At 43.4% G+C, this 121,896-nt stretch overlaps 1 protein-coding gene across 1 annotated transcript; it reads right to left on the bottom strand.

The window, feature by feature from the left end:
* Positions 1-357: 357 nt before the first annotated feature.
* On the bottom strand, positions 358-83,182 carry SLC25A26 (solute carrier family 25 member 26). Its single transcript, XM_082288963.1, has 10 exons — positions 83,052-83,182; positions 79,682-79,838; positions 78,051-78,160; positions 65,359-65,463; positions 64,088-64,135; positions 26,499-26,543; positions 15,364-15,433; positions 7,400-7,464; positions 5,912-5,985; positions 358-952 (listed from the first exon to the last, which is right to left on the bottom strand). The coding sequence occupies exons 1-10, from the start codon at positions 83,082-83,084 to the stop codon at positions 856-858; spliced, it is 804 nt and encodes a 267-aa protein (XP_082145089.1). The 5' UTR covers positions 83,085-83,182; the 3' UTR covers positions 358-855.
* Between the last annotated feature and the right edge of the window lie 38,714 nt (positions 83,183-121,896).

The raw sequence follows: 121,896 nt of genomic DNA, 5'->3' as shown, positions 1-121,896 counted from the left end.
CTACGCAAGAACAGCACCAGAATTTTGCTCTGCCTGCCAGCAGCCCCCTGAGAGCCCTCAGGATCCACCCTTACCTCGGCAGAACTCCGATGTTCTCCCTGCCTTACCCTCCCAGCCTCCCTCCCGTGCTTCAGCACTTCCATCCTCCTGCTGCTTCAGCAGCTGAGGGATGAAGACCAAAAGAAGGCAGAGCTCCATGTCTTTGCACAAGCACTGCTGTAAAATAATACAAGCCCATGCTTTTACTGGAGAAATGTGAGTGTGATTAATAAAGCTGCGTTGGCTTCCTCACAGGAATGCTTGCTGAGCACCTGTACGTATAAACAGGAATATAAACTTCCACAAATACAGCTCAAATCAGAAACAAATGGATTATTGTCTTTTACAAAGAGCTCTCCCAAGCCAGAATCCTTTCGGTGCTGTTGGAGGGCAGCAGGCTGTAACTCTATCAGCCCTTCCCCTCCCCTGTTACGAGGCAGGTGCCACTGAACGATGAAAACTTGCTTTATTTCAGCCTCCCCACAGCCCCCGAGCCAGAGCTTTCCAAAACACTTTCCCTGCAGGAGTTCTAATAACGCCTTTCGCAGCCACCGTAATTAGCTGTTTACCCCCCAAACATTACTTTTTTGGCACAACTCTTCACAATGACCTCACCCACTTTCCATGCAGGAAAATTTCATGTTTGGGAAGCTGGATTATTGGAGGATTTAGTTTTCTCTAGCAGGGAGAGTGGCTCTCAGCCTGCGGGACAGCTGCTGTGAGGGGTGCAGGAGGAAGGCTCTGCTCCCAGCCCGACTCCTCCTCTGCCTCGGCGGCTTCTCCGGCTTCTCCCCCCGCAGGAGCGGCCGGGCTGGCTCAGAGCAGCAGCTGCCGAGTCTTCTCATATGTCCCCAGGAAGATGAAGCCTCCCAGGCTGATGGCTGCCATCCGTGGGACAACACCTGCGAACAAGCTGAAGGCAAAGGAAAAGCAGTTTAAGAGGACGAACCGGGAGCAGATGCAGGGGCTTCGGAAGACAAAGCCAAGAAAAACTCTCTCTTGCTGGTTTCTTAAATCCCACCCCACTGCTCACTGAAGGAATCTGTCTGGGCTTCCCTAACACAGCACTCCCAAAGCTTGTGATTTTTAAGCCCTCTCCACACTCCTCAGGTGCAGAAGGAAAAGGCAGGAGGCTATTATGGGCCACTGGAAAGGGGAGCTCGGACACATGCCACAAAGAGCTGCAGACTGGGAACATCCTGTCTGCAGGTGGGAACATCCTGTCCTCCACTGCCCCCACCAGCCCCTCTGTGTCAGGGGCTCCCCCTTGCAGAGACAGCCCTGCTCACTGCAGTGGCTCATTCCCAGCAACATGCAATAGCCGTGAAGGAGAAGAAATATTCAATTTATGGCACCTTCACCTTTTTTAGGTGCCTGATCTTCATAGTTCTTTGAAATTAATAGGAAACTTGTGCAAAGCCAATTGCTTGACACATCTAAAGTCACAGTTGGTTTAACATCTTCAGGACAGGCCAGTGTATCCTCCCAGAGGATTACAGGCTTCCTTTGTGGCAAGCAAGGATTAAACATTAGGCTTGAATCCGTCTGGCATCCCACCTCCTTCCAGATCTATCACCCTCGGCCTGGCTGAGGTCCACAGGGATCCTGTTCCTGGCTTTTCCAAACACTGCATGGTCCTTGCTAAGAGCATTGCCCACAGTGGGACATGGTGTAATTCCTGGTGAGACCTGGCTGCTCAGGAGCTCCCTGCTCCTGCTGCACAGGAAAACCTCTGACAATAATGAGCTCTGCTAAGGAGCCTGGAGCACACAGGCAGATGGAAACATTTTATGGCTTTACTAGACAGCAATTGGGTCTATTACCATAATGACAGCTTTAAAACAGAGTAATTTGTACAAGGCATGTATGGACAGAGCACTGGTAGGGCAAATCCTAGGGAGCAGCACACACCATCCCTCTCCTGCCGAATTAGGGAGCCTCATTACGGGAGCAGGGGCAGATATTCGTTTCCAGAACAGCCCACTCGAGACACAGCTATTACACAAACAGGGGCCCATAACTGAGTTAACCCAGAAGCTGCATCCCTGGCAACCCCTATTACCAACCATCACTTCCAAGAATCCTGGCCCTGGTTCTCCCAGTTCCTGTTCCCACCTGCCACCCGTGGCCTCTCCACACTTTCCCCATGGGCTCCCTTTCTGCATGAGGGCAGAGCTGAACAGCTGCAGGCAGGTCCCAAATCCAGAGAGCGGAGCTCTGTGGCAGGTCTGATCTGAACTGCTCTCTGCTGGGCCATGCCTGCCCCCATCAGCAGATGAGATAAATTGGGTTTATTTCTGCTGGCCCCATCAGAAACCACTCTGGTGGGTAGAGGTCTGCTGTCTAGCTGGATTTGCTCTCTGGAGATTTCACCTGGCACTCTGCCACTCCTCAGTTCCTAACAGGAGACTAACAGGACCCCTGCAGTTAGACTTTGGATCATTGAATCATTTAGGTTGAAAAAAGACAAGCCCAAAATAACCCAGCACTGCCAAGCCCACCCCTAACCCATGTTCCCAAGCACCACAGTTACACACTTCTACAACACTTCCAGGCTTGCTGATTCCACCACTTCCCAGGGAAAGACGGTAAGGCAATGCAGGGCCTGGACACAGCACAGAGGGGCCAGTGCTGAAAAAAGCACCGTGTAACCTAAGAAATACCCTGTGGACCAATGAGGTGGCCATACTGACACAAACTGCTGCTCTCCTCTGGCCACAGCTCTGCGCCCAGCTCTGCGCCCAGCTCTCTCTGTGGGCAGCTTGTGTTCTGCACAGCAGCCGGCAGGGCTGGCTGTGAGGAGCAGCATGGCTCGGGTTCAGCGGGCAGCAGGGACCGAGGGCGAGCAGGCTGAGCGGGGCCGCCGAGCGGGGCGAGCAGAGGCCGGGCAGGAGAGGGAGGACGGGCCGGGCCCGCAGCAGCGCCAGGCACGGGGCTCCTCGGGGAGGCCTCGGGCAGCCGATAAATGGCACACAATGAGCCGAAGTGACGCTGTTCATAATGGTTTTTATATCCCACAGCTCCTCCCATGGTTTTCCCATTCACAGGAGATTAGTGGACAGTCTGGAGAGTCTCACCCCACAACAGGGTTACCTCGCCTCTCGGGGTGTAATTTGCAGGCTGGTGGTGGAGGCTTTCTCCCCCCTGGTTGGCTGCCTGGCAAAATTCCCTCAGAGATAAGACCCTTCTGTATTCCCTGAAGACAATTTTGTCTGCTCAGAGGCAGAGCTGCTCTCCTCCCCTTGAGGGGGTAGCCCAGTAACAGAGCCTTTCTCTGTGCATGTGCTGTTACTGCCGAGGCATGTGCCCTTCTGGTACTTTTCCACTGAAATCGAGATTCATAACTCACACTTCAACAAATAAAACTAAAACGATGTTGAGGGATTATTAAATCAGTACCTCACACGTGCCAACTTCACTCCAACCACGAAGCTCATGGGAGGAACAGGACACCTGGTGCAAAACCACCAGCTCCATCCCCAGCTCCACAGAGGCCACCTCACCAACATTACCACTCCAATAATCCTTGTGTTTCTCACCGATGAATTGGGAAGCTTCATCCATGGCTTTAAAACACCATCTCCTTGTGTGAAAAGCTGTCAGACAAGATGCAAACTTCCTTTCCTGTGAATGATTCCTCTACCCCTCTGGCAAGAGCAAAGAGGTGCACAGATCCACTCACCCCATTGCTATCCTAACCCCTACCACAGTCCTGGCTCTCCCTGGACAGAAATGGATGTGGAATTTCTTGGCACGAAGCAGAGGGATTTACTAGGTGCAGACCAGGAAGCTGAGCCCTGTGCTCTGGTTTTAATAAGGTGGCAATAAGCAATGTGTCTTTCTGCCCTCAGAATTCCTCCTCTTCAAGTACGAGATTTATTAGAGGAGCCATAAATCATGTCATGTTGCAACTGGCCAAAAAAGCCCGACATTTTTATTGGTTTTGATTAATAGATTTATAATTGGCAGCAGGCATGACAGCCTCTGCGTTTATTTTTCCCAAGACTTTCTTCCTTTTCCTTGCAGCTGACGCAGCTTGGCCTCCTTTACATGTTACTTTTTCTCCAGATCTCTTATTGTTTTGATTTCAACTGAATTGTGTTCCCTTTGGTCCTAGTCCACTGGTACTATCTTTGGGCAGAGTTTAATTCTGGGTTGTTTAGAAAAGGGCACTGCTGAACCACCCTGAAAAGAACACAAACATATATTTTTACTTTCTGCTGTTGGCTGGGGTACGGGGCAGGTTTTCTCAGTCAAATCCAGGCCTCTTCACACCCTTCAGAGCTCAACTTCCACCAGCAGCCGACATGGCCTCACTTCTTCCAGTCCCTTTCAAAACATGCCTTAGAGTCCAAGCCATGTAGGACCCCAAACTCATCCACTGCCACATCACCTCATCCCCTCCAAGAGGCAAACCTGAGACAGCCCATCCCTGAGTGTTGCCGGGGGGGACAGCTGGATACCTTCCTGGAATCGGTGTTCAGGAACTTCCTGCAATTTGTTTTGAATTATTTCCCACATGTGTAGAAAGAGGGTTGGACTTTTATTAGCCAGGCAAGCAGAGATCAGATGTTCTGAGAAAGCTGTCCCCCGCAAAGATGCGATGTGCACAATGCTTCAGGCAACAAAGGTTAAAACAGTGCCCTGAAAGAGTGAGAGGGTTAAAAACCTAGGGAAAATTACAGGGAAAAGCCCCAAGCTTCAAAAAACCCCCTTCATTTCTCTTCCAGGCCAAAGGCAGGTGAGACATGAGCCCTGCTGAAGGAAGCACAGGCTGAACTTCATGGACTGGAGAAGTTAAGACATATATTCACTTTCAGAGGCCAACTACTGGTGTAAGACACACACTCAAAGAGGACAAGGTAGTGTAAGTGAAGCAGTGTCAGTAAAACTCAATAATAATTCTGACACCTCAAAATGTTGTAGAAACATTAGCAGAAGACTCTGTATTCCTACACTGCTCCAAGGTCAGGAGAGCAATTCTCTGTCTCAGGACTGGACAAAGTGAGGCACTTAAGAGACTGGATGGACATCACCCCAGACTTCCACAGCCGGTCAGAGGAAAGCCCAGAACATTCCTACACTCTGGCTACAGCAGGAAAGCCCCGGAGAGCTGATCTGTGGCTGCTCAGACCTACTCTTTGTACTCAAGCCTGGCTCAGAAAACTTGTGCTTTTGCAATGCGTTCCACACTGCAAAAATCTGGGGCCACGTGCTCAAGGCCAGACCTAACAGGAGGTTCAAAGCACAAGTCAGGGAGCACACGGCTCCCTCCATCTGCTTCAGCTTTTCCCTACACTGGCATTGCCTGCTCACTTTGCACTTCGCAGCAAGAATGGACAATTGAAAGGAACAGAGGAGACCTTGCTGGTGCTTTCAAATCTACAAGAAATTGCCAGGAGGAGGAAAAACTGTCCATAAGGGGCATGTGGATCCTATGCTGGCCTTTCCCAACACCTCAGGAGAGGTGATTCACACCCCTCAAATAAAACTGTCGTCTTGTGTCTGAATTTAAATGGATACAAATCACAAACGCACACATTCACAGGGAAAAGTCCATCATGGGTTATTAACACAAAGCCACCCTCGCCTCTGACACCTGGAGCTAGGCTTAGAGGTTGGATACATTCCCAACAATGCCCCTTTTCTGTGCTCTTCCCTGGACACTGCCCCCAGCCAGTGCTAAGGTGAGGACACTCAACCTCCCTGAGGAACTTGTTCTTGGCTACCTGACTGTTGCTCCCTGTCCAGGTGTACAGCAATCAAAAGGCTTTTCTGTATGCCAGTATTTAAATATAAACAGATCCCATCCCATCCTCTCACACCCCCTAACACACAGACACACAACCCCTGAGGTGCAGCATGTCCTTACCCTGACAGGCCTTGTGTCCTCCAGATGCCACCAAGGGCAGCCAGAACATTCCCACTGGCATTGCTGGAACCAGCCTGCACCACAGGGAGAGAGAGATTGGGAACTGTTGGCAGAGGTTTAGTTATTTACTGAGCACCTGTCCCTGGTTAGTGGGAATGACAGGAATTACAGACATCCTAACGACCTCATTACCCCAGGCACAGGCAAAAGCTCCTCGTCTCCAGGAATGAAATAAAGGACACAAAGTGAAACAGAGGCACAGAAGAACAAAGCAATCAAGGTCACAGAGCTGGTTAGTTCAGAACTGGACACCCAGTCCCTTCTGCACTACACTCAGCTCTACATCCAGCAGCTTATTCTGCAGAAAGATATGAATAAAAACACAGTCTCAAAGCACCAACAAGTGACTTTGCTGCTCCTTTAGATTTAAAAGAACCAAAAAAAACCCTGAGTAGTGAAATGCATGTGAAAATTGTCTTGAGTGCAAAACAGAGGACAAACAGCAGGACTAGAGACAATTAAATTCCATGTGTGACCTAGTTAATGTGAGATGACTAATATAAATGGAATGGTCCCAGAACACCTCAGAGCATCCTCATTTCTTTACCTGGTTGCTCAGGAGAGAGGCAGAGATAAATGAAACCCAGTTCTTACAGGTTTATCGCTGACACTATCCAAAGACAAAGAAGCTGCAGCAGGCACAAGCCAGCAATGACAGATACACAACACAGCAACATGGCGAGCATAGATGTGACTCAGCTGGGGAGGTGCACATTATCAACAAGAAACACCCCAAATTGAGAGACCAGAGCAACAGGGTGAAAAACACCCACAGAAACTTCACAATGCCCATTCTTCACCAACACAACAGCTCTCTTCAGGGCTGGGAGAAAGGCTTTAGGAACATCCACCTGCCAAGGGCTCTTAGCTCTGTGGCTGTCAGCTCTGCTCTGGGTCAGTGAGATGATGATGGGAACATCAGACTCACTAACAATTTCTAAACTTACTAAACTCACTGATCTTATAAGCAATCTTCCTTCTGCCAACCCCCCATCACAGTCTCTATAGCTTAACTTTTTAGGACAGAAAACCCAGTACCAAGCCCTCCTCAGAAAAGACATACACACACTCTGAATTTTCAAAACAACAGCGGAATAAATCCCTGATGGGCAATTTAACTTCAGGTGTCCGACTCTGCAAGGCTTTTCTCCTAAAGACACTGCATGAGATTCTGGAAGCTGAGCACAAGCCCAAGTCTGTTTCAGACAGCTCCTTTGGGAAAGGACCAGAGAGGAGCATTCAAGGAAAGGAACACAACAATTTCATTAGTTCTGCATGCAGTGCCTGTTCACATCTACTCCTGCCTTCGAGGACAAGAGCAGAAATGATTATTAATAGGTGCTGGATTTCAGTCTGTAACGACCCTACAGAAACCCTGGAATACCCAGGCCATTCACCAGCCTGTCTGGTGGCCTCGTTCACTCTTACCTTTGCCAACATAATTCTCGTCTTTGCTACGTCGAGAGGTGTGGTGACTGCAGCTGCAAATCCACCTGAGAAAATTAAAATACCAAGCACAAGTGAGACATTGTTGTGTGAATATAAATGCCACACTGCCTATAATTCCCAGGGCTGTGGTCAACACTGCTCTGTTATTAATGCCCACAGCACGTTCCCTCACGTCAGAGCCCAGGTACGTCTGTCCAAGGTCCATACACAGAGTGTTTTGTTACTGTGTATTGACTTTAGAAAACAGCTCTCTGCTGGTTAACTGTAAATCCAAACATCCCCAGGGGCATTACTGTCTTTTTGTTCTGGACTCTGTACATATACGAACATATGAAGGTTGCAAGGATAACAGAACATCTACAGCAAGTTTGGAAGGAAGAAACTGCTTACTCATTTGCAGAGATGGGAAAATAAACCAGTCACACTGTGTTCTACCTAGAGAATTAAAGTCTGACCATGTAAATGCTAGAAAGATAGAAACATGTTCTGTATCTGAAACACATATGCTTGGGCTCCTCAGTAGATAGACACAAACTGGATCTGGGACTGTTTCAAGGAAAAAAGACAAGTCAGTGTTTGGGATGGAGCTCATCTCCAACAGATTAAATCAGCTCCACTTTGGATAACAACAATGTGAAGCTGCCCAAGGGTCTTAGAAAACTGTCAGAAGTCTGCTGCCACAAGTGCCATCTTACCCTCAGGGGCATTTTTATTCTCTACTCACTCCCAAACTTCACCCTTGGAGCTCATTACTGTCACTTGCCACAGCCAGCTCAGCTGTGACTTTCCTCCTGAAAGCCAGAAATCTTCAGCTTATCCATCTGCATGTCTCATCCCCAAACATGTGTGTGTCTGGCTCTGTATTTTAACCCTGTGACTACAGCCTGGCCTCTTGTGCTATCTAGGGACCAGCTTTGCTGCTTTTCCTCCCAGGATTTTATCCCCTTTGCCTTATTTCCCCATCCTAAAATCAACTCTAATCTTTCCCTCCTCTGTTCAAAATATTTCAAAAGAGTAATTCATGCTGAGGAAGAGCCAAAGTGAAGGAAACTTCTGAAATGCAGGAGCAGCAGTAAGTGAAGAATGAAAGGGGAAGAAAGGGGGGAGAAAAGAGAGCAAGAGACTAGTTCTGAAATCTTTCTTCTTCCTCCTAATTTTTTTTTTTCCTCTGGAGCTTGTATAAATCCTGTATCTGCTACAGCTGGGAACAAAGTGACTCCAAAGACTGAAGCCTACACAGTACCCAGGGAATAAGCCAAAAATAATCTGTTTTCTGTTCCAAGTTTTATGGAATGTAGAAAAATTGATCTCTCTTTTCTTGGGATGGGAGAGGGGGGGAAAAAACATTTCTTCTAAAATCTGTAAAGTAATAAAAAATCCATTTTCCCTGCTGGCTTGTGTTTTTACCTGCATCTCTCTCTCTCAACCACCTTAACTTGAACATATTAAACCTCTGTTTTCCGACAGAGGAGGCTGGGCCAGCTGGCACCCTACTTGACTTCTTACAGTTCATTAAGGAATGTCCCATGACAGTTCAGGAGATGCAGTAAGGCACATGTGCAGTGCCCTGGATCTCAAACAAGAATAGCAGGAAAGCTGAGTTAGTGAACAGCCCAAATGCCTGGTTTAGGAGCAGCTTCCACTCCCATTAGGTTGGCCCATGTGGTTCACTATGCCGGAAGCTTTCTAGCAGTGATACCTCACTAAAAAGCAGAAAAAATGGGCTGTATTCAAGAAGTCAAAGCAGAAACTATGAGCAAGTTAAACTAAATTCCAGTCAATTCTTGGACCTTCTTTAAGGTCAGAAAATCCTTTTATTGTGAGCCAGTTTTTGCATAAGTGACCAAAAGGCTTTGAGAGAATGGTCTGGATAGAAACTTTGGTACTCATGTCAGCAATGTATTTTTAGAATGGTAAAAAATAATCTCCATGGAAAATAGTGGCTTTACAAGTCTGGATGTAGAAGCCCTTCCTTTGCCCACAGACCAAGCTAAAATTAAACAGTGAACCACATGGCTGTCAGGCCTGTGTCAAGCAAAAAAATCACAAAGCATCACCCAGCTCTGATGGCAACACTTTAGTCAGACTAACTTATGTCCCTTATCAGATCTCTGTAACTTTTTTTATGCATTTATTCCTGAGAGTTTCTTATTGGCAGCAGCTTCAGTCTTGGCTGATAAGAGTGATTAGAACAAACACAATTTATCCTGGCATGATGTTCCCAAATTCTTATCTGAAAAGTTTAATCAAGGTTGATTGGTTTTCATTTTTTCCCCAGCTGACATCTGGATCTTCCCTACTCTTTTGTTACTAAATTTCAATGTTTCTTTTTTCATCACTGGGAAGTATTTGGTACAGATTTACCAATCAATTCAGAATGGCAACAGCAACAATAAAATGCTTCATAAGCACAACAAGCAGCAGAATAGCGGCTAAATTAAAAGCAAGTTTGTATATGCTTGACAAAAACATGAGATTAAAGCTAGCATTTGTTGGGGACTGCTTTTTATTGAAGACAGAGTTTGACAAAATGAATATTCTCCAGCCTTAACTCTAAATCTTCAAGATAATTTTACAGTGACCTCTTAAAGCTTAGTACAGAGGTACCCAGGAACAGGGTAAAGGAACTTAAAACTTGACTGCTTCCAATCACCAGATTGATAGAACAGATGCAAACTGTCTGTTCATTGAAAATAGGAGGGCTGTGCAGTGCACTAATACACCATAGGGCCCAATGGATCTTTAAATCACTTATTTATTAAATAAATCATTCAATTCCTGCTCTCACTGAACTCACCAAGAACTGCCACATGAGGCTGGAGTCTGCTCCACTAATCAGCAACCAGGAAAAGCATCAGAGTATCAGGTGGACAAGAAAGGCCCAAACACATCCAGACTCCCACTCCTAAATCATCCTGGTTTCTCTGCAGAGCTGATGGAGAAAAAGGCACCTTTGCAGGCAGTCTGTGTCCAGGCTCATTCACCAACTCAGTCTTGGAGAAGGCTCCTTTTTCCCTTGCCCTAGACAGATCTGGGGATGACTTGGGCTCAGCAAACATGCATAAAGATGGATTTTCACATGGGAGAAGGCTCTTGGCTCTTTAGTACTTCTAGCAGAGTGACAAATTCCTCTATTGGGAAAATAAACCTTCGTGCAGTAGTGGAAAATTCATCATCCATCTCCCAAGAAGTTACAATGGTCACTGTACATTCACACATCAGCTGAGCAGCCAAACTTTACCAAGTCAGGATGTTAAACAGAAAATCCCCCTGCTACTCACACTTTCCCAGTGACCAGTCCTTGATGCAAGTGCTGGTGACAGACATCTGCAGAAAATGATTTACCTTTATTTGGCAATAAGAATAAAAAGACTTGAAGACTTAAGATATTCCCCATGGTTGCTGCTGGCACTTTCTACCATTTTAGCTGTCATACACAACTAAAAGCATCAGAGCAGAGTGAAATACTTCACCTGGGAACAATTCATAACCCTAGGTTCTCGCAGCCTGTAGAATTTGCTGCTACAGGAAAAGGTACACAATCCTCAAATAAGATCCTATGAAGGGAGGAAGACAAGTTCTCCTTCAGTTTTGGCGTCTTGCTTTTCTGTACCATTTTAACTTCTCCTCCCCTTTTCACAAGGGTCCAGGGAATCCTTCTGGCCATTACAGGGGTTCTCCCTGATTCTGAGTTCCTGTCATATGGCCAGACCCCCGCTTTCTCTTCTGCAATACCAGTCCTGTTCTGTAGGTCATGCTCACTTCAAGAGACAGCAATTTGTTCCTTGTTGGAATTAGTTCATCTTAGGAAAAGAAAAAAAATTCCAGTCGAACTGTACTATTGGCTTTCTTCATTATTACTTTCTGTACTGACATCTGGAGATTACCCAGGACCGATTCAGGATCACATCCCAATTTCCAGGTTGAAAAACTGAGTGGCTCAGGTCCAATGCTAAACCTCACAGCATCCTCTTACACTGACTGATTTCCAAGTTCACAAATGGTCTTTTTCAGAACTCTTCAATCAATAAGTTCTTATTTGAACTTTTATTTTACTGATACCATGTTAAATTTTTTTAAAAGGAAGTTATTCTGGTCCTTTATCAGCGTGGGAACACCACCTGCCTAAAGTAGAGCGAAGTGATCTGAGAACGTCTTTGGATTTCAGCAGAAATACCAAGACAAAGCACTGCACCCTCCAGAGATTTAACCAATTCAGGGTTAGGAGCATGTTCCAAGCAGACTCTGCAGGGAAATCTTGAGAACTAGTCAAAAATTTATTCAGAGCTATAGAGTTAAAGAGGCTTTTAGACACAGTGTGTAATCTTGTCAGAGCTGATTAGATCAAAACAAAAGTGATGGGAAATCCTCCCTGTTAATGTGCAAAAAGCTCTCCTTAGTGCATTATGACTCACTGGACTTGCACCTCCATTCCTGGTGACTTTGTCACCACACAGCATTAATTATTAATGTTAAGCCACACTTTTTCTTATGGCAGTGACAAAGAAGGCAGCTTAACAGGGGCAATTTTCAGTCACATTAAATGGACATTAGGTTCTTTGACAAGCTCGGGATCACCTTGCTGCTCCAGGGCACTATTTTTCTTTCCCAACAGCTAATACCCAATGGCAGGATTTCCTTGCCACTGACCTACTTCCATGGAGAACACAGGAAACCCACACAGAAGCTCTCCTGGGATAGCCTGCCTTGGTACACTGCAGGGCTGGGGTAGTCCAGCCAGGCAGTCTAAATCCAGAGAACACTTGAGCATGGGGTGAAACCAGAACCATGCCTGTATGGGGACATGCTTCCCTCCTCTGCCTCCATACCCTGCCCAGATCTGGGGTGGTGTCCAAACAGTTCAGACACGAGGCAAGGTTTGGTTAAAACACAACCTCAGGCTTAAAATCTCGTTTAGATCTACCCTTGGGTTCTTCCCCACTGACTGCTCAGGTATCACCTTTTCCCACTCCCTGGCTGCTCCAAACATCTCTGTTAAGACACCAAAGATGATGATAAAGCTGGACAAGGCACTGAGGGATTAAATTATTAACAGATGAGTCAGAGAGGATTCCAAATCTCTCATATTTATGTTCATGCCTATTATATTTCCATTAAAAGCCCATGGATCACATACATCTATCTTACATATGAGGGCAGCGTTGGGCCTCTTGCAGCACTTTGGCTGAAACTGCTGCCATTTCACAGGCACTGGGGATGCAATTCAACAGATTGTTGCTCTTGGTTCTGTCTTCACCAAATAGTTATAACCAACTCATACAGACACACACGTGTGTGTGCCATAAAGGGAAGCTAAACAGGACTTTTCTTTCAGTTTCTTTCAGCTTATTACCCTGCCCCTCAGGACCTCTAACATATTTTTAGAAAGTATTGAATTCAAGCGAAGAACACAGGAGAAAAGCCTGTCTGTGTGATTTCACCATCCCACCACCACCATGGTGGCTTTTGGCAGCATTTCTGTGTGCAAAGGTTGTTTTTTGGATAACATTTGCCTTTTAAGATTTATAACACAGTGATTTTAAATCACTTCTATGCACACATCCACCTTGTTTAATTCCCAGGGAACTGGTGGGGTTTTAATTTTTTTGTTTTGGGATGGAAAGAAAGCGATAAAGAGTTTGGTTGGCTTTTTCTTCCCTCATCTGAAGCTACATGTAGGTAGTCAATAATTTTTAACTCTGGAATCCATTGTTCAGAATGCAGGAAATTATTGTTCCACTGCCTCCCCTCAGCAAAAAGGCTAAATATTTTCAGTGAAATAGAATGGATGTGGTACCAGAATAGATCAATATCAGAGCCAGCTTGTTCCATACCTCAGGGGGAGGCAATGGAGACAGAGGGGAAGGTTCTGATCCAAAAAAGAGTTCAACCTCCTAAGCTTTGAAGCAGGTCGTCAAAGGACACATGAGAAAGGAAGATTACAATACTGCTGGTGAAAAGGAAAGAATAGGGAGACAAAGCACACAGAAGAAAAACCAGGCTGAAGGAGGGATAACCCAGAGAATATTCATCCTCACCAATTACAACATGATCTACAAATTACAACTCCAGCTCTTCAAAGATTCGTGCTTGGGGAATAGAGCCTAGGAAGGCAACCAGGCCAAGTGTCTCATCTACCACCACATGGACCTGGAAGTCTCTGTGCTGCTCCAGGACCTAGTGTCTCCTCCAACACCAAGTGTTGGTGTCCCCAGTGTGTGCCAAAGGACAGTGAGCACATGTCCATGCACAGCTGTGCCTCTGGACGCTCCTTCTGCAAGATTTCTGCTAGAAAAGGAGCAGACAGTGCTGAACATCCACTAAATAGTAGCAAGTCCAAGCACAACTGGTCAGAATTAGGACATACAGAGAAGGAATTGGAGGCACTGGGCTAAATTTCCAGCTGAGACACCAAATTGGACCTCAGGAAATTACTCTGCAAGGCCTTGGGTAAATCAGATAACCTTTCCAGCTCTCTGAACATGCCTGAACGCAGTTTTTGTATCAATCTAACTGTAAAGAAATCCACAGAGGTAATGATCCCCATCACACCTGCAGACATACAGATTGAATTTTAAAGCATTTTTAGTCTGTTAGCTTGATTTGTTTCAAAACAAAAATGAAAGATCTGCTTCATTCGCTCTTATTTTGTTTGCACTGATTGATGAAGTCAGTGTAAAATCCAACAACAGGATCTTAAGCAGAATAAAACTCCCTTCCCATCAACATAAACAGAAAAAATACAGCTGGACAAGACCACAAGAGGTCACCTAAAATATTCTCTCAGCCCTAAAATGGAATCAGTTCTACCTAAACCATTCCCTCACTGCTCACACACCCAATCTACTTAACTCTGTGCAGCAACAGCCACACTGCCTCCCCTCAGCTGTGCAGTTTCTGTGACCTTCAAAATGAAGCCTCAGTCTCTGCTGGAATTCTGCTGCTATTAATACTTCATTTCCCCTAACAGAACTTATTTTTAAAAAACTACATACAGTGTAATGACTCTGATTTTTTAAGCTATCAAAGAACAAGCTTTGCTTTTGATAATCTCTTTTTCAAGAAATGCTATAATTTCTCTTTAAACAGGATTTATTTTTTCCACATATTCTCTTACTGGTTTGGAATCTCAACATGTATTTTAGCTCCGTGGGGAAAAAGCTCTGGCTATCCATCCCTTTACTATTAATCTGTTTTTTCTATTAAGACAGTTGAATCTCTCCTCCCTCAAACTTGTCAGCTATACTGATGAGTCATTAATTGATTTTTTTCCCCTCTTTTTGTTTTTTTGGAAACAAGTACAGTAGGCTAAAATCAAGCAAGAAGACTACTGAAAAATTCAATTAACTTCTGGCTTGTTTGGTAATGAATAGTGCAGTATTGTATTCTGCCACTCTTTATTCTTGTTGTAGTGTCTGGAGATTGCCCAGATGTTTCATCCTCTGGGTTTTTTTGCTGAAGAAGGTATTGCCTCCAGGCTGAGCAGTGCTGGCCCTCTGCTCTCCTGCCTCTAGTTAATCTATGTGGCTGTCAGAGCTGTCACAGGAATGGTGAATCACGGCCTCTGCAATCACTTCAGCCCCTGGGGAAGTGCTCAGAGCGAACAGCTGCACAAACCCCCACCCAAGCAAGGTTTCTCCTGGATGAGGATTTTACAAATCAACTTTGAAATAATCACAAAGCCTGACTGACAGGGCCACAGTTTTTAAATAACAGAAATTTGTCAAAAACAAATTGGTTGTCTTTCAAACAGACACCCTAGTTGAGTTTTTTTTTCTTCTTCTCTTTCCTTTGCTGACTTTCGTATTTCCAAACAACTGGATCCGTTTTCTTCTAAACAAACTTGAATTACAAAGGAATGTTGTTCTGCTATACTTAATAGATTTGCACATTTTTCCCTTTCTTCTTTAGTCTTTCCCAGTATAACATGTAATCCTTTGCACCTGCAAAAGCTCCACAGACTGCTGACTGCCAAGAATCCACCACGTGACCCTGCTTCCATGACCAGAGATCCTGTGTTTAAAGAGAAAGGAAAATAAAAAGTTATTAAATGCTTGAATCTATCTGATCCCCATGTGAGTTAACTCTGAGGATGGGAACTTAAGAGAAAAGCTATTTTTGCGGCATTTTTGAGTGATGTAATAAGTGATTTTTCCCAAGGAACTTGTGTATTTGAACAAGCAGACGGAGTGAGAAAGACGTCTGGAACTGAGGAGGGCTTGAAGCAAATTGCTTTCAGGGAATTCATATGTATGTATTTAAGCCTGTGGCCATGCAACTTTGCAAATATTTTGTGAATTTATTTTCTTTTTGGCAGATAAAACAGCACCAAGTAAAACACTGAGCGGGAGAGCGGCATGCAAGAACCAGTATCAGCTCAGCCTCGATGTACCCAAGGCTCCCATTTAAAATGAACAGCTTCCACTACCACCAGATACAAGTCCTGTTTGCTCCCCTACATTTCTTAAACCAACCCTTCCCCTCACACTGCCCAAAAACCCCCATCGTTAAGAAATTACTCTTCTCACTCCCATTATATCCCAAAGCAGGTGTGTCTCTGTTTTTCACTTGGTGTCATTAGGGACCACACACCCTCCTCTCCATGGCTCCCACACACCCTGCTCCCATCCATTAACTCACAGCAGCGTTTAAACACACACATTTAAAGCCCCAACTAAACAGTGCCTTCCAAAAACACCTCTCAAGTCACGTCACACTATTTGATGAGCCTGGTCAGTACCAGCAGCAAAGGCCAGTCTGCTGCGAGGGGTTTACCGTGGCAGCTACAGTCACTGTGTTCTCTCCTCCTTCACCCTGCTCCATCACCCCTTTCCCATCTCCTGAAACACTTCACACTGGAAGCTGTCTGGAGGAGAGGTTTCTGGTTTATGATGTGAGGATCAGTACTGAGCAAAAAGGGATGGGATCCACGGCCCTTCTGAGGCCCACCACAGAGAAATCAGCAATTTTATTTTATAGCTGCGGCATTCTCCTTTTTAAAGTCATGTTACTTCTGTACTATAAAATTTTCTTAAAAGCAACTGGATAGCCGTGCTAGGCTGAGATACTGCTCTTGGACTCCTGGTCTGCAGTACAGCCACTTCCTGCTGGAGCAGGAGAACCCTTCTCTTGTTTGCTGACTCTTCATTTAACATGCTGTCCTCGTGACTCGCTTCTTCCAACTTGGCTGGTGGTTATATTTCAGTTGAATGTTTTAAAAATCAAACTGTTCAAGCAACAATGGCCAGCCACAATGTTGTTTGGTACCCTGCCACAGCTAAATAGCTGCAGCTCTGCTGTACGAAAGCACTGAAGGGGTTCCAGCCTCTTTAATGCTAGCCATTCTTTTCCTGGTGTTTTCGGTATGGGCTGCTATTCTGCCGTCACCCACAGCAGAAACTGATTTTCATCTCATAAATAAATAAATAGAGATTCATAATTCTTCAAAACCATAATATGCTTTTCTGGAATAACTTACAGTCTTTGGACACACAGTTCTCTTGCAACTCAGTCCTGATGGAAGAAGGACACACACTCTCTTAGACAAACTACCTTCCAGAGTATCTGGGTGTTGTCAAAGCATAAATCCCACTTTCAGCACCCATTTGCAAAACACTTCAGGTGCTTAAGAAACCTTGAACTGACAGTCAGGGTTCAGAAACTGAGCTGCTGGAGCCACAGCTTTCTCTTCATAAAAACAGAATTACTGTATTTTTTAATTAAACATTCTCCAAACATCTGTACATCTACAGCTAAACCCGCGAACCCAGAAGAGTTACTGCTGCCATGTAAAAATGCACTGTGGAAGAGCTGCTGAAGGACTAAGAGGAAAACCAGCCCATTAATTCAGACGTTCATGGCTTTGCCAGAAGCCCAGCATATTCTCAGTCATGATGGGGTTTTATGTTAATGTCATTGTCCGAAGAAGAGGGAAAAGGTCATTCTGATTTCTTGGCATGTAGCTCTAAAATCTAGTTTCTGATAAAGCCTGGCTTCCTAGTGCAGCTCTGCACAAAGAGCCTCTGCCAAGCAAGGCAAACGGTGATGAATTCCATCCATTATGCCTGCAAATTGACAACAGGTATTTGCAACAGTCATGCAACATGGAAAATGGTTTAAAAGGGTGGAGCCAGCAACAGTTCAATTGAATTAGGGAAAAGGAGAATTGAGGCTGGAGAACAGGAAGCAAATTCCCCAACAGTGAGGTCTACTGAAGCGCGGAGCCAGCCTCCCCAGGGAGGAGAGGAAAGCCCTCTCCTTTGAGTCATTTAAAAATAGATTGGAGAAGGCACTCAAGACTGTACTGTGGGGAATAATCCTGCGCTGGCAAGGGCAAGATGAGATGACTTCATGTGTTTCTTTCCATCTCCAATTTCGGTGATTCACCCAGAGCTCCAAACCTGAACATGCAGAAGAGCAAGAGGGAAGCACGGCACGAGGACATGATCCTGGAGGAAGCCAAGAGGAACAAGTGTCACAGGGCCAAGAGGACCAGCAGGACTCCGGTCCAAATTCTTTCTAACCGCACGATGCTGTGGGCCAGGATGATGTGCTGGAGGTAACACAAGTTTTCTCTCATAGCCCGTGGACCAACTAATTGACAGGGCTTTGTGGTAAGTCAGGCCTGTAAGTTCTTCAAAAACACTCACCCTTTGAGTGGGTTTAAATACCATTAAAACAGGGCAATGCACAGAAGCTGTTAGAGGTTTTTAGATTACTATAAAACCAGGGCCTTGTTCCTGGAAAGAAACATAGGATCCATATACAGATCTCCCCAAAACACTGACTTTAAACAAAATTGCTGGTTACTGCAGTGATACAGTGCTCAGAGCACACTCTGCCATCCTAGATGCTGCACAGAAGCAGAAGAGCCTTCCACTTGGGAGGATAATAGCAAGAGCTCAGGTCAGGCAGAGCTCAGAGCCCAAGGGGGGCAGCTCAGAGGCTCCAAAAAAGGGCAGAAGTGCCCATGTAATGCCTGCAGAAGCCCCAACGACACTGCTCTCTCTCCACATGCTCCTGCAACGTGAAACACAATCCAGGAATTATGAGCAACACGACTGCAGCAGTTGGCTCAGCTTGGGTTCCCCACCACCATCACCAAAAAGCCTTCTACCTGCTCACACTGTGCTCCTGCTGCAGAAGGCTGCAGAGGATAACCTGACTTTTCCAGGGCAATACCCATTCTCACTAGCATTCGCAGCCTAGGAAAGCAAAATGACAAGGAGCACATTACATGAAAGCAGCCGCCATGCCAAGCCTGTGTCATGTGTATTCTATTAAGCGGAAGGCTGAATAGAAGACTTTGTTTTCTACTTCAAAGGACCCCATCCCAATCTCTCTCTCTCTCTTCCCTTATGAATAACAAATTGGAAATAAATCTTCTGGCTGAAGCGCATGGAAACTCATACAGTTGGGGCCCTCTGCAGCTTCCCAGCTCAATCACATGTTAATTTTTTTTGTAAACACTTTTCTGTGATATATATGTAAATCTCGCTGTGCATTGCTGCACCATGTAAAGCAATACAGCGGGTGTGGCCTCAGGGGATGGGACACAGCGGGAAGCCTGACTGCATATTTCCAATTATTCACAGGGATAATGTTCACAGAGAAGGGTCAAGTTTTATTCGTGGGCAGAACCCTACTTTTCTTCCTAGCGATCCCATTTCTTACTGCTCCATAGGCCAGTGTCCCCTAATTCTCACCACAAACATTATTTAGCTCTTTTGATACTGAGAAAACAAGGACACCCTATTTTTTTGGGCAGAGGGAGCATTGGAAAAGTCACTCTCAGGATATACCAAAGGCCATTCAATCTAAAAACAAAAAAAGAAAATACTACTTTTTTCCTTTTGTCCATGTTTGTGGGCAGCAAATACATCCCCCTGCTTTTAAATACTGCGGGTAAGTATTTGGTGCCCACAAACATGGACTCCTCAGAGTGCTGAGGACACCTGGCCTCCAGATGGCCAATAACCTTTGACCAACGCACACAACTCTTACCTGTGCATGCCTGTCACCTTTGCCACGCATTTGTAGTAAAAGTTTGTGGCAAAAATCAGCTGTCAGCTTTGTGTTCTCAACGCAGCCAGGTCATGGTCTATATTCAGGACATCTAAGCTTTGGTAATCCAGGAAAATGCAATACTCACACTTCTCTCAAACCTGATGACCAGCCCAACACCGCCAATGCTGCAGGAAGCATCACAGAGAATGAGACATCTCTGCCATGGCCTTGCTATTCTTCAAGCCAGAACTCGTGGCATACACTACACTTGAGGCCTGCAGCTGAATAAATATTACAATTCACTCCAATGATAAGTATCTATAGTATCTCTATGTACCCCTCTGTTCACAACAGTGTTCAACTTCATGATAACGGGGGAGAAAAAAATCAGTACAAATTAATCACATGGATCTGTGTGCATGTGCGGTCCTGCAGACTGAGGAAAGAAAAGCAATTTTCATGTTTGCCTTTCCTACTAGGGATTTTACTCACAACGTGGCATTCTGCATGGCTGACCCTTACAGATGCATGGCACATTAGCTACAGGAGAAGCAAAAAATTCACAAGTTGATTGCAGTTGCTATACATAAAGTCAACACGGAACAAAGAACCAAAAGTCCTCCTCAGTGGATTTTTATGTGCATATGTGCAGCATATGGGCAAGTACATGTGTATATTATCTTGCAGGAAACATGCAAGCCCAAACATGGGAAAAATTCAATGATCTAAGTTCACTGTTGACATAAATGCTGAGACTCCATTTGCACTAATGGAGTTGTGCTCACTTACGCCAGTACTGAATTCAGTCCTAGAATTAAACCCACCCAAATCCTAGATAAATTGAAAGAGAACAAAAGTTGGCCTATATGCAAGAGCATATTTTTCATGTTAAAAGCATTTCATTCCCTTTTTCTGCCCATATAATACTGCATTGATGTCTGTGACCCATTTGGATGTAAATCAAAATGGATGTGCTAAAAGCCTGGTTAAAAGGAAATGTTCTTCGAAACAGTGTTCCCATGGCAAGGCAGAACAGCTACACCCAGTTTCCATGGCACAAAGGGACATACAGGGAGGGAAAAAGAACTTCTAAAAAATCACTTCAAAGCCAGCAGGGTTTTCCTTGAGCACCTGCACTGCTACTGCCTAATAGATCTGTGCTTCATAGGTGTGTGTGAATAAATTACATGGAAGGATTACATAAATCTGCTAAGATTCTTCAGCAAATAACAAGTGTCCAAATAAACTCTTTGATATTCAAACATCCCCAGATGTCATTGGCAAGCTCAGCAACTTCTAGAGAACCTCTTGTGGCCTGGGCATGACCAAGAGCATCACAATCTGGCTCTGTATCTATGGACTGTGTAAGCCTGTTTTCCTCTGGTCTGTTTAAATGCTGCATTGATGATCCAAGGCCATCTGACTTTTCCCAAACGTGCCTGCAGTGCTGTGAGCAAGGGTTGCATTTGTTTCTCTCCCTTTGGTGCAGATGGTGTGCAGCATTCCTTGGGCTGTGCCCCAGGACAGCGTGAATGACACTTATTGTGGCAGCAATAAAGCCAGGGCTGTTTGCTCAACAGCTGTTGGGTGCATTGTTCCTTTGTGAGAAAAATGCAGCCGCTCTGCTCATGGCATGGACACGTTACATCCCGCCCCCAAACGCCCCGTGCAAAGCTGTTTTCCTGATTCAGCACCTAAGCAAATGGCAGACAGTGTTATTTAACCATTAGGACTTAATCCCAAAATCAGCCCAACTGTTACTCAAAGAGGGAGCGAGGCATGGTAGAACACTTACTACACTGCCTGCAAGGAAATGGCTTTAAAGCCGGGCCTGGGTTTCATTTACTCTTGACTTATATGCAGCTGAGCACAGAGGAAAGAAATACTAGACTTCTCCAGGAAAAAAGGAAAACAGTCACCTACCTGTAGAGCAGGGAAAGAGCCATTCAAGGCCTAGTTTGGCTACATGCCTCTATTTTCTACTTGCCCTGTTAAGCAGCAACAGATCTGACTGTAAATTTTAGGAGGGAAATAGCATGTGGTTTATTGATTCAATGGTGGAGTTATAAACACATATTATTGCTGAGAACCCCACCTGCCTGGGCAGAAGTATTCTGTAAACTTTTCCTTCTTATTAACTTTAAAAATCAGGTGCAATGAGCTTCAACCAAGGTTAGAGTCTTCACTCTCCACAGAAAGCCATCAAGCAGTCTTTGCACAGCAAGTTTCAAGATATATCTCAAAATCTATCTTCACTGATGACCAAGAGCAAGGCTGAGCTGACCCCTAAAATCAGTTCACACCCTATACTGCCTATACCAGCCCCCAGAAGTTGAGCTCTCTGGAGGGGGGAACCAAGAGAACCAAGCAAATGAGCACATGTGCTATTGTCCTCTAGATCTATAGTTCAGTGCACCAGCACATGCCCCTCAACACAAGTGCCTTGTGCCTATGGTTACAGCTGCACCTGAACAGAAAACAAAGGACTGAAGTCCAACCCCAAACCTGCTCTCTATTGTGTGGGCAGAAACTAGCTTAGAACCAACCCATGGAACTCCTGTTCTGACCCAGCCAATTCTCTGATCCTGCTCAGCCTCACAGGGGAATGGCTGGACTCTCCCCATTCTCTTTTTGTATAACACCTGTTATACTGTGAGACCTACAGGTTTGAGAAAATTATTTTATTGCTAAAACCAGTGACAAAAAATTGTGGGCTCACTAGATCTGCAGGAAGTCTAAGAGTTCTAAATTTTGCTCAGCACTGAGACAGAGGGAAATCCTGGTCCCACTGAGTGCCAGAAGAGTCAGACATCACCTTGAGCATGGTCAGTTGAAGATTTTTATCTTTCTTTGAAGCTCCTGGGCCAGTGGAGCAGCACAGTCTGTGCCAGCCCTCCCAGGGAGGTTGGGTTTGTAGGGGCAGGGCTGGCTGACCCTGATGTTCCATAGTCTTAGCAATGTCCAAGTGTCTGATCTTACGAGTCAGACCTGTCTAATGAAAAAGACAAAAGGTTCCCAGGACAGTAGGTTTGTTTTCCTTAAAAAAATCCACCAACTAAACAAACAAAAACCCCCTTGTTTTTAAGTCAACTCATTTGAGACCTATGTCCTCCTGTCCCGCCTGCTCCTTCCCTCCTCACTGCCTACCAAGGCCTTTTCTCCAGACATACAATACATTTGGTCTATAAAGAGACCATTCTCCCTGTACAGCTGCATTTGAGTAATTCTCAGAGGCTCTGAAGTGCAGCCAACATGCAGAAATATAAAACCCAAGAGGACTGAGTCTTGTTTCACCTGAGAAGGGTTTATCTTACACACAGCACTGTTCTCCACGGGATCTGACCATTTCCACTGAGTCTTAAGAAGCAGGCATTCTTAACAAAATGTTTCTGGACTCAAACCTAACCAGAGGATCTTGATTTTCTGTAGGGTTTTAAAATGCTATTTTACTGAAAAAAAACCCCCACCTGATGCCCTGTATTTCTGTAATGCCCCCCACAGCGGAAATGAAAGTTGTCTTTTTTCTCAGTTCTAAAAGAAAAGAATTATGGATTAAAACATGAAACTTATGATAAATCACTTATGTGCTGCTGGTAGGAACTCGGATATGATGATTACAAGCGCTGAATAAAATGTCTGAACAGAAGAGAATAAAAGTTAAGACAGAAGGCATGGGCTCCACGAGGCCACAGTCATCTGAGCAGAGACTGCACAGCCCTGGCAGCAGGGTGAAAGCAGGAGCTGCACCAGGCTCCGTGTAACCCACAACAATTCCATGCCAAATACACAGCCCACAATGTGAAATTCCCACAGTGGAGAACACACATATAGTATTTCCAAAGCAAGTTACTGAGGCACCCTGGAAATTCCATGGCAGCAAACAAGGGGACTGTATCTTACAACATTAATTCCAAAACCTGAACTAATATGGAAGGCTCTGTGCTTGACTGGTATTTGGGAAGCACACCATATCTATGCTCTGTTGCCTTTCTTCAGGGCCACCTGGTTTTGAGATGGGATCAGAAGCATTAACCCCACACAAAAGAATGTAAACTTGATCAAACTGTCACAGTAATATTCAACCACGGTGCTCTTCTGAGGGTTGGTGTAGCAGAAAGTGAATAAAATTTGTAACACGTTCCCTTCTTTCCCTGAACTCTGAGAAGAATTCAAAATTGTTTTACCTGTGAGACTTGGACTAAAGAGACAGAAAAGAGCTATACTACCCCACCCTGGTTGGGAATTACAAGGTCCTGAAATCTGATACACCATAGCACAGTTTCCTTCTCTCTTTTGGTTTATAGCAATAATCTGTGCCTCAAGCAAAATTTTAAAAAATTGAGAAAAATGGAGAACCGAGAAGAGAAAGGACATTAAGCACACCTTACAGCAGTGGATGCTACCTAAATATTTTTTTAAAAAGACTTTATTTTTAATTAAAAGCACCATAATTACTTTACTGTTGTTTCTTGAGCCATTGTGGACTAAGAAAGGAGTCTATTACCTGTTCCTAAATTGTGTATTCACCTGGGTCACTATCAGTAAGACTTGTACTTGAAGCAGTATCTGTTTCTTGCTAATTACTGCAATCCTCCCTTTGCCAGCACCCACAGCCAATGTAACCTTATAGTTCAGTAATCTATACAATGCTCCCTCTTCTTTCAACATGGTTTAGTGCATGGCATGCAAGTTTGCTCTCACAGGAAACAGCTGGTGCACATTCACAGACAGGAGAAAACTGTGCATGTAAACTCTGTGACTAACGCGTAAGGAACAACCAGAGCAGCTCAGAGTAAAGCAGATAGAGAAAATGGGATATAGAAACACACAATTTGCTACCTATGACAAGCCTTTATTAGGCTTCTTTAAGCTTAACACCCTGCTGCTGGCTGCAGTCAGCCATATCTGAAGGAAAAGGAAACTCTCTCCTTCTTCCATGTGCCTCTCTAACTGTCCTTTCACAGTGGAAAGATTTTCCTCATTTTTATGATTAGCTTGTTCAGGGAATCATAAGACTGAGTCTATCTTCCATCAGCTTATGTAACTTCGTACTAATGGTTTTAAAAATGACACAGCCACAGCACTTGTTCTGTTCTCCTCAGTGAGATGGCCCACACACATCATACACAACTGCTCCCACAGTTACTTTCTCAAGTAATCCTATTAATACAGTGCAGAATAGTCCCTCAGGCATCATCTCAATAACTCTCTTCTGTTCAGGCTTCGTGCCATTTTTCTCTTGTCCTTTGCATTTCTATTTCTGTGTAATTACTGTCTGTTCATGCTCCCTTCATGCACCCGTCAGGAGCCCTACACCCTCAACCATACTCCCAGTGATGCTATTGGCCACATCCATCCTCTTGATGGGACCATAATGATTTTTGTCCTTTGTTGTACTGTCAGGGCAATTTTTTAAGAGCTTCACTCAGATAAACAAAATGTATTCTGCTTTCACTGCCTGGCTTTGATATGACAAACCCTAAGCTCTCTCTCCCTGTGCTGAGCCAAAGTGACTGAGTATGCCAGACTGATTTTTGCAGTTCTCTACTCTTGACTCCACATCAGAAGAATATAATGCAACAGGTTTGTGGAACAAACTGACACAAGTTTTGTTTCTCTTCGGATCTGCACTGACCTCTTTAGATTAAACATGATGCCTCATTCTGAGTGACTCACTCCTGCAGTTAGCTAAATTCAAACTGTCTTCTTTAAAGCCTGTAATGCAAACAGTACATTTTACTGTCACAGCTACGTGGACATTAGTTAAAACAACTTTACATTCTGAAAACAGCTACACAATGTTTCTGGTTTATGTGGTTTTGGCACGAACACTGCACTTTTTCCCTTTAAGCACTGCCACCTCTTGCTCCCAAACACGGCTGCTGCACTAACCATTAGCAGGTTGGGCCAGTACCACTGCTGAAGAGTTTACAGAAAGCCATTCCTGGACACTGGCAGGGAAACAGATTCCTAATAAGGCAGCCCAAGCTCCCCTGTGCAGTGGGATGATACCCAGACCCCACAGCAGGCTGAGCTCATGAAGTACCTACAGAATCCTCCACGAACACAGCTCAGTTCTGCAAAAGCTCTTGATGATTTTCCTTCTCCTCCTGCCTGTGGACTCACCTTTATTTCGAACTCCCTGAAGCCTCTACATGCAAACATTCACACTGTGGACTTGTCCCCCCCAAACAGCCCCAGCTACAGACACACAGCAAGAGGACAAACTGTTGTCCCAATTCAACATACAAGGACCCAGTTTGGGTCTCCATGACGAGCTTGCTCAGAAGTCCAGCACTCCTACCAAGAAGAAAGTTTCTCTCTCCAGCTCCTCTTTTATAAATATATTTTGCTACAGTGCTTTTAATGATCTGCAATAATTCTTTGTGCTTCCACCCTATGACCTCCAAGTACTTGAAAAACCCTTCCTTTCATCTTTTGCAGTGAGTTCAAAGAAACAGAGAGGGATGGAGAAATTACATGTCTTCAAATCCAACTGTCCACTCAAAATCTGGATCGTGACTCTGACCATGGTAAACAGAGCAACCAGCTGCTGGTGGGAGAACAGCATATCATTCCAAACAACTGCACTGTTAAAACATCATGTATTGACACCTTCTTTAAATGATTTTAAAATAAAGTACATGCAGCCAATCAAAATAGCTTTTCAGTGATGTTCACAAAACCCAGGCTGAAACAGTTTTCTCATTCGCAATTTCCTTTTACCATGAAGACCAAAACACTAAAAAAAGTTAAAATAAATAAAAAAAAAGAAATCCCACGACACAAGGTGGTTCCCACTCTTTTTAAGCAGTAAAAAAAGTTCGAGCTGAAGATAAGATTTCTGGCAAGCTGTGAGTAAAATCTAGCCTGCATGCCACAGATCAGTGGTTAGATATTCCTGCTATTTTTCAGATATTCAGGCAAATGATCTTCACATGCACAGGTAGGTTGGCACATAATTACTGATTCTTGGACACACCCATAATCACAATAATTGAGTTAGATAAGTTACCATGGAAAACCTTTGCAAAATGTGTAACTTACATTTCCATCACTAAAGAGAACTTACCTTTAAGGACTCCCAGAGGGGAAACTGTACCAGAGAGAAAGGAATCTGGAGAGGTGGGAAAAGAAAAAAAAAACCAACATAATGTTACAAAAGCAAATTGGGTTGGCATGTTCCTCAGCTGGCTAAATTAGGAACAGTTATTGTTCCCTCAGTGAACTGCAGCTTATTACACTTACAAATCTTTACGGACACTTTATGTATGCTGCCATTAAATGACTGGTTTCACTAAAGCAGTTTTACTTTGTTTATCACGTTCCCTGCTGAGAGGTTAATGTATTGTTACCAGGGTGGCCTAGAAGAGCAATAAGCAGTGTGATCTAGTGCAGGGACATTCTTGGTTTGACAGTCAGCCAAGAAAGCCGTAAGGATGGTTCAAGAAACACGTTCCCAAGGCCAGGAACACAGCTTGGCAAAAAAACATCTTCAGCAGTGCAGACCCTCACAGATGCTGAGCTGTTGTGCTGCAACCAGGGCTCTGCAGTTGGGCATCAGCTGCAAAAACGTTCCTGGACATCTCCCATGATCTCCCATGAACAGGCTCCCTTGAGAATTAAAAGCAGGTTGTGAGGAGCTACCACAACCCAACTAAAACCCCAGGGAGAAGCTTGGCGGTTCTCTTCTTATTGCCTGTAACACGGGGTTATTCTGTCCAGCAACAGCCTGCATCTCTGTCTAGGCTCGTTCCTGCTGCCACCTGTCCCAGCAGTGCCTTTGCATTTCCATGTCCTTCCCAGATTTTGCCCTCATAAAAACCTCAACTCATCAGTCAGTTTTCATTATGAACACACTGAAGCACTTTGCAACAAGAGACATCATTTTCCAAGTTTATGCCTTCTATTATATTTCTTCCTCCACAAAGCTCTCCACTACATTCTTCCTTGTCCTTCACCACTCTGAGAAGCCCTGTCTAATGCCTACCTCTGGTACCAACCCTGCCTTTGCTATCTCCAGGCTGAATATCTGTCTCAAGATATCTCAGAGAAAAGGGTCTCCAGGAAAACACTGGCCTGTCCTAGGATCACCCTACAGCTGTATCTGCGGGTCTGCTTTGCCCCTTCCTAAAGCTTCTGCATTATCTCCTCCTCTCTGTTAGGCAGTCAACCCCAGACTCAAATCTTCCTCCAACTACCTGTTTTCTTCTCCTTTTATCATTCTTAATCTTCCTCCTAGTTTAGGCTGATTTGGCAGTTCATATATCAAATTATTTCGTCTCAGAAAGCACTTATGCATCTTTTACCATGAAAAGGAGTAGATACTCAAAATGGATCACGCTTACGTAATGCAGATATCTTTTCTCTGAGTGATGTCAGGTTAAAAATGTTCACTAGAGATATGAATGGCTTATTAAACCTAAATTCAAGCTACACAAAGGAATCTGAAATGGAACATCCACTCAACATCACAGGAGTCAGAGTATTGTCTGCTCCCCTGTGCTGCATGTAATGATTAATAAATGAGTCTATTAAGTTAATCTGCCAGGCAAAACTAAACTTGACAGACACCTGCAACAGAAAATTTGTTATCTATTCAGGCAGGAAATGGCAGTGAGAAGAAATCAATGTCACTGCTGTACATTGAGCTGACAAACTGAAATCTCAGAGGAAGTTTGTCATCTTGGACAACGAGCAATATCCCTGGTGGCATCTCAGAGCCCCACAATAAAGGTCAGACATGGCTCTTATTTATCAGGGTCTTGAAACTCTAGTGTAGCAATTAAATTTCATTTTTAATACTGGGTGAAGAAGTCCAGATCTTTAACAATAATGTGTGGTGATATATTTATGAAAAGATATATATACACCCACATGTTACTGCAGCATTGTTGAACTGAAGTTATATGGAAAAATTTCTTCGCAATGTAAAACGAAAAGCAACATAATCTTCTATATCTAGACCAAAAAAATAAGTAAAAATAAGTAACAATAACCAATACATTTGCTTCAAATTTGTTTAAAAAAAAAAAAAAAAGGAAATGCTCTGTATCCAGCTGTACACCAAACAAAACAAGCTTTCAAGTACAGCCTCCAAGTTTTGCTTTTTTATGCTTGCGAATGAGTGGTAAAATGATGCAGCTGTTAATAAGACAACAAGGGAAGCTTTTGACATAATCCCCTTTATATCTCCTAGCTAGAAGCATTTCAGTCAAAGGGGAAACTCGTTCACAAGTGCTATTTGATTTTCATTGCTAGTGGTGTTTGCTTTCTGTGTCCTGCTCAGGGGAGCCAGGGCTGGATGGGGATTATGGGTTTCCCTTCTCCCCACATGTCCCATGGGATGCAGCAATGCACAGCATCCGAAACACCCAGGAAGATTTTGGATGTGTGTCAGTGGGACCTGCACAGCCACTCGGCTTCCTCCTCTCTAGGAGGGCTGCAGGATAAGGGTCTAAACATTTGTAAGTCACACTTTACTAGAGTTTAAAAACTTGAAAATCCCAAACAAAATAGAAAGCACCACCATCACCAAGCAGGCCAGCAGCACCTTTGCTGCACTAAGAAGATCCTAAAGAGATGTCCTACATCTCTTACAGTCACCCATTGGATCCTGTCTGACATCCTGACTTAAAAACAAAACCCACACAAGCAATTTCAGGGGTATTGGAATGAAAGGGAGTCTGTCTTCCTGCAGATTCATGTTTTGTCATCAGATTCTCTGAAGCCAAATAATTTCCAAGCCACATTCGGCAATCTTCCCATGACAGGGACCTCCATCACATTTCTTCTCAAGATCTGTTCCACACCCCTTGTTGAAAGTTCAACTCCTATTGCAAACCTTCCCTCAAACCCCTTAATCATCTTTATTCTCCCCTCACACACATATTTTCAAGAATGTTATAGGAACTCCTATTTATCTTTGCAGCCTCTGTCCTTCCACCACATTTCCGTGGTCAAGATGTGGAAGGGCTGTGCAGGCTGCTGTGTGTTCATGTGTGCAAACACCCTGCTTGCATAAGCCTTGTCTCCCTAAGAGACCAGACTAAACAGCCCACACCCAAAAGTAGCATTAATATACGCAAAAAGAAATAGTTCTGCAAGAGTAGCTCATCTGACCATGAAAAAGCCTTTAGATGGCTTATTGCCCTTTATTCTTCCACCACAGCAGATGTGACAAAATCTTGCAGTCTGGGGACACTTCTTAATTTGAATACTTACAGCATTTCATTCCTTTTCGTATTTTGCCTCTTAAAAGAAAAGCTCTTCAGCAATGAACAGAATCATACCCTGTTAAGCAGAGATATTTCTGCCCGAAATAGGCTAAGGCAACAATAAAAATGTGGTCCACACATGTGGGTAACTTGCTGCCAGCAAATATGAAACCCTGGCAAGCTCCACCAACCTCTCATTCGACATTAATATAAAATAGACAGAGAGTACCAGTTCTCATGTCTGGCCTAATGTTATATAACTGTGCTGTTTGTTCATCAGAGTCAACCCTTAAACACACACACAAGGCAAATTTAAAGCCCCCAGACAGCTGCAAATAATTATTCTAAAATGTTTTACAGGTTAGTGAAATTATCATTTACTCTAATCCCTGTAGTCCTTAGCACCTGATGCCTAACTTAAGGTAATGAACTTTGCAGATGCTTATTTCTACACATCTACTTAATTCTCCTGATACAAAGTATTTTAAATTATTATGTTTAATAAGTTACTTTTAGAAATAGTTGCACTTCCTGGCCAGAGCAACAGATACACACATCTCGCTTCTAAAGAAAAATACCAACCTGTAAGTACTGAAGATTGATGACAGAGCAAAAGTCCTCCGACCAAATACTGTTTAATTAAATAAAAGAAATTTAAGGAGGAACTTAATAATGCTCTTTGTAACTACAACACAACATTTTAAAGTACCTCAAAATTCACCCATTTGATATCTGATGCTAAACTTCAAGCTGACATTGTCCTGAGGAAAACAGCAGCCAGAGCAAGGGCAGCATGCTGAAGGAGTGGTAAAGAATGGGGGAAAGAACCAAAAGAAAAAAAACAAAACCTCATCAGCCCCTTCAGAACTGGGATTCCCTTCCAAATATGAGAATTCTTTCACACAAAGAGGAAACAGATGTCCATGGCTGGTATTTGCATGTGGCTTTATTCTCTTCTAGGATACAATAAAACTACTCTTCTTCTCATCCTCCAAGCTAGAAATTAAACAGTGGCATGTCATGCAGAGTCCAGCTGTGCTTCCTACCTCCAACCTTTATTAGCAATATATTTAAAAAGAAGAAGAAAAGAGAGAGACAGAAAGGGAGAAACCAAAAAAGCATAAGAAATGAAAAACTGTGGTATGTGTTCTCAAAACAATATAAAACCTACAGATGTTCTCACTAATCTGTGGCACGTTTGTTTATTCAGGTTTTCCCTGTCCCCAGTTCAGCAGGCTTTGCTCTCCAGAAGACTTATCTGTTTTTACAAATGTTAGAGTAAATACTGGAGGAGAGATTGGCATAAACAGCCAGACGAGGAACAGGCTCACCTTGTAAGAGCTTTCTCAGTGTTCCTGAAAATGCACCTCCATCCCAGAAATTGCTCTCACCCACACCTCCACTGTTCCCTACATTAACAGCAATGGGAGAAAAGCAAACACTCATGAAGAGGATTTTGAGAGTATGAATGTCACAAGGGCCAGCAGCAAGAACATCTGCTCACTTCAGGGAGAACCTATTTCATCCTCACAGGGCAGCTCTCAAACTTGCACCCAACCTGTCACCTGCACTCACCGTGACAAGGACAGAGGGGCCATCACTGTCCAAGTCTGTATTTATGAGGAGTACTGAGCTGCTGTGCCAAACTGTGCCTTCTCCATTGTAACTGCAAAGAAAAGTCTAATAACCCACTTCTGAATAGCAAAAATGTATTGTTTTCTAGGGATGCATAAACAGTAAATTTAAGGAGAACAATCGTTCCTTTACCTAAGTCCCTTTTACAATACCGTTTTTTCCTAGCTTCTTTATAAAGGATAGAAAGTCTTTTTAATAGGTTCAAGTTAAAGCAGAATAAAACAACCCTGTCAGCCCACTGGAGTTAAACATTTCTGTTAATAATCACAGCAAATTTGGTTCAGTGTCTTGCCCTCCTAAAATTCTTCACGCACTTGCCCAATACATCTGGATTATGATAAACTGATGTTCCAGCTATAAATATACTTTCCCCAGGATGAGCTTTGAAAAGACAGCATGAAATGAGGCAAGCCTGGCCCCTGGTCACGTCAGAGGTCATAGCAATAGCCACCATCAAGGAGATTTGGAAGTTTCACAGCTTTTCTACTGACTGAAGGTAAAGGTGTTTAAGACCCATCATCGATGGGATACCCCAGAGCTGACAAAGCAGACTTATTCTCTTGCAAAGCTTCAATTAATATTGTCTCCCAGACCCTCCTCGAAAAACTGCAGACTCCACAAGGAACCAAATTACAAGAAGGTAATTTGTAATCTTAAAATGAATAAAAGACTGTCAAAGCCATCAGCTGTGTTCCTGCAGCTCTGTGAGATGGAAGGTTGGGAGAGGGTGGAAGAAGGGACAAGTTTGTATGTTAAACAAATGATGGAGGGCTTTGTTAATAAATACTGATGCAAAAACAAACAAAGCTTTTGGGGCAAGTCTAACAACGCTGGCATAGCAATGACCGTGGAAGATCTCTTGGCTTCACTCCTTAAGGAAAACAGTGAAAGACCAAGTTCACACACAGCACCTTCCTGTACAACTGCAGGAAGCCAGAGAGGTGGAGCCCCATGGGAAGCTCAGCCATCACAGGGGAAACTATCAAGTTGCATTTGCAACAAACAACTTTTCACAGGCCTTCAGTGTTGAACATGCGGCTGTGCAGCACTGCCAGAGACAAAGGAATGGCATTTAGGGTGGTAGAAACATCCATCTCAACAATGCCAAGAGTATAATTAAAACAAAGGTTCCAGATCGTGCACCAGCAGCCACCTGAAGTAATCAGCAATTCCCTCATTTTCAAGCAAATAACATTAACCCTGTGTGAGCTGGGAGAAAACTGCAAGCTACAAATGGGAAGAAATACAAAATTCCTGAATTATAGTCATTATTCTTGTTCAGGCATCCGCTAACTCTCAAATAAATATTTGCACCTTGCTTCCTCTGTTTCCCCAGCTCTAACCCCAAAGTATTTCCACTTGTCACCTGGCATATGTGAATGGTTGGAGCTAAGTTCCTTTCCAAGACAAAACATTATGTGCCCCACAGGGTCCCTTAATTTGGTTACAAGCCATTCTCACAGATGTCCTTTGGACCTATGTGGCAGAACCTCACATCCACATTTCCTCTTTATAATAGCCCCACACTCATTATAAAAGCCACTTGTATGGCATATTATGTAGTAAAGATAAGTAAAAGGAAAATTCAGTTTACCCTCTATGAGAAAAAGGTTCTGTGATTTAAAAAGTAAAGAGAAATAAAGGAAAAAATATTTTTCTGCAGGGGCAATATTGACCAGGGAAGGGGAAAGATAGTCAGAGATCCAGCACAACAATCTGCGTGTTCCCAAAACATGGGAAAAAGAGAGGCACTGGGGCAGATGCACAAACTCAATGCAGGCTGGATTGATTTAAGAATCTTGATGATCACAGAGCCCTAACTTTGCACACACGTGACACAGACCATCATTGAGCTATTGAAGGCTCTTTCCTCAAAGAAACAACATTAAAAACATCAAATTCCACCCCCAACCCCTTCTTACTCTGCTGGGAGAACACAATAACTATTAGAGATTGTATAATGTCAGCCACAAAAGTCGATTTTATTGGATTTCTAACATGAGCTGGAGTGACCAGCCCCTAATTACACAAATAATATCCATGTTCTCCCATTTTCCAACAAATAAGCATTAAAGGAGATGCCCGTTTTGCTATTCATTTTCAACAACATATTAAAAAAAAAATCCCTTAGCAAGTAAATTAATATGCTGACACCGATTTGTACATGCTGTTTTCAGGGCACAGATAAAAATCTTGTAGGATAAAAGATGAGTTTAGCAGCTCCAGAAGAATGAAGGTATTGTTTAACAGGAAGCAGATGTATGTCAGATGGCAAACTCATTAAAGTGTCCCATCGTTAAAGGAAACGGGATAACAACGAGCCATCTGAAAAAACCTGAACTGATCAGGAAATACACAAGCCGCAGCTAATCTCCCATTTATTGGCAGGTAATGCCTTTAAGTCATGCACATGCATTGAGTTTAGGACCATGAAGGACTAATCTTTGTTCTCATGAAAAAAACAGGAGCAGAACCCAAGAGCATGGAGAGCAGCATTTCTGGAAAAAGTCTTCTGAGGAAAAACTCCTAACATTTGGAGGAGCTATTACATCAGCCCATGGGTGCACACACACACACTGTCTGGGCAGCATGTCAGTTCACTGACTCTGAGAGCATCTTAATGGACATTTTACATACATGGGACATTTTAAAGGTAAGTAGAATTACAAAAATGCCTTATGAAAGGTACCTATCAAGGAATAGCCTCTAAACACAAACTTGGAAATGCTAATCAAAGAAAAAAACATTCTCAAGTGGACACTGGACTGGTGGATTTGCAGTATCAGAGTTGAACAATTCCTCAAGTGAGTATTTTGCAGGTGGTATAAGAACCTAAGCATGAGGAATTAAACAAGCAGCATAGATTCACAAAATCAAAGAATCATTCAGATTGGAAAAGACCTCTGTGATCATTGAGCCCAACTGTTAACCCAGCACTGCCAAGCACATCACTAAACCACATCCTCAAGTGCCACATCGACATGGCTTTTAAATCCCTCCAGGGATGGTGACTCAACCACTTCCCTGGCTAGCCTCTTCCAATGCTTGACAACTCTTTCAGTGAAGAATTTTTTCCTAAAGTCCAATCTGAACCTCCCCTGCTGCAGCTTGAGGCCTGTTATTCTTACCCCAGGACTTGTTACCTGGGAGAAGAGACTGATCCCAACCTGGCTACTCCTTTCAGGGAGCTGTAGAGAGTGGTAATGTCCCACCTGAGCCTCCTTTTCTCCAGGCTGAGCACCCCCAGCTACCTCAGCTATTCCTTGTGCTCCAGACCCTTCTGAACTCCATTCCCTTCTCTGGACATGCTTCAGCCCCTCAATGTCTTTCTGGTAGTGAGAGGCCCAAAACTGAACCCAGGATTCGAATCAAAGACAGCATGTTTGACTCACAAGGCAGGTGGATCTGTGGAGAGGCGTGAGAGTATTGCTTCATCCAGCAAATATTCAGTCTAAAAAATTGGAAAACAGTGCAGCTGTAATTGCACTGGCATCAGCAAAGGCAGTCTTGTCCTCATAGTAACAGCCACAAAAAAAAAACCCAAAAAACCAGATGGGGAAGAAACATGTGTTTCTCCCATCCTGGATATATCTCAACCTATACTAGCTTTGTTACAAATGTCTTGTTACTACATTATGATTACAAATATAACACAGCAGCTCTTGCCATAAAAATTAAATACATCTCTTGCCAGGAGTTTTCTGAGCATCACTAAAAAAATTTCCAAGAGGAAATCCATCTCTGCCTTTGCATCTTGGTCAGATCCAAAGGCCATTGAAATTACTGGGAATTTTGCACACAGCTTCTGGATTAGGACTGGCGCTCTAGATGGAGAAAGAAGAGGGTGGATGCAAAGGTTCTACAGTACAACACAAAGATCAACTAATCTGGATTCTACCATGTCCTTCCCAGGATGCACAGACCCATCTCATGGTGAGAGCAGGCTCTAGGATGTGCTTTTTTAAAACTTGTTAAACCGGAACTGCTGCAAATTCCTTGCTTTTACAGAACATACACAGCAGCCTTACTTATATCTGAGCCCAAACCATTAACGTTTAAGTACAATTTAAAGTCCCAATACAGTTAATGTAAGCTAACCAAGTTCTTTTGAATGTTTTACCAAATACAGACTTTGGTATTTTGCTGCATCACTACCCCTGGTTATTTGGTAAGGGTATTCCTGCTTATTTGGCCTTGTGGAGGAAAAAAAAGAAAAATCCAAACCATACCAAAAAGAACAAGTAAGCAAACACTGCTTTAAACAAAACACTTCATGGATACTATTGAGAAAACTACTCCATCAATGCTAGTGCAAAACCAACATTAATGGAACAACTGCTATAAACCAAGCTGAAACTTCTTTCTCTGAAGTTTAAGGTCTGTGCAGCACTCTTTATATATCTTACATCATTATCTCCATCATGTGGCAGAGAGAAAGAATGCAGACTAATGTCAAATTTAGGAAATACTGTCCATGTAAAGGTATTTTACTTCACATTCAGAATTTTGTATCTCACAAAATGGGGCTTTGCTAAGTTTCCTTCTGTGGGTGCCATTTTCAGCTGTTTTAATAAACAGTTGCATTGCTTTTGCCCAATCACAGGACATGGTTTTGCAGAAGTGAAATGACCTACTGCCTTATGACAAAGATTTCCCTTAGATTTTACGTATTAAAACTTTCCTGAACAGCAGCTACAATTCCACAAACTTTAATCTGATTCTACATTACAAAAGACCTAATCTAAAACTCATTAGAGTGAACTGAAAAATCCCAGCAAGCATTTGGTTGAGCCCAAAGGAGCAGTTAGACAATGCACACACAGATACAGGAAGGATGGTTCCTTTATTATTTTTTTTTACCCTCTATAATTCTTTTCTGACAGTTTAACCAATTCTGCAGACTCTGTAACTATTTAAACAGGAAGCCTCCTGGACCCAGCAGACCTCCCTGCCACTGCAGCTGGAGAGTTACTCTGCTCCTAATGGAGCATTTCTTCCACCCCCACCCCAAGGTAGCAGCTGTAGGATGTCGGGTTGGACACTGCTGGGCCACCTGGGACTCGCTGCCCTCCCAGGTGTGGATGTGCAGACTCGTCCACGGCAGCCAAGCCCCTGGGAAAGCCGTCTCACGGCTGCATCCCCCAACTTCCTGCCTGTCAGCAAGCTGGGAAAAAACTTTAGCGAGGCTGGCTGCATGCACAGAGCAGGGAGGGCTTGCTCTCAGGAACCTCTTGCAGGCTTCCTCAAAGGAGCCTAAATCCTGCTTGTACAATGGCACCACCGGTGTAAGAACTGTGGAAATAAAAGCCATAACTCTCAGTGATTTTTTTTAATCCAGTTTTGGAGAAGATGCTTTCATCATAAGCCTTTGAGCTCCTTTGCACATCTTTATACAGGCACCTCATTTCTGTCTGCCTTGAGAATCTCTCATAATCACAATGTTTAACCGTAAAGCTAAACCTGCACAATTTCTCACACTTGGGTTACCCAGCTCAGACGGGAGGAAAGTGTGCCAGGCTACGAGAGCCTGGGAATAAGATCAAGGGGAACAAGGGTGCTTTGGTGGGTGAGAGAACTAAACAACTGGAACATCCCAGCACATATAAACCCTTATTTTCTTCATTTTCTCATCCTGCAGTTCTGTTCACACAGCCCAGGAGTAGCTTTGGGCTATCGGCAGGGCCTGAGGGAACTGAACTGCAGAGCACAACAGCAGCTCACACTTGTTCTGTGAAATCCTGCTTAGAGCTGTGATCAGCAAAGTAGACACTACCTAGTTTCCACCTTACCAGTATAAATCATCCCCTCCATGCTCAGCAAAGCACTTAAGCACATATTTAGCTGTGCTAGAGCTAATTTCCTTCACAGCAGCCAGTATGGAACGGTGTTTTGGATTTGTGCTGGAAACGGTGTTGATAACTCAGGGATGTTTTAGTTATTGCTGGGCAGGGCTCGCACAGAGACAAGGCCTTTCCTGCTCCCAACCCCACCCCACCAGTGAGTGGGCTGGGAGTGCACAAGGAGTAAGGGGACACCTAGCAGAGGCAGCTGACCCCAACTGACCCAAGGGATATCCCAGACCATGTGGTGTCATGCTGGGGAAGAAGGAAGGGAGACGTTCAGAGCAATGGCATTTGTCTTCCAAGTCCCCATTACATGTGATGGAGCCCTGCTGTCCTGGGGAGGGCTGAACACTTGCCTGTCCATGAACTGAATGAATTCCTTGTGTTGCTTTGCTTGGCTTCTGCTTTGCCTGTGCAACTGTCTGTACCTCAACTCACAAGTTTTCTCAATTTCTCTCTTCCAATCCTTGCCCCAATCCCACTGGTGGCCATGTGGGGATGAGCTGCCAGCTGGGCATGACAACAGCTTTCACTACTGCTGAATGGGAACAAAATTATTCCTCCAAGATGTTAAAGACCAAACTCAAGTTCTCAAAACTCCATGGTCTTCTTCACACTCCCAGCTTCCCAATAATCTTCCAGCTCTTCCAGAGCTGGATCTGTGCCAAAGTGTTTTGTAGAACTGATGTCTGAACAAAGTGCTTTTGCTCATGTGGGGCTGCAAGCAACATGATGACTGAAGAGAAAAGCCAGCTAACATAGTGTAATCTTTTCTGTGTGTTACTTTAGATATACAGTGAGGAGCTCAAAGTGATCTCAAACACCCAAGAGAGGACAAGGCACGGGAACAACATGACTGGAGCTCCACCAAGAAGCTTCAGCATCACAGCCAAGCAGTGACTGCCAGGGCCCCACGATGGGATCAGATCCCACCATTCCCAGCACGCTCCTCTCTCACACAGCAGGTCTGAGCACAGCATCTGCTGCACTGATGGTCCCTTTAAGAAACCTCTTTCTGTGGAAAACATTGACACCAATAGGAGAAAGCCAAGCTGCACGCCCACCGCAGCATGGCCTCCAGAGGGAATGGGATGGGAAATGCCAAGGGATGGGAAATGCTGCTCTCACAGCTTAAATTCATTTAAAGGCCATTCTGCATCCAGAAGGTTCGACTGAAATGATTTCTTTTCCTCGCTGGTTTTGCAGCCATGTCAAATGCCCGTAACAGCAGATTTGCCAGTTCCCTGCTGTCACAGGTACATTCACAAAACTCACAGGGCAACGGCTCAAGTTGTGTGGGTATGTACAGGATTTTATCTGCAATTCACAGACAAAATCAATGGAATTTACATATATATGATTTGAACCATAGTCTTCCCAACTGTTTTCCAGCTGGGAAGCAGCCAGCAATGAAATAATTTTCATGCTAACAGGCATTACCTGAGAGGAAAGAAAATTGAACACGAAAATGTTGCTGAGAAATAGCCAGACATTCCCTAGCCACGAGGAATCTCCTGAAATTTTACCTTTTCACTGGACTGTAGGGTAGAAACTGCTTGGGAAAGCTGCCCTTAGGTAGGTCTCTAGAACTGTTTCTATTCCTGGAGCCTTATGGACGGATTGGATGCCTTATTCTGGGTGCTACTCACAGTCCCCATAATGCATGGATAATGCTCCTTTCACCCTGAGCCTGGCTGGGATGTATCTGCCTAAATTAGTTCAACAAAACTATGAAGCAGCATCTGAAATAAAAAATATTGATCTTGATCAAAGACATGGTGTCCCTGAGGTTGCAGTGCAAATTGGACTCAAGGAACTGGGCACCAGACAGTGCAGTAAAGAAAAATTACCAAGAAAATTAATAACCAAAGAGAAAAGGAAGGAAAGCAATGCTACTGCCTAATACACTTGCTTTCAAAGCAAGTCAAAGCAAGTCCGTTTTACAGTACAATTTTGTAACTTTTTGGGCTGAAAAGGAGCAGGCTGGTGTTAGCAGCATATAATATAACCAGGTGACTTACACCAGGATTTTTTTCTAATGAGATTAGCAAGCTTTACATTACAATTCCCATAATGTTTCAACTCAAGGAATTTTAATTACATTTTTCATTTATCTTCTTTGGGATTTTCTGACTCATGCCAGAATCCTTTCTTCAGTTAAAAAGCAATTTTTATCTCAGGGCAAGTGCTAATAGACCACTTCAGACAAAACAACCGAAATCTGCATACAAGAGCAAAAATCAACTGTGGTTTTCAATCAAAGGATATAATTCCATTCACACCTTTCTTTAAATAGTATCACCATGTGCTGTTAGTGGGCTTCGGGGTCATGAAAAGAATAAAGAAATCTGTGAACTGTGCTGATTCTGTGTTCTCACATGCAATTTGAAAAACTCAGCTGACCTGATGCCAGTGAATGACCTGAGTTTGTCTGGAAGTCATAGAATCATAGAATGGTTTGGGTTGGAAGTGATCTTAAAGATCATCTCATTCCAATCCCCCTTCCATGGGCATGGAATTTTCATCATCATTGTCACAGGCCTAGGACTAATCTGGGGTGGAAAGGAGGTTCCCAAATTCTTTCTGAAATGCTGATGGATATGGTGAATATAGCCTGTTACGCTGGGAATTCCCAGTAGACAGAAAAGACCCTGACATGATGGCTTGTGCCCCCAGACCAGCTGGAGGGTGCCCAGCTGGGGAGCACAGCTGAACACTGGGGAGATCCTACCCTGAGCAAGAGCCTTTAAAAGATGTGCTGATTAAAAAAACAACAAAGTAAAGAACTTGTGCTTTTGCTTTGCAACACAGAGCAACTCAGTAAGATAAATTCCAAAAGCCTTTTCTGTGGTAGAATAGTTAAATAAGATCACAATAAAATTCCACCTGTCAGCTCCAAAAGCACCCCACATGTAGAATTTACACAAGCTGAACCAGAGCTGGTTCAGGGCATGTCATAACAGCCATTTCTGCACTGAGCACTGTTAAAATTGGCCTCAAGATGAATTGAGTACCTGGAAAGGGCAACCATATTTCAAGCAAACCAGGACATGCTCAGGGTGGTTGGACTGCCCCTTCAGCTGCATTCCTGAGCATTTAATTTTTGCCACTTGGTTTGCATGAAAAATATTTCCAGTACACTTTGAAAAACCTCTGTAATACAGCAAAAATACCTTGTGGTAAAACTTAAAAGAAGAAACATGTTAGTTTATATTGAAAGGATTTTGCAGAGCATTATTCCAACTCATGCCCCTAAGTGAAGAGTCAGCATCACAAGTATTTTTTGCTCACACGAGTTGTTTTCAATCTGTCAGTTCTCACAGCTACAATATGGCATTGCCAATCTAATCACATCACAGGGGCTTTTTCTGAATGGCACCCTGTTTTGTTTGTGCTTGTGATGCTTCGCAGCAGAAGTCACTTCTGGTGTAGGAATGACACGACTAAAATGCAAATCAAAAGGACACTGGAACTGATTTCACCCTTGCTTCATTTTTTTTCTCAAGGGTTTTTAACTCAAGAAATCTCACTGTGTGTAGAACTTTTGAATCAAGCCAGTGATGCTGAGCACCCTCACCCCTTTTTCAAGTCAACTCAACTTCAGGCAAACAAGTATGGGGGAAATAATGAAGCACGGCCCTTCCCTGGAGCTGTGCATTAGAAGCCAGTCTGACACAAGTGAATAGAAATCCTCTTGGGCTTTTTCAGAAATAAATGCACCAATAATGTAAGATTAATATGTAATAATGAGACAATTTTCTTCCATGTCCCACAGGCTACATGCACTGTATGCCCTTTGAAGCCAGACAATTACACTGTCAGCAAAAAATGCATTTCAGCTGTAGCAACTAGAACAGTTGTTAGTGGCAGTTTTGCAGGGAAGGCTGCAGGGAAGCCCACGTCCCCTTTGCACATGCAGCTAAAGTAATTCTTCAGATGCTCTAGTGCACAGTCAGACACCTTGGTAACACATTTTTGAAAGGGTATTTTTTAAGGTAAATATTTTTGTAAACTATTTGCTTTTAAAATGTTACTGTTCTCACACTTATCTGGATTCTTTTAAAAAGTGCTCTCTCACAACCTTCAAAAAATACATCTCTCAGGCATCTTTAAACCTTTATCATTAAAAAAAAGAAGAAGAGAGAGAGAATCAGATATCTTGGATTTCCTCTTATTCCAGGTAACTTATTCCATATGCAGTCCAGCCAACTAGTTAAAACTTCCTCCCCTTTCTATTTCCTGTTGCTACCAACATCCAGCTCACAAAATCCACCATTTGGAGAGATAATGAGAAATCCAAATGGCCAGCTGGGCTGCACAAGTTCTGGCGAGGCTAGAGGCTCTTCAGTGGATAAGGCATCCAGCAGGGATTGATGAGGCAGCAAGAAGTGATCACACATTAAAGAAAGAGAATGTTGGAAAGGCAGCTATAATATTGTTACAGGTCACTTTTGTACCAAACACTTCCCAAACAACAGAAGATTCGCCCCAAGACCTGCAAATATGGGAAGGAAGGCAAATGCCACTGCTTAATTCACCTTAAAGAAACGCAGCACAGACACTGCAAGCTAGGTGTCACTTGGGTGACAGTTTATTCCTGATAAATAAATCATTTACACACCTGACACAGCTCATTTCTTTCTTTCGTGATAATTATAGTTTTAGAAGCCTCATTTAAGGGGTGCAAATTAATTTCCAAATTCCACCTACTGTCAAAGAGTGTGTTTTATTAGGTGATTAATTACCTGCAGGAGCACTTCAGGAGACACCTTGGGGGCAAACAAGGATTGCTGTGACAGGTCCTTTAAGATATTGCTCCACTCCTAAGGCCCGATGAGCCCAGAGATAAAATAACTGCATACAGGTGTTATCATCTGCAGCACCTTGGGATGTTTGTGCCTCAGAGAAGTGCATTTCCCTTTTGGAACATGCAAGTATTTGCCTGGATGCTACAGCCTTTGACTTTGTGAGAAGTCCCACAAACTGCCTGGGGTCAGATCCACTTCCACACTGAAGCAGAAAGCAGGAACAGCTGTGGGAACTGCTCTTCCCTCAGCCTCAGTGTGTTCCTGAAACCTTCTGTACCCCCAAAACACACACCACTTGGCTTTCCCCAGCTCATATGCCTGGATGTTTCAAAATTCTGGGCTAAAAACACTTTTTGTAAGTTTTATTTAAGTCAGCAACATAAAGGTTGCAGGATTTACAGCAAATTTTACCACAGTTTTTGTGCTGTCATTTCTGATCTCTACACTGACCAGAGCTTCCAGCAGACCTACACTCATGCAGCTCCTCTTTGCAATCAGGTTTGGTGCTCTGAGTGAGAAGAAACCAAGGCAGCCCAGCACAGCTTATATACACACCTATGCACCAAGTTCAGGGACCTCTACACTCACAGGGACTTTGACACTGAAGATAGTGAAAAAAAAATTCCAGAGAAAAACAACTCCTCCAATAACACAAGTGGAGATACATGGAATTTAACAAATTCTAAAGGCTTTATCCACCTGTTTTACTTAAGTCTCTTATTCTGCACATCACCTAAAGCACAGCTGTCAGAGGAATTGCTCTGCTCCCTTGCATTTCTTGCTCTCTTACAACTGCATCTGCCTTTCACAGGAATTACAGTCTGATAGAGAAAATAAGATCTGAAGGCCATTGGCCAAGGGCAGGGCCTGTTCCCAGCTAGTCTGTCTAACCTGTATTAGCAGCCTCTCCTGATGGATGGACTGCACAGATGATCAGCTCAGGTGCTGCTTTGTTGGATAGTTCCCCAGAGCAATTTAAGTCATTACTTCTTCACCTCCTTATCACAGGCTTAGGAACAGATTTTTCTTCTCCCATTCACTGAAAATTTTCAAATACTTGTCTTTATTTATCATTTCACCTTCCTGTGGCTTTGCCATTGCTCTTCCACCCCCTTTTCCTACACAAAGATATTAAAGGCTGCCAAAGGCAATTCTCACTGTGCTTTTCATCAGCAAACTTAAGTCAGATTGTTAGAAAAGGCTGGTAAAGTCTAAACCAACATTTACCCTTCAAGTTTGGGAGCAAAAGAAAACATAGATCTAGAATAGTCTGAAAGATTCTCTCGTCTGACAGCAACAAATTTCTTCTGATCTCAGGGTAGTGGAATGTAAATCTCCCTTCAGTAAAACGTGGAAGAGGAAACATCAGAGATTAACATGTCTGAGGTGGGAAAAGAGAACAGAAAAGTGAGTCTGAAAATCTGAGAGCTTATTTCATTCTAACAAAATAATAATGAAGGTCACAAAGTCTTTTCAGAAGCATTTTGCAAAGCTGAGGACACATGGCAAAGGGAAGGATTGCTCTAGACTCTGAAAAGACCGCCTGTAGCCATGGTGATCTACAACAGTTGTAGTTTTCAAGATGTAGAAGCATAAGCCCTTGACATAACTCTCAGCTAAACACGATCAGAAAGATACTTGCTGCACTTTCTTTCTTTCTTTCTCTCTCTCAAAAAGCCAAACCCCCCCCCAAACATCAACAAGAGCAGCCAAACAAAAAAGCCGAAAAACCAACAACATGACACAAACTTCCCAGAAAAACAATCAGATCCCAGTGAAGATCAAACTGGAGATTATTGCTCCTAATCTGCCCCTAATTAAGCTTAGTCTTCCACCACTCAGCAGTTGTTACAAGGTTAGAGAGAACAGTATCATCTAAAATGTCACCTAACACAAAGTAATTAACCAACTCTGACAACACTGCACTAAAAACTTACTTCGATTTTAACCCATAATGTGTGCTGGAAACTTCCAGTCAAACATTCTGTATTTTCTCATTTGCCCACATACGCTTGTTATTAAAACCACATGCGGGCACTGAATCATTTCATGGTTCGTTTAAAGACAAACACGCAGAAAATTGTGGGAAACAAGTACAGCCCTAAGAGTCTGTGCAAGCCTGTGGAGCCTGAGGCTCGCTGTGGTGCAGGAGCTTGAGCTACAGGACTTTGTTATCTGGGGCTCAAAAGTGAACAGGAGAGAAGTCCCCACACACGTACATTGAATTTCAGAGTAGATCATTAGCAGAGTCAGCCAGTGTGACAGTTTCACCCTCAGTGTGCTGCAAAATGCCACGTGTGTGCTCAACTGTTAGTCCACAACAAAAACCCTTAAGTGAGGCAGCAGGATGGTCTTTCATTTCTGAAACTGCTCTGGCAATGAGGAGAATTCCCCAACTGCATAGGAAGTTCAGAGTATAACCTCAGGCGAAGCACTCAATCTCTCTGCATCTGACATCTGGGAAAAATGGTAGCCCTTCATCTTGTCCATTGGACTAGAAGGTCATCAGCTCAAAGATAACCTTTTGCCAAGAGGACAGTCAGTAAAACAGTTAGGCTTCGCTTTTGATCAGTTTTCTGTGGATTATTCATACTACAGCAGTGGCTGAAGGACCCAAACAAAATGTGCCAGCTCAGATGCGCTGGGAGAACACAACCCCTTTCCATTCACAATTACTGCTCCATTCAGAAGCATAAATTCCCTGAAGGAAAAAATCTGGATAAGCATTTTCTTTAAGAATACATCTCACCTGTGGATCTTATTCTCCAGCAACACAGGGAACATTCATATTACGTCTGCAAATTTCCAGTTTGGTTTTGAAGCCTAAAACAGCACGTACGTGATCCAGGTTTCTTGTAGAGCCCTCTATCAGGATGGTGAAAGGTCAGACCCTAACACTGTAACACAAACAATCTTTAATAGCTGCAAGATCTCAGCTTTCCTCTTACAGGGGTGTATGTACACACATACCAGAGATTTTCCATGGAACCCAAATGCTCCAGGATAAAATTAAACCATTAAATGATGACATCTTCCAAGTGTCTTCCAAGAACCAGGAAGTTCTAGGGGAGACCTCACAAAGTCAACTCTGATCAAACAGCTCTCTACTGGAGAGTTTCGAGGAGAGGAGAGGAGAGGAGAGGAGAGGAGAGGAGAGGAGAGGAGAGGAGAGGAGAGGAGAGGAGAGGAGAGGAGAGGAGAGGAGAGGAGAGGAGAGGAGAGGAGAGGAGAGGAGAGGAGAGGAGAGGAGAGGAGAGGAGAGGAGAGGAGAGGAGAGGAGAGGAGAGGAGAGGAGAGGAGAGGAGAGGAGAGGAGAGGAGAGGAGAGGAGAGGACTGATTAAAGCTCTATAAACCTCCTGGCCAGATATGGGGCACACAGTTTTCCCAAGAACCCTGCAGCTTTACAAAGATGGGAACAACACTCAAAAGCACTACTGAGAACCTCAGCCCCCAGCCCAGTGTTTCCACTTGTGTTTCCAACTTGCTCCTGTTGATGTAATGCTATAAAGCAGGATTTCTAGCTGGTATTAACGAGGCACTAAAGCATCCCATTTCAGGAAAGGGTGCTGGAGTTTCACACAGCTGCATATGTAAAAGTCTATCTCATTCTAAATATATGATTCCTGGAGAGGGAAAACAAAGAAAGTCCAGCCAGGCTCCTGTAACTGGGACTTCTGATACTTCTGATGGATGGTTGGAAAGGTGGAGGAGAGCAGGGAGGGAAGGTCACAAGATTAACAAGCACGTCACAAACACAGAGCAATATTGCAATCATGTCAGAACTATGGGAAGAGATGGCTTTAGTACCAAAAATCTAAAGCACAGACTAAATTTGGGTTTTTGACCAATCTTTTGGGGTAATAGGATCCTTTATCTTCTGCTCTTTACAGCTCTAGGAATAACTATTCACTCCCACCCCCCTTGCAACAACAGAAAGCTGCAGACATAAGATAGTCCTTTTCTCCTTGTGTTTCTGAACAGAAACAAAGCTTTTTCCATGAGGAAAATCCATATCTTTGAAGGAAAGAACTTTATAGTGCAATCGAAATATTCATCAAAGCTCTACTTGTAACAGCAGGAACTTTGCACATGGAAGCAGGTGGTGTGAATAAGAATTTATGGGATGTCTGTAGACATATTAAATATCTGAAGTTCTTCAAAGCACAGGTAACATTGAATGGAGTTTACAGACACAGTTGATTTAAAATATGCACAGTCTCAATCCATACTCATATTAAAACACAGTCAGAAGGTACCATCTGCTCTTTATAGGCACTGGTAATCAAAGGTTTTCTGTTAGTCTGAACACAGGCATTAAAGGATATATTGGGGTAAAGCTCAGGCTAAAAAGGAAGCAGCGCTCAGTGCTGCATTCTTTCATCCAAAAATACACCTGTATCCTTGATTAAAAAATTTATTCAAGTTGTGGCATCTGGGCATTTGTACTATGTCCATATTCATGATACTTTAGTTCCTAAAACCTGAAAAATACTTTTGGTCAATAGGATTTTCTAATGCTGTAATTTCTTTACTGTCAAAGGACAATTTAATAATTTCTTTGCTACGCAACATTTCTTCTACCTCCTGGTTATTCTCGTGGAAAAATACAAGAAGGAGAGAGACAAGGTACTAGTAACTTCTTGATAATTCAAGATGCTGCATCAAGTAAGGAGACCAGGATATCTTCCATCTCCATGCCTGGAAGCAGCCTGACCCTGCAAACATCTCAGTCAAGCACTTCACACTTAAGTTAACAGGAGCTTGGAGAGCAGAACAGCTCTTGATACACAGAAATGCCAACAGTTCTGTTTCATTGGGATTTTTTTCTCAATGTATTAAAACACTTCAAAACCCTCTTGTACAAAAATCTTTTCCAACCCAGTGACATGGAATGTCAAGGTGTGATTGAACAGAAAAGCTTTAGGGTCACAAAACGCTATCCAATTTTACTGTTTCTGATCAAAAATGTAGCCTGGGTATCCATTTTCAAATAGAACTAAAACACATTGGAAGTTTTATGCTCTCTGAACTGTTATTAAGCTGCACTATAAATTTAATTACTGAAACACCTTTGACAGAATTAAATAGAAGTGCTTGCAGTCAGAAATAAGATCACCAGTGGTGGAAATGACATTGACAGATTTACATAAAACCTGACTGACTGTGCTAAAGCTTAAGAGCAGCAAAGTACCAGATATCTCTTCAAAAAAAGATTTCTAAGCCCATTCAAGTACCTGTGACAGTTATCTGGTATGGATACAATTAATTGTAAATAAACCAACAAAGGAAAAACTCCACATCTGCAAGCACACAGCATTTGCAGGTCTGATTCTCAGTGGGTAAAGGCCACAACCCAATGCACACGCAACACCATGCAATTCTAATATCTTGGTTTTAAACTCTCTGATCCTCCTTTATAAGATTTTTTTTTTTTTTTTTTTGCTATTTCAGGCATTTCACTATAATAAACTATGGAATTCTGCTCATACAGACAAAATTCCATAACTAAATCTTCAATTAAAGTCTCATATTTAGCAGGAGAAGGAAAGTGGTGCCTCAGATGTGCATCATGGTTTGGTTACTCACAGACTCCCTGTAACAACTCCTGAAAGGACATCTGCCCTGATGAAGTCTCAGGACACTTTGTACAAACAAGTATTCATCATTTTTCATACCTTAGTGGTTTCAGGAGTGCCCTGAACTAAACTTCAACTTGTTAATCTCCACAGGTATTTGGACTGCAGCCCATGTATTTTCAATGGGTACCTGACACACAATAAATGGCAATATTTTGTTAGTACAGTAAAACCCAATGCCTTTGCCTATTAGTAAGACTATTACATGGTCCTGATCCAAATTTCACTGGCCTTGCTGGGTTTTGCCTTCCATCAGCTGCAACTACACAATGTCTGGATAATAAACTTTTAGTTTGGATAATGATACTTAATCAGTACTAAGGTTTCCATCTATACCATATGCTAATAATCTCAAAAAATTAATTATTTCACTGCTGTACTGGTAAGTAATGGAACATGAGCCATTCAATAGGATATTTACTGACATCATGTCTCTGACTGTACAGAGCTCCATTTTCAGACTGCTTTGCTATTGAAGTGGTGCACAAATTGCCTTCTTTCCCCCCCCCCCTTAGCTTTTGAACTCATCATCTGATTTTAGGCAAATAAGACAGCAGCAAACACAGAGCTCCTAAAACTTATGTGAACATCAAATAAAAATCTCAAACACATCTGTAAGCATCTTGGTTGAGCCAAGAGTCTCAATTTGGCAACCCCACTTTGCAGGAAAGACTGCAGAAAGAGTCAACAGCTGTTGGTGTTGCTGGCCAGGCAACCAGTGGGCTGGCAACCAGCACCTGGGGAAGTGCCCAGCATCTGTTACCATCTGCTCAACCAACAGCTCAGGGCTGGAGGAGGCAGTTTTGGGGCCACAAAAGCAGAGCTTGAGTCAGCACAATAGGGAAGCAGAGGTGCTGTGGGTACAGATCTGTAGGAAACTGTGGCTGTGCTGTTTGCAGAACTACTTCAGTAAAGAAAAGGTAGCATAGCTTTGGGAGCAGGATGCTGGTCCTGTCCTGCACCATGTGCAGAGGTGATGAGGTGAATGCACAGGGAGGCTGCGTGCAGGCAGCTGAACAGAATTCCAGAATTTCCTGCAAACACAGAACCATCCAAAACACAGCAGGGGGGGGGAAACCACAGATGAAACAACAAAGAAAACAAAAAGCTGCTGCAGACCTGTGTAAATAAATGGTGAAGCTGCTTAAACCCTGAGGATTTCTGGTTTGTGGTGCTGGATTAAAGAGCAAAGCAAGAGCTGAAGAGATTCTGCCTGCATTCTGCTCTCAAAGGAAACATAAAGCACAAAAGAAAGATTGGCAGCAGAAAGAAGATCCAGTGTTTGGGAATCAGTGTACAACTATTAAGGCTGAGTGCTCTTTAGCAGGGTTCTCTAACACACAGCCTCTGTGGGGAAGCTCTGGAGACCATTTACAGAGTGCTTTCCTGAGCTCAGGGCACCACTGAGTCTTTCTTGGCCACAAAATGTTCTCTCTGGCTGTTTAGGATGTTCAGAGTCCTTAGTCCTCCCAAGGAGATAGGGAAATCTGTGAGGCCAACAGACCAGGAGACATCTGAGGAACAGCTGCTGAGAACTTCAGAGGTTCCAGGGACCTTAAAGTTGATTTAAAATAGAAATAATTTAATCAAGGTCACATTCCTCCTCAAAAAGAAGGAATTCTCTTTAAATACACAGTATTTTGTTACAGTAAACTTTGGCAATTCATGGACCTTTGGAAAATAAATACTTTAAGTCATTCTAGGCCATCTTCTTCCAAGATCATCACTTCCAAGGGGACTAAGAGGTCAAACATGAACCTCAGCATGAAGTCCCATGTTTAGTGTCTGCCCCATAACCCATGAAGGATTTTCCAGTTGGCTTCTTAGGACAAAGTTCGTACTGGACCCTTGAGTTGGCTTCTTCCTACCACTACTACTCAGCTCTGCTCCCTTTCTAAATTCAAAACAGGGGGGAAATCCAGAAAAAAGAAATTATTTTCTTAGGAAAAGAAATAAGAGTAGTTGTAGTTCCCTTACAAAGACAAGATCCATTTCCAACTCATATACCTGAGCTTTATTTGTTTCTGGAAGTTCTAAGCTCCCACTGTTAGTGGGAGCTCTGTGTGTCTGGTGGGGTTTGGGAGAGCATGAAGGTAAAATAAAATCACAGGTGAGAGGTCATTCTTTTCAGGTGCCTCAGTAATAAACAAGATTCTTGTGGCCGGAATTAGTTAATTCCTAAACAGTTGAGACTGTCAAGAAAACCATGCTTTTGCATTCCCTTCTTTATGCTCCCTTCTGCTGAAGTACATTAACAAAAGAGGTTAATTTGTCAAACCACTGAGATTCATATGCTGAGCTAAGATTCATCACACTTGGTGGTCTGGAAATCTTTTAAAGAACACAGAACTAAATATGAGCTGGACAAAGCAAGGAGAGGTACCTTGAGTCACTTGGAGCACAAACAGACAGATTGCATTTTCCTAGTATTAGCCACAATAAATACATCCCAGGGCACGAGGGGTGACGAACAGTGGAACAAGGAGGTATTCTTGGCTGGTTTTGAAGGTTTTGTTTGTGCCCAGTGGCTTAGGAAATTTGTTCATCCTTCCTTGAAGACTACATTTGTAATGCTGTACCACTGTGGGGTGAGTCAGAGGTTAACTTAATGCCCGGATAAATTCCAACTGCACAATTTATGTTCACCTGACCCGCGGATCTGTGCAACACATTGACTCCAATATTAGAGTAAAACAAAGAACTAAAGATTTTTTGCATCTTGCCTTTCACCCCTCTGAACAAGGCACAGCCCAGTGGGAACTTGGGCAGAATTCTCTCCCCATGGTGTGCCAATCTGAAGAATTTAGATTTAACTATGTCTTCAAAATTCATCTCAAATTGTTGTTTTCCCTCATTTATTTTCTTTCACAGGAATCTGGACTCCCTAGGCAAGGTGAGTTTGCCCTCAGTCATGGAGGCCATGGTGGTTCACCATCCTCTTAAGCCACACAACTACACTGCCTTCTTCAAACACCCTCCTAAAATTCTGAATCAAGCATCAACAATCATGAAACAGGCTCTCAAAAGTACAGGAATGAAAACAAACACATCAGGGCTCTTTTGCTGGCTGGTGTTTGCACCACAGCATCCAGTTCATGCCTCAGACTTTTTTTCCATGGTTGTTAGATGTATGCACATTTCTGTTTTTTCAAAGCAGCTCATACTTCACATATTCACATCAGTCTGAGACATGTGCATCATAAAAGGTGAGAAGAACCAGTAACATCCCAGTTTACCCAGAGAACATTTATCCACCAGGCACATTCATATTGTCTCTCAACAGACTGTATGACCTGTATCATAACATCAAGGAAGGGGATGCTTCAGTGATCTGCAGAGGCACTGTGAGCTTTATTCTTCTTCCAGTCAATGACAGCTGAGGCCAGAAGTGCCTGACCTGCCACAGAAATTCCTGGGCTTAGTTTCTAATTGCATTCCTTCTACATGCTCTCAAAATAACAGTTAGTACCATTAAATATTCAGAGTAAGCATCTCTCAACCATCCAAAATTCAAAATTAACAAATTAAACACACATCTAGACTTACAAGAAAAGTGAAAAAACAATAAGAGAGCATTGGTGACAGAGCTGTGACTTCAAAATGGAATTCCTACTCATTACTTTAGGATGGAATGTAAGCACTCAGAAAATGGGCATATTTTTCAGAGTACTAAAAAGGTAAATACACTGGGGAATGTCTCACTATACCTATATAACTCAGGGTGTTTTGGATGTGTACAGCTTTTTTACCTGCCCTGATACAGAAGTGAAAACCTCTGCCAAGCATGACAGGTGTGGGATGAAGCTGTGCCAAAGCTGCCAAGAATTTTCATGGTGAGAATTTCTTTCTGAAACATCTTGTCCACCCACAACTGTGTTAGATGTTCTTCTGGTTATGATTTCTGGACAATGAGTTGCAATTTTCAAAAGATTTTGCAACAAAGGTAAGAGACCATCATGCAGCCACCCTGCAGAAGCCTCTGCCACATAGGGCTTGAGTTTTGACCCAACCTGTCAGCCCACAACTCTGCTGAGAGGGAAGTCAGCAGGAGAACAGCGATGGGAGCATGATTTGGCCCTCAGAGACTCAAAGTTTATCTGTGTAAGATGATGTTTTGCAAGGCAGGATAGAGAAATAAGCGTGTTTTGGAGCAGAGTCTTGAAGGGAAAGATAGATGGGGAATAACTAGGAAGGAGAATTTGTTTTCCCATATAATAAATATAAGCTGCCTCCCCTGCAAAATATCAATCATTGGTGTAAGAAGACTCTAAGCCAGCTGCATCCATTTAAAAGGGTTAATGTGAAAGTTTAGGATTTGTAGTCCTTATTTCCACAGTCATTTTTGTCAGGGGTGCTGGTAAGAACAAGGACTCACTGAAGGGAGGTTGAATGCTTGTCTTGTAACAGCTGCCAGCTGTGAGCCTGAGACACAGCAGGGCACCTTTCCTACCTCCTGCCTTTCCTGAGGATTCCACAGCTGGTCCCAAGGAGAGACAAGATACTGGACAGAACACGGGGCTAATGCCATCAGGCAAAATCTGACCTGCCTGCTTGGGTTTTGTCTCCTGCCACCCACAGAAATAAAAGCTCCACGTGTGAGGTATCAAGGGATTATAACCAGAGAAGGGACAGGGATGCTTAGACAAGAAGCCTGTCTTTCAGCTAAGTTTCAGGCTTATGATTTTTGGGGGGGCTGGAGGACGGCAGTGTATTTTCACTGAGTTGTATATTATGGATTGTACAGGAGAAGAACTTTCTACCTCAGTAGACCCCAAAGCTCACATTACTCTGTTTGCGTGGAACTCAGGCAATTACAGAACTCTGGAGCAGAAAAACCCCATTGCACCACCCCTGGATGCTGAACTTTTCTAAGCCAAACACTGGGAGTCAAATTAGAGGAATGGAGTTACTCAGCTGGAAAGGTGATGGTAAAACGCTGGGAAGTCATAATTCCCCACATTCCTTTGCTACAAGGAATCATACAGCTCTTTTATAACCAACTGATAAGCCTGAGGTAGTGCAGTTACTCTTACTGAACTAGGTCAGCACCTGTGTGTATCTCTAAGGAGTAGCAAATAGAGCCTGACTGGTCATCTCCAGCTACTTGTCTGCACAGCACCGTTCAAACCCCCCAAAAAGTTCAGAACTAGCAAAAACACTGGTCTGTGCAAGATACAGCAGGGAAATGAGATTACCACATAGCACAGCGAAAATAAATCCTTGGCTCACTTGTTTTAGCTGAAAGAGAAGAAGAAGACACCCATTGCCAACAGGTTGTTAGAGGATCTGCACGACAGGAAATGGTCACTTTTGACTTCACAAAGCATCTGTTGATGTAGTCTGGGGTGCACACCACACCAGAGAAGTCTTTGCTGCTTTTCTAAATATATAAAGAATGAGTAGAGCTATCTTTGGTAGCTTTCTCTAGGAAATCTCAAAACATAAACAGTTTTATTAGTCTGATCCAAAACTGTAACTAGAAGTCAGATCTACATGTAAAAGCAAAAGCCATGAATGCGTTTGATGTATTTTAAGTAAGACACTGAACCACAGTTGTTATTTACAGATCAAAGAAGCTCCAGCAGGGTCCTGAAACAATCTAAGTGAGAAATGCCAAAATCTGATTTCATCCATGTCCATGTGTTGCTTTGAACTTGTAATTCACAGAATTGGTCACTATATTGAACTAATTATCAAGCTTAATGCTTGCCAATTTTGATGGCTGTGCTCCCTTATAAAAAAAGTCAGGTTTGAAGGGAAATGGAATGATATATTGGAAGACATGCAGCCTTTATTGAAATCTGGGGAAGAAAACAATCAATATACCAAAAAAAAATCCCTTCTCGCCAAAGCCTAAACCTAATTTACTTTTCTAATTAGTTATTGCAACACGGTTTAGCAAAATAAATAGTTTGCATTAACTAATACATAAAAAAATAAAGTGGTTAATTCCTCCTCCCTCACAAGAAAAGTTTCTTGTAATGGTTAAGTGAAAAAAATATCTACACTATCTAAAAATCTAATGAAGCCACATATTGTACGTGGAAGTAAAACTAAAACAATAATTTCACAGCAGCCTAATACAGTTAAATTGAAATACTAACAGCAGTGAAAAGAAACACTGATAAAGTATTTCTGCAGGCAGGAATATAGAAGCAAAATCTGTTCAGTTAGCAGTAAAGACTTAAAAACTACTTTTTTTTGCCAGTTACTTACTGTGGTTGGAAATGATCACAAACACTGGTTTGCCAGAGAAGTGATTTCAGGAATCACACAGCTTAGGCTATAATTAAAAAGCAATCTTTGGGAAATAGGTTATTACCAGTATTTAGTAGCTAATTTGTTACTTAATGCCTTAACAAAGCTCTCCTCTGATTGCAGTGGAGGGGGAACAACTCGAAGAGGATTATTTGCTATTAAGGCTTGTACTCAATTATTGAGAGTGCTGCTGTGCTGCAATTACAATGGCAGAACAGTCACCAGGAAAGCTGGATGGATCCAGCCTGTGTCGCAGCCAGCAATTCCCACATGCAGGGGGCTCTGAATTTTAAGGACAGCTTGCAGAATATCCTCACACATTTGAGTGCTTGCTGATTAACAGAGGTGCAAGCTCAGTGTTCCTTAATACCCATCACACATTTTATTTTATGGGTATTTCCCCCACCATATTCTTTAATTCCATTTGTGAAGGAGCAATTGAGTAACTGCTGGAGTCTCTAGATAACATTTTTCACCAAGATAATACGATACTGATTTGGTTTTCCTTCTGACAATACTTCAGAAAGTATCTTCTGTCGAATTCTAGGAATACCACGTTTAAGTCACATTACGGGAGATAAATGTAACAGTAACTTACAAATACATCCCAAGTACTGACAACTTATAATCGACTCAAAGCTGCCACCACTTGTCACTATCTCCTATAATAGTTCCTGTCCTGCTGATCGGGACAAGGAATTCAACACCTCGCTAGCCCCAGATTTAAATTCCATCTTGGGAAACACAATAAACAAACCTCTAGGTAACAGGACTGAGTTAAGAAATCCAAACTCACCAATATTTATGAACTGCTTTTCCTGCCAATAATATGTCTTCAGACTCTTATTACTGTTTTTCAATTGCAAAGACTTTCCTACAGCAAAACCTGGGAATAAAAATACCTTTAACAACATAATTGAACGTGAGACATACTTTCTATGTAAAGGTTGGTTTAGGGAGCTGTTGCCCAGCTGACACAGAATCACAGGAAGCCCTCAGCTGCAGAGCAAAGTAGAGAGGCCCATTAATCATATTTATCAAGATTGTCTACCTTGGCTTTCCTGCAGTTAGGGGAAATGTGCTATTCTACTTCAGCAACAAGAAGTGAGGCTAAAACAAACTGACCTAACTGCATGGGTCATTTCCAGAAATAGAAAAGATATCAGCAGCACAGCTGCACAGGCCACGAGGCAAAATGCTGGGAAGGTTGGAGAAAAAGGGGTAAGAAACATCCACCCAAAAGTTGTAAGGGATGTAGCCACTGGTCAAATTAATAATGGGCTAAATTTTGCTTTAGCTGGCATTCAGTACATTAAAGTCAGCAAGATAAGATTCAGTTAAGTACCTTATGGTCTTGTATTTTAGGAGCCTCCTAAAATGTTTTATTGCACTTCAGGATTTCATATCAGCAAAAGCAAAAAGGGAGCAAATAACCTCCCACTGAAGTACCAGCATATTATTTATTCTGATAGTCATGGAACCTTCTTTATTTGCCCCTCTCTTTTACATTAAGAGACTGTACATTGCCAAATGCAAACACAGAATACAATGTACTGGCTGTTCTCCCATGGGAAAGTAGGGCTAGTATCCTGGCTTATGATTCTCTCTCTTTTTGAGGCTTTGCTCTGCCTGTAAGAGCATTGAGATGCCTCAGTCTCCTCAGGACAGAAATCTATCCATGTCACATATTGTGCATCACTAGCAGCCTTTAACTGGAAAAGATTCAAGCCTGGGATAGCCAGATCTGGCAGAGGGACCCAAGCATTGCAGAGCGATGCCAAAACATTCACACCAAACTCTAGACCTGCTGGCTTTGAAAAGCAAGAACACAATTTTCACATATTCAACCAACATAAAAAGAAAATGTGCAGCACTTACTCTTTATTGGCTTCTATAAAATTAACAGAAAAAATAAAAGTGAGATAAGAGCCTGGTTTAATAGCACTATTTCCATCTGCAGTACACACACCAGGCCTGCTTTGCCTAAGTTTCTATAAAAATTCTCAAAATCATGTTACCACCCTGCTCCACCTCCCATATGCCTTTCCAACTACATTGTCACTAAGAAGTGACATGAGATTTTCAAATTAGGGTGCACACCACATTATCCCAAAAAATATACATTTAATTGTATTTTTCTTAGAAACACACGAGCTAAAGAAATGCAGAATACTAACAGAAACTGATGGTGAAGTAAAATTTGAAATAGCTGATTACACAGCCCGTGAAGTCTCAGCACAGGTGTTGGGATCAGACATCCTCCTTCCTCTTCTTCATGGCACACGGGCATTACTCCATGGGGCAAGAACACACGGGGAATGCTACAGACCTTATACAATCCATTCATATCAAATGAAAACCTCGTCAAAGCTAAAAAATAGGAACCCATAAAAGCTAAACCTCCCTCTATCTCCTCACACAAGTTACCCCTCGGAAATTGAACAGGGCTGGTTCCCAGAACGAAATCAACACCACGTGAAATGCGGGGTGGGCTTTGCCCGGGGTCGGGGCGCTGCTGCCCTCTGCTGTCCGAGCGCGGCAAGTGCCACAGCGACGGAGGGACGCCAATCCGCCTATTTCGCTTTTCCTGCCCAAAATGTTTACTGCAAGGATGAATTCCTGCCGCACTCCCGAGATTCCCCTTTGACCAAGCTAAAAGCTGTTGCGTTTATTCCATCCGCTAAAACCAGCCAATTCTGGCCCTTAAAATATCCTGAAGAGAGGTATGGCTTTCAATATTTTCTCTTTTGAGGGGCACTTCTCCTGCACTCAAAAGAGTGGGATCAATTCCTATTGCCTGCTAGATAATAAGCAGGTAGTCTTTCGAAATAATTGAAGCATGATGTGTCTTAAGCACTTGGAAGAACTGTTCTTGTGGCACACTCTCACAAGTGCCTTTCTAGCCATTCTTCCAATCATTAGCATAATTGATAAATTACATAAGCTCTCTGCCATAGATCTGGTTTCTTTTTCACACTTTCACCATAATCTTTGGGTCACAGATTCAGTTCTTGGATTGCTGATTCTTTTAACTGTGCTTCTGTTTTTAGCAGGTGCAGAGAAACCAGATAATAGTAGCCTAAGTATAAAAAGCAGGTAAGTGCTATTAATATTGACAGCAGTATGATCCTGCAAGTGAAAGTCTTCCACTGTAAAATCATGTTTTGGTCTACTTCAGGCAAGAATTTCATCCTTGAAAAACAGTCCTGTACTTTCAGGAAATTGCTAAATTGCTTGCTGTTCCAGACCAATCACACACATTTACAGGCCTAGTTGCTTCAGAGTCCAAGACCCTTAACAAGAAATTATTAAAAGCAATACCATATTTTACATACAGAAGCATCCACGTGTATATTTGTACATATTTTATATAAATAGATGCCCTATACATATATATCTTCCTAGGATTAGAGAATTACCCACTTGAGCACACTTACAGAGAAGTTGCTTCATGCACCAACGAAACATGGCCTTCACCACATACAGCCTAGCAACCCTCCAGCCATCAGCAGGATTACTCTACAACTTAGCAAAACAGGAACTGAGACCTACAGAAAGAATTTAGACAAAATATAGTTTCCCATGTTGGAATGCAGCTAAGGAATTAAAACTAAAAGCCACCACTCAGCCAAAAATTCAAACCATTGTGAAAAATGTAAAAATCAAAGCAATCAGTAAAGCAAATAGAGTTCCTAGGTTATTTAAAAAACAAAAACAAATCAACAAAAGAAACAAAAATATCACGGCACAAAGAAAACTAGAACTTTTTCTTCACAGTATTCTTTTCTTCCCAACTTGTTCTTGCCCACAGTGCTGCTGCCCACCCACAAAACACATTCCTACACCATGAATGCTGCATTTGCAGAAACACTTTAGTAAGCTGCTTTGAGAATGTATGGAAATGGTATCTTTGTTGGAAGCCTGGAGCAGGACACGCTTCCTGCAAGACTCTGCTTGCACACACATTCAGCTGGAAAGAATTTGCATTATCACATCACACACCGTCCTTTTAGTGCACATGGCTTTCCAAGGGTTTTTCTGTTCAAAGACCCCAGATGCGAGGCCGTAGCTTTCAAAATACAGAAATACTCTGCATATATGGAATTCTTTTCATCCGAATATACCCACTGATGTCAGAGAGATGCAGTAACTGTGTGCTCCATTGGTAAACAGCACATCCATGGCACCAAGGATAGCTGAATTCTGTTTCTGGCCAATCTATATGGATACTGCACCTGGCCTGAGAAAGAGAGTGTTCAACCAGAACATCTTGGTTGTAAACATGCCTGACCAAAAAAAGCCAAAAAAACCCCATTCCTTGACCCCAAACTTCAAGGAATTTGCTTTAGGATTCTGTCGACCATTCAGGAGTGTCACAAAACCTACTTCCCACAACTGGTAAATCAGGAAAACCAGGGTTATTTTGTAGTCTGTAAAAGTCATTTACAACTGCTTTGTGAGATCTCCATTTTCATCTGCAAGTACTATTCCAGCATTTGCAGGGAGAAGGTAATGAGCACAACCTACAGCAGCAGAGTTATTCATTTTACCCATTTATTGGTGTTCCAGGTCACAAGCTAGGGTGTGCCTGAGGCCTTAGCCCAGAGCACGGACTTGTCTCCTGCTCCTACCCCTCAAGAATTACCTTTAACCCTCACAGCCCCCTCAAAATGAAAACTCCTTGAATATTGATACCTGGAATGATACAAGAGCTAATACAACTCCAGTGATGGGCTTTCCAAGACAAAGGGATGTTACAATGGGAAGCAGGGACTTATTCTTCAACTTCCTCCCATTAATCATGAAGTCACATAAGCTCTGCACAATTTTCCACAATGCTCGTTAATCCATTTTACAGCCCCCATCCCTTTCATGAGACTGCTGATGCTCTATATGGAAACACCCAAGCCAAAGAAATGCTGGCTGCTCAGTAAGAGTCAAAAACCAGTGTTAGAGTTCCTGCCTGGCAAATTTCTGGTTAAACATAACCTATCTAGAGTCACAAAATAACATACAGCCAGCTCAGTTTTTCAGAAGGTAACAAAAGACAGATAGTGCACATATTTCACTAAGGAGGATGTTTATTTTTCCAAATATTGTATTAAGATAGTGTCCTGTTTGCCTATTTCTATCGACATCTGCTCTGTAATATACAGAGAATGACAAAAGATCAAAGTTTTAATTGTGCAAGTGAAAGATTGTATTAATAGCATTCTTTCTGTCCTACAGCAACAGAGATAAACTTTAAAAAACCCCTCTAACAGCTCAGAGAACAGGATATTTATATAAAGATGTCCTAACAAAAGAAAAGCATGCAAAACTACCTTAAATGGATAAACAAACTGGGTTCCCTGTTTGCAGTGTGCCCTATCGAGCTCAGCCCTCAGAAATCCCCTCCAACCCTCAGTCAACAGGGTCAGCATATCTCAGCTGGGTTTTACATTTTCATACAAACACCCCTCAACATCCTTTGTTCACCAACAATTTGATTTTTTTAAAATTTCATTCCTTTAAAATTAGGAAAATGCAAGCAGGTGTGCCTTTAAGGCCCATTTTGCTGCTAGTTGCTTTAGTTTCCCCCTCCCAGGCAGTAAGTTGTTTAAAAAGAGCGTTTTTTGTTGTTTTTTTCACTTTTAGCTCCTTCCTCATCCGCAAAGGCTGCACTGCAGGTACTCCCCAGCCCTTTTGGGACACACCTCGTAAAAGAACAGCAGCTCTGCGGAACACATACAACAAGCAGTACCTCCTCCTCAGGAGATGATGTTTCTCCTTGGCTCTCTGGAACTTGCTGCTGTTTGTCACACTGCTGCCACTCACTAATGCAACAGCACACTTTGAACTGGCTGTCCTTCTCCTCCCAAAGTTATTATATCACTCTCTCCCTCCCAAGACAGCAGCAGCTGCCTTTATCCATTCAGGGCTCTGCCTTGCATATACTAAAGGGAAAAACACAAACACAGACCCCCCAAACCAACCCACAGCTGCACTAACTTAGAGAACTGGAACTCCCCAAAGTGGCAACTCAGCTATCTTACCTAAAGCAAGGCCAGTAGCATGTGGTACCCAAGTGGGATCAGGTTTGTCAGAGGTTTCCTTTCAAACTCAGAGCTCTGAGTTCTGAAACAACATTCTCAAGTAAAGCATCATTGCCACCTCCACCTGAATGGAAGCCAACACAAGCAGAGTTTGAATTGTCTCAGAAAAGTCTGCTCAGAGGACAAGCTCAGCCAGGGCTACCTGCACAGACTGACGTTTGAAAGTGACTCAGTCTCTTCGCAAGACATCTGTGAGTTACAGAGAGCCAGTCATTCTCCATCCTCCTTGTCTTTAAGAAAGTTCAATATTAATTTAGTTCCTTTTGAATCTACTTCCAAGCTAGAGGCCAGTCCTTCTGTAATATTTTGACAAGTGACAAACTGTATTAAAAGCACACAGAACACCCATTTTGGACTCGCTCACTTCTTCCAAACCGTGGTAATTCAGGACAGAAGGGACACCAGATTTACTGTGAAGTTGCAACCTGCACACAGATATGCCAGTGAAGTAACTCATTGTACACAGGGAAACTGGACAGAGCACTTCCTTTTCTGTTGTGCTGTCCCCTCCTTTCTAATAACGTCCTCTAAGACATCTGGAGTCCTGCAACATTAACGGAAATGGAAGAGCTCCAATGGGAACTCAGGGGTTTCTTTCTTTTTCCCATGAACTGAACATTATGGAATTTTAACAGATGTTCTACTTGGTCATAGTTAATAAAATGAATTACGCAGGAATTAAAAATCTGGCTCCATTTGCTTATATAAGATCTCAGCAGCAGAACTCCATTCCCATTTAGGAATTCTAAAGGATTTACAGTGGATTTATAGTCTGCTCCTGCCTTATTATGCAATGGCTGGAAATTTTACCAGTTAACTTGTCTCTGCTGTGGAAAATGTGAATAAATTTACCTGTTCATTGACTGATCTTAGTAGCATGATCCAGTTCCACACTGGTGCACACTGGTACACTACAGTCATAGGAAGGGGCAATTCTCACTTGGATTTGCTTTGGAAATGACATCATGGGAATTCCACATCATTTCACAGCCTTTGATTTCTGCCATTTATTCAAAGTCTCATTGAGCAACCTAATAACCATACTCCCACTTTGTGCTTTATTACAAAAGCCTTCCTCTTGGAGCACAGATGTCTCTTTCAGGCTTCTACTGCCAACAGAATGATGCACTGTACCTCACCTCCCTTTCCATTTTAGGATTAGTTCAGTGTAACTACATCAAAGGAAGATTTAAAGACCAAAATGTAATGGAGATGTGAGAGAAGAGGCACCAAAAAGGTGAAAAGAGTCACAGTCAAAACTTTCAAGCCTGAAGGTTCACTCAAAGTTATTTCCAAAAGCATTACATATTTAGCCACCTTCTTTCTCTTCTAATATCCATCTGCTCAGAAAGCATTCTGAGAAGATAAAGGGGATAAGTAAGAGTGAGAATCAAAAATGAAGGATGAAACAACTACCTTGCACCAGCACAGCAGCTAAAGCCAATTACATGGAGCAGAGTAAGGCTGTCCTGAAGAGATCTGCTATGCTAAGGCAAGAAGATGAGGCTTCCACACCACACTCCATTTATAAACAGACTTATTTTCACCAAAATTCAGTCAGCTGCCAAGCAGATCTCTGCCCAGAAATCTGCTTGATATAATACACAAAACTTTATCCCAATGCAACAGCTAAAATTAACTTCTCTTAAATTCTAGCTCAAGAACTTTGCCAGCACAAGAATATCATCATCTGAAAAGCATCAATATTCCCAATGTCTTCCAATTTTTTTTTTAATGAAAAATCATGTATTGAAGACCCTCTACCCAAAAATTCCCTCTCCACTATAACTAAACAAAGGGTTTTGTGTAGGTAGAGAATCAAAGCATGTAAACAAACCTTGTAAATATAAAAGTCAGCTGGAATTAAGTATCAGCCTATATATGCTATGGAGCTACCTGGATGTGTCCAATAATGAATTAATATAGATTTTTATCTGAAAATAAAGACTTCCCCTAAAGGAAGAAGTGTACTCAAAGAGAAGGAAAAATACCATGATTAAATGTCAGGCTTACAGAAGCTCCAGCTGAAGGTGCAAAAAGCTGTTGTTAGTCAACTGGACATTGCTTTACAAAATTTGGTGTCAGAAAAATGCATCAGTCTTAACAGTGTTAAATTCAAAGATTTTTTTTCTTTTTAAACATCACTTACGATTTATTTCACTTTGAAGAGAAAGCACATTTCATTTGGTAATCATTTATTTCTCATTCTATTGGACAGATTCTCCCAAAAAGCAATACTTCAACTCAAATCAGTTCTGAAGGATCTTTTATGAATATACATAATGGAGAGGACCCCCATTAAATTTCCAACAAAGTGTTGCCATTTTGAGTAAACAAAGTTATCTCAGCAGGGTCACACACTCTGCCATGAATATGGTCTGCAAATTAATTACCACCCTGACATATGTCAAAACAAATTTTAAGGAGAATAGCACACAGCAGCAACCATGTGCTTTATCTACCTGTTAGTATGCAAAATCTGTAGTCAATGGGATCTAAATTTATTCATTTATTCAAAACCCCTCAGAGAAATCAAAATGATTCGTATTCACTGGCCCTTTTTGCCCGTCTGCAAATGAAATCTGAGTAAATAACACGTTTAGTGAGCCAGAAAATAAGTACAGGACAAAGCTATGGTGGGGGTTACATTTCAGAAAAGCAGGTGTCATCTCTGCACAAATAACTAATTTTTTAAACACTCAAAACTGCTAAAATAGACCGCAGTGCATTAGCATTTGTCAGCACTTTAAGGAACACTAAGTTTGGTGGTTTTTATTTTAGGTAATACCCATCTTTATTCTGTACTTGTAACAAGAGCTGGCCAACATAACTGTCCTGAAAACAGTTTTCAGCATGAAGAAAGGCTTTTAAAAGCAAAGCTATTGAATGAAGATTAAAAGGCCTCTGCAACTGGCTTTATTATCAATGGCAACACAGACAACAGACCTGAGCCTGTGTTTAAACCAAAAGGGGGAAGATCCAAACCTACTTTATTCACTCAAGTTATGTAAGGAGAAGACAAACCCACACACACCACATCAAACATGTCACATAGAGAGCCCTTCCTGGACAACAGGGCCTGTGTCCAGTTACATGCCAGGAAAGAATTCCTCCCTGTGAGGAACACTGAGGCCCTGGCACAGGTTGCCCAGAGAAGCTGGGGCTGCTCCATCCCTGGAACTGTTCAAGGCCGGGTTGGATGGGACTTGGAGCAACCTGGGATAGTGGAAGGCAGAGATGGAACAAGACGGGTTTTAAGGTCCCTTCCAACCCAAACCTTTCTGTGATTTTGTTTTCCTAGGAACCAAGCCTGATCTCTCTATTTGAGGTACACATACATGGTGCAACTTCTGCTTTGTCAGAAGATGACCTCCTGGGATCTGATACTGAAACAATTTTAGACTGGGAGTAGGTTTTTCTACCTCTTTTATAATCTGCCCTCAGTCCACACAGCATATCAACCACTTCCATGACACTAATCCTGGAATTCACAGTACATTTATGAAAAGATTTTAGTTTAGGAACAATTTTCTCCAATCAGGTCAAAATATTTTTAGCCCTTTTTTTTTTTTTTTTCTAACAGTGAAATACTTCTGATTTAGAGTTAAGTAATGCCATATCAAACCTACAGACTGGGGGACTAAATGAACTTCTTTCACACGTTAAAAAAAGAGAAAAAGAAGAGAAAGTACAATCCTCTCTATATAGAGATGACAAATAATCCCTCGGCATCTGCTGACGAATATATTTAAAGAAAGCCTAAATCTGTCTGTGCTAAACTTGGCCTGATGCCACCAGTTCACCATTGTTGGCATATATAGTTCACATGATGCAATCACAAGACTTGAGAAAGTTTCCAGTACTGTACTTTATGGTTTTCTCATGTTAACATATACCTTTCCATCTTTTTTCAATTTAGCAGTAACAGAACTGGGAGACGGGATGGCAAATGAATTTTTGCATATATCAAAGGTTTTCTTAGTGCTCATTATCAGTATTCTATTTAAATTACAGGCTGGTAACTTACCTAGAATGAAATATGCTGGGATTTAGAGCTTAAGGTTAGAGCAACTGATCTCAATTGTACTATTATCTCTTGTTAGAAAACTAAGTGAGGCAAAGGAATCAATTGAAATAAAAATAAAAGAGAAAATGACAAGTGTTTTACCTCTCTTAATACCGTGCTTTTATAACCCCGATAAAGTCCTTGAATACCCTGTAAACCAACAAAAGAAAGCATCATCCACAGGGAATGAGTTTGTCAAAGACCACAATTTATTGGTGATTATGAGGCAAGCATTACAGCCCTAAAGCGTCACACCTCGGCTTCAAATTGACTGTATTGATTATAACACTGTATACTGTATTCCATTATTTACAGGGCCAGAGGGTTTTATTTTCACCTCCTTAGCCTTGATTCAGAGCCTTTATCAAGACAAATGTTTTATATTTTTAACCAGCTGATAATACTCAAAACAATTAAAACTTATTTAATGTGTATATAAAATTATGTTGTTTATTATTATAGGGCACTTAATTCAAGTGTTTGGCAAGGCTTGCGGTTCTCTGGCCAACTATATGGAAAGGGAAAAACATATGGTTTTGACAGAATCAGCTTTTAAAGCAGAATGATCAAGTCACAGAAAGAAGTTCTAGTGACCCTCCTGTGCAGGGTTATCACAATAGTTTTCATTTGAAAGCAAATAAAAATCAAGTGGATCATTTAAAGGTTATATTTATGTCTTCCTTTCCCTGGGTTTTACACTCAGAAAACGTGTATAATGTTTTTCCCCACACTGTTTTTAGGAGCCACTTTCTCTTATGGAACACAGCTTGAAAATCCCCCCTGTGAAACTCTGCTAAAACAGACGTGAACAGGTTTTTACAGGAGGGAACAGCATAACTCCTGAAAAGAAGACAAAGGCCCTTATTTTCCAAAAGCAACCAATACTGGAGGAGCACTCATTTCCAGAGTTCCTCCTGGCTCCTACAGAGCCTCTCTGAAATGGTGCCTTTTGAACATCCCCTCCAAAGCCTGCTTCAAAACTAGGAACCATGCAGCAAACTACACACAGAGACTCAATGTCCTGCTGCCCCAGACAAGGACTGTTTGCATAAATACAAGCAGAGGTTTGGAACCTGGAAGCTAAATCTTTTTCTTTTTTTTTTTTTTTCCTCCTCTTTAAATGTAGGTACCCCATATAAAAAGAGGAGAAAAAAAAGAGTTGTTTGGAGCATGCACGTAAGTGCATGTCCCAGGGGGAGGTGGGGGTTTGGTTTCCTCAATCATAATATGCCAATCACTTTTAACAATAGCAGAATAGATGGGAAAGTGCTGGGAAAGCACAGAATTGGAATAAAGTTGTAGGAATACTTCAGGACATGTACGGCACTGAGTGGGAAGGATGAAAATTTTTAGAAATTTTGCTCTGAACTCACCTCATGGTACAGGGTGTGGGAGAGAATCCGGAGAGTGCTTGAGGAAGGGGAAACCTGGGCCCTTTGCTTGATGACCTCGGATGGAACCCGTATGAGACAGGCAACCTGCAAAAGAACCAGAGGTTCAGGGAGCAATTGCTGGCTTCCTCTTCATGTAGCAAACGCTTCTCCCAAGAAGAGAAACCTGACAAATGAGGAAATCAGGTTTTTAATTATAGGACTTAAAAGCTGTTCATGAGCAGCTTATGTGTTTGTTCTGAGTGCCGTGTACTTTCTGATCACAAAATTATACTAACAGGAACATAGAAGCACCCTTGGAATTTTTAACTTCGAAAACAGAAGTAGATTTGGGTGGAGAAAATCACTGATGAAACCAAAATTTTAAGCCATCCTGTCTTTTGGCAGTCACAGGAATTTTCCCCCCCACTTTCACAGATCTGAAGTGGAGATTCAGGACACTAAGAACAACAAACTTCTTTCTTTGGTAATTCCTTTGTGCCCTCTAGTGACCGATAGCGGGAGACATTCTGGTCAGCTTTAGACACAACATATTCCAAGGTTTACCTTAAAATACACACCACACTTCATTCAAGGTAAAGCATTGGATTGATCCTTTCCTACAGATAAATTTACTAGGCTCTGCAGCTGGATGTAATAATGTGGCTGCTGCCACAAAGCTCCAGCTTTGCTGAAAAAGCCAGGCTTGGATTTTAAACCTTCACCTGCCACTCTGGCTTCAGGTAGGGGCTAAGCTTGTGTGCACATCATTTCATAGAATGAGGATCCTGAAGCGTGACAGTAACAAGCCTCTCATCTCTCTGAAAAAAGCCTATTCATCAGCACTTAAAACTTCTAAGTAGAGTTTGTCTTCAGTTGGCTCCAGGGATACTTAAAGCAGTGACAGGACTGGTGGCAAAACACTGCGAACACCACAGGCCTTTGCCAGATTTTTAGCCTGCCTTGAGATCATCCTGTGCTGGGCTCAGGAACACACTGTAGTTCCTAGACATAAAGGTGATCACAGAGCACGTCAAATGCAGACCAGCCCAGGTGAAAGCTGTCCATCTGAAGTGGCAAACCAAGCAGCTAACTGGAAAATCCATGTGTGCCAAAGAAAGTACAGGAATTCACTGGAGATTACACAGAGACAGCAACTTGAGGGGTCATTTATGGCTAACACAGTACAAGGTTTAAGTTTCATTTTCACAGAGACACCGAGAAAAAAGTCTGTTATCCTGTTACATTCCTACAAGTTTACTGGACAACAATATTGAAAAGTCATTACAAACAGATCTAACTCCATGTGCTCTTCAATTCTCAGGGTCAAAAATAACAAGTGACCCCAATCTGTCAAGAAAATAAGAACTGTCAAGTTTTTTGATAGTTCAGCATAAATATTTATAGAACTTCATGCTTCATAACACTCCATGTCCTTATATTAGCTTTTTATTCCTTAAAAATATGGAGGCAGGAGGAAAGCTGTAAAAAGGCTGGGATGAAAACAATCTGGTCAATCAAGACCAGACAAAGAGCGCAGCATGGCTTCCTGACATCTGGGGTGCTGCAGTTTCGGCAGGAGAAGGGTGGCTACAAAGTAATGTCTCCATTTCCCCCGGACTACTTGGGGTGCATTTCATTTCAAATTAACTTTGATGCTTCTTCCATTTGAATTTGCACTTACAAGGGAGTCTGTGGCTGCACAAGAACAAAAACAATGATTACATTGTGCTGTTCTGAAAGGAAATAAAGCTCATGTCACCCGGGCAGTGCTGTCAGATTGGCTCCATAGGGCACTTCTGGTATTCAAAAAGCCACGAGTTGCAGCTGCCAATATCAGACTGCACGATGACATTTTCGCTATGCACCAGAACTTACAACGTGTTGCCTTGTTTGTTCCTACACATGCACCTTCCTATCAATAACAACCCCAGCAGCCTTTTGATGTGGAGAACAGGTCTCTGAAGGGAAGTATGCAAGTTAAGTTCACAGGTATCTTATTAAAACAGTAACAGCCTGGATGGGCGGGTGCAGAAAAATCTCAACTCTCAACCACTGCAGCGCCTTCCAGGTAAGCCTGCCAAACGTAAAAGAACACAGTGCACGTCTCCAGGCTTTGCTTTCTTGGATAAGGATTTTCAAGCAGCTCCAGTGTGATAACACTTCACCAAGAGAGTCCACACCTCAATTTTCAGACATGAAAGCTATAAGCAAATGGCATAGGAAGAGTGAAAGGTGCAGCTGTGCAGCTGTCCCACAGCACCTGCGCACGTCCACGCTTTTACCTGCATCCACCATGGGACTAACAGCCATGGAACACAGACAATAACGTGGCCTCACACAGGGGGCCCATTCAGCTCCAAATCACCAAGGTCTCAGGAAGAAACTGCTTTTTAATCTCTTGGCTGTTCACACAAACGTAGCCTGTTGCTTGCCACAGAAGAGCACGATACAGCCCACCAAACTCAGGCCATTCCTGGTGCATCCTACCGGATTTGGGGATGACCTTGTGACAAATTAGCTCTGTGTTGAACATCTGCAGCTCCAGACACAGAGAGGGTCCAGAAGTGGGCCCTCACCCACCTCAGCTGACATTAGGGCATCAGACAACAGCACCCCATTGATAGAGGCCAGGCCACGCTCATTTTCCCAAGCAAGCTCTGGAGCCAGGAGTTATTCCCATCTTTTGATGGGAGCAAGAGGACAGAATCAAGACCCTGGGAAAGTTCAGGTGCTGCCCTATAAGCTCCTTCCTTATTTACCTGGTCAGGTAACACAATGTCAATGCACATGTATACATACCATAAGGGCAGGAAGACAATAATACTGAAACAAAAGGCTCAAGAATTTTAAAATTTAAGCGTTAGGAAAACCTGATTTTTCAGCTACAAGCAAAGCTATTATTAGTTTACAGAGCAGGTATGCAGAAATGACAATATTAGCACCTATTACCTTCCCAGCTTTTTAACGCTATGACGACTTCTGAGCAAGAGGGCACTGAATTTCAAAATCCTTATCTCGAATCATTACCAGGTCAAAGGGTGACTCCAGTATTTAGACAAAAACCTGCGTGCATTTTTAATTTACTGACTTGCATAAGCCAGTCAGGGCCAAAAGCTAAAACCAGGTCTATTTCATTAACAGCTATCTATGCACTGCTAAGACAGTGAATGTTCTAATTAAATTAAGGTAATTTCTTTCTTCTGTCAGCTCAGGGAAAAGCGTTCTAACTTTTCGGTACTCCTAGCATGAATCAACGCTGCCATCTCCTGGTTGGATTTATGTTGGAACCAGATTTTGCTGGCTGATCTGACCGATAGTGAAGAATGACCAGTGCAAATAAAGCCTCAAAAATGCCATGAAACTTTATATATACCAATTTAAACAGGGTTATTTTGGTTTTGGGTTGGTTTTTTTTTTTCAGTATAAATGTGGCTGTAGCAAACAGAAAATAAGATCTGCTGAAAATAGCACCAGGAACCCACCCAAAGGCTTTTCTATGGGCTCACCTAAGTTTACTGGAAACACCTGATCTTAAAACTGTAACTTCTGCATAGAGGCCAATCCCACCAACTGTTCTGCTCCGCGGCAGGAGAAGGGTAGTCTGAGGGCAAAGAATTGTTAGGGAATTTGTGAGCACCTGGTGATTTAGGAACCTGCACTCAATGACTCTGAGCAAATCTCTGACTTGCATAGCTAAGCCTACTTGAAAATTTAGTACAGAAACATGGAGTAAGATCCAGAAAACTTTTCTTTTTTTGCAGCTTTAAACCCTTTAGAACCCTTTCTAAAAGATTGTAATATTTAAATTTCTCAAGCAGGAAGCTAGTTTTAAGGACTTTATCTGTCTGAGTAGGCTGGGAAGCTTTAATTGATGTTCACCACATAAATGTAATTCAATACTTAACACAAAACTAAAGGAACATGCCTGGGGACAGTTTCTCTTAAATGACATTTGCATAAGTTTATTCTTAATCAAATAAGAATATAATTTATGACACTATAAAACCTTGTATCCAGAGAGCAGAGACTTTAGGCTAAACCTCACAATACCTGTGCAAGATAATCACTACCCCATTAGGGAGAAAAAGCTGCTGCACAAAAATGACAACAACAAAGACACTGTGATTTATCAAAGGACGTATGTTTAGCTGCAGTCAATCTGCTAACAAAATCCTAATCTCTCACCCCATTTTTGAAGGTCAGAAAGATTGCCTGCTGCAATAGAATGTAAAATAAGCAAGAAAAATAGAACAACTTTAAAACCCCATTCAAAGAGAAGCAGCAATAAATTGGGGATTGTGGGGTTTTTAAGTGTAGCCTGCATTAGCCCTGACCATACTGCTGCAGACTTAGCTACCTTGGAGCTCAAGTTTGTTTGTTGCTGGTTTTCTGTTTGGTTGGGGTTTTTTTAATATTAAAAAAATGCTGCTTCCCAAAATAGGTTAATTTGTCATAATCTGAACATCTCAATTTCTGTCAGATGCTCCCTTCTAAGTAGGAAGTTACCATTTTTAATCTGAAACATGAAAAATGTCCTTTTCCCTTTCTCAGATAACTGAATTATTAAAATAATAGTCAAGTTTAAAATGGAAAGATCTTAAATTGCACTGATTTCCTTTGGATCTGGAGAATAAAGGAGAAATGTCCCTCTTGGTTCAAGTCAAAGGCTCTCAACAAAACTTGAATTCAGCACTGCAGCTTTCCATGCCTCTCCAAACCCTGTAAATTTATGCTTGGTTCTTCAGATCTCCCTGGGATGCCCCTCTTCAACAGAAGGGGAAAATGAATGCAATATTATGAGATTAGCAAAGTATTTCATCCTCCAAATAAATGCTTCTAACTGTGGTCACAGCTCTTGGGTTGGAAATGTTAGCTAGCAGGGAACATGAGCTGTGAGCTGCAGATGGAGGACGAACTGCCTCACCCTTCCCACCACCAGGAAAATGAGCAGAAAAGAGGAGGAACATGAAATATCCACTTGTCCTTTGGTTTCTTATATTCCTTGAACAAAGCACCTGAACTGCTGCAATCACAGACTCAAAACATTTCAAACACCAATCAACCTTCGTCTAAATAACTGCTGCACTTTTGACCGAGACAGAACAAAAATCCAAGTTTCTCTGGTTGGTAATTCACTGTGGGTCACAACTGCAGTTGTGAACAAGTCTTTCCATATGTTGCTGTCAGCAGGCTGTGCTGCCTGCTAGAGCAGAGAGAATACAGAATGGAAGTGTTAACTCCTATTTTAATGAGGGAATTGTCTCCAGGGATGACAGAACTGCCCAGTACTCGTACTGTCCACTATCAGTCTTTAAATGCCAGCCCCAGGGAAAGTGTTCACCTTCAGCACAAAGCCTCAGCATATGCTAAATCTTATTTCCCCCCACACACACTCTCAGGCACAGAAGAGCCCTTCCAGCACAGTGAAATTCAGTCCTGTGTAAAGCTGCTGGGGTCATGAACAGGTGACTCCACTCCTAATTTAAACCCCATCGAGAGAAGAAGTTTTGACTAATGGGCTCTGGATGGGAAAGTTTAGACAACGCCAAGCTCTTTGTCCCATCTTTTCCTCTGACTGACACAACAAGGCCTTCATCAATTTAACTGCAGTTCCCCTGTATGCTGGTAGGAAACATTTCTTCAAAGAACAGTCTCACCCAGCAAGATCCCTCAGATCTCAGCACCTCCCAGAGCTTAAAAACATATTATTTCAGAGATGAGACCATTCATGGGGACCAAATGACACAAGCATTTGGAAAACTGGAGTTTCTCCACTAACATTTTCAACTTCCTTCACGTTCCCACCTTAGATAACTTTACCTGGAACCTGCAGAGCTGTTTTGAAGATTTATTTCATCCTGTCATTTTCAAATCTAAGTCAGCTCTGTTTTCTTACTTTCCAGAGCTCCCTCCTTCCTGCTTCAGAGCATCACCTGTACCACCACACACTTGTTCCTTCACCATGGCCATCATGGCTGAGCCTTTTCACCCCAACTGCCTGAAGTGCCCAGATGGCTCCTCATCCATCATTTCAGGAGCCCTCTCAGGGCTACTGGGCTTCTGCCCCTCTCAGATTTCCTTCCCCACATATGGCTCTTCAATTGCCCAGATACATTCCCAACAAATCCTGCTGTGGGTTCCCTGCCTACCTTTCCTTTGGACATGTCAGATACACCTCAGAAAACTTTTCTCCTCCAGCAGTGGGAATTTGTGCCAAGCTCTGTTCACAGCAAGGAGAAACTCTTACTCCAGTTACATCAGCTAACAGGCAGAGAACAGGGAAAGTTTGTGAAGCTGACAAGGCTGACACTGAACACTTCCTTGCAGAAGTACTTCTCACTGCAGATGTTTTGAAAGTTTGTGTGCTTTGCATTAATCAGTTGGTCTTTTAATGTTTAATCAATGTAGAGTTTTGTTTCCTTTTTAAAACCAGACCTAAAACTTACCAAAAGTGGCCTGATGCTACACACCTCTCATACACCAGCACAAACTGTGTCCCACAGATTTTGAAGTTCTTCAGTACGATCACAAGCAGCTGGTTTGAACTCAAGCAGCAAAATCAGGCAGCTGAATAACTTGAAAAAAATCTTCCTTAACCTGGTTGATGCTTGAATCATAAACTACTACCACATTTAAACACAGAAATCCTTAAAACCTAAGAAAAGTAGATCCCTAATTCAGTGTACAGAACCATCTGCATGATCCAATCTTTTCCAGCAACACTTCCACCATGGAAGTCTGTTAAACTTATTTTAAAAGGTTTAAGAAACTCATTAAATCCACCAGCCAAACTGTTCTTTCAGCAAAAGTAGCATGGTGCATCCCATCCAGCATAAAACTGTTTCCACGGCGCCAAGTGGGGTCAGTCTGTGTTACAGGAGGACAGACGTTAATGAGATTCTAGGCAAGAGAACACAGGCAATATTTTCTGAAAACACATTAAGTCTCCTGTTGAAAGAAGACTAGTGTTTTACAATTTGCTCACTCTCTTGGGGTTACATTGGCCCAGATCAGGGAAATTTCAACTACATTGTATTTTATTAAGTATTTTCCTTTAATTGATCCCTTACTCTTTCCTTCAGCCTTTTTACTTAGAGAATTACAGGCTTGCCCACATATGGAGCTATTCATAGTTATTCCTGACAACCTGCATAGAACATTAGTTCAAGGTAAGTTTATTCCAAAGTGTCTCAAACATTTCCAAAGCTGACTGGTACAGTAAGTCAGGAAATCCATCAGGAAATACTTTAAAATTATTTATTCCTCACTTATAACTTTTTAATCCAAATTAGCTTTCCTCTCTAGACACTCTGAGCTACAAATATTTCTAAATCAACTGCATATCAGCCCTGTGATCAAAAGACATGACAAACATCGAACTTTACTGCAAAGCAGTGTGCTCTCTAAGCCCTGAACCAAGTAGGTTACACAAAGCAGTGTGGGGAGAGCAGCTGATGAAGAAGATGCAGTTAGCATGGAGCATACAAGAGAAGATCAGTGTGGGTGGCTGGCTAAGTATTTGACAGTTCTTAATTTGCTGTTTCAGCCTCTAATTGTATGATGAATTTGTTGGCAGCATTTGTGGATTCATGCCTCCATTCATCTTTATTTACAACCAATTCCCAGCTGCTGCTCTGAGTTGAGTTTTCATCCACTCTCTGTTCTTCCTCCACTACCTCTCAAAGGCAGCAATCTCACCTTCCCAACCATCTCCTAACCACTGCTCCTGCATAAGGATTTGGCAAAAATCCTACAGCATCTGTATTGCAGACCTGACCTCACGTAGATTAATTTATGAATACTTCAAGCCCCACCACAATTAATTCAAAAGACCACCTACGTTGTTGCACTCCCCATCACTGCTCATCTTGCCAGGGTCGGAGTATTCCCTTTCTCAAAGCCTGTGTGCAGCCAGATTTGCACAGCACAAAAGGCACAGTCACAGCTAAAATGACAGGCACTGATCAATGAAAATAGAAAAAAAGTTTCAGTACTGTGGAAAAGGTCCCAGCACACACTGACTGCTGTCATTTGCACGCTACTTTGAATACTGTGATCTGCCAGCACATACTACACTGGTTGAGAGGAGATAGGATGCAAAGCAAAAATGCAGAACAGTTTTGTCCATTTATAAGTTCAGTTTGTAGAAGAGGGATAGCTAAAATATTCAAAGCCATTAGCCCAAGGTCTAGACACAAGTACTTCACCACTTCTTTGCTGAATTAAAATCAGCTCTCCCTATAGTGCCCAACTTGCCTGTTGAACAGAAAAGTCACATCTTCCAACATGCAAGTTTTGGAGTTTGAAACACCTAAAATCTTAACTTCATGTCTGATGTGAGTGGCTGTCTCATCTCTGTTAGATTGGGCTCCTGCAAGCTGATCTTCCAGAGCTTACCATGCTGTAAAGCCCTGGCCAATTATCCTGCTGGAGACTTTCATTCCATTACTCTGCGCATTTGTCTGACTCATGCTTCTGCCTTTTCCTCAGAACAGGCACTAATAACAACTTTCTTCTCTGACCTAGTCAGTTAGTCTCATGGAATTCACACCAATACACTTTTGGAGATTCCTGCTCTTCTATTAAACTGAAACTAGTTAACTGTTTCAAACAATGCTGCCAGGGCATAGGGAAGAAGTGGCTGATTAGTGGACAGAGATAGACAACAGTGTTGTCCATCATGTCTAGAATGCCTCTTTTTATGCAGGAAAAATCCCCACAAGCATAAAATAAACATACACTTTCCTCTTTTATTTGAATTAAAATGTCATTCTACAGAGTCATGATTTGTAAACTGTAAACTTGCATGCATTCAAGCTTGCTTCTTCTAAGAAACAAGTTCATACTAGTAAAGGTAAATTAATTCCCCAGAAAGATAATTCCTGCATTAAGAAGTTTTCCTATTTGACACCTCCCAACAGCAGATAAAAAAATTCCGAAGTTATTAATATGAAGGGTCAGATGCTAATCACAGATGAACCACACACTTTGCTCTTATCACAGAAGTACCTCAAGTGGTAACACACAGGAATACAGAAGTGAGCTTGGAATCTCACCTTGAAGTACCTGTCCTCACCTTGCCCTGTGGAATCACACGATCCCCTCTCCCCACTGAAGTGACAAATTTTTGAACTTTTCAAATCTCCAGACTGCTAATCCAAAAGTACTCTGGAAACTTGCACAAGGACAAAAGCAGCTCAATGACTTCAGCTGGTGATCTACTTCCAGAGCATGGTCATTACCACCAGCTGCCAAAAGAACAGGACATCTCCCTCCCATCCCGGTCCTCAGTCCTCCCCCACACTTCCTCTCTGGAAGTCAAGGCAGTTTGCTGTCTTGCAAAGTAGGGGAAAAAAAAAAGAAAGACAATGTCATCAAAAATAGCCCATCAAGAACAAAAGGTCAGAAAGATAAGAGTGAACTCAATATTTACAGGCAACAACCCAAAACTTTCACTAATATCTTGCAAAGCTCAGACCGTAACCATAACAGTATCTAAATATTAGCTGCAAAAGGGCTGTTGTCAGCTCCCTTCTCTGGAATGTGAGCCAAACAACTTTATTCTCACCTCCATGGAAAAGCCAGTGGGATGTAAAATTATCTGTGCTGGATCCAAATTAGCTGTGCTGAATCCAAACACTTTGGCACTCCTACGGGAAACCTCATCAAACTGGGACAATTTAAACTTGTCCCATAAAACCACATTTGCAGTATGTTGGTGGGAGAGGCTCAGAGGGGGGCTTCTATTTAGCAAAGTTTCTTGTAATTAATACACACACTCATATTAAACCAACATTAAAAAATCTGTACAAATCAATCTGGAGCTGAACAGTTAACTCTGGGCCTGCAAGACACACCTGGTTACTACTGAAAATGGGCACTAGGAGGTTAAAAATGCTGCTCCTTCTCAGAGTTACTTATACTGCCTTAGAATATTAAAATTAAAATTTCAGAACATCTGGTTTTCCTTTCCACTCCCTATGATATCATGTTTTCCAAGCACATTTGGCAGCTCACTGTAAAGATACAGGCAGACTAAACATACAGGGCAAAGCAGAGTCAAGATGAAAAATTCCAAAGTCCTGGATGCAGTAAGTGTGTTTTCTATCTCCAGATTTGAGTTACACAAGTGGTATAATAAGGGCTTTTCCCCCATTGGCAACTCATGTATTCTTCAACCTTCTCCTTCCTTGATGAGATGATACACCATGTATCTGCCCTCTAGAGTTTTGGATGTGCCTTTGTAAGCAGTTTTTCATGTATTATGGGATATTCAGAGTCTCTATACAGAAAGATTCGGTTATAGGAAAAAATAATTATGCTTAACAGGATCAGATTTTGTATGTTCTTTTCTTTATCTCACTCTGGGAGATGAGATTAGCTTTCTATATTCCTCCTGCCTAAGAGGGAAAAAACCGAAACACTGCTCCAACCCATGCCTGTTTATTGTTTGGCTTTGTGTCCCCCTGCCTGGAATGGGAAAAATGGACCAAACCAGACCAGGGGGCTGTTTCTCCCATGAGTTTCCACAGAGTGTAAACAGTACAGGAGAGTGGCTGTTATAACAACTAAAAGTTCCCATCTGACTGATTTCTCACATATACTTTATCGTATTTCTTCTTCTTTACCTATTTTACTGTTTTCAGCAGGTGACATTCAAAACAAAGATTAGTCAGCACAAACACACATTTAAGTTTTGCACATACTCACATTTTATTGATGCACAAGAAGGTATCTGACTCATTTATACTCATCAGTAAAGGAACAGCAAAACTAGAAATCCATCAACGCGTTCTTGCTATAAATCCTAATTTCTCTGTTTTGTAAAAAAACAGTGTGGAAATGCAAAGACATGCTTCAAGAATCCTAACATGACAGTCTTTGGCTTAATGCTTCACATTTAAAAGCAATTATATCATGAAGCATAAAATGAAGAAAAGTACGTATTATCAAAAAACCTACTGACAAAATAATAGTCCCAGTGGTTATGCCCTGATTAAAACTTAACGACTAATCAATAAAACTGTAATTGTAACTTTCACCCTGATGCAATTTGGACTAGTTTATATATTTCTATTGATCAACTAAGACTTTGTATAAAACATACATGAGAACGTTTTGGTTTGTGCTATTTTATTACAGGTTTGTTGTAGCAAATCTCTAAATACCTATCTCAGTTACTTTAGCGCTTAGTTCTCCCCTCACACCATCACTCCAAGAAGAGAAGAAAAGCTAGCAAAAACCAGGAAAATGAGGCAGAAAATGGCTGTTACAACATGGTAGTTCCCATACCACAAAGCCACTCTGCCATTTCAGTGGCTACTGTTATACATTTCTCTGGCCTTAAGAGTAGCCAGAGCCAAGCACATGAGCCCTGAGCAACTCCTTTAACTGCACTGCACCATCTCTGCCAGCCCCAAAATGAAAGCAGCAAGCACCTGAGTTGTAAAGGTCACAGACCAGCATGGGGAACAAATGGCAACAGGTTCTGTTGAAAGGAGTCCTCTGTAGCCACCTGGTGTTTGGCTACTGCTGATTAAATTACTCGGCTGTAATTTTCTCACAGGATCCTCACAGGCACAGGGAGTGTACCACAAATAACCTACTCCACAAAGAAGAGACTTTTACTTCTAGTGGATTTTATTGCAAAGCACTGGTACCTCTTCACAAGCCCAATTGTCATTTTGCTTGATTTTGCAATAGCACTTGAGAAGCTCAAAACACCTCCTGGATCTGCTGTTCCATGACACATCATGCAAACAAGGAGTTTTAGGGCTGTGCATTGCCATGGTAGTAAATAACCTCTTGATGATTTCTAACAGCCTTTAGAGAATCTTCATGGAACTAACTTCTGTGCATTGCCTTAAGTTAGAAGTTATAACCTGACAGCACAGGCTCTAACCAAGCTCAGAAAGAATCCACCTGAGGCAGCAACACAAACAAATCCCACCCAGCCCTACGCCTATCACCTTGCATCTACCACTACCAGAGTGGTTATAGGTGCTACACTCACCTATCTTCATGTGCTTGGTATGTTAAATTAAGTTTCCTGGCTAAATCTCATTCAATCTAATCAGTAACATTTCCATGGAAGAATAAAAATTACTTGGGTGTCAAAGTTGATCCCACAGAGAGCAGGGAGAGCTGAGCTGCTTCCCATGGGAAGTAGCCAGGCTGTGCTGCTGTAGTAGTGAGGCACCTGGTGTTAAGCTGAAATAAATGGCATCTCCACACTCCTGGTAGCTTGGGACCAACACACACCTAAGCTAAGCCCCCATGGGAAAGAAAAGAAAAAAATCAGTTAATAAAAGCACAATATGGAACCACAGACACAACAGATTTTTCTGCCCCACGCCATCAGCTAAGTTTAAGTTGCAAAAGAGCCAGAAAAGCCTGTTTCCATACAGCCCATTTCCTTACCTCAAATCTGCAGAGACAATTTGCACTCCAATTTATCAGTGCAGTGCCAGGACACACTATGTGTGACAAAAACAGGAGAGAAGAGGTGGCCAGTGCTGGCAGGAACAGCATGGGGTGTTTAGTTCAACACCCAGCCCCAAGGCACTGTGCCAACAGTGAGAAACGAGGCTGTTGTAAGAACTGTCACAAAATACGACTCCAAACCCAAGTTTCCATAACTGAATGGTTTCCTCTCCTCCCATGGACACACAATAGATGAACTTCCTTCTTACCACTTCCCCAAGGGACGCAGCCACCATGTGTGTTGCAGGGGACAAGTACGATGAAGATCCATGGGGCAGCACAGATTTCACATTCTCATAGGTGATAAAAAAAGCAGCAGCTGAAATTCAAGAATACATGCAATCATTGCACTGTTCCTCCATCACAGAGCTGTAGTTAAAACCAGGATATTTTTACACCAAAACAGTCCAACAGTATCAACAGAATCTGTGGGATAATTCCTTCAGAAGTTTATGTTTCTGGCCACCCCTGGCAAACCCCCCATTAATATCAAAGGTGTCAGGACTCCAGGCCACATTTAGTAGTGAGCTACAGAAAGATGTGTTAACTAGTCATGAATGTCCAGCACATTTTGAAAAACTGGTATCTTCCATATCCATAGATAGAGGGAGGGAAGGTCTCTTGGTTGAATTGAATGGATGGTCCTTCGTTTGAGTGGGGGAGGAAGGGAACAACAAACAAATCAGTTGATTAATTGAAAAGAAAAACAAACCCAAAAAGCATTGATACAGTTCTGCTATCCTGCAATGTGCAAAACTGTTTCAGTAGCAGTTTATTAATAACTTTTTTCCAGGTACTGTCAGTTAAATATTTTGAATTTAGCTCCATAAAATTTTTTTCCAAGCTTCCGAAGGATTTGTAAAAGTTCTGTGCAGTGAACAAGAAACACACGAGCTATGTTTATTCACTGCAGCAGTCAACTACAAAGGCACTTACACCTTAAGGGTTATTCCTTCTCCTAAAGATAATTTCAGTTCTCAGTCATACATAGGAAAGATAAAACTACAGTGCGGATTTTGGAGATGTAAATACTGAAAAAAATGACATGTCTTGAGGGGGAACAGATTTTAATTGTAAAGAAGGGCCATGTGAATTGCCTTCTACTAATCAAAAGATGCTTATCACCTCAAAAGGAGATAACAGAGCAGCCAAGATAAAGAACTGAATTTTTTTATATCACCTTATGAAGGACATCAAACATCTGAAGGTGTCAGTGGATTTGTCAGCAAAGTTCTCCTAACATTTACGTCCAACAGCACATATTGCTGTTTTTTCATCCCTCCCTACAAAGACAAAATGGACAAAGGCATCAGGAGTTTCAGATGCCTTTTCTCTGCAGGGACTACAAGCATCAACTCTTTTAAACCCTCAGTTTCAAAAGTATTACTGATGTCTTTACAATTTAAGTGTTGTTGTTTCAGGGAGATGGGCAGAGCATCCCCAGGGCAATTAACTCAAACACCTCCAGTACTCAAGCACTCTGAAATTTCACTCATTTCCAATGCCAAGAAAGAGTGGGTCATGATAAGTGTCCAGGACAAGCAAGACTCAAGCCTTCCTTGGCACCTAGAAATGCTTTAGGGTGACCCTGTAAGAAAGGACAGGCTTATATCCAGGAGTGCTTCCAAGGAATTAGGGTTGCTTTTCAGAGCAAACATGCAGCAGCCTTCACTCCAGCCTTGCTCAAGTTTGCTCAGTGCTTTATAATTCTAGAAACTGCTCTTCACAGCTGGACATGGACTCAGAATCCAGGCACCCACAGGAGAGGAAGCCACAGACATGAATATGTGACATAAGTTACTATTTAAAGACGACAAAGTATAATCCAAAGAAAATTTACCGTTTGGAAAGGATCCTATTGCAGTGGAAGGAACACCAGCATAGATGCCACGAAAACCACCAGCTTTCCTAAATCCTTGAGGACTCTGTAGTCTTGTTTTTACAGTATCCAGGGGAAAAAGGATCAAGTCAACACAGACACCAGCAACTCCACCAGCCTTCAAGACAAAACCATGGAGGAACGTGCATTAATATTTTCAGGGGTGAAGTTGTGGTGCTCATGTGAGTAACTGAGGCGTGTTTAACCCAAAGCACTCCTGACTGTATCCTTCCTGAGGTCAGTTTATAAACTGATAGTCTTACACAGAACTCAACATCTTCCACAGCTTTAACAAGGAGGGTTCAACAAAAGAAAGTAATAGATATTATGACTTTTAAACCATTTCTAAGGTATTTTCAAAATAATCTTGGTATTTTGAATAGTGCAAGCAAAGTGATGCAACACTTCCCCATTCCACAGAAAAGCAAGACAGTGGGTGTCTCTTATCAAGAGACAGCACAGAATGACCAACACCTCCAGCAGTTGTGTGATAAAATCAGGGAGAGACTGAAGCAATTCTGCTCCCCCCTTAGGCATCTCTAGAAAGCACATTCACATTTTTCCAGCAAAGTTCTTCATTTAAAGTGTTCACACTCCCTCACTGCCTTTGTTGAACAAAGCCTAAAGTAAAGCTGATTTATTTTCTTTTGCTAATAAAAGCCTATAGAAAAAAAAATAATCAAATCACTGAAAGGTTCAAATTGGAAGGGAACTTTTCCAGCCCCCTGTCATGGGCAAGGACACCTTCCACTAGACCAGGTTGTCCCAAGTCCATCCAGCCTGGCCTGGAACACTTCCAGGGATGGGGCAGCCACAGCTTCTCTGGGCACCCTGTGCCAGGGCCTCTCCACCCTCACAGTAAGTATTTTTTTTTAATATCTAATCTAAACTACTCTCTGACAGTTTGAAGTCATTCCCCCTTGCTCTGTCACCACGTGCTCTCTCTGCCTTTCTTGTAGACTCCCTCAAGGTACTGGAAATCATGTTAAATAAAGGTTTCAAAGTCATAAAGAAAAGAGGAAGATTTTTATCCAAAGAATTCATAAAACAAAAGCCTAAAAATATTGATTCAACTAGGACTCAATCTTCTTCCATTGTCTGTGTTTCTAGATGACTGGGTTGTTTTTTTTTTAATTACCCCATTACGTGGGTGATGGCAGAAAATAATTATTTGGCAAAAATATGAGGAAAAGGCTGATATAAACAGAAAAACTGATTTAAAATAAAACAAAAAAAAAAATCAGTACTTAATATTAATCTGTTATGAGATTATTTAGATGCAGTGCTATTCAGAACAGAAAACAGAGTTTGAAGGCTACCTCAGAGAGATTAGCACACAAGAAACAGCTCCACAGATTTTTAACTCTGCCTGAAAACAAATCACATGAGTGTTAACTGATAATTTTTTTCAGGGTAACCGAGGATTCAGAGAGGTGTTCACGATCTACTGCTAAAGGTTTAATCAATAAGTTAATTACTCTTTTAATCTAGTTGGCTATTTTGCATGCATTGATTCTTCTTCACTCTTTTTCATCAAAATCCTTATCTGCTCAAAATAACATTGATCAGATTTAATATAGGCATCTGGTAAAACATGAATCAAAAGTTACTAATTGCTTCTTTAAGTTCTCAAAGTTCTGTATCTTAAATGTCATTTAAATTCATGAGGTAGCTAACAGAGCACCTGCCAGAGGGTGACAATAGCTGTGTGTTTGCAACAACTGCAGAAAAGAGAAATGACTTTTGGTTAATAAGACACCTAGAACACAACTTCTCCCCCACCTGTCAGTAACAGTAGTGTTATCAAAAGAACCTTCACCAGGAGCTGGACATACCTGTTAGCTAAGAGGAGACTGAGATCAGACCTCATTGGGGTCTGCAGCTTCCTCACAAGGGAAGTGGAGGGACAGCTCCAACCTCTGCTCTCTGTGATCAGTGACAGTACCCGAGGGAGCAGCTGGAGCTGTGCCAGGGGAGGCTGGGCTTGGGTATCAGGGAAAGGTTCTTCCCCCAGAGGGTGGTGGGGCACTGCCCAGGCTCCCCAGGGAATGGTCACGGCCCCAAGGCTGCCAGAGCTCCAGGAGCGTTTGGATGATGCTCTCAGGCACAGAGTGGGATTGTTGGGGTGTCCTGGGCAGAACCAGGAGCTGCAGTGGATGATCCAGGTGGGTCCCTTCCAACTCAGGATATTCAATGACTCTATAAACTCCATCACAACGATTAAGCAAAACCAGGACCTGATTCCAAGGCATCAAGCCACGACCACACTGCTTGCATCCATCTGCCTCAGAGCATCTGAGCTCTCCTGAAGCTCTCCCTACACAAGCCCAAGGCATCAGATCCCTGATTTCCCACACAGGACCGACAAGTGAGCACTGGATGTTTCCAAGGGGTTCCTCAGCTGTGGTGACTGGGGCTGCACCCCCTTGCTCAGATCACACATGGAAAAGCAGCTTTTAGGGTGGGGATTGCAGCACTAAGTAGATGCTTCACAGACAGGGTCAGGGGTTTCCCGTGGTTCTGGAGTGGCTGCTGAAGCCACAAACTGTGGCCACCCCTCAGCTCAGCTCAGCACCTTGGCAATGGTCAGGCCTGCTACAAAATGTGGAATATGAAACACTTTTCCTCAGAAAGGCTGTTCTCTGATGTTAGATCCTTGTAACTTTCAAGCCCAATCAACAAGAAAGGAGATTTAATTGTTGAAACAGAGCAGCCAACAGGCTCTACGTGATGTCCATGTTTTTGAAAGACAAAATACTTGTCAGTAGAACTGATAAAGTTTATGAGCTGCATATGTTTCAATAACGTCAGACCTAGAGGGAGGTTAACAAATGCTGGGAACAATGTACCACTGATAGTGGACACTAAGGACGCAGAATTTATGGGCCACAAGGACATTTGACAGAACCCCAAAGAAGAGTAAGAAACTAACAAAGCACACTCGTCAACTGAGCTGAATCAGCTCTGATTGGGTAAAAGGTAATTCCGGCAGGGGCACATCACAGCCGCCGATCCGGGAAACCCACGGACCTAAAAGAAGAGAAAGACTGAACGTGTGGACTAATTACCATGGGAAGCGAGACAATCATTAACCAGTAGAAGATACAATACTAATTAATAAGAGAACTATGTAACTTGTAGCTACACAGTTATGCTTTTATTCGGTAAAGGGCAGAAATAATGAAAAGTTCTGGTAGTGCCAGTGCTGGCTTTGCGGATTTGCCACCCAGCGCCCCTTTCTGCGCAGAGCTGTAAATATACCTCTAGTCTGCGTGTGGATCGGGCTCTTGCACACCAGGTAAAGCAACCTATTTTGGGCCCGCTCACTCACCGCCAAGGCCGCCCAGGACTCCCGCGGCTCCATGAAGGGCTGGCGGCCCGGGAGGGCTCAGCGGGACCGGGCCCGGCGCTGCGGGCACAGCCCGTGTGCGCACATGGGCGCAGCCATATTGCCGCCCCCGGGCCGCGGTCACGTGGGTACGGCTCCCACTGCGCCTGCGCGTGGCGGGCAGCGCCCGGCAATTAGCGCCGAGTGTTAATTGCTCCATACTTAGCGGCGGTGTGCTGTGCAGTATCGGCACAGCCGCTCTCGAAGCGGGGGAAGGGGCTCCTCCTGGCACCCCTGAAGTGCTGGTGGGTGCGCCAGAGGTGCGTGCTGCCCGTGGCTGGGGTCTGGTTGGAAAGCAAACAGTTCTTCCATGCGCCCTGGAAAAAAATGATATCCTGAGGGAAAAACAGTCCTGAAATCCTGAAACTGAGTTTTTCCTTAATTGATGTTGATGTCCTCAAGCTGAATTTTCTGTCTTTATGTGAAAAACGAGGTTCACTCTCCTGTTAGGATTTAAAGGTTTAATAAAGGACAATAAGGGACAAAGATAATAAACTTCACAGCGCTGGGTGCTTTGGCACTCGACCAAGAGCACACCTGTTAACTTGGGAGACCCCCTTTCCAAGCCTGTCCTATTGCATCATAGTGCATATTCATCATCAATTATGCATATTCAAACTTTTCCTTAAGCTGGTTTACATGTTCCAGGAACTGTTTAGCACGGCTCCTCCTTGGATCTGCCTTTTTACAGCACGCGCATTTCCTGGCGGTGGTTTCAGTCAGTTTTTATCATCACCTTCAGAGTGGCCTTTGGTCCATGGTTTCTGCAGACGGTAGCTGCCAATAGTTGGCATATCCGTAGCAGGGGTCTTCAACACACGTTGGTTGGAGCAGACAGTTCACAAGCATAACTCTATTAGCCATTTCACTATTATGTCTAAGTTTTTAGTTAATGACAGAAATAAAGGCATTAGTTGTTGTTAAAAAACTGTATCATTATAACAAAGCTACTTTTACATGTAACATCTATTTGTAGAAAGCCACTATTATAACATGTATCTATTACAATAACAAAGCTACTTTAACATCATTCATTTTAACATTTGAAGAAAGCCAATATTATAACATTTATCTATCACACTTCGGGATGAATTTTGCAACGTTTTGTAAACGTAACTGATGACATCAGATAACTTCTACAATAGAAAAAAACTTTGTGTTTCCAGCATTGCATAAGATCATATTACCCAAATAAATATGCATTAGGCAGGCAGAGAATTTATATTAGATAGGCGGGTTCATGTAAATTTTACCATATAATAGATGTAACATTTTACGCCTTGTGGTACTTGATTTGTGGAAACTTCTGCCTTGCACCCTGTGTGGAATAAACAATGTCTCCTTTCAAACTAAACTGTTTCTGTGTTTAGAGAGCTCCTGAAATCGGCAGCAGTGTCTGTAGCACAGAGCCTGGCGCAGTGGTTCTGACACCATCCAGCACAGACCTCTGGGATGCTCCCCTGAGCCACAGCAATGCACGGCAGAAGTAATAAAGCCTCCCGACCAGGGTCATCGCTCCTGCCTCCTCCCAAGAGCTGTGCTGGCTCTCCTGGAATGGAAAATGCCGTTTTTCACCCGTATCCGAAACGCTTTTACATTTTGTATTTGTGTCTTGCTGACTCTCCCCCTTCTTACAAAGGGCATTCAATTAATCAGTGGTTCAAAAAGTTGCAGAGGATTTTGGCAGAGAGTCCTCACACAGTCCTCACCCAGCAGGAAACCACACTTGAAATTACGGGAAATGTGATTCTAGAGGAGGAAGAAAGGGTGAATGTTGGAAAGCACTGCAGTGTGTGCAGAACCAGAAAATTCAGGCAGACTCCAATTCCAAGATTTCCTTGGCTGCAAGCACATCACTTGAGATGAGTTTTCAATGTAGCAGCCAGGAATGTGATGACACCTCACATCCAGCTCAGCTCCTCTCCATCAGACTGCTCAGGGTGTTTGCAGGTGGGAAGCACCGTGCTGACCTGGGTTGTAACATCTGCCCACAGCAGGGTCTGTGACTGACATGAAAGTGCCATTGCCAGCTCCAGCAAATTCATTACAGCTCTCCTACAACGCTGTGATTTTTTTCTGAGCTCCTTCAGTCCCCAGAGATGGGTGATGTTAGAGCAGTATTCATTTCATTTAGCCTTCATTTTCATTTTGAGTGAAAAGCTCAAAGCTCTTCAGGCAAAAATAGAAAGAACCTGATAATGTTGCATTTCTCAAACTCCTTAGGTTTTTAAGGCAGCCTCTTGGTTTTTTAATCTCTAACATACAACTTTTATGGTAATCTGGTGGCTTATCAATACTTTGCTTTAGTTTAGGCTGTATTGTGCTTATTAAGAAACACTTGTTGGTTTCATATCAGGAATGCTCAAACAAGTGGACTCCTTTGGCATTACTGCCACACCTGTCCCTGGTATGGATGTCTGACCACCTAAAGTCTAAGGCAGGCCAGTTTGCTGTCCTAGGAATTAATTCCTGAAAATTCCCATGGCAAGGGGGTTAGAACTAGAAACTTAAGGTCTCTTCCAACCCAAACCATTCTGTGATTCTACAAAAACTTTGATCCTGCTTCCGGGAAGAAGCAGGAGCCCCAGTTACATATTCCAGCTGTAATATAGGGATGACTGGACTGTGAGCAGTTATTACAGTAACACCCAGCAGAGCACCTGACTCTCTGAAAGAACCCTGCTATTTACACAGAAATAAAAAGGATCTGAAATCTACCATTTCAAGCTGGTGTTCTGTTGAGTGGCTAAATAAACACAAAAGCTGAAAGTTCCTCAGTTTCCAGGTCCATGTCTGTCATTAACTTAAGCACATTGGAGCCATATTGAGGGAAAAAATCAGACATCTGCAGTAAATGAAGTGTGCTTTTGGAGTCCCTGCTATCCCCCAGAACCCAGCAATGGCAGCACTTAAAACAAGACCTTTTTACCCCCATGGGCCCAGGAGGTTTCTTGATGTAAAGGTTCTTGGGGTCATAGCAAGCATTTTTCATATTGTTCAGTGCAAAGCTTTCAGATACACTCTGTGGCACTGACTCTTTTATTTATCACCTTCTGTCAGGAGAACTGCTGCTGCATCAGAGAGGTCACAACCTTCTATTCTTCCAAGCCACTGTCCTGTCTTAAATGAACAAGTTCTGTTTAATACCATAAGGGCCAAACATCAATCTTTGTGCCAAGTCCTTCAGTGGACTCCCCCTGGGCTTGAAAAGTAAATTGACTGAAGAAAGAGAAACCAGATGGTTTCTCAATGGTTTCTCACATCCTTTCTTGCCTGCAAGAAAATGCTGTGGGTGCTCCCCAGCATCTCCACTGCAGGGGAAGAAGATGGGCTGAGCATAACCTTGCACAGGTAGCGTCTGACTGCACCTGAATGAAAGATGTTCATGGTCAGCCCTATTTTCAGCTCCTGCCAGGCCTGTGTCCAGCTGTGGCTGGATCTCAGGGGCTGGAGGGCAAGATGGGGAGACTGTGGAACAGCCATGTGGGGCTTGTCCCGGGCACTGCAGGGGCAATACCCTGAAGCAGAGGACAGAACAGACATTTGTGTTCATCCTGCTGCAAGTGTAGACTCTGCCATCATCACAGCAGCTTGCTGGCCAGAATTTTTTGCTCAGTCTCTCCTTTTGTCTTCTTTTTTTTTTTCCCTGCTCCTCTTTTCTGCCCTTCCTTGCCCATGGTTGCAGGTTGGTAAGAATGCTTTTAAAAATGGCCATTATGCCTACACCACCTCACCTGCTTCCCTCAGCCTTTGCAGCACATAAAAGCCTTGGCAAGAGATGAAAAGCCTTTTAATTGCAGTAAGATAAGGAACATACTGCATCTCTGGATGCACTGAGTGGGATATGAGCTGCCAGCAATATAGCAACCCTCTATCTTATGCTCTGCAGAAAAAGAGATCTCAGGGAGTGAATATCAGCCACTCATGGCTCCTCTTTGTCAGGGCTACTTAAGCACCATTTTAGATTTGATTTCACATTAATCCTTCCACTGGTACAACACTGCACATGCGCAGAAATGCCTGTATGTGTGGATCTGTGAATAGGTAAGCATGTCTATATTCTTTGTGTGTATTTCCTCCTCAGTCTCTGGCTGCTGTTGGAAGTCTGACACCAGCAGCAGAAGATTTATTGATCTGGTCATAATATATTAAGGCTGCTGAAGAGCAGATGTTAAAAACAGACTTCTTGGCATATATCAGCCCCCAGCGGTATTGGTCTCACACATGTTCCAGTTTATTTATTGAAGCAATTGCTCTCCTCATTCTCTTCATTATCTTCCTCCTGAGCAATTCAGGCACACCAGAGCCAACCCCTTCCAGTCAGTCAGTCTTTCTTGGATCATCTCTTTTTTTTTTTTTAGCTTGGGCAACACCTGACAACTTTTCGTTCCTGAGAAGAAAAAGCCCTTCCCACTGTTCTTAAAAGCAGATGGAAATTTATCAGCTGCAAAAATTTATGCTGTCATAAATACAGTGAAAATAAAGACTCGGGAATCCCTCTTATTAGATAATAAGCAGGTGCATAATGGGGCCAGGGAAGCCGTCTGAAGGGGGAGCTGCAATGATAGGATCACATACAGCACCCAAGAGGCTGTGATGCACCACAGGAGCATATTGTGGCAGACAAGGAACAAAACACAAACCTTTGACCATAAAAATGTTGGTTGTCCCATTTTATTACAAACAGCCACAGACCTGTGAAATTCAAGCAGGGCAAAGGACTTCTCTGTGCAGGAGGAGAGCACTGTGGCTCTGTGTGCCAGAAAGGTGTGACACTGGTCCTTCTCCAGGAGATGGCCTCCTCAAACACCTGATGTGCACACTCTAAGGTGAAGGCTCCTTCCCGACTCTTGCAGAAGCACCGGTTTATATTCTGCAGCTTATTTCTGCCAGGGATAGGGCAGCAATGCTCCTGGCCACAGCTTCGGTGTAGTAAAATCCAAGAGGCCCCCTGACGCCAGGGCTCTTGCACAAGGAAGCAGAGTCCTGTTCCCAGTAATTCCTCCCAGGACAGGTACTTGCCTCCAGCTGCCACCCCACTGCCCAGTGCCCCATGGCCCCCCTGTGTGCTCAGCAGCTCTGCCCACATGCTTCTGGAGCTGCCTCCTTCAGAAAATGAAAATTAACTAAATATTTTCCTAGCATGTAGCCAGCAGTGGACAGCTGGACCTGGATGGGTAGGATTTTTTCCAGCTCTCCTAATTTTGTCAGTCTTCCTTTTCCTGCCTTAACCCTCATCCAAACTACAGGCAAGACTTGTTTAATCTGGATTTTAGATGATTTTTTGCCACTTATATGCCATTAGCTCCCCCTCATGCTTACAGTAGATTTCCCTGTTCTTATGCAGTTTGGCAGGGTTTAGAAATTCTGCTGAAATAATAATTGCAGTAAATTTTTATGGAAACAGATGGAGGAACCAGACAGCCATAAATTTAATAACTCCTTTGAGTACTTAGCAGCAGAAACACTAGTCCCCAAATTCATTAAAAAAAAAAGTGATTAATGATGATACAGATTTTGCATAATGATAGAAAGCCTTAAACTGTACAACTTTTGGATGCTCCTCATTTATTCTGCCTTATTGGCTGCCTGGACAATTGAAGATGAAAGGCCTGGGAAAGACAGAAAACATGCATTTTAACTACTGGGTAAAGTAAGTAAAATAATGATCCAGTGGCGATGCAGTGACCTTTACATGTGAACACGTCTTTCAGACTCTCTGCAGTTAGTCTTACAGCACAGCTGAGTTAATCTAATATTTCCATTTTATCTCATAAGAGAAATGAAGGAAAATCTTAATTATGCCTGTAGTTGTGGTTATAATCCAACTCCCTGACATAGGAATTACTCACATCTGTTCTCAAGTCATTTTGTGAGCCAATGCAATGACTTAGTTGACTCAGGAAGCAGAGCTAAGAAAAAGTTTACTACTGAATGGCCCTAAGGTGCCCAAATAATTGTGCATTTCCAGGTTGTCCCAGAGGAGCATCCCTGACATTCCCATAGAGTGGCTGGAACCAGGAAACATGGTTTCTTCAGCCACTGGTTTGTTTCAGTCATGCTGTGATTTAGGTCCTTCTTCTTTTTAAAAAATAGTATTAACAGACCTGGTCTCTTCCAAAGGCTGTTGCTGGAGTTAGTGAAACATGAGGTGGGTTGTCCCTCCTAGGAGAAGGAGTGGGTGCAACATTAGTGCTGGATCCATTTTCCGTCCCCTTCCAACCAGTATGGACCAGCACCACACCAAGGCCATCCTGGTACAAGCTCAGCATGACCCCTTGGGGTATTTTGATGGATCTTTGTAAGAAAAGACTCAAATAGAATAGGATTTTCTTGACTTTCACAGGTTTGGAGAGCTGGACTCCTCCCTGTTCCATGGGGTTGGATGGGTCCTCCATCCCAATGATGTGGCCCAGCAGTGCTTTGCAGAGATGGTGGCCCTGACTCCTGGGAGAGGTTTGTGGGTCCAACTCAAGGATGACCCTCACCTCAACTGCTCAGCTCCATCAGCCTCCTGGCAGAAATAAACTGCAATTGTTTCTGTACAGACAAGGATAAATGAAAAAAAAAAAAATTAGTTCATTGCCAGCTGTTTGCTCAGCTCAGAGTTTTTATCAGGTAAATCCCATCTCTGGCTCCCAGGAAGTGGATGGAAAGTGCTTGGAGTGACATACAGAACAGCCACCATGGCTGAAACAATCCACATATAGGGAGATGTCACTGAAGAAAGGAGCTAAAGGGTTTATTTGAAGAGCTGAACTGTGGCATGCAAACTACAGCTATTTTTTAATGTAAACTGTAAAAATAATACAGTTTGCTTTAAGAAAAATGAACTGTGTGTTTGGCCTCTGTGCTTGATGTAATTCATTTTTAGTATCATCTCATTCAAAGAAAAGAGTTTCTTATAGACCAAAGGACGTGGGTGACAGGGTAGGGACAGGGAGCAGAGGGCTGAAGGGAGCACAGATTCTCATAGCTGTTGGGGCACGTGTTGACTGTCCCAGAACTCCTGCACATCCCTTTTTGCCATCACTCTACACTGCCGCCTATGTCCTGTAAGACCACATGGAATCCTGCTTCATATTCCCTTCTACAGGGCTGGGGATAGGAGTGGACTGGATGGAGATGACTGCTCCTAAAGAGGAGGTCAGCAGTGGGGAGGAAGGTTCAGTCTTCCTTTTCCATTTCCTATTAACTGCAAGTCAAACCTGCAGCAAAGCCCCTGGAGAGAAGTGAAACAGCAGCTCCAGAAGATCAGGGAATGGGTCTTTGTCCACACTCAGCTGCATCTGTCAGGCTGTCCATACACCACCACCAAACCTGAACTAAACAGCTTTATTGGTGCAGGTGAGTGGCTTTGACAGCTCCTCTAACTCTTTCCAGAAGACTCACAGTGTCTCCAGCAAGCTGAGACCTCAGAGGGAGAACCCTGGCCCCCTTGCTTGTTTTCTTTGACATTGTGGAGCACAGCCCTTTGGTGAGAGGCAGCCAAGAGGTCCTTCCCAGGACCAGCGGAAGGAGGCTGGTGACAAGAAGTTTTTATTCACCTTCCTGTGACTTTCCAGGGCCCTTTTCCTTTTCCTTATGTTTTGCAGAGAGAAACTTGCCAGTTCTTCTCCTCTCAGCAGGATTATCAGAGCTGGCTTCCGATGTGAAGTTTCCCAATGCTGAAAGTTTCTGATCGTCCCTTCCCACAGTGCTGTTGTGAGCCGTGTTGCCATTCCCAGCCGATAGCCTATCGGTCGGATTCTGCTGCAGAAAAGCCATTATCTAAGGGAAACAAAAAGGCATGGGAACAGGGGCTCTTTGTACATGGGCAAGGAGCAGTTCATGACATGTGAATTCGCCAGATGTTACCACTCTTAATCTTACTAAAATATGCCCTCTACTGACCACAGCTGCTTTATCTGCACATGGAAGGAGTTGGGAGATAAAAGGCATCTTTACTGACAGTGCTGTAATGCCTGACCAGGCAGCCTGGGAGCAATTCCCTGACACAGCCTCACAATTCCTTGCAAATCTGCTGACTGTTGGATTTTGACTAGTCCTGACCACTGTTTCATTTGACAGTATCCTTCTTTCATGCCTATTCAGATTGAGACTGTTTTCCAGAAAATTACACCATCTTCTAGCATGTACATTGGGTTTATAAAGGACCTTGAGTTTTTGTGCAGCTCCGTTGATGCCTCAAGGCCTGCTTTAATGCTCTTCTGACAGTGTCTTGTGTTTGTCTGATTGGAAATATTCCAGGTAATTAAAAAATTACACACCAAATGCTGCTTAAAAATCTATTGTGTGTATATTTATTTTGCATATTTTGGCTTTAGAGGAGGCTCTTTTAATTCTCCATCCCCCCTTTCTGAATCTCCCATGTCAAGACTGGAGCCCAAGCTCTTCTGAAGTCTGCAAAGCCAGAGAGTGCCCTCAGTGATTCCTGTTTATTCCTTATTACCTTTTTTTCTTTACAGGAAACAATATGGGGAGGCTGCGCCAGAAATATTGTAATTACTATTTTTATTATTCCAGAGTATGCAGAGGAGCTTATTATTTTGAAGTCTGGTCATCCCTGTACCCTGCAGTGCCTTAATTTGGAAGTTCACACTTGAAAGGAGAGAGAATTGCATCCATACTCATCGTCTGTCCTTGTCACAGGCGTGGGGCTGCACTGATGAGCTCTAATCACACGCGTGAGTCCAAAACAGGGAGAGGCAGCATTTCTCTGTGCACAGAATAATCAACTCTGAGTTAAATGCAGTGCTTTAGAGTGATTTGTATCCATCCTCACCCCCACCTTCTCAGTCTAATTAACTCCTCTAATAGAATTAATCAGCACACTAAATACGAGACTCACTAATGACTGAAAAAACCACACCACTATCTATTCCAAAATACAATTACACTGACAAACTCAATTACATGCCTCAGTCACTTCTGAAATTACTCACCAATATTGGACTGCGCACAGTTTAAGTTTCATTGTTGAAAGAAATCATAAACACTTTCTAGATCGTACAATGTTTACAGAAATACACAGAAGCACAGCTTTTATTACCCATGTGGCAAAATTAATTTGACACATTGAAAGCAAATGAATAGAGCTGGAGGACTTTATTCAGGCACTATTCTTCCCACTGATAGAATTTACACTGGGGGAACATCTAACACATTAACCTCATTAAACTCTGATGTAGGTAAATAGCATTTCAAAGGGAAGGAGAAAGGATCCAAATCAAAATCCTTACCACATTTGAATGAGCAACATCCAATTCTGCATTTCTAACTGTTCTTTAAGTTTACAACCCCCTTTCACTAAAGTAGACTTTTGCTCTGGAAACTTCTGCAGCAGAAGCAGTCCACAATATGTAATTATGATTTTGTCTTTTAAGTCTGTGGTGAGCTCTACAGCTGAAAATAAATTCCCATCAGATTTGGTTATGTGAGTTTAGGTTAATTTACAAGTCAAAAGAGGAAGATGAATGTTGCTTGTGTTTTTAATAACCCAAGTTTATCGAAATTCATCTTGATCTGAAGATACAGAAAGGCTTCCTGAACTTTTTCTTTGTCTGGTCATATGCAGCACCTGCTTCTCAGTTTAATTTATTTTCAAACTGTGATACCAGTCAAACAGTAATATTTCTCACAGAAGGGATAGAGCTGCTCTTGCTTGCAGTTGGGCACAAGTAAATAAAAATTTGAGCTCCAGCCTGACAAAGTCTGTGTTGAACTTGAAATACCCTCATCTGACTGAAAGCAACAACCTCCCATCCTTAGCAAGAGCTTGCATCCATGCAGAACCAGTACAACAAACTGATTTATACCATTTGAGCCTAAAAATTACAGTGGCTCTTGTCTAGCAGGGATTTCTCTGCTCAGCAGAGTAGATTACTGAAGGAACTGCAGATTGATCAAAATTCCTTTGAAAAAAGACAGTCCAGCACTTTGAAGGGTTCTCCAAGAAGGCAAGAACATTCTGCTGGGTCTCCTTTTCTGCTGAGCCTGAGAGGCACAGGACCTGTCAAGGGAGGAGGGATCAGAACTCCCAGTTTCAAGCAAAACATTAGAAGAGTTGAGCAGATGCATTCAGAGACCACCTGCTCCAGCCATAGGGATGGAGTGGCACTGGGATGATGGTGGGAAGTTGTGTTTTTATGGATGGATGACACATGCTGTGCTCTGCTGATGTCCATCCCTATGGGATCTCCCATCCACCCACTCCATCTTCTGCTCTAAACCAGGGGAGAAACCAAAACATAGGAAAGGAAGATTGTTCAGTGCAAAATGATGATTGGCCCGTGTTAGTGAGAAAGCCTTTCTCCTTCCACTTTCCTTAAAAATTATGAATGCTTATCATATGCTGGGACAGTAACATTTGAGGAGCAGGACAGCAGAACAGAAAGGATCTCCAGAAAAACTAATCCCATATCTTCTGAGGAATAGTTGTTATATTTTGGCTTTTTGCCATGCCCATTTATTTCACAGCATGCCAGTCATCCCTGTCCATACTCCCCTTCCTGCTGGGTTTCCCTTTATGTGCAGCCAGGCAATTCACACCCACTACTCCCTTCCTCTCCTTCAGGTGTTAAAAGGTTGTTTAAAGCAAAGTATTAAACCAGATTTTATTCTAATCCACATGTTTGCAACTCCATAGGCATTCCTGTCAGAAGTGCTGTGACACAACCACACAGTTTCACAGCAGAAGATGCCTGTTGGGATAAAGATAAATTCATGGTATGAAACTGGGGCCACGAGCAAAGGGCTTCTTTTGCTGGAACTCAAGAATAAGACTCACTTTGTGAATTAATAGATTTTGTACTTTCATCAGTGGAATATCATACATCAAACCAAAACCGTTCAGGAAGGCTGGAGCTATTCCATATCCAGGCACCTTCTTTATTAATTCTGCACATTTCTGCAGTCACCAGTGATGCATTGGATGACACTTGCAAAGCATTACAGACCTGATACAATATTAGATAAAAATTACAAGTGAGAAGCTGTTTTACTGCTATTTATTTTCATCATTTGAGCATCCCTCTCCTAAATGCCATTCTAGTTTGGTTGGTATTGACTTTTCAGGCTGCTGAGAAGTTTTGCAATTCTTTTTTGTTCATAGTTTATGTATAGAAATCAATACCAGTTTGCAATTTGTTGAAACCAAAATGGTCACATTAGGAGAAATATATGCCTGATTTATCCTTGTGTTCTATTCCCAGTCAGAATTGGATTAATTTCTCAGTCAATCTATGATATCTAATAATTAAAAATGGTGATTTTCACGTCTCACATGCACTTTTTCTTAACCTCACACTGAAACATAATTAAACAAAGCAAGCAGGAACATGGCTGTGAATCTTCCTTAACATCACTGGTGTCAGTGATTGAGATATCAAGGGTCTGGGTTTCTTTTCTGATCAGAATTTGTGCTCACACCACCAGAAATAGAGATTTCACTGGTTTTCATGTAGAGCAGCAATGGTTAACTGCAAAATTATCATACTCAAGATCTCAGTTTCTGGAAACAGTTAGAAATTGTTTACAGCTTTCCAACCTAGCTGCAAAAAGTTTGGGTCTGAATAACGTTACCACATCACAACTTATTCACCTCAAATTTCATGTTGCAAGGAGCAAATCCCACTGAAACAGCCACAATTTAGTGTCACTGCATTGTCAGACGTCACTGAAATGTTTCTGGACTGACACCACCATCTAGTGTCCCGATCACAGACTGCAGCTTCTCTGGGGGGAAAAACGTACAATGTACTTGTTTGTTCACTTTTATAATTACATTATCATAAATAATTCATCTCCTGAGACACATGTACAAATAGAAGAGAGAATGAAGGCCACACAATTCCAGCTTCGTTTCCCTCTTGAATTAGAATAGAAAAGCCAACTAGGCACACAATCTTGAGAAAAAACTGTGAGCTGATTTAGTAATAGCTCTCACAGGAAGCCTAAGTGATATGTTTGGTTTTCATACCTTTCTCCCAAAGGTCCAGTAAAATTGAAAAATACATTAATGCTCTTGCAGCACACCTGGGTTATTCAACAAAACTGTCACAGATGAAGCGTGGCGCCTCAGTGCCACACAGGACATCTCTTACTGCCTTAGGAGCATCTTCAGCTCTCCTTGGAGAGGCTCATGAGAGCTCTGCTGGACCAGCCACACCTGAGGACACTTTGCATTTCCTGGTGATGGGTAGTGAGCATATTTAGAACCTCTCCAAGATGCCAGAAGAATTAGCTTTCCTCTAAAATAGGTTTCCCAAATCAAAACCTTCCTTGGAGCCCCCACCCCACTGGTTGTCTGCCCTGTCTCCTTCAGCAAGTGGCAGGTGAATTCAGCAATATCAGCCCAATTAAGCCACAGTCTTTGCCTGCTGTGCCCAGCCTGAAAAAGCAAGTCCAAAGAGCTATCAAGTGAATTGCAAACCCTACAGGACTGCCTGAAGGGGAAGAGGACTCTGTGTTCTGGCCAGGTTGCCGCAGGGAGACTGGAGAACACAGTGGAAGCCACTGAAACACTGAATGCTTTTTTTAAAAAGAAAAGCCTTTTCCAGCTTTTGACTTTCATTACACTTTACAAAACAATTTCAAAACAAAAAGAAGACCACAATGATAAGTTCCCCCTTTGACCTATGAAAACTCCTGTGCCTAAACATGCTTTTAAAGCCTCTCATTCTCCCACTTACAGTTTCAATGTGCTGTAACAGTATTTTCAGCCAGAAAAATACTGCATTGGGAACTGTTGAGGCAGCTCTGCTTTATTGCAGACACTGAATGAGCTGTGACAGACTTCACCATGCCAGGCTCACTATAAATGTCTTCCACTAAGGCACTCCAGAGAAAACCTTTAACCTGCTGATTGCAAAGAAGAGCCATTACATTACTTTTGATGCTGCAGCCATAGTGGCACCTTGTTTCTTCAAGGTATTGATGCAATTTCACAATGTGGTCTTGACATCCTCAGGCTGAAGGTATCAATGCTCTTGAACCCTTTTTAGAGCACTAACCTTTCATTTTCAGCATACTTAAAACATGCTCTCCAGTGGACTGTGAAGAAATCTCAAACTTCTCCTGCAGCTCTGCCATCCCAGCTGTAATCCCCAGCACATTTAATTGTCCTTCTCAGACTGATAAAGCAATTTGAAAATCAAAACTACTCAGTTATTTGGGCCAAAGTGAATTTTGTTACTCCAGGATGAAAGTGAAACAGTTCCTGTTGTGGAGTTGTAGGGGTAGAGCAAAGGGACTGGTTGCTGGATTGCAGAGCCCTCTGCAGGGAGGGACAGGACGGAGACTGTTCCCAGTAGAAATCCCCTGCAGTGGAGCCAGGAACAGACACCTAGGCACGAAATTTTGGCAGATCTCCGTGCCTGCCCACAGGCCTGAGGGTTTCAATTACTGGCCAAGACTGCAGTGTCAGAGAGCAGCAAAACTCTCCAGTCAGCCAACATTGAAGAGACTTTCTCCAGCAAAGAGGGACAGAATCAATGGCCCTTCTCACTCTGGTCTTGCCAGAAATGTGATCAGGACTGACATGGAGGCAAGACATTGCCTCCACTGAAATGACACTGTTGACATCTAAACCTGATGGCTCTTTTCTCTCTCAATGTGAACTGTGTTGCAGCAGCCAAGGAATCCCTTTCAAAGGAAAGTAGTTCTATTGATTTAAGAGAAAACCTTATTTAAGAGATTTGCCACCAACATTCTCCCTTGCCACAGATATCCACCAGCCAGAGGAAGCTGAGTGACTATTCACAGACTGTTTCCACCAGCATGGGAGTGATATCAGTGGACTTTGTCACATCCTTTCTCTCTCCTTCCACCTGTTAGTGCCCTTAGACACAAAAAAAATCTCCCCCTTCTGTGGTTCCCAAGATCCCCAGAAGCCACACAGCTGCTCAGGTTAGGCCTGCCAGGAAATTATTCCAGAGCTTAAAACCAACAGGAGATCTCAGGCTGATTGATTAAGAAAATCTATACAAAGGGGAGAGATAGAGCACTAATCCACCTGTGACAGCAGAACCCCTCTGTGAAACAAAGGGAGCAAGAATGCATTCACTGTACTAAGGGGAAACTACTTCCCTGGACACAGGACAATGTGCTAGAGGGGAGTTTTCAGAGTCTTGAACACCTTGCAGAAAGTCTGGGATAACCCAACGTTCAGGGTAACTCTAAAGTCTCTAGGATTAGTATTTGTGTTTGTCTTTAGGCATCCATGAAAATTAGGAAAAAAAGTTGTCTTATATGAACAACCAAGCACAACCCAGAACTTAAATTGTGGGCTTGGTTGGTAGCAGGGGATTAGAACATGGTCAGCCTTTCATCTAAGGAAAATACTCAGGAAAGGCTTAAGATCAACTTACTGTGCAAGAAGAAAAATCAGTGCACCAGCTCCTTCACACTGAAGGCTAATCACTGCAAGAAACAGAGCTTTGCTGTACCTTGATTTTTGAGAGCAAAAATAAAGTGAAAATTTGACTATTTCTTTCCAGCCCACCCTATTGCTGTGTTCCAAAAGCACCATACAGCAGCACTCCTCAACTGAAAAAGTTTTTGATCTGGAGCAGAACTCGCTGGAGCCCAAGCTGGTAAACCCTCCTTAGGTAACTGCTCAGCTTTATCTTTAATGGATCAGTGTTCCCTCCCTTCCTCAGCTGATGCCAGTCATCCAGGAATCAAAGTCAATCACTGACAGGGCTGGGTGTGACAATTCCTTAAAAAGGCAGATGGGAGAGTTCTGGAGGGGAAGGGTGGTATCCTTCTCCTTTTTCAGAGGGCACTAGGGTAGGAGAGAAGGAAGAGTATTCAAAGTTAGCTGGTTATTAGGCAACGAGTTAGAGCTAGAAGAGCAGTCTGGCCCAGGTGGAAGGGAAAGCTGGGGAGTGCCCTATGAGAAAATAGGCTGAATAGATAGAGCAGCATGGTGGGAGGTTTTTTTGCTTTATGGTCAAATTTGTCTTATTTGAGAAGTGCTATAAGACATTACCTGACTAGAATCACTTAAGTGAAGGTGGGCTGGCTGTAGGGAGTCATATTACATGGAAGCTCTGCTTGGTTAGCAGCCTGCTCAGATAGGAGTATTATTTTTAGGACCATAGATATTGTTCATGCACTCTGTCGTGGGCTGTGCCACATCCCTCCAGGCTGTGCCTCCCAAAACTGACCCTGCTGTCAGTCAAGGGCAATTTACTGAAAGTTTTGCAGCAGGTAGTGTCCAGGTCTTGATCTTTGAACTCACTGAGTAGTCTGAGAAAGCCCTTCAGCAATATTATTCAGAGTTTCAAATTACTTGCCATGCCCTAAATGCTTAAATAGATGCTGAATCGAGTCCTTATTGTGTTTCAAATTGTATCTGAGCTGGAGGGATTGCTTTAACTTTCATAGCTAAGACTTGGGACAAGAAGAGCAATTATATGTTCCAAGAGTCAGAACTAGGTGTTTTGACAGTGTTTCTCCTGTCATTTTATTTAATAATCCATTGCCCCTTGGTTAATAGCTGTCTGCTTGATTAGCCTTTATAAATCAAAACTTCACGGCTTTATCCCTGACATGTTATACATTCTGAGTCGAGGGTAATGAATCGTGCCGTGGGTTGATGTACTCTGCCTTCCGCTTAGAAAAAGTCCTGTGTCAAGGAAACACCTTGGCTTTCAAATTGAGTTATCAATATACTGTCAAAATTCTGAGGAGGAAATGCAGAGGATTCTAATAATGTGCAGCCAGGGATTACACAGCCCTGAGCAGAATACGAAGCTGCAGGGACTGGCTTAGCCTGTGCTGGCAGCTCTTGGGTGTCTTCACTAACGCATGAAACTGCCTGCTCTGCATTTCCTGCCTTTCTGCCCGAATCTCCTGCCCACGCTGCCCTCTTTGGAGTGGTGCAGCAGCACCAGCCTGCTTTCACTGCAGCTGATCCCAGAGGCGTTCTCTCCAGGCTCTGAGGGCTGCTGCAAACCTGGGTCAGGAGGCACCTGTGGCACCTCTAGAACAGGTGTAGTTTAAAATGCTGAGATGGGATTCAGTGTGAGCTGCTGCTTTTCCTCAGGCAGGATGATTGCTGTTGGGTCCCACTGTGAGCAGCAAGGAGAGAAGCATTGGTTCCACTCCTGGATCTGGCTGTCGCTTTTCCTACCAGACTGGACTGCTCCTCCAAAGCCAAGCACTACTCTCCTTGGCCACTAGATGCAGCTCACGCTGCATTGCAATTTGCTTTGACATCGTTCTACTTTTTTTACGTTAAAAATTATTTCCCTTGTGTTTCTGGGTGTGTGTGGTTTAAGGAGGTTGAATCTTTATCCTAAAATCCTCCAGGTTTATTTCTTAGTCTCCCTCCCCCAAACTTCTTCCTTGCTGCATCAACTGTACCCATTTTGAATGCCAAATCATCACTCCTCACGTCTCCTTACAAAAATCTACTCAGCTGCACTGCTTTGATGGACCTGTCAGGGTAATAGGGGGGAAGAAACCAGGTGAGTTAATAGACAACACACTGATTTTCAGCCTCAAGCTGAGCACAGAATTTTACACTGAGCTTCCCACCTCCTTCCGTTTCATTTTCTCAAATAGTTTTTTTTGCTGCATGTGTTGCACATCAATGCTGCCTCTCAGTCACCAGATATCCAGTGTAAGGCGTCTCCAGCCCCCACCTCCGGTGTGAGAAAAACCTCAGCACAGAACCCAGGAGCACACCATGGGATGGACTAAGAGCTCTGTTCTGCTTTTAGTGCCCACCCTGCCTGACACAGCAGGATGAGAGTGAGGCCCTTGGAGAAACAGGGAATCTGCAGCCAGCAGCTGCAGCAGTTAGAGACCCGATTAAGAGCTATGTGAAGTTGTCTTGAGGAGGGCAGAAATCAGTATGCCATGGCAGAAATCAGAATCACTGAAAGCTGGGGCTGAATATCAGAAAGACAAAAGTGCTGAGGAAGCGAAGGAGTGACACTGTGGCAGTCCCTGCCCTTCCAATAGTCCTCAGCTCAGGAGTCACACCTGGTGCAGGGCTAGGGGTGCTAGGGAAGGGCTGACTGATGCTGTGAAACACCACCTTTGCCCTGGGTGATTGTGGGAGCACTGGGCCACAGTGAGAGACCCCCTCACCTGCCCTAGCACTGCCTCTGAGCAGGTTTTCCAGAATTACATAAAGTGTTCCAGTTTACCCTCTGCTTAAACGTGCTTCCTCTTGAAGATGTGCTTTTGGTCTGGATGCTTATTCCTTCCACTTCACCTGCTGTTCAGCCCAGGGGTTCAGGTGCAAAAACAACACCTGAGGAACCCTGAGCTCTCTCCCCTTGCACGTTTGATCCCTGCTGGCTGTGCTTGCTGGGCTTTCAGCAGAAAGGTACCTGCACAAAAGGAACCCATCACCTCCAGGTGGGTGCCAGCCCTGGCTTCCACTGAGGATAGATCAGCCCTGATTCTCCTGGAACACAGAACATGTTACTCTGGCTGTCACTGTGGAATCAACTCCAGCTTAGTAAATACTATTTTCTTACACAATGAGATTGCTTATGGTGATGATATTCTTGTACTGTGGTATATAAGGAGCTAGAAATTACTGGCAGCAGCTGTGGGTACTTGTAGGTAACAGCTGGGGAGAAGATCTAAAGAGCCTGGTTATTCTATTTTTCTTTGACGCAGTGAGATGTTCCTATTAAGCAATTACCTCCTGGGAGAAGCAGCAAGGTAGCTGCACTATCATTCCTGGGTTGGGGTTTTTTTTTAGAAAATCTAAAATACTTTTTTCATAATGCACCAGATGAGATGGCTCAGACCTGCTGTGAAGGAAGCAGAAAGTAATGCTCACAGTTAGTATTATTTCCTTGAGCTTCTGCTTTTGCACTGAAAAATGAGCTTCCTCTCATTAAAACGCTTTAAAATGACAAATCCACAGCTGTTCTCTCCAGCTTGCTTGAACACAGTAAACTCAAAGTGATCTATGTGATGGCCGTGAGCTAGCCAGCATGTTCTTCCCTTGCTAGGGGCATGGGCATGGTGTGGGAAGCTCTTTGGGCTCTCTGAGGACACATTGCCATCCATCAAGCTCTGCTTTCCATCATAGATGGGACTGAACCAAAGGAAAAGCTTCCTGAGACTGAGCTTTGGGAAGCAGCAGACGAATGTGTCCTCCAGCATCAGCCATCCAGAGAGAATCCCCCATCCAGAGCTGCAGGAGAGGATGGGGAGCTGAGCTCCAAGGCTGGGGACAGCAAATACCTGGAGAAGCAACTGCAGCAATGTTGGTCTGCCTGAGCACGCTGGATCAAATCCCATGTATCTCAGCAGGGGAAGCAGAGCCTGGCTTTTGGAAACCCAGCACTGCTGGTTTGTGCAGGTGCCACCAACCCCTCCCAGTAGAGCCAGTCCCAGTCCATAACCCTGGCTGTCAGCACAGGGCCATCCTGCCTCCCCTCCATAACAAGAGCTTGATTGGTTTCATTTCACATTGAGGAAAAATAGAGCAGAAAAGGAGAAGCAGATGTTTTTAGACAATGTCTACAGTTCCTGGAGCTTCAAAGAGCTTTTTGATTGCACAGACTTTAAAACACATATAAAAGAGAGCCTCTCACTGTATTTTCACTAGGGTAAACCTTCACTGAAATTTGTATGAGGAGATGTTGTCAGACTGAGCCAGCATGGGAAAGTCTTATTGCTCACAAATTATGTTTAAAATCCTTTTCACTGTTGGCTGGTTATTTTTTCTCTCATGTGCTGCCTTGGAGCCATGTTCAACTCCTGCCTGTGCTAGTCATTATGGACAAAGCAAGGCAGGCTTGCAGCTGGCAGAGGGTTTGTTTCCCTCCAAAGGCCGCTACCCGGTGCCACCAGGAGCTGCATCGCTCCCCCTTGGGCAAATGTAGCAGAGAAATTGCAGCTCTACCAGGTACAGCATCTCAGTGCTTCCACTTGCACTTCTTTAACCATCTCCTTCAGACTACAGGAAATAGCAATGACCAGGGGAAGGCCAAGTTCTTCCAGATGGGAGTGCAGTTTTCATCCTAAATACAATTTCTGGAGCAGCACATTTTGTGAGGCTGGTCGTGTCTCTCTAAGAGCTGGAGGACTGTTGTTACTGCAGGGAGGAAATGGAGAGATGCATTTCTTCATGCTGAAGGAGTCTAGGAGATCTTTCAGGGTTTTAATTGAAAAATCCCCTTTTCTGACCATTTTGAGAACTTTTCTCCTACCCATATGAGGACCTGAAACAGCTTTGAATGTCACAAAGCAGGCACAGGGCCGCCAAGTAAAAGCAGAGATGCATGACTGTCAGGAAATCCTGTCATCAGCTTCAGGTCATTCCTCTTTTCCTTCTGCATGAATCCCACCTGCAGCTCCATTCATCCTACACATTGCAGGGTCCTTTCCCAGAAGTTGCTTTTAAATGCCTAGGTTTCTGTTCCCTTGCCTGATAAAGGAGGAAGCATTTCTACTTTGATTCCCTTAAGCTTCTATTTCTCATAAAGAATTCTTCAAGATATGATAATTTTTTTGCAAAGTTGCCTTCTGAGTGAGTTTTATTCTTTAATAACAGAAATTTAATTAAAACTTGGCATCCTTATTTCTTATCCAGAGGCTTTGGACAATGTTCTCTGCCTTCTCAGAAGGCTCCTGAGAAAGATGCTGCTGAGAAAGGTAACACACAGGAGCTGTGAAGTGGTGGTAGATGCCAGCACTGTGTCTCCTTTTGCCATCTTTAAACTGGGAATGATGTTCACCTGCATCTTTCCTTACCCAGATTTGTGGCCCTGTAATGATCCCGATACCAACAGACATTTCAGCTGAGGGAAACACAAGTGACTCTACTGTCTCCTGGTTACCCTTCCTTCTCATCATTTCTCACTAGACTTCATCTCCCAGCCCCTGCTATGAGGAGGAGGTCTTCTTGGGGAGCAGGTCACATCCCTGGGCAGCCCCCAAGTGATAGTTCTGTATTTGGGATGCCTGACTGCCATGGGCCGCTCTCCTCTGCAGAGGTTTATAAGCACCATGATGCTATCTGAAAGCAGGGCTTTTGTTCAAGCTCTTTATCAAGGAGTTAATGAGTAAATGAGCTAATGAATAAAGCACTGTAAGCCATGCTGAGAGCCTTGTGTCCTTAGTAAGCTGGCCAGGGTATCAGGGTTGACAAGTTCAGGTCAGGTCCAGGATGGCCTTTCTCTCCATGGCTACCCCAGGAACACCCAACACCAGCAATTCAGGTCCCAAAAGCTGCCTTTCCACCCACTCTTGTTCTCCCAGGGGCTTCTCCTCCCTGGGCTAAGGACTGCATTTCATCCAGGGGCCTCCCAGATGGGGCTGGCACACAGCAGGGGTGTGCTTGGCCATGCATCCTTCTCTCACCATTATTATTTTTGTGCTCTGTTTGTGCATCTTATGCAGAGGAAATGGGAGCTGGCTGCTTAGGCAAGCTGGATTTTATACTGGGATAAGGTTTTGAGATTGCCTGATCCCATTGGGAGCCTGTCACTTAGGTCCAGGGGAACTTCACAGACATGTTGGCTTTAGTGAGCTGTTCTTGTCTCCCTGAGCTCATAGCCAAGAAAATGGACTAGTATCTGCCCTGCAGCAAGGCTGAGGTTCCCAAAAGCCCCTCTGTTTATAAAAATCACATATTTCTGCAGCCAGCTGAAGGCAGATAATGTATAAATGCTCCCGTATGTCTCACAAGGCTTTCCCTACCCCTTTGCACAGCCACCTGACACCGCTCTCCCACAGCTCCAGGGGTCCTGTGAGACCACAAGCCTTCAACAGCAGATTGCATCAAAAATGATAGTTTGGAACTTTTTCACTCTCAGCATAATTTCTCACAAGCACAGTTTTTAATTTGATTTCTTCTTGGCTTGTTTCCTCCTGTGGTGTACACACATCTTGCAAGCAATGAGGAATTTGGATGTCGCTTCTCATTTCCCCTCAGCCTTCCGGATCCAAGTCCTGGTTATCCTTTTTCCCCTCAATGTGGAGAAACAGAACAGCATGTTGGGAACCAGCTGTGAAGCTCTCAGCCAAAAGCTGAGTAGGAAGCTTCATAGGATGAGCACTGGGTACTACGTGTCATCTCTTAGCCCACCACCAGTATATGCACCACAACATGACATTGGGTGCCCAGGGAAAGAAGTTGGCTGTGTTAGCTGCCCTTTCCCTTTTCTGCAGTCCTGGGTAGAGTCACTAGCCAGAAAACTTGTCTGTTCCTTCTTGCAAGGGACAGCAGTATGCATGACTTCTTGAAGAGGAAGACTTGCTGATCCCCATGTTGAGAATATGTCCCTGTCTTCACTCTCTAGATGTGTTCTCCTTTGCCCTGCCTGCACATTCCCCATTTTGCAGCTGGAAGAAGCTGGTAGGAAGCCACTTGTACCTGTGCAAAACCAGCCCTGGCTGCAGGAAATGTTTTGCCAAGAGCAGAGGAACAGCTGATGCAAACCATTGCTAAAGACTGCAGATAAGCTCCATGCTGCCAGGCTAGCTTGAGTGGGCTTACACTGCTGAGCATGGGGATTGCTCCTGTTCCTGCATGAAACATTGCAAAGGAAGATTAATCTGTGTCAGACATGAAGTCAAAACTCCCAGAAACCTATTTGCAGCTCCTAAGAATGACCACTCTCTCCTGGTATCCCTCTTGCAGATCTTCCATGCTGGAATCTGCTCCCTGGGCCATTCTCCTGCTGTGGCTCCTTCTGGGATGCCTGAGGAAGGTGTGCTGGTATTTCTCAGTCCCACTGTTTCATATTTTGGGATTATAGTAAATTACACAGCCTTGGCTCCCAGGTATGTCAGGCCCTGGCACAGGTTGCCCAGAGAAGCTGTGGCTGCCCCATCCCTGGAAGTGTCCAAGGTCAGACAGGGCTTGGAGCAACCTGGGATAGAGGAAGGTGTGCCTGCCCATGGCAGGGGGTGAAACGAGATGAGCTTTAAGGTCCTTTCCAGCCCAAACCACTCTATGATTGTCCTTCCAGTCCCATGTTGGTCCTGTCTGTGTTTTGGCAGGTCCAGGGGTACTCTGCAGGTAGGATGAGAAGCACTGAGAGCTGAGATGAGCACAGTGGCTGTGCCTGTGCCGTGCACATGCCTGGCTTCCCATGCACATGCCAAGAGCAAGTAGTGCCCAAAGACATTCACCATAAGAAATCATCACAAACTTAAAGAGGAGGGATGTACAAGGAGTTATATTTACAGTAACTAATTGCTGGTACAGGGTGTGCATAAGGTGATTAAAAAATTCTCCTCTCTGCCTTGCTTAATAATCTGGAAAAAACCTGGCATACTCTCCAGGACTGCGGAGTTTAATATCTGGCTGATGATGCTAATTTAATTACTTGCCAGCAGGTGGTGCCCAAGTAGAAGAAGGGGACAATTTAATGCAGTATTCTCACAATGTAATATCATATTCTCACTCCAAGCGCAGTTGCGAGTGGCGTTTCATTTTTGAGCCGTGCTCCAGCCATTCAGACATTTAACAACTCAGTATTGGTGTTTTCTTATTTTCTGCTTCATCCCATCTCCCCAGACAGCTTCCAGATCTTCATGGCTTGTGAGAGGGCTGGGAAGTACCAGCTGATTGCAAAGAAAGCAGTTCTAAATGCACAGCCAGTCTGAAGGGGCTGCTTGGTCCCACTGCAGCTGAAGCTGTGGGAGGGGACAGGTCAATCCAAACGAGTGTCTCATGGCTGGTAGGCTGCAGTTTTTCCCAGCTGCACTCCTTGCTTCTAGAGATTTATACAAAAAATGTGCCAAATAATGAGCTTGGGCACTGTTGAATGTTTCATGCAGGAGAGAGAAGTGACTTCTCTTGGCCTCCTTTTAAAAATACGAGGAGAGGGATTTTGTGTCATCTGCTTTCTCCTGCAAAAAAGACATGAACCTACTCAGCTGGTTCCCACTAACAGCCCATACTAAACAGATGCAAAAATACCAGGTTTATGTATTCTGTAGCTCTGGCAAGTTGCTGATCTGAGTGGTTTTTGCAGGTGCTAAAACACAGAACACAGGCACTGCCTCTACAGGGCTTGCAAGCTCTTTAAAGGAAAATACAAACCCCTACAATTCCCTAATTTCAGTGAACAGTGAGAGCAATTTCTCCCTGGATTAGGACAGGAAACCTGTAAAGAGCACTTTCATGATCCTGCTTCCCTGCACTGAGATTAGAGTGAAGCTCTGCCACTTCGCTGTGGTTACACTGGCTTATGTTACATGAAGATGGTCACACTCAGCCCAGCCTGGGCAATGGGAGAAGCAGGACAATATCCAGGCATTTCCCAGCTGAAAATCAGCCTTGTTAAAATATAAGCTGGACGCTCATCGGGAGGGAGTTGGGGTCTTGTTACTGCTGAAAGCAAAGGCCAAGGTAAGTGGGTAATGCCTGGGAGTGACTTTTTCCTCTGATCAATGAGAGAAAAGGGCCTGAGCCCCCTGGGAGCAATCTCTGCTGCAGGAAGCTTTCTGCTAGTTGGAAGGCAGAGTATCTCCTCTCTTTCCTCTTGTTGAAATTCCTGACACGGGCAGACAAGCCTGATTAGAGTCAGTATATACTAGTCCTTTAGGAGCTGAGCAGACAGGGAAGACAGGGAAGAGATTGCTTGCAGGGGTAATTTATGCAGTTATTCTCCTTTTTTTCCCCCTATGGAGAACATAAAACGCTTTTGCTAGAGAGGAGATGAGCCACTTCAGCCATCTGCAGAGATCACCAAACATGGATTGCTTGAAGGCCTGAGAGTGGGTTGGGCCCTTTGCAATGGCACTACCTGTGAATTAGCCACATTTATCTCATTGGAGTGGGGATCTTGGCCATTTCACCCTCTAGAGAGCTGAAGAAAATAAAAGCTAGAATTTTACAGGGTCCAAATATATATCCTGGAAGGAATGGAAAGATGAGGGTACTAAGTGCTGAGCTCTTTTGGTTTACTCCTTGGTAAGCTGGTCTTCTGATCCTTGCTGAAAACATATAGTGCTCTCATGGATCAAGCCTGGCTTCTGTCAGTGCTGCAGACTGTTGTGCAGCTTCTTCTGCTGTATTAATGCTGACAGCCATGCATCACTGAGAGGCTTGCAGAAAAGGTCCCACCTGTTTTGTGTTTGCACTGGGAATCCAGTGCAGGAACAGCAGAGAAAGCACATGGAGGGCTCAGAGGGAATGATTTGTGCTGCTTTACTGGCACAAGTATACCAAGAATGTGGTTTCAAACCTTGGTGAGCCTCAGCTTCCTTCATGATGTGCTCTGGACCACACCAAAACACCAGGTGCTCCCACTCCTTGGATATTGGACAAGCCCAAAGGTAGTGGCAAAGAGCTGCAGAAAGGCAGAGTGGTTAGGTGGCCCGGAGAGCACCAAAATTCCCGCAGTCACAAGACATTCAAGTATAGAGGGATCCTTTGTTTCGTGCCCATTGCAGCATGACCCTCCCCAGCTGGTGTTTGCTTTCCCAGTCCAGCACAGCTGGCTCTTAACCAGGTCTGCTGTCCCTGCCACTGCTCAGCTGCCAGGCCAGGGCACTGTACATGTGCTCCCCAGAAGGGAAGGGGACACCAGGACACCTCTCAGTGCTCGTCTTCAAATCCCCTCTCAGACACCAGTGCTTGTGGTGGTGGTACACAGGCAGTACCTCCAAGGAGGTAATTTAATCGTGTACCCTCTCCGCTCCACTATTTCCCAGAGAGGCAAAGGCCAGGCATTACTGCACAAGTCAAGACAACCACACAGTCTGTTCAGCTTATCTGGGAGATAACGTTTTATCAACATGCCAAGAGCTACAACTAATGAGGCACAGAACAGAGGAAGCCGAGTGCAGTAACTGGTGTGTACCCTCTTTCCAAACACTGATAGCAGTACCTTGCAGGGAAAAGCACACAAAGAACTAATGAGTAAACACCCAGGATCCAGGCAGAGCCAGCAGCATCCCTAGACATTTGGTTTATTCTTAACAGAACGTATGAACTGCTGCAGTACCAGCCAGCAAGAGCTTACAGGGTATCTCAGTCACCTGTTTTAATTTGTGCATAAAATTTAAGGTTTTCTGAACAAAGACTGAACCTTGAGGGTCCCCAGTCACAAAGAAAGCTGCTGGTGGGGCTATGAGCAAGTTTCTGCGGTCAGTCTGTATCGTTTTCTTGATAACCTTTCCTTGGCCCTGCCAGGGGATGCCAGCAGATCCCTTTGTTTGAGGAAATTCTAATGACAGTGCAAACAACCAAAGCATTTACAGGGAGCCAAATCAGTCCCTGATGGAGGGGGATTAACACATCCCAGGATACCCCTGTTATACTTGAAAGCAGACATACAGCAAAAGCTCTGGGAAACTTCTGTTCACTTCAGTCTCCTCTTGCAGGCCTGCTTAGGGCATGCAGGGGTTTCCTGAGGGAAAGAAGGGAGCTCCAGAGGGGAGCATGGCTTACCCGTCAGGTACTACCAGCAAGCAGAAAGCCTCAGCCCAAGAGCAGTGTGTCCTTGATAGGCAAGAGGGAAACATCTGTTTCTGTAGGAGACTGCTCTTGCCAAGAGCAGGAGGCTCAAGCAAGAGGGAAGAAAGTGTTATGTGGGCAGAGAGCTAAAATCTCTTTTGTAATGCATGCCTGAGAGAGAATAGGCTTGAGGTTTAAACATAAGATGGCAGAGTCAAATCTAGAAAAACCTGCCCTGTTGCACCAATAAACTCCTGGGTGGACATCGACTCCTTAAAGCTCCTGATTTTTTCTTGGTGATGTTATCTGAGAGAAAAGAAGAGTCTGATTGCCCAGCTATGGCTCTTTTTTTCCCCACTGCTTTTCTGGTTAAGAAAGGAATTATTTATCACCATTGACTAAATGCTGCACTTCATTACTGGCTGCTGTTTCTCACAAAGAAATAAAGCTGAACATTAGCCATAATTTAGCAAAGTGCTGCAGATTGCAGTGCTGAGGGCAATTAAACAACGCAAAGCAGTCAATCCCTTCACCATCCCCTCCTTCAGCAGGGCTGGGCCTGGTGTTAGACACCAAATCTCTTCCCAGCCTCATAGGGCCAGGACTCAATGCAATCCATACTCCCTGTACCTGCTCTGAGGAGAGGTTTAGCTCCAACTTTAAAGTGATTGTGGCTGTGAAAGGAGAGCTGTCTGTATTTTCGAGTATATTTTACCTTGTCAGTGACTAAAGCTTTAACACTGGCAGCTTCCCAAGCCCTTTCCCCTTTCCAATTTAAATAAAACCAAAAAACAGTTACACTGGAATGAGAGGCTGCTGTGTCAGTCTTGCTGGATCGCACTCTTTTGCCAAGGGTCAGGAAACCATCAAATCACAACCCTCCTCCAGCCCTAGGCCTCAGGTCACATTTTTGGAAAAATCCAAGCAAGGCTTTGCACAATCCATCACACCTGGACTCAGACTTTTTTTGTAAGTAATATATTTTGTATTAATATAACACGTTTTTAGGGATTTCTTGCCTCCAGGAATTCTGACTGAGGCCAAGAATTTATTAAAGAGTTTAAAAAAAATAGATGTTTATATCCATAGGAAGGATATCCAGGAGAATAGTTAGCATACACAAGGCTGCAGACTTTCAGAAAGGATATAAACTCAGTCAAACATTAATAAACAATAAGCTGGTTTCAGTCTTTGCTGTTTATCTCCCACTATTCCTACTGATAAGAGGTAAAAGCTTTCATTTGGGGAGTTGGGACAGATGGTTATTGCTCCTGAAAGGAAAGAGTCAACACCAGTTTCTGGTAGAAATTCAGAAAATGTCAGAAACATTTGCAGACAAAATTTACCCTGATGAAAGTAATGGAAGTCATTTGCCTTAGAGATAGCAAAAATCACAGTATCAGCAAGTGGCTGAGGCTGGGAGGCAGCTCTGGAGATTGCCTGGTCCCTGCTCAAAGCAGGGTCACCTACAGCAGGTTGCCCAGGAATGTGTCCCACTGTGTTTGAACACCCACAAGGAAGGAGAAACCACAGTCTCTTTGGACAACCAGTTTGAGTGTTCAGCCTTGCCCATGGTAAGAAAGTTGTTTGTTATGTTTAAGTGGAATTTCCTGTATTTCAGTGTATTTCATTGTTCTCTCACTGGGCACCACAGAGAAGAGTCTGGTTGTGTCTTTTTTACTTCCTCCATCAGGTATTTGCATACACTGACGGGATTCCCCCAAGCCTCCTCCTCTCCAGGCTGAGTAGTCCCAGCTCTCTCAGCCTCTCCCTGTCGATGAGATGCTCCAGTCCCTTCATTGTCTCTGTGGCCCTTTACGGGGCTCACTCCAGCATGTCCATGTCTCTCCTGTAATGGGGAACCCCGTGCTGGACCCAGCCTTCCAGATGTGTCTCACCAGTGTGAACTGGGAGGCAGGAGCACTTCCTTTGACCTGGTGACAGTCCAGGAGACCCATGGCCTTCTTTATCTTTAGTCACACTGCTGCCCCATGGACAGCTCAGTGTCCATCAGGATGCCCAGGATCTGCCCCACAGAGCTGCTTTCCAGCCTGGCAGCACCCTGCCTGTCCTGGTTCAGGGGGTTATTCCTCCCCAGGCATGGGATTCTGTATTTGTTAGCCCATTTCTCCAGCCTGCCAAGGTCTCTCTGAAGGGCAGCACAACCATCTGGCACACCACCAGTCCTCACACTTTTGTGTGGCCTGTGAAACATCTGTCCCCTCTCCTCCCTTAAGCTCCCAGATTCCTGAACACCCCCATTTTTCATCAAGAGGGGACATTTTAATGTGGCTGCAACTGAAAGAGGCTTTCAACAAACCATTTCTCAGGTGCTGCAACCCTTGATCCTCCTACGGACTCATCAGTGTTCCCACGTTTCATCACCCCAGGTCCTCTGAGCTCTGACGTACCGGTCTGATGGAAAGAGAACACAGGGAAAAGAGAAAGGGCGAGGGCTGCATAAGCAGAGAAGGAATCTGGAGAGTACCTCTAATTAAGTTATTAGTGAACAAAGCCAAACACCTTTACAAAATGAAAAGATCATCTGTGAAGCTGGCACTGAATCCAGCTTCTAAAATTAGTTCAGAGAGGGAAGACTGATAGATAAAACACCGGCCAAGGAAAAGCCATTAATTGCCAGGACAGGCAGCTGCTCTCTCTGCACTGCAGGCATTAACTGCGGTTAGAGGCAGGAAGAATTGGATTAAGGGTACCAGAGATGATAGGAACCACCATCCTTGAACTGAGATCCCAGGAGAACCAAAAGACCTGGAGGTGAATTATTAGCAACAAAAGGTCTTTCAGCCTTCTTGGCCACCCACTGCTTTAATGAAGCTTAGAGAAACCAAGGACACTGACAAGGGAATAGACACAGCCATGGAAGATGAGCTCTTTTACACAGCATTTGGCCAAGCACCTTCTCAGACCATGGTTCCCAAACTGGGGCCGTGAGATAAGTTCACACTTCCCTTCTAGGGTATGACAATGCAGCTGCTTACAGTACCTGCAGCAGCGGTAAGGAACACCAGATTAAGTGACTTTATGTCAAACCTAATGCTCACAGAACCACTGGCTGGCCAACACCTTTGTTGTGCTGCAGGAGGGCTCAGCAGTAACTGTTCTTCAGGAGGAGGAGAGAGATTGCAAACCAGCTCAGCGAATTCTTCCATTTATAGTAACCAAAGGATGAAACCCATTTAATAACCTTTCTACAGGTCATTAACTGAAGATAAATGCCATGCAATTATGAATATATCTGATATTTATTATAATGGCACCGATCATAATGAATTAAGTCAGTGTTTAGGTGAGTTATTTCTATAGGTAATTTAAAGTAAGTTAAATTTTCCTTTACCAGATCTGTTTTAAAGCTTATTACTTTATCTTTAATGCATGATCAATCACTTAATGACAGCTTTTGGCTGTGCATTAGTGAACTCCAGTTGATGCAATATTTCTTCCAGATAATTTTTCTAGTAAAGGAAGTACAGCATCTTACACAGTTTCAGGCAGGTCTTGAAAGAAGGGCTGAGAGTGAAAGTATATGTACATATTTCTCTCCAAAGAAGTGAAGGTGAGTATTTTCAGAGTCTTTAGAGGAATTCCACAACCTCTGTTTGCATGTGGTCAAAGATCAGTGGATTAAAGACCATGGCTGCAAAACAGGACTGAAGGTAATTCTCCATCAATGACAGTGATAGTGGTGCTCATGGGTTCTTTTCTGAAATTTAACCAGCATAGAGTGAAACCATGAGGAAGATCTTATGTCTAACAGAGTTTAGGAGAGGATGACAGAAGGACAGGATTGTGTGACCTTCAGAAAACAGAATTAATTCAAAACTAGGAACCTTATTCACAGCTATCTTCAGTCTAATTAAACTGTGATCGAAAGGGACATCAGGAAGTGATGTAATACCTAAAGCATATAGTTGAAAAAATGGCCTTTCTTGGTGGCTACTGAACTTTGGCAAGACAGGCCACAAACACCAGCTATGAGCTAACTATGGTATGGAATTGAAAATTAAACCATAAAACTGAGAGCCTTCAAATAATAATGAAGAGGGCGTTTGGGATGCAGAAGCACAGAGCAGGTGCGAAGCAAGGTCTTCAAAAGTACTTGGAGGGCTTTTCTTGGACCTCATAGAGAAGAAAAAGCACTTTTTCTGTGTTCTGCACACCAATATTTAAGAATACTGATTTGGTTGAACATTTTTCTAATGTACTTCAATTTCTATCTTATCAAGAAAGAAATGTCGTTGAAAAGGACTGCTCAGCTGCAAATGTCTTCTTACAAAGAGATTTAAAATTTAATCTTTTCAGAGGAAGAAAAAATTAAGCTTTTTGCCTCTGAAGTTACTTTCTAAATCAGTGTGCTGGACATCCAAATGAAGCTTGGGGAGCTAAGATTTGTACTTGCTGCTGAGCAGCAAATGCCAGCAAGGTAATGCATTTTGTTAGGCCCTGATGACAAGAACAATCTATTAGGGAAGCTGGGAAGGTCAAATGTGACATAATGAAACCTCCCAGCATGTCATCTTTCAGGAGCCATAACACTGCTCCCTGCCCATGCCGGGGATCAGCCACGCAGTGGTGTGCCCAGAGGGGACGGGATCAGGGAATGTGTTCAGAGATGGTGTCGGCCAATCCCGACTCCCCAGGGAACTGCAAGCTCCCATCTGTTGTGTCTAACGAATAATACTGTGAAAAACATGTTTCAAAATTTGATCACAACCATGCTCTGCACTTCAAGGTGGCCAGCCCAGGGTCAGGTTCAGCTGTTTCACCTGCTTGTTTGACTGCCAGCACGGTGTCCCCTGATGCTCCCTGCCTCAGACAGGTGGAATGCTGCTGCTGAATTTTGTGCCTCTAAGCTGCTTCTTGTTCCCTGTACTTGGGCTTTTCAAAGTATCTTGAACCTTTTGCAGAAGGAAATTACAGATTCTTGACATTAGCTTGTTAAGTTCATAGAAAGCTCCTGGTACCAAATAGCCTTTTTTGGAATTAGAGAATAGTAGAATGCTTGGGTTGCAATGGGTGTTAAAGACCACCTAGTTCCAACCCCTCTGCCATGGGCAGGGATACCTTCCACTAGACCAGGTTGCTCAGAGCCCTGTTTAGCCTGTCTTTGAACACTTCCAGGGATGGGGAATCCACAGCTTCTCTGGGCAACCTGTGCCAGGGCCTCCCCATCCTCACAGGGAAGAATCACACAAGTCTTACACAGAAAGCTTATTTCACTAAAAATGCCACATAAGCAAAGACACAAAGACCTTCTACATGGCTTTGGTTTCTGCTTTGGTTCTTCTGCAGAGCCACGGTCTCAGTACAGCCCTCATTAGGGCTGGGTTATAGGCTCAGCAACACAGAAGCACATCATGATGTAGCTACACTTTCAGTATAAGGCCAGACCCAGCTTGTTACTGCACTGATGAACTCCACTAGCTGGACTGTTTATTGGAGATCTGTACTCAAACCAGATTCTATTTTAGCACCAAGACCCCCAGTCATGGTGGCAGGGTCTGTGCTACTTCTCAGCAAAATGGTTCACAAGTGATATTGTTACAGAAATCTCCCTACCTTCTTACCTGCAGCCTTCTCTCTGAAACAAGAGGTTTCTACACTGTGACTCACCATCCTGGTCAGGCTTTTTCTAGGAGTCCTGATTTGTTTTGGGTGTAAAAAAATAGGATGTCTGGACAGTAAAACAAATGAACAGCTTTTAACAGTGTAAAACATTTTGTGCTTGCTGCCAGCCGGAGCTAAACATGTTTAATTAAGGTGTGTGAACTTGAAAGAGGCTAATCTTTGCTGCTGAGGCTAATTTTTGCTGGTTTATTAGATAATACAGTAAAAGACAGATTGAGGCTCCCTTTTTTCCCATTTTCTTTTCCTTGTCACCACCAGTAAGCAGGGGGGGAGATAAAATCCCTTCGCATGAAATCATTTCAGTGAAGGACCAGAACCAGTACAATTAAGCAGAGGCACAGCTGTACACCTCACTGTGCACGCCAGGTCCCATTCCCCATTTCCCCCATGAGGATATTTCCAGAATGACTGCTTGGGCTAAAGTTCATAATTAAAGCTGTAAATCTTGGCTCACTGCTAAATTTGCCTGCACACAGAGAGAGAGAGAGTGGGAGGGAAAAGGAGGAGAGTCTATCTCCCTCCTGGGAAGCCTTGTTTACTAGTATTTTGTAGGTTTTCTTATGCTGGTGGTGCTTATCAGCTATGATAAGAGGCGGGTACTGAGAACACCCCAGTATGGAGATTTTTTGGGGCCTTGACAACCATCAGCAGTGCTGGCTGGTTTCCCTTTTGCAGCAGTAATATGTCAGTGGAGCCAGATGTCTTCACACAGGGCTCCCACACCAGCAGTGAGATTTGGGGGTTGATTAGGGACGTCCTGATGCCATGAAGCACAGCTGAAAGCCTCAAAGTAAAACACTTCACTGTGACTGAATCATCCCCACTGCCACCCGTACAGCAGCACCCTGGGAAGAGCAGGACAGAACTGGGACCCCAAGAAAGACCTTAGGAGGTTGTTGGATACCCATGAAGGATTGTAGCTTAATTCCAATGAGTAATCTGCTGCCTGTAATTAATAGCTGCAAGTTGCATGTGTTTGCAGCAGAAAACTGGTGAGCACATCCCTGCTTTCTTGATTCTGCAGTATGTGCAGGAATGAGATGGAGCACAGCTCCTGCCAGGGACAGAGAGCTGGCCCAGCTGTGACCCACCCCATCCCCAGCACGGGCAGAGCTCCCTCAGCCCTGCAAATCCTCCTCTGGAACTATCTTGACATGCCTCACTTATGGACAAGATGAAGTATCACAGCGAACACCAGCAGAGTATTTACAACATTTGAGGCTATAACACACTTTCTGATAGGCCATGTGAATCTTAGATTTTTTTTTTCCCCAGAGGAAATGGCATATCTAATTTACCAGAAACTATGATCCTCTCTCATATACTTCTGATGGGGCTGCTTATATGCAAATCCCTCCTTATCGTTTGTCCATAATCTGTCTAAATGTGGCAGAATCAGGTTTTATTAATAATATTTGTATGCCCATGGCACAGGGCTGAGTCATTGCTTGCAGTACACAAAGCAAGACAAAGCAGTGGAGCATGTCTATTAATAAACATGATAAATTCATACCTTTGTGAGTAAAAGTTGCACGTCTCTGCTGAAGAGACAGCCCTTTGTTGAAATAGTGATTTATTGCTATTAAAATTGTGTGATTAGCCAAGCTTGGAAAGCAGACCCAGAAAATCTCACGGCTGCCTACTCACATGATGAGTTTCACCAAGCATGGAAATGCAGGAACATTTTATCAAGTCAGAACTTCAGAGGAAAACATTTAATTCCAAGGTCAGTTCCTGATGATATGGTTGTAGCTTTTCAGTCACAAAATTACTACATGGTTTATAATGAAGTTTATATTTGAAATGCTAAAAGATTCACACACAGACCCCAAAAAAAGGAAAGTCAGGAGAAAGGCTGTGATAAAGCCAAATTATATGGCGTCAATCAGCCATCTGTTGTGCACTGTGGTTTCTAATGATCAAGGTGAAAACTTCAGTGGGCTGTAAAAATAGAGAGTTACAACATCCACTCTCCCTGCAGTTAATGCTTCCAGCATAGTCAATGGGATGTAATGTACTCTGGAATTACCACCAACTTCAGTGCTATCATGCACAAACCTGAGCACCTGATGGCCAAGGTGGGACATTCAGCCAGGACACACTATTGGTTGTGGATACGCCATGTAGGACTCTGTTGTGAAGGTCTGATGAGTTTTGGAAAGGAAGGAACAATCCCTTAGTGTGAAAATCATCCTCGTCTGAGTGACCCCTCAGAGCCCTGGACTGTGCCATGTGCTCTCTGCTAATTACATAATCCATGTGCTCTCTGCTAATTACATAATTAGTAAATGAACTTTCATTTGGAGACTCTCCTTTATGTGACCACCCATCCTCTGCTGGCTCGAATACCTCAATAACAGAATAATATGAACTCATCAAAATCCTCATCTAATTAAAATTCAATAAAACCTTTTTGGTGGCTACCTTCATGCATCCATTTTAAAAGTCTCCAAAGGCAATGTTTTCTTTACTTTTCCTCCTATAGGGTATTTTCCTTGTCACCTTTGTGGCAAATTGTCTTGTTTTTTTTTTGTTGGTTTTTTTTTTCTTTTACAGAAGTGGTTGCTCTTACTGTGTCTTCTCACTGGGGTTGAGCTCACCATTATGGTTTCTTCTTTTGAAGTGATCATGGAGACAATTTGGCCGTGGAGGAGTGAGACCCCTCGGACCTCAGAGAAAGGAACCAGGGCTTGTTGGTTCATAATGAGCAACTCAGGCTTTTGTCTTCTCCATTACACCTATGTGGAAGCAGGGAGACACAAATTCTGCAGTAATTACCCAAATACATGGCCAGGAGGAGATCTTTTCTCTGAAGATGCAGCTGGTTTTCATTTGTCTTATACATGGATGATCTTTTCTCTTTGCTTTACACAGGACACATTCTCTGTGAATATCTGATAAATACAAGTGGGAATTTGTGTGCTGATTCCATGAAGATCATCAAGATGCACTGGATGGATGATTACCAGGTCTTAGAAAAAGATAGTGATGGATCTGTGAGCCTGAGTTCATTTGACTTGTTGCAAGTATTGGGGCCAAGGTCAGCAGGTGCAGATTGGGTCAGATTTCATGAACACAACTGATTAAATGCTGCCAGGCAGCTGCCAGCCAGAACCCTGCAAGAGCATGCTCCTCATGCCAACCTCTCTGCTTGAAAGCACATTGCAAACCATAAATCTGGATCTGTGAGAGAGTCAGCCCATTTCATGGGGTTTGGCTGCGGCTGCTGGAAGAGGCTGCAGTCGTGGGGTGCTGGACTTGGGGTGCTGGGCTCAGCATCTGCTCCATCACCTGAGAAATAAGAGACTGCTACTAGTGGAGCCTGTGGTATTGCAGAGGCGCCACAGCATCCATAACTTAATGTGGGAGCCTCATCTGTAGCTGGTGAAGGTAGAAATCAAGATTGAGGGGAGTACTGTCTGTCCCTCCCCAGTCCCTGCTGGACCCACTAGGCAGCATCAGCCAAGCTGAAGAGCAGTGAGGAGACCTCAGTGGTGATACAGAATGTAGGTCTCAGGCTGAGCAGAGTGACCCAGATTGCTCCAACAGGAGCCACCACAGCAGGAGGTCAGCAATTATCTGCTTCATTTGGCTTGGGCACAAGTGAACAAGTGCAGGCTGCTGGCCAGGCAGGGAGTCACAGCTGGTGTAGCTGCTCCAGCCTGACCCAGTGGAGGTCAGAAGATTTAGAGGATGAGGGAACTGAGGGTTTCCAGACTGCTGGGCAGAGGCTGTATTGGTCCCACTGCTCGTGGGCCGATGTACCCTGGGACTGGGGTGAGGCTTGTGCCAATATGCCCAGTGCACAACAAGGCAATCCCAAAACTCTGCACAGAGGAGCAGCTGAGGAAGGATGCTGTGCTGGAAGAAAGAGAGAGGCAGTTGCTGTTTGATCAGTGTGATACCCCAGGCTCTCATCCCTGCAGCGTGCTTTGATTTCATCCTTGTTTCTCCCAATACCCTCCTACACAGGCAAAACTGGATTGAGGCCATCAAGCAGAGCAGCATCACTGTTTGGCTCTCTGGTCTGATCACTTCTGTTGCGCTCCTCAGCCTGCCCTGTGTCCTTCACAGCATTCCAGACAAATGGCACCACGAAGTCAAGTCTGACCCCAAGATGTGGTGAGATGGACAGGAATAGTTTCTGTTGGTGTGGAAGAGCATCCTCTGAGTGCAGCATCCCAGCAGCTCAGCACCACAGAACCAGGCACTGTTTGGAAAGCCTGCAAGATGTTAGATTAAAGGCAGATGCTCCAGGAACAAAGAGAGAGGTGAACGATTATATTACTACTTCAAAAGGAGCTGATTCTGCAACTAATTAAATGTTTTTCAGGTGATAGCTGATTTTTTAGGTTTTTTTTTTAAATGTACTCATGAAAGTGTTGCATTCAAAAGGCACTGAAAATACATGCCAGGCTGACGAGCTGGCAGAGGGAAAGGCTGCACAGGGTGGGGTTTGCTGGTGAACAGTGCATCACAACCACTGCACAGAAATGCAGCAGGGCACTGCGCTGTCCTGTGCTGGATCATAGGAAAGGCTTTGAGCTTGGAGCAGCGCTCAGACCCCTCTATGTGCCCTGAGCTTTTCCTGGTTATGATGGGGTCACACTTAGAGATCCCACCAGCTCCATGGCCAGCAAGCAGCTTCTGACCAGAGGCCAAAGTAGGTGCCTGCAGGAAGGTGGAGCTAATTTTGCTGTTTTCTAGTAAATTGTTGATTTGGAGAGGGAAAGACCCCCCTGAAATCCAGCCATTATCTGGAGCGTGGGCCAGGGAGCCAGTTTGCTGCAGAGCATTGAAGCCCAGAGCAGCTCATGCAGCCTTGCAGAGCAGCACTCCCTGTAGAATAACACCACAAAGGGTGTCCCAACCAACATCCTTAATGATGGAACTGTTTTTTTAATGGTCCCCTGCACAGCCATTAGTTCTTAAAGAGGATTTACATTACAGCCAGCTGCTATGAAGATATTTTATTGGTATAGTAAATACAGAGAGAGAAATTGTCGCTTTTAGTCTTTGATTGCTTGTGCTTTCCTGTCCTGTAATTCACAACCCTTTGCGTCAGAGGCTAAAATCTCTCTGGGTGTATGCTCTGAGGTATCCCCCTTGTTCCCCCAAAGTGGCCAGTCCAAAACCACCCTTAGGTGCCTTCCAGCCCCTTGATTCCAGAGTCTCCTGCTTCGGGATGGGTGGCAGAAGGACACTTGGCTGTATGGGGATGGACCCAGGCACAAATTACCGCAGCAAGAGCGCGAGGAGCGCTGCCTGCCTGTGTTAAATGGCCGTGAGCAGTGCAGCAGCAGCATATGGGCTTTTCTCTGTGCCCAGCCTCTGTGGGCACCGTTTGGCACCTCAGGCAGGAAGCTTGGCCCAGGGTGTTTATCAGTATGGGACGGGAAGCTGAGGCAGGGTTTGAAGTTGTTCTCATTCCTCCAGGGCATATACACAGAGACCTGGGATAACTGCAGAGAGTCGGTGCCACATCTGCAGCTCAGAGCAGCATCAGAGGACTTCAGACACTGCACAGATGAGGGAAGGCTGAGAGCAGAAGCAGAGCTGCAGAAAAAGCAGTCTTCTGTGTCTGCCCACTGAGGTGTGAGCCATTAGAATCACACAGGGTGTTGTTTTCCCTCTTGCAAGTCATGCCTGAAATCTGGTCTCATAAATGAGCTTGTTTTTATTAGAGGGAACTCGCCTTTACTGGGTTATAAATCTGAATGTAAATGCTAATTTTATAACCCTGCACCTAGAGAATAGCAGAAACACAAACATTACAATCCAGATAGCATGGCCAAGAGCACAGACACCACATCCAAGTCAGGACATGAGGAATTTCAAGCAGGACATGAGCTCTGCCTCCTCCCTCCCTCTCTGGTTGGTTGCTCTAGATCTGATGGAGGTGAGCAGGACCTGCCTGGCAGAGCTCAAAGCACACATCAAGCAGTTAAGAAGAATCAGTAGAATTAGGTGCTATTATCCCATAATTTAGGTGTTTTTTGAAAATTCCTATGGCACTTGCTGAGGGCGCAGGTTATGGCAGTAGGGGAGGTTGTGTCCCATTCCTCTCTGCTGTAGCAGAATCAGCTGTAGCTGCTGCAGCTGCTGAGGCTGGGCACAGGGTGCTGTGGATGAACCTGCACCGAGCACCATCCACTGTGAGGAACATGCCCAGTGAGGCTGATGCCATTTGCTGCCTCACAGCTCTCTGACAAGTTTTTTCCTCATGCACAAATGAAGTGGCTCATCTCCTAAATTATTTGCTTGGAACATTTTCTTTGATGCAGAGACACTCTGGCTATATAAACCAAGAAAATTACATGATGTTAGGGCCCTGCAAATAGCACAGAATAAAAGCTCTGGGAGGTACCTTCCCTACCTTGCTGAGAGAAGTGATTTCAAATGTAGTAGATTACTCTGTCCCCAGTGCTCAAATTACAGCTGAGTCTATGCTAGAAACTTCTCCTGGGAAAGCAATAAGAGCTAAGAATTTAAATTTTTTGGCCAACGCTTCTTTGCTGGCAAAAGAAGTTTTATGCTGGCATAGCTGCCTTCACATGACTTGTGCTGGCTTAGAAATGTCATGAAAAAATGGTATCCCTAAGGAGCATTGCTGTGCTGGTGGAACTTTTATCTATAACTCAGTCCAGGAGATAATTTGTGACTGTAACTAGAGTCAGTGTGTTTCTTGCTGTAGCTTATGTCATTTCTTTGAATAAACTAAGCCATCACTTCAGTGTTACCTTGGCAAAGCTTTCCAGTGCAGACAGGACCTACGTGTTGATTTAGAACAGATACAGGGGCACACAACACTCACTAGAAAGGTATTTTTCTGATGAATGTTAGGCACTCTGACTAACTCCTCTGGCAAGTATTAAAGCTGTGAAGTGCACTGACCCTGAGGCAGGCAGGTACCTCAGCAGATGCTGCAGATCAAAGGGAGGAGCAGAGCTGTTCAGTGGTTTCTTTACTGACCATGGCAGGCAGCAGCCTTGTCCCATATGAAAAGTGGCTCAGCCATTAAGCAGAGTACAGATTTGTAGTTGCACTGTCTCTTGGTAATTATTTCCAAGGCTGATTTAAAGAAATAGCTTATTGAAGTGGCGTTGGTTCTTTTGAGATTAACTTGGGGAAAGTAAAATTTTATGCAATTGCTGCAGACGTGAGCTAAGACAGAAATTACTTTAACCAAGGGCCAAAACTGTGATTGACCCAAGGGGTGTTGATCAGTCCAGCTGCAAGACCTCAGCTGGTCTTGGAGGGCACTTAGTTTTTTTCTCTGAAAACCTGTGTAAAGGTGCTGAACTCAGCTGGGATAGAATGATCTGAATGTCCTGGAGACTTGTCTACCACTGTGATTATGTAACTCACCTCAGAAACCCAGAATAAATGATTTACACTTCCATTTAGAGCCTATTTGTAGCTTCTCATCCAGAGGCCGCCTAAGCCGCCTCCTTCTCCATCTGCACTTCAAATGTCTCAGAATGGAAAAGTGTGTGGAGCAGGATCTTCCTCCCAAGACAGTCCTGAAAGCCATCTTAAATTAAGGTTCCTGCGTAAAAAATGAGTCATTAGGAACCACAACATAATCTGCCTTCTTTCAGTAGTTTTAAGCCGAATTTTCATAGTATTCTCTTTTTATCTGGAGCTTTGATATGCACTTATTAAAAAGATTTCCCTTTAAAACACTGTTTGTGCTCATCACCAGACTTTATGTATGTTTAAGGGAAGAGGGTTGGAACAGATATC

Source organism: Coloeus monedula, assembly GCF_965178545.1.
Source record: "Coloeus monedula genome assembly, chromosome: 11".
In the NCBI taxonomy this organism is placed as follows: domain Eukaryota; kingdom Metazoa; phylum Chordata; class Aves; order Passeriformes; family Corvidae; genus Coloeus; species Coloeus monedula.
Note: the sequence above shows the minus strand (reverse complement) of the source record. Positions and strands in the feature narration are given on the sequence as shown.

Bases quoted from the DNA above. Each gene is read 5' to 3' on its own strand.
- SLC25A26 (XM_082288963.1), bottom strand. From the start codon at position 83,084: ATGGAGCCGCGGGAGTCCTGGGCGGCCTTGGCG. The intron at 79,839-83,051 runs GTGAGTGAGCGG...TTTGTCTTGAAG, and splicing joins AGTCCTGGGCGGCCTTGGCG to GCTGGTGGAGTTGCTGGTGT. The intron at 26,544-64,087 runs GTAAAACACTTG...CCACCTCTCCAG, and splicing joins AAAGCACGGTATTAAGAGAG to ATTCCTTTCTCTCTGGTACA.